The 121,896-nt window shown below is 53.7% G+C and overlaps 2 protein-coding genes across 5 annotated transcripts; one reads left to right on the plus strand and one right to left on the minus strand.

Moving 5' to 3' along the window:
* Positions 1-53,655: 53,655 nt before the first annotated feature.
* Positions 53,656-95,152, plus strand: LOC133352505 (GDH/6PGL endoplasmic bifunctional protein-like). 4 transcript variants are annotated; one of them, XM_061568188.1, is made up of 10 exons: positions 53,656-53,736; positions 71,432-71,980; positions 73,204-73,402; positions 74,207-74,344; positions 80,638-80,755; positions 82,605-82,880; positions 84,453-84,910; positions 85,332-86,072; positions 92,810-92,890; positions 93,331-95,152. In XM_061568188.1, the coding sequence occupies exons 2-10, from the start codon at positions 71,460-71,462 to the stop codon at positions 93,394-93,396; spliced, it is 2,598 nt and encodes an 865-aa protein (XP_061424172.1). In that variant the 5' UTR covers positions 53,656-53,736; positions 71,432-71,459; the 3' UTR covers positions 93,397-95,152. The 4 variants fall into 4 exon arrangements, 3 of the variants coding, with proteins under 3 accessions (XP_061424172.1, XP_061424171.1, XP_061424173.1); XM_061568187.1 differs by lacking the exon at positions 53,656-53,736 and adding an exon at positions 54,884-55,257; XR_009756274.1 differs by lacking the exon at positions 53,656-53,736 and adding an exon at positions 54,885-55,257 and having other exon boundaries at positions 91,880-92,890; positions 93,331-93,392.
* Positions 95,153-95,322: 170 nt separating this feature from the next.
* On the minus strand, positions 95,323-121,608 carry LOC133352506 (kelch repeat and BTB domain-containing protein 11-like). The gene is made up of 4 exons (XM_061568190.1): positions 121,351-121,608; positions 106,553-106,732; positions 102,761-103,121; positions 95,323-100,792 (listed from the first exon to the last, which is right to left on the minus strand). The coding sequence occupies exons 2-4, from the start codon at positions 106,570-106,572 to the stop codon at positions 99,392-99,394; spliced, it is 1,782 nt and encodes a 593-aa protein (XP_061424174.1). The 5' UTR covers positions 106,573-106,732; positions 121,351-121,608; the 3' UTR covers positions 95,323-99,391.
* Between the last annotated feature and the right edge of the window lie 288 nt (positions 121,609-121,896).

Genomic DNA, 121,896 nt, shown 5'->3' on the forward strand with positions numbered 1-121,896 from the left:
CGAGTCCAGTGTATCGGGTGTAGCCAGAGGCCTAGAGCTTACACGAGATTAGTGGAGTGTGTCGGAGGAAGAAGAGAGACCACACGTTGTATTGTGATACCTAAAGGATTTAATAAAAGTGTGTTACCCGTCAAGAAGTTCCTGCCGTCAATTCCCATACTTCACTACGATCGAGACGAACTCTTCCCCTAACACTGACCCCTATACCATCCCTAACACTGACCCCTATACCATCCCTAATTCGATCCCTAATCCTAATAGTACACTGTCCCTTGCCCTAATACATTAATTATCCTCGATCCTATCCCCCATACAATACTTTACACGATTCACACTCACTAAGCCGATAAACAGCAGCCCTTAACATAGCCATAATAACTCTCACCAAACAACAAGTCACATCCCTAACCCTATCACGACTACTCCCTCACCACACCATCACGACGACATCATACAGAGCTCCCCAGCTCTCACCACACTGAGACAACATCAAGCCAGAACCCCTACCACACCACCCCTACCACACCACCCCTACCACACCACCCCTACCCACCCCTACCACACCACCCCTACCCACAACCACCCCTACCCACCCCTACCACACCACCCCTACCCACACCACCCCTACCACACCACCCCTACCACACCACCCCTACCAACACCACCCCTACCACACCACCCCTACCATACCACCCCTACCCACCCCTACCACACCACCCCTACCACACCACCCCTACCCACCCCTACCACACCACCCCTACCCACACCACCCCTACCCACCCCTACCACACCACCCCTACCACACCACCCCTACCACACCACCCCTACCCACCCATACCACACCACCCCCTACCACATCACCCCTACCCACCCCTACCACACCACCCCTACCACACCACCCCTACCCACACCACCCCTACCCACCCCTACCACACCACCCCTACCACACCACCCCTACCACATCACCCCTACCCACCCCTACCACACAACCCCTACCCACACCACCCCTACCACACCATCCCTACCCACACCACCCCTACCCACCCCTACCACACCACCCCTACCCACACCACCCCTACCACACCACCCCTACCCACACCACCCCTACCCACCCCTACCACACCACCCCTACCACACCACCCCTGCCCACACCCCCCCTACCACACCACCCCTACCACACCACCCCTACCAACACCATCCCTACCACACCACCTCTACCACACCACCCCTACCAACACCACCCCTACCACACCACCCCTACCACACCACCCCTACCCACACCACCCCTACCACACCACCCCTACCAACACCACCCCTACACACCCCTACCACACCACCCCTACCCAAACCACCCCTACCACACCACCCCTACCACACCACCCCTACCACACCACCCCTACCCACCCATACCACACCACCCCTACCACATCACCCCTACCCACCCCTACCACACCACCCCTACCCACACCACCCCTACCACACCACCCCTACCCACACCACCCCTACCCACCCCTACCCACACCACCCCTACCACACCACCCCTACCCACACCACCCCTACCCACACCACCCCTACCACACCACCCCTACCACACCACCCCTACCCACACCACCCATACCACACCACCCCTACCCACACCACCCCTACCCACACCACCCAGACCACACCACCCCTACCACACCACCCCTACCAACACCACCCCTACCACACCACACCTACCACACCACCCCTACCCACACCACCCCTACCACACCACCCCTACCACACCACCCCTACCAACACCACCCCTACCACACCACCCCTACCACACCACCCCTACCCACACCACCCCTACCACACCACCCCTACCAACACCACCCCTACCACACCACCCCTACCACACCACCCCTACCCACCCCTACCACACCACCCCTACCACACCACCCCTACCACACCACCCCTACCACACCACCCCTACCCACCCCTACCACACCACCCCTACCACACCACCCCTACCCACCCATACCACACGACCCCTACCACACCACCCCTACCACACCACCCCTACCCACCCCTATCACACCACCCCTACCCACACCACCCCTACCACACCACCCCTACCAACACCACCCCTACCACACCACCCCTACCACACCACCCCTACCCACACCACCCCTACCACACCACCCCCCCCCATAACCCTACATCACCACCACCTCATATCCCCATAACCCCACATCACCACCACCCCCCTCACCCCATAGCCCCACATCACCACCACCCCCACCCCATAACCCCACATCACCACCACCCAACCCTACCACACCACCCCTACCCACACCACCCCTACCACACCACCCCTACCACACCACCCCTACCACACCACCCCTACCCACCCATACCACACCACCCCTACCACATCACCCCTACCCACCCCTACCACACCACCCCTACCCACACCACCCTACCACACCACCCCTACCACACCACCCCTACCCACCCCTACCCACACCACCCCTACCACACAACCCCTACCCACACCACCCCTACCCACACCACCCCTACCACACCACCCCTACCACACCACCCCTACCCACACCACCCATACCACACCACCCCTACCCACACCACCCCTACCCACACCACCCATACCACACCACCCCTACCACACCACCCCTACCAACACCACCCCTACCACACCACCCCTACCACACCACCCCTACCCACACCACCCCTACCACACCACCCCTACCACACCACCCCTACCAACACCACCCCTACCACACCACCCCTACCACACCACCCCTACCCACACCACCCCTACCACACCACCCCTACCAACACCACCCCTACCACACCACCCCTACCACACCACCCCTACCCACCCCTACCACACCACCCCTACCACACCACCCCTACCACCCCACCCCTACCCACCCCTACCACACCACCCCTACCACACCACCCCTACCACACCACCCCTACCCACCCATACCACACCACCCCTACCACACCACCCCTACCACACCACCCCTACCCACCCCTACCACACCACCCCTACCCACACCACCCCTACCACACCACCCCTACCACACCACCCCTACCACACCACCCCTACCACACCACCCCTACCACACACCCACCCCCCTACCACACCACCCCCCCCATAACCCCACATCACCACCACCTCATATCCCCATAACCCCACATCACCACCACCCCCCTCACCCCATAGCCCCACATCACCACCACCCCCACCCCATAACCCACATCACCACCACCCCACCCCCCATAACCCCACATCACCACCACCCCCCACCCCATAGCCCCACATCACCACCACCCCACACCCCATAACCCCACATCACCACCACCCCACACCCCATAACCCCACATCACCACCACCCCCCACCCCATAACCCCACATCACCACCACCCCTCACCCCATAGCCCCACATCACCACCACCCCCCATAACCCCACATCACCACCACCCCCACCCCATAACCCACATCACCACCACCCAACCCCCCATAACCCCACATCACCACCACCCCCCACCCCATAGCCCCACATCACCACCACCCCCCACCCCATAGCCCCACATCACCACCACCCCCCACCCCATAGCCCCACATCACCACCACCCCCCACCCCATAGCCCCACATCACCACCACCCCCCACCCCATAGCCCCACATCACCACCACCCCACCCCCATAGCCCCACATCACCACCACCCCACCCCCCATAACCCCACATCACCACCACCCCCCACCCCATAGCCCCACATCACCACTACCCCACACCCCATAACCCCACATCACCACCACCCCACCCCCCATAACCCCACATCACCACCACCCCACACCCCATAACCCCACATCACCACCACCCCACACCCCATAGCCCCACATCACCACCACCCCACACCCCATAACCCCACATCACCACCACCCCACCCCCCATAACCCCACATCACCACCACCCCACACCCCATAACCCCACATCACCACCACCCCCCACCCCATAGCCCCACATCACCACCACCCCCCACCCCATAGCCCCACATCACCACCACCCCCCACCCCATAGCCCCCACCCCACATCACCACCACCCCACACCCCATAGCCCCACATCACCACCACCCCACACCCCATAACCCCACATCACCACCACCCCCCACCCCATAGCCCCACATCACCACCACCCCCCACCCCATAGCCCCACATCACCACCACCCCCCACCCCATAGCCCCACATCACCACCACCCCACACCCCATAGCCCCACATCACCACCACCCCCCACCCCATAGCCCCACATCACCACCACCCCCCACCCCATAGCCCCACATCACCACCACCCCCACCCCATAGCCCCACATCACTACCACCCCCCACCCCATAGCCCCACATCACCACCACCCCACACCCCCATCTGTGTGTCTGCCGGCTCCCGTCTAGGCGAGAGACAAAAAAACGAATGACTCAGCACGAACAGAGCGAGAGAGAACCCAGTAAAATTATAAATTATTCGCCCACGTTGGGATTTAAAAAACGAACTCACGGCACTTCGGGGTGGGTGATGGATCCATCATTGATTGCCAACAACATCTTCTCGCGGCCCGCAGGCCAGCACGCTGCGTTTGAAAGTAATCCATACTCGGATTACTCTGGTCATACGCCAGTGGTGTAATGTAAAAGTAATCCGCATTCGGATTACTTCTACAAGGTGGAACGGTGGCACAGGTGGTTAGCGCAGCGACCTTAACCGCGGCTAACCCCCGTGGCGGAGTGACATCAACCCACAGTGGGGAAGTATGGTCAAAACGATCCCCAAAAGAAGCGACACAGCTTGGGGTGGCCCTCATCCAGCAGTGGACTGTTGGAAGCCTGTAAGTCTCAATGTGTTGGCGACGGGGCAGATATTAATCTCCACTCTTGCTAGACCATTCCATGTTCCGGTGGCAGGGTCAGTCCATCCACAGAACAGAACAGCCGCTGTCGACTCCGCACACAGTGGTACACGCAATGACTTTACCGACCCCAGCCGGTGATGATGATGACCGGCTAACTCCACATCTTACCGGGTGTGCCAGGTCTCACGTGCCACTACTTAAAAACCGGACGTGTCACAAGACCAATCAACAGGCGCGCCGGGGTGGGGGGGGGGGGTCAATAGATGTGTCACCCAACAAATGCCACTCACCAGGTGTGTGCAAATCAGCGACTGTGCCGGTCAGCAGGGCGTGCGTGCGTGTGCCACAGCCGGGGGTTGTGCAGGCAATGTTGTTGGCGTGGTGGTGGTGGAGCTTCCGCGGATGTCTATCGGCTGCCACGGACGCGGGCGTCAAGCGAAGCGAGGGCCAAACAATGACGCGATCTTCGTAAAGGCAAGCCCCGACACGCGCTCACATACACACGCGCACACTCATAGACATACACACATACACACACTCCTATACACTCATACATACACACTCCTATACACACTCATACACATACACACTCAACACACATACATACACACACTCAACACACATACATACACACACTCATACACATACATACACACTCATACACATACATACACACGCACACACATACATACACACACACTTCTATACACTCAAACATACACACACACACAACACACATACATACACACACTCATACACACACTCCTATACACTCTCATACATACACATTCATACATACACACTCATACACTCACACTCCTATACACACACACACTCATACACACACTCCTATACACTCACACACACACACTCATACACATACACACGCACACACACACTCCTATACACTCATACACAACAACCGCCATTCGCCACTAAGTGGCGGTGACGTCACCACGACGCTTGTGCCAGGCCATGTGCACATTGAGGCCACGTGAAGTGTCGAACGCCCGCTGGCAGGAGGTCACGGGGCAGACTCAGGTGCCACGGGTCGACTGACTGAGATGACCGAGATGACTGGCTGATGCACCACCTGTGCCCCCTACTGTACCAACTTGCTGTGCTTTAGCCACCCGGCGCTCCGCTCGTTGTTGTGAGCGTCGCTCCTCCGCCCTCCGTTGTTGTTGGAGGGCGACTGCCTCCAACTGCCCAGTAGCGTCTTTCACGAGCCTCCTCCACCGAGGCCGATCTTGACACCGCTGGTACCAGTCATCGGCAAGTCCACTCAGCTCCACGTCCTCCTGTACCACATCACTCCATCTCTTCTCTAGCCCGTGTCGCGCCCGTTTAGCCCCCTCGATCCGGCCGAACAAAAGTTGTTTAGGCATGCGGTGGCTGGACATGCGGGCTACATGACCCAGCCAACGCAGCCTTGCCTGCCGGAGGAGCTCACCGATGGGACTTTGTCCAGATCTTTCAAGGATTTGTGAGCTCCTCACACAATCCAGCCTGGTTAAACCCAGGATGGATCGTAGGCAGGCCAGCCTAAATGTTTCCAACTGGCGAAGATGCTCCATTAGGGGGGTCCACCTTTCGCAAGCGTATAGAAGGGAGGGAATGACTGTGGCCGAGAAGACCTGAAGCTTCGTGCGGAGCGACAGACCAGGTAGCTTCCACACAGCGTTACGCAACCGATGAAAAGATATTGCCGCTCGACTGATTCGGAGTGAGACCTCTGCTGATAAACTGGAGCCGGTCATAAGCACACTGCCCAGGTATGGGAAACTCTCCACTCTCTCCACAACTGCCCCATCACCAATTGGGAGTTGTGGGGGTGGAGTGTCCGATGGTACAAAATACCCAGGCAGGTGCTTAGTCTTGGTGGGGCTGGTGGTAAGGCCCCACCTCTTAGTGGCACGCTCCAGTCTCAGCAGCAGCGTCTCCAACTCCTCTTCTGAATGAGCAGCTATTACCAAATCATCGGCATACATAACGTGGTTGACCAATAGGGAGCCATCCCTTGATCACACCCGGGCGTCGATCAGCCTCCCATTATATCTGTACCAAATGGAAATTCCCCCGGTACAGCTATTGAAGGCTTCACGAACTACGCAGTCGAAATAGATGTTAAATAATGTGGGAGCCAGAGGACATCCTTGTCGCACCCCAAGGTGTACAGGGAAAGGCTCCGACTTCCGGCCGCGTAGTTTTACCCGGGCCCGCTCACCATCATGAAGGTCCTTAATGATCGTGAGCAGAGGGTCAGGGACTCCGAAAGCACGAAGAACAACCCAGAGCCCAGTCCTACTGATGGTATCATAGGCCTTGACCAGGTCAATAAAGCAGAGATGTAGGTCTTTTTGGAATTCCCTACACCTCTGCTGTACCAGACGGACAGAAAATATGGCATCTGTGCAGGAACCGCTCTTTCCTGAAACCGCATTGGGGCTCCGCAAGCCTCTACTCAGCGTGCCTAGCAAGGCGATGTTGAATAATCCTTGCCAAGACCTTACCCGGCACACTGAGGAGATGCCCCTGTAGTTGTTACAGTCGGTACGGTCCCCCTTCTTAAAGAGGGGGTCCACCAGGGCATCCTTCCAGTCCTGCGGAACCCGTCCAGTGGTCCAGACGGTTGTTATGATGTCATATAGGGCAGTCTGTGCACAAACGCCACCCTCCCTCAGCATTTCGCTTGGGAGATCATCTCTGCCTAGTGCCTTCCCTGGTCTCAGACTCCGGATCGGCCTCAGTACTTCCTCAACAGCTGGCACCTCAGCCAGCCACTCACAGGGGGTGACCTCTTCCAATATTTGAGGCACCGCAGCCTCAGCAGGGTTATCCCCACTTTGTGCCATGATGTTTTCCTGGCTGAGAGATTTTCCCTCCCCCAGGACCTCACAGAAATGCTCAGCAAATCTGCAAACCTGTTCCTGGGGGTCGGAGATTGGATCACCGTTTTTTCCTCTAATGATGGTAATAGGTGTGGCGCTGCAGGTTACACACACACTCATACACACGCACTCATACACACGCACACACACTCCTATACACTCACACACACACTCCTATACACTCACACACACTCATACACACACTCCTATACACACACACACATATACACTCCTATACACTCACACACACACACTCAACACACACACACTCCTATACACGCACACACATACACACACACGCACACTCACGTACATACACTCACACTCCTATACACGCACACACGCACACTCCTATACACGCACACACACACACTCCTATACACTCATACACACACACTCATACACACACTCATACACACACACTCCTATACACACACACACTCATACACACAAAGACAAAGAACCCTCGTACAGCCTTAACAGACTGTTGGGGCAAGTGCTGTTAGCGAGCACCTATGAAGGCCGGCACAGCACACGAGGGGGTGGGTGGCCAGTACCGTGCCCGGCCGCCTTTGTCTCCCCTAGTGGCGGTGTTATTACGCATCGCACCAGGTACTCATTTCAGGCTGAGTCAACCTAGGGGAGGAGGCCCAGGACCGGTTCAGGTAATCGTCACGGTTGTTGGCCGTGAGCGCGCAAGTGCTGTTAGCCAACCAACGTCATCACTGGTGCCGGCCAATCACGATCAGTGACAGCACCAACGTCATCACTGGTGCCGGCCAATCACGATCAGTGACAGCACCAACGTCATCACCGGTGCCGGCCAATCACGATCAGTGACAGCACCAACGTCATCACCGGTGCCAGCCAATCACGATCAGTGACAGCACCAACGTCATCACTGGTGCCAGCCAATCACGATCAGTGACAGCACCAACGTCATCACCGGTGCCGGCCAATCACGATCAGTGACAGCACCAACGTCATCACCGGTGCCAGCCAATCACGATCAGTGACAGCACCAACGTCATCACCGGTGCCGGCCAATCACGATCAGTGACAGCACCGACATCATCACCGGTGCCGGCCAATCACGATCAGTGACAGCACCAACGTCATCACCGGTGCCGGCCAATCATGATCAGTGACAGCACCAACATCATCACCGGTGCCGGCCAATCACGATCAGTGACAGCACCAACGTCATCACCGGTGCCGGCCAATCACGATCAGTGACAGCACCAACATCATCACCGGTGCCGGCCAATCACGATCAGTGACAGCACCAACATCATCACCGGTGCCGGCCAATCACGATCAGTGACAGCACCGACATCATCACCGGTGCCGGCCAATCACGATCAGTGACAGCACCAACATCATCACCGGTGCCGGCCAATCACGATCAGTGACAGCACCAACATCATCACCGGTGCCGGCCAATCACTGTCAGTGACACATCATTAGTGACGCATCAATATTGCCCATGACCCACTCACGTGCAAAGACATAGACCCCCCCCCCCCCCCCCGTATAGCTCTGGACAGACTTAATACAGGCTTTTTTTGGGGTTAGATCGCTTAAATATATAAATGTGTAATTAAACCCACCACAGCCAATTAGTAAGGTTTGTCACATAAACAGAACATACCAATACAGCACTAGCCGGTGTGTTGGAGAGCAAGGCCACAACATTTACAACCTGAGCACGACGTTTGCCACGGCACACGAGGGGGTGGGTGGCCAGCATCACGCCCGGCCGCCTTTGTCTCCCCAGAGCCTCAAATGAGTACCGCACCAGGTACCCATTCGAGGCTGAGTCGACCTAGGGGAGGCCCAGGACGGGTTCAGATAATGGTCACCGGTGGTAGCCGCGAGCGGGAATCGAACTCGCGTCGCCAGGTTCGTAGCGCAGCGTCGTGCTAACCGCTGCACCACTGCTCCCCGCGCACACTCAATATCCCCCGCCATTCGCCACGTGGTGACGGTGACGTCACCACGGCGCCTGTGCCAGGCTAGGTGCACTTTGAGGCCACGTGAAGTGTCGAAAGCTCGCTGACAGGAGGAGGTCTCTGGACAGACCCAGCAGGTGCCATGGGTTGGCTGACTGAGATGACCGCTGGTAAGATACACCACCAGCTGTACCCCCTACTGTGCCAGGCTAGGTGCAGGAGGTCTCTGGACTGACCCAGCAGGTGCCATGGGTTGGCTGACTGAGATGACCACTGGAAGATGCACCACCAGCTGTACCCCCTACTGTGCCAGGCTAGGTGCAGGAGGTCTCTGGACTGACCCAGCAGGTGCCATGGGTTGGCTGACTGAGATGACCACTGGAAGATGCACCACCAGCTGTACCCCCTACTGTGCCAGGCTAGGTGCAGGAGGTCTCTGGACTGACCCAGCAGGTGCCATGGGTTGGCTGACTGAGATGACCACTGGAAGATGCACCACCAGCTGTACCCCCTACTGTGCCAGGCTAGGTGCAGGAGGTCTCTGGACTGACCCAGCAGGTGCCATGGGTTGGCTGACTGAGATGACCACTGGTAGATACACCACCAGCTGTACCCCCCTACTGTGCCAGGATAGGTGCAGGAGGTCTCTGGACTGACCCAGCAGGTGCCATGGGTTGGCTGACTGAGATGACCACTGGAAGATGCACCACCAGCTGTACCCCCTACTGTGCCAGGCTAGGTGCAGGAGGTCTCTGGACTGACCCAGCAGGTGCCATGGGTTGGCTGACTGAGATGACCACTGGAAGATGCACCACCAGCTGTACCCCCTACTGTGCCAGGCTAGGTGCAGGAGGTCTCTGGACTGACCCAGCAGGTGCCATGGGTTGGCTGACTGAGATGACCACTGGAAGATGCACCACCAGCTGTACCCCCTACTGTGCCAGGCTAGGTGCAGGAGGTCTCTGGACTGACCCAGCAGGTGCCATGGGTTGGCTGACTGAGATGACCACTGGAAGATGCACCACCAGCTGTACCCCCTACTGTGCCAGGCTAGGTGCAGGAGGTCTCTGGACTGACCCAGCAGGTGCCATGGGTTGGCTGACTGAGATGACCACTGGAAGATGCACCACCAGCTGTACCCCCTACTGTGCCAGGCTAGGTGCAGGAGGTCTCTGGACTGACCCAGCAAGTGCCATGGGTTGGCTGACTGAGATGACCACTGGAAGATGCACCACCAGCTGTACCCCCTACTGTGCCAGGCTAGGTGCAGGAGGTCTCTGGACTGACCCAGCAGGTGCCATGGGTTGGCTGACTGAGATGACCACTGGAAGATGCACCACCAGCTGTACCCCCTACTGTGCCAGGCTAGGTGCAGGAGGTCTCTGGACTGACCCAGCAGGTGCCATGGGTTGGCTGACTGAGATGACCACTGGAAGATGCACCACCAGCTGTACCCCCTACTGTGCCAGGCTAGGTGCAGGAGGTCTCTGGACTGACCCAGCAGGTGCCATGGGTTGGCTGACTGAGATGACCACTGGAAGATGCACCACCAGCTGGACCCCCTACTGTGCCAGGCTAGGTGCAGGAGGTCTCTGGACTGACCCAGCAGGTGCCATGGGTTGGCTGACTGAGATGACCACTGGAAGATGCACCACCAGCTGTACCCCCTACTGTGCCAGGCTAGGTGCAGGAGGTCTCTGGACTGACCCAGCAGGTGCCATGGGTTGGCTGACTGAGATGACCGCTGGTAGATACACCACCAGCTGTACCCCCCTACTGTGCCAGGCTAGGTGCAGGAGGTCTCTGGACTGACCCAGCAGGTGCCATGGGTTGGCTGACTGAGATGACCACTGGAAGATGCACCACCAGCTGTACCCCCTACTGTGCCAGGCTAGGTGCAGGAGGTCTCTGGACTGACCCAGCAGGTGCCATGGGTTGGCTGACTGAGATGACCACTGGAAGATGCACCACCAGCTGTACCCCCTACTGTGCCAGGCTAGGTGCAGGAGGTCTCTGGACTGACCCAGCAGGTGCCATGGGTTGGCTGACTGAGATGACCACTGGAAGATGCACCACCAGCTGTACCCCCTACTGTGCCAGGCTAGGTGCAGGAGGTCTCTGGACTGACCCAGCAGGTGCCATGGGTTGGCTGACTGAGATGACCACTGGAAGATGCACCACCAGCTGTACCCCCTACTGTGCCAGGCTAGGTGCAGGAGGTCTCTGGACTGACCCAGCAGGTGCCATGGGTTGGCTGACTGAGATGACCACTGGAAGATGCACCACCAGCTGTACCCCCTACTGTGCCAGGCTAGGTGCAGGAGGTCTCTGGACTGACCCAGCAGGTGCCATGGGTTGGCTGACTGAGATGACCACTGGAAGATGCACCGCCAGCTGTACCCCCTACTGTGCCAGGCTAGGTGCAGGAGGTCTCTGGACTGACCCAGCAGGTGCCATGGGTTGGCTGACTGAGATGACCACTGGAAGATGCACCACCAGCTGTACCCCCTACTGTGCCAGGCTAGGTGCAGGAGGTCTCTGGACTGACCCAGCAGGTGCCATGGGTTGGCTGACTGAGATGACCACTGGAAGATGCACACGTGTGTGATGCGTGTGGCTGCGCTGGGCTAGAAGGACAGCCCAGCCAAGGTGTCGAGCCCCAGGTAGCCCAAGAGGACGCGACAGGGGGGTGGGGGTGTAGGGCCTCTTTGGACCAAGCAGAGGCGGCGCTGAGCGTCACGGCGACAATCGCCGTGACGAGGTCAACTTCAGCTCTCATCCGCACCTCGTCGACTTTCCTCTTCTCTCACCTCCTCCTCGTTCACCCCCCCCCCCCTTACGACTGCGTCTCCCCCTCCCGTCTGCATGACGATGGCTCCTCTTCACACGCACGCGCAAGCACCGCGTGTAGCCCAGCCGTGATCATCTCCTCTCTGTACCTCCACTGCTGCCTTACCACTTGAGACAAAGACAAAGATCCCTCCCCCGTGTAGCCTCAACAGACTGTAGGGGCAAGTGCTGTTAGCGAGCAGCACCTATGAAGGCCGGCACGGCTCACTGAGGGGGTGGGTGGCCAGCACCACGCCCGGCCGCCTTTGTCTCCCTAGTGGCGATGCTTACTACACACCGTATCAGGTACTCATTTGAGGCCGAGTCAACCTAGGGGAGGCCCAAGACCGGTTCAGATAATCGTCACCGGTGGTGTTGGCGGCCGTGAGCGGGAATCGAACTCGGGTCGCCGGATTCGAAGCCGCGGCGCCGCTAACCGCTGCGCCACCGCTCCCCACACGCACTCGTATTTCCATTCCGCATGGACACGCGCTCTGTTCAGTCAGCAAAACACAAACTTGTGAATAATGCACCCGACACACACACAGACACACACACATACAGACACACCCACAGACACACATACTCACATACAGACACACACACACACAGCACGGCTGTGTGTGTGTGTGTCAGCGTGGGAGGGTGTGTCAATGTTGGTCAGCGTGCGTGTCAGTGTGCGTGTCAGTGTGCGTGCCAGTGTGCGTGTCAGTGTGCGTGTCAGTGTGTGTGTCAGTGTGTGTGTGTGTGTGCGTGTCAGTGTGCGTATCAGTGTGCGTGTCAGTGTGTGTCCGTGTGCGTGTCAGTGTGTGTGTCAGTGTGTGTGTCAGTGTGCGTGTCAGCGTGCGTGTCAGCGTGCGTGTCAGTGTGCGTGTCAGTGTGTGTGTCAGTGTGTGTGTCAGCGTGCGTGTCAGCGTGCGTGTCAGTGTGTGTGTCAGTGTGTGTGTGTCAGTGTGTGTGTCAGCGTGCGTGCCAGTGTGCGTGCCAGTGTGCGTGTCAGTGTGCGTGTGTCAGTATGTGTGTCAGTGTGTGTGTCAGTGTGTGTGTCAGCGTGCGTGTCAGTGTGCGTGTCAGTGTGTGTGTCAGTGTGTGTGTCAGCGTGCGTGTCAGTGTGTGTGTCAGTGTGCGTGTCAGTGTGTGTGTCAGTGTGCGTGTCAGTGTGTGTGTGTCAGTGTGTGTGTCAGCGTGCGTGCCAGCGTGCGTGTCAGTGTGCGTGTCAGTGTGTGTGTCAGTGTGCGTGTCAGTGTGTGTGTGTCAGTGTGTGTGTCAGTGTGCGTATCAGTGTGCGTGTCAGTGTGTGTCAGTGTGCGTGTCAGTGTGTGTGTCAGTGTGTGTGTCAGTGTGTGTGTCAGTGTGTGTGTCAGTGTGCGTATCAGTGTGTGTGTCAGTGTGTGTGTCAGCGTGCGTGTCAGTGTGCGTGTCAGTGTGCGTGTCAGTGTGTGTGTCAGTGTGCGTGTCAGTGTGTGTATGTCAGTGTGTGCGTCAGTGTGCGTATCAGTGTGCGTGTCAGTGTGTGTCAGTGTGCGTGTCAGTGTGTGTGTCAGTGTGTGTGTCAGTGTGCGTGTCAGTGTGTGTGTCAGTGTGTGCCAGTGTGCGTGTCAGTGTGTGTGTCAGTGTGCGTGTCAGTGTGTGTGTCAGTGTGTGTGTCAGTGTGTGTGTGTGCGTGTCAGTGTGCGTATCAGTGTGCGTGTCAGTGTGTGTCCGTGTGCGTGTCAGTGTGTGTGTCAGTGTGTGAGTCAGTGTGCGTGTCAGTGTGTGTGTCAGTGTGTGTCAGTGTGTGAGTCAGTGTGCGTGTCAGCGTGTGTGTCAGTGTGTGTGTCAGTGTGTGAGTCAGTGTGCGTGTCAGTGTGTGAGTCAGTGTGTGTGTCAGTGTGTGAGTCAGTGTGCGTGTCAGCGTGTGTGTCAGTGTGTGAGTCAGTGTGCGTGTCAGTGTGCGTGTCAGTGTGTGTCAGTGTGTGTGTCAGCGTGTGTGTCAGTGTGTGTGTCAGCGTGCGTGTCAGCGTGCGTGTCAGTGTGCGTGTCAGTGTGTGTGTCAGTGTGCGTGTCAGTGTGTGTGTGTCAGTGTGTGTGTCAGCGTGCGTGCCAGTGTGCGTGCCAGTGTGCGTGTCAGTGTGCGTGTGTCAGTGTGTGTGTCAGTGTGTGTGTCAGCGTGCGTGTTAGTGTGTGTGTCAGTGTGCGTGTCAGTGTGTGTGTCAGTGTGCGTGTCAGTGTGTGTGTGTCAGTGTGTGTGTCAGCGTGCGTGCCAGTGTGCTTGTCAGTGTGCGTGTCAGTGTGTGTGTCAGTGTGCGTGTCAGTGTGTGTGTCAGTGTGTGTGTCAGCGTGCGTGTCAGTGTGCGTGTCAGTGTGCGTGTCAGTGTGCGTGCCAGTGTGCGTGTCAGTGTGCGTGTCAGTGTGTGTGTCAGTGTGTGTGTGTGTGCGTGTCAGTGTGCGTATCAGTGTGCGTGTCAGTGTGTGTCCGTGTGCGTGTCAGTGTGTGTGTCAGTGTGTGTGTCAGTGTGCGTGTCAGCGTGCGTGTCAGCGTGCGTGTCAGTGTGCGTGTCAGTGTGTGTGTCAGTGTGTGTGTCAGTGTGTGTGTCAGCGTGCGTGTCAGCGTGCGTGTCAGTGTGTGTGTCAGTGTGTGTGTGTCAGTGTGTGTGTCAGCGTGCGTGCCAGTGTGCGTGCCAGTGTGCGTGTCAGTGTGCGTGTGTCAGTATGTGTGTCAGTGTGTGTGTCAGTGTGTGTGTCAGCGTGCGTGTCAGTGTGCGTGTCAGTGTGTGTGTCAGTGTGTGTGTCAGCGTGCGTGTCAGTGTGTGTGTCAGTGTGCGTGTCAGTGTGTGTGTCAGTGTGCGTGTCAGTGTGTGTGTGTCAGTGTGTGTGTCAGCGTGCGTGCCAGTGTGCGTGTCAGTGTGCGTGTCAGTGTGTGTGTCAGTGTGCGTGTCAGTGTGTGTGTGTCAGTGTGTGTGTCAGGGTGCGTATCAGTGTGCGTGTCAGTGTGTGTCAGTGTGCGTGTCAGTGTGTGTGTCAGTGTGTGTGTCAGTGTGCGTGTCAGTGTGTGTGTCAGTGTGTGTGTCAGTGTGCGTATCAGTGTGTGTGTCAGTGTGTGTGTCAGCGTGCGTGTCAGTGTGCGTGTCAGTGTGCGTGTCAGTGTGTGTGTCAGTGTGCGTGTCAGTGTGTGTATGTCAGTGTGTGCGTCAGTGTGCGTATCAGTGTGCGTGTCAGTGTGTGTCAGTGTGCGTGTCAGTGTGTGTGTCAGTGCGTGTGTCAATATGCGTGTCAGTGTGTGTGTTAGTGTGTGTGTCAGTGTGCGTATCAGTGTGCGTGTCAGTGTGTGTGTCAGTGTGCGTGTCCGTGTGTGTGTCAGTGTGTGTGCCAGTGTGCGTGTCAGTGTGTGTGTCAGTGTGCGTGTCAGTGTGTGTGTCAGTGTGTGTGTCAGTGTGTGTGTGTGCGTGTCAGTGTGCGTATCAGTGTGCGTGTCAGTGTGTGTCCGTGTGCGTGTCAGTGTGTGAGTCAGTGTGCGTGTCAGCGTGTGTGTCAGTGTGTGTGTCAGTGTGTGAGTCAGTGTGCGTGTCAGTGTGTGAGTCAGTGTGTGTGTCAGTGTGTGAGTCAGTGTGCGTGTCAGCGTGTGTGTCAGTGTGTGAGTCAGTGTGCGTGTCAGTGTGCGTGTCAGTGTGTGTCAGTGTGTGTGTCAGCGTGTGTGTCAGTGTGTGTGTCAGCGTGCGTGTCAGCGTGCGTGTCAGTGTGCGTGTCAGTGTGTGTGTCAGTGTGCGTGTCAGTGTGTGTGTGTCAGTGTGTGTGTGTCAGTGTGTGTGTCAGCGTGCGTGCCAGTGTGCTTGTCAATGTGCGTGTCAGTGTGTGTGTCAGTGTGCGTGTCAGTGTGTGTGTCAGTGTGTGTGTCAGCGTGCGTGTCAGTGTGTGTGTCAGTGTGCGTGTCAGCGTGTGTGTCAGTGTGTGTGTCAGCGTGCGTGTCAGTGTGTGTGTCAGTGTGCGTGTCAGTGTGTGTGTCAGTGTGCGTGTCAGTGTGTGTGTGTCATTGTGTGTGTCAGCGTGCGTGCCAGTGTGCTTGTCAGTGTGCGTGTCAGTGTGTGTGTCAGTGTGCGTGTCAGTGTGTGTGTCAGTGTGTGTGTCAGCGTGCGTGTCAGTGTGTGTGTCAGTGTGCGTGTCAGCGTGTGTGTCAGTGTGTGTGTCAGCGTGCGTGTCAGTGTGTGTGTCAGTGTGCGTGTCAGTGTGTGTGTCAGTGTGCGTGTCAGTGTGTGTGTGTCAGTGTGTGTGTCAGCGTGCGTGCCAGTGTGCGTGTCAGTGTGCGTGTCAGTGTGTGTGTCAGTGTGCGTGTCAGTGTGTGTGTGTCAGTGTGTGTGTCAGTGTGCGTATCAGTGTGCGTGTCAGTGTGTGTCAGTGTGTGTGTCAGTGTGTGTGTCAGTGTGCGTGTCAGTGTGTGTGTCAGTGTGCGTATCAGTGTGTGTGTCAGTGTGTGTGTCAGTGTGTGTCAGTGTGTGAGTCAGTGTGCGTGTCAGTGTGTGTGTCAGTGTGTGTGTCAGCGTGCGTGTCAGTGTGCGTGTCAGTGTGCGTGTCAGTGTGTGTATGTCAGTGTGTGTGTCAATGTGCGTATCAGTGTGCGTGTCAGTGTGTGTCAGTGTGCGTGTCAGTGTGTTTGTCAGTGTGGTGCGTTCAGTGTGTGTGTCAGTGTGTGTGTCAGTGTGGTCAGTGTGTGTGTCAGTGTGTGTGTCAGCGTGCGTGTCAGTGTGTGTGTCAGTGTGCATGTCAGTGTGCGTGTCAGTGTGTGTGTCAGCGTGCGTGCCAGTGTGTGTGTCAGTGTGCGTGTCAGTGTGTGTGTGTCAGTGTGTGTGTCAGTGTACGTATCAGTGTGCGTGTCAGTGTGTGTCAGTGTGCGTGTCAGTGTGTGTGTCAGTGTGTGTGTCCAGTGTGCGTGTCAGTGTGTTTGTCAGTGTGTGTGTCAGTGTGCGTATCAATGTGCGTGTCAGTGTGTGTCAGTGTGCGTGTCAGTGTGCGTGTCAGTGTGTGTGTCAGTGTGGGTGTCAGTGTGCGTGTCAGTGTGCGTGTCAGTGTGCGTGTGTCAGTGTGTGTGTCAGCGTGCGTGCCAGTGTGCGTGTCAGTGTGTGTGTCAGTGTGTGTGTCAGTGTGCGTATCAGTGTGCGTGTCAGTGTGTTTCAGTGTGCGTGTCAGTGTGCGTGTCAGCGTGCGTGTCAGCGTGCGTGTCAGTGTGTGTGTGTCAATGTGTGTGTCAGTGTGCGTGTCAGTGTGCGTGTCAGCGTGCGTGTCAGCATGTGTGTGTCAGTGTGCGTGTCAGTGTGCGTGTCAGTGTGTGCGTGTCAGCGTGCGTGTCAGCGTGCGTGTCAGTGTGCGTGTCAGCGTGCGTGCCAGCGTGCGTGTCAGTGTGCGTGTCAGTGTGTGAGTCAGTGTGCGTGTCAGTGTGCGTGTCAGTGTGTGTGTCAGTGTGCGTGTCAGCGTGTGTGTCAGTGTGCGTGTCAGTGTGCGTGTCAGCGTGCGTGTCAGCGTGTGTGTCAGTGTGTGTGTCAGTGTGCGTGTCAGTGTGCGTGTCAGTGTGCGTGTCAGTGTGCTTGTCAGCGTGCGTGTCAGCGTGTGTGTCAGTGTGCGTGTCAGCGTGCGTGTCAGTGTGTGTGTCAGTGTGCATGTCAGTGTGCGTGTCAGTGTGCATGTCAGTGTGCGTGTCAGTGTGCGTATCAGTGTGTGATTGTCAGTGTGTGTGTCAGTGTGCGTGTCAGTGTGTGTGTGTCAGTGTGTGTGTCAGTGGGCGTGTCAGCGTGCGTGTCAGTGTGTGTCAGTGTGCGTGTCAGTGTGTGTCAGTATGTCAGTGTGCGTGTCAGTGTGTGAGTGTCAGTATGCGTGTCAGTGTGTGTGTCAGTGTGCGTGTCAGTGTGTGTGTCAGTTTGTGTGTCAGTGTGCGTGTCTGTGTGTGAGTGTGTCTGTGTGTGAGTGTGTGTGTATGTGAGTGTGTGTGTCTGTGTGTGGGTGTGTGTGAGTGTCAGTGTGTGTCAGTGTGTGTGCGAGTGGGGAGCGGTAGTGTCGTGGTTTAGTGCGCTACGAACCCGGAGGGTCGAGTTCAATTCCCGCTCACGGCTAACACCAGTCACGATTATCTGAACCGGTCCTGTGCCTCCCCTAGGTCGACTCAGCCTCAAACGAGTACCTGATACGGTATGTAGTAAACATCGCCACTAGGGAGACAAACGGCGGGCGGGCGTGGTGTTGGCCACCCACCTCCTCGTGTGCCGTGCCGGCCTTCATAGGTGCTCGCCAGCAGCACTTGCCCCTACAGTCTGTGAAGGCTACACGGGGGATCTTTGTCCTTGTTCTCGGGGTGTATTTGTGTCGGCTCAGTGCTTTTGACACGGCCACTACGAACCCCGCGACAGAGAGACGCAGACACTGGGATCGTAGACACACAAAGACAAAGATCCCCCGTTTAGCCTCAACAGACTGTTGGGGCAAGTGCTGTTAGCGAGCACTTATTAAGGCTGGGACGGTGGTGGGCGGTCAGCACTACGCCCGGCCACCTTTGTCTCCCCAGTGATAATGCTTACACACCGGACCAGGTATCCATTTAAGGCGGAGTCGACCTAGAGGAGGCCCAGGACCGGTTGATATAAACTCGGGTAACCCGATCTGTAGCGCAATGCGCTAATTATTGCGCCACCGCTCCAAATACAGCCACACGCACACACGCACAGACACACACACAAACACACGCACACACACAAACACACAAACACACTCACATACAGACACAAACACACTCACATACAGACACACTCACACACAGACACACTCACACACAAACACACAGACACACAAACACACTCACATACAGACACACTCACACACAGACACACAAACACACTCACATACAGACACACTCACACACAGACACACACACAGACACACAAACACACACACACTGACACACAAACACACTCACACACAAACACACTCACACACAGAGACACACCGACTCACTCACACGCACACTGACACACACACAAACACACACACACACAACACACTCACACACAGACACACAAACACACTCACACACAGACACACACAGACACACCGACTCACTCACATGCACACTGACACACACACAAACACACACACTCACACACAGACACACAAACACACACACAGACACACAAACACACACAGAGACACACTCACAGACAGACACACTGACTCACACGCACACTGACACACACACAAACACACATACACACAGACACACAAGCACACTCACACACAGACACACCGACTCACTCACAAACGCACACTGACACACACACAAACACACATACACACAGACACACAAACACACTCACACACAGACACACAAACACAGACACACACAGATACACCGACTCACTCACACGCACACTGACACACACACAAACACACACACTCACACACAGACACACAAACACACACACAAACACACACAGACACACCGACTCACTCACACGCACACTGACACCCACACAAACACACATACACACAGACACACAAACACACTCGCACACAGACACACAAACACACATACACACAGACACACAAACACACTCACACACAGACACACACAGACACACCGACTCACTCACAAACGCACTGAGGCTCAAAGTCACTCCACGTGCCATCATTGCGCTGACACCGCGATACCTCCAACACCTGCCTATATATACACACTCACCCTTACACACTCACCCTTACACACTCACCCTTACACGCTCCCCCTTACACGCTCACCCTACACACTCACCCTTACACACTCACCCTTACACAATCACCCTTACACACTCACCCTTACACACTCACCACACTCACCCTGACACACTCACCCTTACACACTAACCACACTCATCCTTACACACTCACCCTTACACACTCACCACTCACCCTTACACACTCACCACACTCACTCTTACACCCCTTTACACACTCACCCTTTCACACTCACCACTCCTCACCCTTACACACTCGCCCTTACACACCCTTACACACTCACCCTTACACACCCTTACACACTCACCACACTCACCCTTAGATACTAACCAGACTCACCCTTACACACTCACCCTTACACACTCACCACACTCACTCTTACACACCCTTACACACTCACCCTTTCACACTCACCACTCCTCACCCTTACACACTCGCCCTTACACACCCTTACACACTGACCCTCACACACTCACCCTTACACACTCACCACACTAACCCTTACACACCCTTACACACTCACCCTTACACACCCTTACACACTCACCACACTCACCCTTAGATACTCACCAGACTCACCCTTACACACTCACCCTTACACACTCACCACACTCGCCCTTCAACTCGTTTGCGTGTCACAGACTAACGTGGTGAGGGCTCAATGATAAAGTGACACAGATGATGGTGATGATGGTGATGATGGTGATAGTGCGGTGATGTCAATGCTGATGGTGACAATGATCGTCATGCTGTTGGTGATGATATCAGTGATATTGTGTCACTGATGATGTGAGCGATGTGATGCCCTCGTGAAGTTAGTGACGATGATTATGATGATTAGAATTTGTTATAATAATAATTAGATAAATCTCGATCTACGTGGGTAGAAAATAAAATAAAGCACGACGTTTCGGGCGCAGCAGACCATGCTTTCCCACCTGATGACGGACGCTTGTGTTGCGCCCGAAACGTCGTGATTTATTGTATGTTATACCCTCGTGACTTTGCCGAAAGAACCACAGAGTAATTCGATCAATATCGCGCTCTCCGTCAAGGGTCCCAAAGCGCCGTGACAGCAGCAGCAGCACTCGACCTTCAAGTAACGAGACGATAAACACATCGCAGCTACAACCCATTGACGACAAGTTGAATCAGCGATCCCCTCTGATGATGGTGATGATGTGATGATGATGATGGTGATGATGATGATGGTGATGATGGTGATGGTGATGATGATGGTGATGATGGTGGTGGTGATGATGATGGTGATGATGATGGTGATGATGATGATGTTGGTGATGAGGTGCAAGGCTCGTTCCGGGCCCCACTCACTTGAGCGACGAAGATGCCCCGCGACGCCTCGTTCCGGGGCTCGCTCTCATCCCAACACGCCGCGTGTGCCTGTGTCTGTGTGTCTGTGTGTGACAACGTGTGTCTGTGTGTGTGTGTCTGTGTGTGTCTGTGTGTGTGTCTGTGTGTGTGTGTCTGTGTGTGACAACGTGTGTCTGTGTGTGTGTCTGTGTGTGTGTCTGTGTGTGACAACGTGTGTCTGTGTGTGTGTGTCTGTGTGTGTGTCTGTGTGACAACACGTGTGTCTGTGTGTGTGTCTGTGTGACAACACGTGTGCCTGTGTGTGTGTGTCTGTGTGTGACAACACGTGTGTCTGTGTGTATGTGTCTGTGTGTGTCTGTGTGTGTGTGTCTGTGTGTGACAACACGTGTGTCTGTGTGTATGTGTGTGACAACACGTGTGTCTGTGTGTGACAACACGTGTGTCTATGTGTGTCTGTGTGTGTGTGTCTGTGTGTGTGTGTGCACGCGGCGCGCACACGCAGACGTTGTCACACACAGACACACACACAGACACACACACGGACGTTGTCACACACAGACACACGTTGTCACACACAGACACGCGTTGTCTCACACACAGACACGTGTTGTCACACGCCCACGTTGTCAGACACACACACACACAGACATTGTCACAGACACAGACGTTGTCAGACACACAGACACAGACGTTGTCAGACACACAGACACACGTTGTCACACACACACAGACGTTGTCACACACACAGACACAGACGTTGTCAGACACACAGACACACGTTGTCACACACACACACGTTGTCACACACACAGACGTTGTCACAGACACAGACGTTGTCACACACACACACAGACGTTGTTACACACAGACACACGTTGTCACACACACACAGACACACACATACGTTGCCACACACACACAGACGTTGTCACACACACAGACGTTGTCACACACTCACACGTTGTCAGACACAGACACGTGGTTTAAATAGAGCGGCCAGGGGAGGGGCTGGCGTGTGGGTCACGTGAATCTCCCCGCCGCCGCCCCCCCCCGTCCGCCCCCCCCACAGTCGGTGGTCACTACGGGCAATTACGTGGCTTTAAGTGGCGTGTATGGGTGTGTGCGTGACAACGCGTGTGTGTGTCAGCGTGTGTGAGTGTGTGACAACGCGTGTGTAACAACGTGTGTGTGTGACAACGCGTGTGTGAGTGTGTGACAACGCGTGTGTAACAACGTGTGTGTGTGACAACGTGTGTGCGTGACAACGCGTGTGTGAGTGTGTGACAACGCGTGTGTAACAACGTGTGTGCGTGACAACGCGTGTGTGAGTGTGTGACAACGCGTGTGTAACAACGTGTGTGTGTGACAACGTGTGTGCGTGACAACGTGTGTGTGTGTCAGCGTGTGTGACAACGTGTGTGTGTGTCAGCGTGTGTGACAACGTGAGTGTGTGTGTCTGTGTGTGTGTGTGTGTGACAATGTGTGTGTGTGTGACAACGTGAGTGTGTGTGACACCGTGTGTGTGTGTGACAACGTGTGTGTGTGACAACGTGTGTGTGTGACAACGCGTGTGTGACAACGTGTGTGTGTGACAACGCGTGTGTGTGACAACGTGTGTGTGTGACAACGCGTGTGTGACAACGTGTGTGACAACGTGTGTGTGTGACAACGTGTGTGTGTGACAACGTGTGTGTGTGTCAGCGTGTGTGACAACGTGAGTGTGTGTGTCTGTGTGTGTGTGTGACAACGTGAGTGTGTGACAACGTGTGTGTGTGACAACGCGTGTGTGACAACGTGTGTGACAACGTGTGTGTGTGACAACGTGTGTGTGTGACAACGTGTGTGTGTGTCAGCGTGTGTGACAACGTGAGTGCGTGTGTCTGTGTGTGTGTGTGACAACGTGTGTGTGTGACAACGTGTGTGTGTGACAACGTGAGTGTGTGTGACAACGTGTGTGTGTGTGACAACGTGTGTGTGTGACAACGTGTGTGTGACAATGTGTGTGTGTGTTAGCGTGTGTGACAACGTGTGTGTGTGTCAGCGTGTGTGACAACGTGAGTGTGTGTGTCTGTGTGTGTTTGCGTGACAACGTGTGTGTGTGTGACAACGTGAGCGTGTGTGACAACGTGTGTGTGTGTGACAACGTGTGTGTGTGTGATAACGTGTGTGTGTGACAACGCGTGTGTGACAACGAGTGTGTGTGACAACGTGTGTGTGTGACAACGTGTGTGTGTGACAACGTGTGTGTGTCTGTGTGTGACAACGTGCGTGTGTGTGACAACGTGTGTGTGACAACATATGTGTGTGTCAGCGTGTGTGACAACGTGTGTGTGTCTGTGTGTGTGTGACAACGGGTGTGTGTCTGGGGAGCGGTAGTGTAGCGGTTAGCGCGCTGCGCTATGAACCTGGCGACCCGGGTTCGATTCCCGCTCACGGCTAACACCAGTGACGATTATCTGAACCGGTCCTGGGCCTCCCCTAGGTCGACTCAGCCTTAAATGAGTACCTGGTGCGGTGTGTAAACATCGCCACTAGGGAGACAAAGGCGGTCGGGCGTGGTGCTGGCCACCCACCCCCTCGTGTACCGTTCCGGCCTTCATAGGTGCTCGCTAACAGCACTTGCCCCTACAGTCTGTTCAGGCTATACGGGGGGTCTTTGTGTCTGTGTGCGTGTCTGTGTGTGAGTGTGACAACGTGTGTGTGTGACAACGTGTGTGTGTGACAACGTGTGTGTGTGACAACGTGTGTGTGTGTGACAACGTGTGTGTGTGTGACAACGTTTGTGTGTGAGTGAGTGTGTGACAACGTGTGTCTGTGTGTGACAACGTGTGTCTGTGTGTAGTGAGTTCAACCGAGTCGCAGACGTACTCTTTGGAGGCAACACATGTATTGATACCAACACAAAGGGGTAGCCGCCCCTTCACCAGAAAACACCCTGTGGTGCTGGTGCTGGTGGACCACCAGGCTAACCACGCTAGTTACACTGCGAGTAGCTACAACGGACAGGACCCCGGCTTGGCTCCAGGTCCACGTGTTGGTGACTCTTCTCGGACGTCGAACGTAGCTCTTCAAGATGACAGCAGCAACGTTGAACCCCGGTCCCTCTGGGGACCCGGCTTCGAGCCTCACTGGTCGCGGCTGGCTCCACCCTTGGCCACGACCACCTCGAATACTCGAGCGGGATCTCCCCCCGACACGTGACCATCCTTAGCCCTCACCTGGGGGCCCCTGTGTCGACTTGACCAGTCACGTGTCCTCCAGGGTCAACCAGAGTGCCATGGGCCAAAAGTAACCCCATTCCATGGCTGACACTCTCACACCCCATCCTGTAGGGGTCGGCACTGCACGCCAAGCGTGGTGCCACTCAGCGCTATCCATCAGCCGAGCCCCTCCAGGGCCGGTACTACACCCACATATACGGGGTGTCCGCGATGCCAATACATCGCACGCCGTGCCTCTCTCGGGCCGGCATTACACAGTGATGTCCGCGATGTCCACTACATGTGTGTGACAACGTGTGTGTCCGGCAAAAACAACCCCCTACCTCCTCGTGGTGCCAGACGGGCAACGTTGTTGTGGACAGTGCTGTGGGGGGGAGGGCCAATTCCGATTGGCCTTTCCCTCAGGGCATTGGTAACCACCACAGCGGCCAAATGGGGGCTCTGGATGGGTGCGAGGGGCTGGTAACCCCTCCACCTTCAATAAATTACCACAAAACCACGTAAAACATATCTAATTAATAATTTTGTGCTGGAGGCCCCGGGGGGACAGGTGTCTATGACGTCTCCTGGCCAAACCCCATTTGGCGGAGCCAGGAGATTAAATCGTTACCCTCGGGGCTCCTCCAAAAACAACAAAAAGCCACTATGGATGGCCACGTGGAATGTTCGAACGCTCACTGCGGAGGAGAGGCTACCACTCCTCTGTCAGGAGATGGACCGGTACCGCCTGGATCTCTGTGGCATTCAGGAGGTCCGGTGGACCGCCTCTGTCTCCTGCCACCATGAGGGGTGTACAGTCCTCTACTCGGGGCAGGAGACTACCAAACAACAGGGAGTGGCTCTTCTTCTGAACAAAATAATAAAGGGGGCGTGGGAGCGTGGCGGTGAGGTGTGGGAAGCTGTAAGCCCCAGGCTACTTTGGGCTCGCCTTCCCATCAACCAGAGGCGAGGAGTGGTGGTTGTGGTTACTTGTGCCCCCACCGAAGACGAACATCCGTGAAGGGATGCAGGCAAGGCCGATGAGTCAGATACCTTCTATGACCTCATGTCACAGGTGCTGGCTAAAGTGGCCCCTCGGGATAGAGTAATCTTGTTGGGTGACTTCAATGCCCGAGTTGGTCATGATGCTGGCACCTGGTCTGGAGTAATTGGAAGGCATGGGCCAGATCAGCTCAATAACAACGGCAGGAGGCTGCTAGATTTTTTTCAGCCCATGGGCTTGTAATTACCAACACGCTGTTCCGGCATCGGCACATCCACAAAACATCATGAATGCATGCCGGGTCCAAGCAAGAACATCTGCTGGACTACATAGTGATGGAACAGCGGGTGCGGGCCCATGTCCTTGACACCAGGACCTACCGTGGAGCTGATCTGCCCTCTGCCCATCGACTTGTCATCTGTAAGATGAGCCTGCCATTCTTCCACTCCGGTGGTGGGTGTACACCCAGGACCCCATTCAAATTCATAGTGGCCTGGTCTCAGCTAGCTGATTAAAGTTGCAAGCGAGAATTTCATCATGGATTGCGGCTGGGGTTAGCATCGTCCCCCACTCCTCCAGATATCGAGGGTAAATGGGCAAGGTTTAGGACTGTAACTCATGCAGCTGCAATGGCTGCTTTGGGTACGCGGTCCAGACCTCCCTAGAGACCCTGGCTGACAGAGCAGGTGTTCAGGATGGTTGAGAAAAAGCGACAGGCCCACTCTAATCGTCTACAGAATCCCACGTTAGAGAAAAACTACGTGGCCGGGAGTCGGAGCCATTCCATGTTCACCTTGGGGTGCGACAGGGATGTCCTCTGGCTCCACATTATTTAACATATTTTTCGACCACGTAGTTCGTGAAGCCTTTGATGGCGGTACCAGAGGAATTTCCATCTGGTACAGATACAATGGGAGGCTGATCGATGCCCGGGTGCGGTCAAGGAATGGCTCCCTATTGTTCAACCACGTTATGTATGCCGATGATCTGGTAATTGCCGCTCACGCAGATGAGGAGTTGGAGGCGCTCCTGCTGAAACTGGAGCGTGCCACTAAGAGGTTGGGCCTTACCATCAGCCCCACCAAAACTAAGCACCTGCCTGGGTATTTTGTACCATCGGGCAACCCACCCCCACAACTCCCAATCGGTGATGGGGCAGTTGTGGAGAGAGTGGAGAGTTTCCCATACCTGGGCAGTGTGCTCATGACCAGCTCCGGTTTGACAGCAGAGGTCTCACTTAGAATCAGTCGAGCGGCATTATTTTTTCATCGGTTGCGTAACGCTGTGTGGAAGCTACTTGTTCTGTCGCTCCGCACGAAGCTTCAAGTCTTCTCGGCAATGGTCATTCCATCCCTTATCTACGCCTGCAAAACGTGGACCCCCCTAATGGAGCATCTTCGCCGATTGGAAACATTTAGGTTGGCCTGTCTACGAACCATCCTGGGTTTAACCAGGCTGGATTGTGTGAGGAGCTGACAAATCCTTGAAAGATCCGGGCAAAGTCCTATCGGTGAGCTCCTCCGGCAGGCAAGGCTGCGTTGGCTGGTTCATGTAGCCCGCATGCCAAGTCACCGGATGCCTAAACAGTTTTTGTTTGGCCGGATAAAGGGGGCTAAATGGGCGCGGCACAGGCTAGAGAAGAGATGGAGTGATGTGGTACAGGAGGATGTGGAGCTGAGTGGACTTGCTGATGACTGGTACCGGCGGTGTCAAGATCCGCCTCTGTGGAGGAGGCTCTTGAAAGACGCTACTGGGCAGTTGGAGGCAGTCGCCCTCCAACAACAATGGAGGGCGGAAGAGCGGCGCTCACAACAATGAGCGGAGCGCTGGGTGGCTAAAGCACAGCAAGTTGGCACAGTAGGAGGCACAGGTGGTGCATCAGCCAGTCATCTCAGTCAGTCGACCCGTGGCACCTGGGTCTGCCCCGTGACCTCCTGCCAGCGGGCGTTTGACACTTCACGTGGCCTCAAGGTGCACATAGTCTGGCACAAGCGTCGTGGTGACGTCACCGCCACTTAGTGGCGAATGGCGGTTGTTGTTGTTGTTGTGTAGTTTAGCGGTAAGCGCTACGCTGCGCTACGAACCTGGTGACGCGGGGTCGATTCCCGCTCACGGCCAACAGCAGTGACGATTATCTGAACCGGTGCTGGGCCTCCCCTAGGTCGACTCAGCCTCAAATGAGTATCTGGTGCGGTGTGTGAGAACATCACCACTGGGGAGACAAAGGCGACCGAGCGTGGTTGCTGACCACCCGTGCCGCCCTTCATAGGTGCGACTCCTTCACAGCCCTTGGCGCAAAAGTCTGTTTCGGCTACACGGGGGATCTTTGTCTCAGTATGAATGCAACGGGACCGTGCAGTGAGTGAGCGGGGATTTCCAATAAAGTTGCATTTTTTATAATCCAGTTAGCGTCGCATAATCATCACCCGTGAGCTATCCACTGCTGGATGGACGACGGCCTGCGTGCGATGTAACGATGCGTCGAAGCACCTCGGGTGGACGTTCGAGCGAGCGAGCGAGCGAGCGGGCCACCTCTCCGTGGGTTCCCACTGCGATGGCGACGACGAGGAGCGACTCCGTTTGGATGTCTTCTGTGGCAGCCAGATCGCTTCTGAAAACGAAGCCACTGGCCCAGTGGGCTTTAACCTGGTGAAATAATGTCATGGTTTATTTTGTTGGAGTGGTTTGATAACCATTCCTATGCTTTGCACTATCGTGTTTTGTTGTTGCATTGTTGGTGTAACCGTGCCCCGACTGAACATTTGCAAAAACAAAATAATGAGCTTTATAGCTCATCGGATTCCTCCAGGGTAAATAAAGATTGTGATGCGTATCGACCATCACCACCTTCATCCCTTCGAGCGGCGTATTCCGCCCAAACCCCATTCATGACCTTACACTTACTTTTACACTTACATTTACATTTCGGCACAGTCAACATTGGATTTGATCTCAAAGCGCTGTACGTAGGACACAGCAGCAGCAGCAGACACTCAGCTTGAAAATTATTATATTATTCATACATTTGTAGTGGTGATACGCGCTGGGGTAGGGATCGTGTGCCAGCGCGTAGTGATTGGCTGTGTGAGTTGGTGACGCGCGCTGACGGTGAAGGATCAGGGGTAAGCGCGGGGTCGGGGGTTATGAGGCAGTGATTGGCTGGGTATCGGTGACGCGCGCTGACAGCGATGGGATCCTGGGGCAAGCGCGCGGGGATTGGTCAACTAAGGGGGATGCTCACGTCGAGGTCCGCATACGCCCCGTCTCCCGAGAGCGGGGGGTATATAAGGTGGTGCGCACAGGCGCACGGGGAGTGGGTGACCAGCGAAGACTGAAGACGGAGGAGGAAGAGATAGGGCCCTGCGGCACCTAGTCCCGCTGTCCTTGTAAGGGCCGGGGCTCTGTGTGACCCAGAGGCGGGACCCTGGGACCCGGGGCCGAACGTCCGTGTGAGGGCCGGCTCTCGGGACCCAGAGGTTGTGACCCACGCCCAAGCTGGGGTGGGTCTGTAGGCTCCACGGACGTTACGGGGCTGGAGTGTAGTGTGAGCATGCAGTGTGAGCATGCAGCGTGAGCCATAGTCACTACACGTGTCAGTGGAGTGTGTAGTGGGAGAGGTAGTGACCACACGTGTCAGTGAAGTGTGTGTAGTGTGAGAAATAGTGACCACACGTTGTATCGTGACAAGTCAAGGTTTAAGAAAAAGTGTGCTACCCGTCAAGTGGTTTCCTGCCGTCATTCCGAATACTTCAACTGGCATCAGAAGTGAAACAGTCTTCCAGGCATGGATACAAGGAAGACCCGTCGGACTCACGGGATTGACCGCGAGGATAACCTTGACGACTCGGGCCAGCTGGCATCCGGGGGAGAGGACGAGGATATGCCGATGGCGCAGGACCCGCCGAGGGCGCCGGACGAGCGACCGGGGACCGATGCCGGACTCCGTGAGGCGCACTCCCGTCTGGCAGAGCTGCTGCTCGCCGCCGCGTCCATCCTGGCAGAAATCAACACATCGGGAGGAGCGGGGATGTCGGCGGATATTCAGCAGGGTCGCCCCGCAGATTCCCGCCAAAATGACTTGGCGATTCCCGCCATTTCTACTGCGCAGACATCTTTTGGCGGGAACGGCGAGCAACACGTGGCGGCGGTTCTCCAAGCGCGCCCGCTCACGTCATCAACGCGCGCTGCGGACCGCCATCAGCCACCAGCCATTGGGGCCGCCATCTTGCAGACCGACGGTGCGGCGGAGAGGAACCACGTGGCAGAGAACGACTTCATTTTCCAGCAGCGCCTTCCCACATTGTCAGCCTTCAAGGCGGAAGGCGGGGACTGGGGCGCATTCCAGCGCAGGTTTCTGGCGCATCAGGAGATGTCGGCCTGGTCCGACGCTACGGCGCTGCAGGCACTGCCTGCCATGTTGGACGACGACGCGCTCGCAGCCTTCAGGTCCGCACAGAGGTCGGACCGCTCCACGCTTAAGGCTGCGCTGGGTCTCATGGCCAAGGTCTACGGACCTCCCTCGGCGTGTCGCCATCACTTTTACGCCCGACGGAAGGCGGACACGGAGACCGCGCTCGCCTACCGCACGGCGTTGTTGGCTCTCGCCGACGCCGCGTTCCCTCGTATGGACAAGGAGGGCCAGGACGCGATGGTCTTGGAGCAACTGCTCAAGTTGGCGCAGGACCTGGAGGTCCCCATCAACACGGCCGACGAGGTCGATATTTCTTCTTTGCGGGTCGCAACAAGTATACAGGCGCACGAGGTCCTCCAGCGTAAACAGGGGGTCGTCTGCACTGCTGCCGTAGCCTCAGCTCCGGGGCCGGTGGTCACCGAGCCCCAAGTCGTCAGCCCACGAGAGGAGGCGTTCACCGCGGGACGACCGGGGGACTGGAGGTCGGGGGGTCGTTCGCCTCTGCGATCGGCCCGCAAGCTGGAGCAACCGAGACCTCCGACGTCCCTCATCACGTGTTACAACTGCGGCCTCCGGGGCCACGTGGCGTCCGGTCGCTGCGCTCCTCGTCAGCGCGCCATGGGACCTCGGCTGGACGACGACCAAGGCCCCAAGTCATCCCTACTACCCCCGGCAAGTCGCGGCACTTTACATGCTCGGCCTACATGCACGACACACACGGGCCATCGCGTTGCGGCGGAGGAAGGCCGGTTAGGGATCGGGGATTCGGTTCGGCGAGGGGGGTTCGTGCGGGACCGAGGGGACATTAAATGGTCTGAGTTGGGGCACAGGATAGTGGCTGCGTCGGCGGGATCGTCGGTCGTTACGGGATTCATTGACGGGGTCGAGGTCAGGGTGTTAGTGGACACGGGGGCGTCGGCGACCATTATATCAGACCTCATTTACAACATTCTCCCCGTCCAATGTCGACCTCTGCTCCCGGTGGACGTGCCATTTTACGCGGCAAATGGGGGCTCGTTGGGCATTGTCGGCCAAATTAGGGCGTCCATTTGCATTGGAGATATTAAATTGTCGGGACCCGTTTTCGTTTCTTCTTCCTTAGCGGTTCCTTGTCTGTTGGGCACAGATTTTTTGGCTAAAATGCCCATTAAAATTCTCATCGATCAGCGTTGCATTGAGCTACCATCGGGTCGCCGTAATTCATTTTTGACGAATCCTACCGAAATTCGGACGGCGTGCGCTACGATACAAGCGCTGGCGACGCAGACCGTGCACGTGCCCCCAGGTTCACAAATGTTGATTCCCCTCCGGTTGAGGAAACCATTGGTTGGGGAGACCTCGGAACAAGGCATGCTTTTGGGTCCTTCTAATAGGGCTGTAGGGGGTCTCGATTTGTCGGTGGCTCACACTTTGGTTCGGGCTGACAAGGACCCGTTCGTGATGGTTTTGAACGCTGGTTCGCAGCCGGCCGTTATTCAGCAGGGCACTGTGCTAGCTCACGCGGCACGGGTCCCTGTGGAAGAGCGCCTGGTCGCGCATGTTGATCCAAGCCCGACGCAGAACAATCCATCGAGGGAGGACCTTGAATGGGTCGATTCGCTGTGCGCGGACTCGACCGATTTGTCAACGGTACAGTTGGGTGCGCTGCGTGCGTTGCTGATGGAATTTTCTGATGTGTTCAGTAAGCATAAATATGACATTGGGTGCACGGACCTGTTGCGCCACCATATTGAAACAGGCGATGCGGCACCGGTCAGGCTGAATCCCTTCCGGCTGAGTCCTGCTGAGAAGGAACACGTTAAGTCGGCCGTTAATGATATGCTGGCGGCCGACATTATTTCGCCTTCTTCCAGTCCTTGGGGAGCACCTATTGTGCTGGTTAAAAAGCAAGACGGGTCCTTGCGATTTTGCGTAGATTTCCGTCGCCTGAATAAAATATCCGTGGCTGACGCGTATCCGCTCCCCAGAATGGACGAGTCCCTCGATGCATTGTCTGGTGCGCGATATTTTCTATTCTTGATTTATTATCGGGATTCTGGCAGCTGCCACTCGACGACGAGTCTAGACCTAAGACAGCATTTCGGACTCCAGGGGGCCTGTTCCAGTTTAACCGGTTACCCATGGGTCTTCACTCCGCTCCCGCGACGTTTCAGCGCCTTATGGAGTTGGTTTTGTCGGGCTTGCAATGGGATACTTGCTTGATTTACCTAGACGATGTCATTGTTTTCAGTAAAACGTTTGAGGAACACCTCCAGCGATTGAGAGGGGTGTTCTTGCGGATGCGATCGGCTAAATTAAAGTTAAAACCGGCCAAATGCCACCTTCTTCGTAAGTCCGTGAGGTACTTGGGCCACATTGTCGATTCTTCGGGGATCTCTACCGATCCCGCGAAGACGAACTGTGTCAGTTCATGGCCAACGCCCACGTCGGTTTCGGACGTGCGCAGTTTCATCGGTTTTGCTTCTTACTACCGCCGATTCGTTGAGCATTTCGCAACCCATTGCAAAACCCTTGCACGCTCTAACGGCAAAAAGAGTCAAGTTCCGATGGGGACCGGAGGAGGAGGCCGCGTTCTGCTCCCTCCGGGACGCCTTGGTGGGTGCCCCGCCCTTGCGTTATCCTGACTTTACAAGTCCCTTCTTGCTAGACACGGATGCTAGCAACACGGGCATTGGGGGGGTGCTCTCACAGGTCGTTGGGGGAGTCGAAAGGGTGGTCGCCTATGGTAGCAGGGTTTTGTCGCCGGCGGAGCAGCGCTACTGCGTCACCCGCCGCGAGTTGCTGGCTATTGTTTTTTTTGTACAACAATTTAGACCGTATCTCTATGGCCGTCACTTTACGGTCCGGACGGACCACGCGGCGCTTCAGTATTCATAGAGGGTTGCCCAACCCTCGGGCCAATTGTCACGGTGGTTGGAAGTCCTCCAGGACTATCAGTTCACGACCACATACCGTAAGGGGTTGCGCCACACTAACGCCGATGCCCTGTCGCGTTTGTCGCCCTGTCACAAATGTGCGTGCTTAATGGGATCGGCGCGCTGTAAACCGCCAGCTGCGGAAAGTATGGGGGCGTTGGCCGCGACCGCGGATGCACCGATCGGTGATGTTTCCGCTACCCCTGAGGGAGAGGACTCGCTGCTCTCACTGTCGCTGATTGAGTGGGGCCGTCTCCAAATGGCTGACAGCTCCCTGCTAGCGTTGCGCCGCAGGGTGGGGGGTCCCGAGGAGGGCCGGGAACGAACTGGCTCCTGGGTACTCAAGCAGGGCCTGTTAATGAGATGGGACAATTTGTCCCGGCGGCACGCACTCGTGGTGCCTTCCGCTGTGCGGGGGAAAGTTGTCCTGGCCGCACATGAACGCCTCTTGCATTTGGGAGTCAACAAAACGCTTGCTCTACTTCAGCGTGACTATTATTGGCCGGGGATGGGGAGTGATGTGGTGAATATTCTAAAGGGGTGTGTTGATTGCGCCAGACGAAAACCGCCGGCCGTGGCGTCAAATCCACCGCTGCAATCTATTCAGGTCTCGCGCACTAACGAGCTCGTTGCGCTCAATATTTTGGGGCCTTTTCCAGTCACGCCTAGGGGAAATAAGTACCTGTTGGTTGGTGTCGAGTACTTTACCCGGTGGCCTATGGCGTGGCCACTCGCCAACCAGTCGGCGGCGGCTGTGACGGACGCCTTTGTCCAGGGCTACGTTCTGGACAAGGGGGCTCCCGAACGCTTGCTGACCGACCAAGGGAAAATTTTTTCAAGTAAATTGCTGCAAGAGGTGTGCGACCTATTGGGTACTAAGAAGGTGCGTACCTCCCCGTACCACCCACAGACAGACGGGATGGTGGAGCGACTCCACAGGACTTTGACTTCTATGCTGTGCCAGCAGGTGTGTGAGGCACCTGTTGACTGGGACCTGCAGGTCCCGGGGGTCCTCGCCGCGTATAGAATGGCCCCCCATGCAGCAACGGGATTTTCCCCATTCTATCTGATGTATGGTCAGGAAGCCGACCCGCCCATGGAAACGCAGCTGGGACTGTCCGCGCCACGAACGAATTCGTAATTGGCTGAACATATTAAATTTAACATTCATAAGCTGACCGAGGCACGGGAAGCCGCACGGCTTAATTCGCGGGCTCGCCAAATTGCCAATGAGCGTTTGCGTGCACGGAGGGTGTCCGTGCACAACTGGGAACCAGGCGATAGGGCCTGGCTGCACTGCCCTCAGGCACCTTTGGCTACGTCGCCTAAATTGTTGAAGCCATGGCGGGGACCCGTGGAGGTTGTGCGGGTTGCACGCCCCCAGTGTGTTCAGATAAAATGGGGAAAGCGCCGTTGGTACGTCCACCCCTCCCGACTGAAACCGTTCTCGCCTCCATATGGCCTCCCTTTGTGTCGTGAGGGCCGAGCATGTGACGTGACCGACGACCCGAGGGGGGAAATGTCTCCGCCTGATCCTCACATGTCTCCGCCTGATCCGCTCCCAGGTGTCTCGGAACTGACAGTTGCCGACCACCGGCAGCCGGATCCCCGCAGCGCGGCCGGTCCTTCCAGGTCCGATCCGCGCCTTCCAGGGCTGCCGGAGCCACCAGACGGTCGTCAGCGTCCCGTCCCATACGATGGACCGGCCAGGCGGACTCGCGCTAAGTCGCGCAACTTTTCATGAATGAGGAGCCGATGCGGCCGGGGCGCCTCGTCACTGCGTTCCTCATCCGCTCGACCGCTCTATCACCCCGGTGGAGGAGCGAGCGGAGGGGGGGGATCGGCAGTCACAGAGACGCTGGACACGTTCTTTTTCTTGGACTTGTTTTTATTGTGTTGTTCGTCGGTTTGTACATAACTTGTTGTCTAGCTGTTGTGTGTTGTTGTTGACTTTTATTGTGTTGTTGTCGGTTTGTACATAGGTTATCGGGTGTTGTGTCGTTGTGTTGTTGTTGTTGCGTTACGGGGCACACTGGGGGGTGGGGTTTTTGTTGTGTTAATGTTGTGTTGTGGTGTTTAGCAGCCGGGCCGGCTGCGAGCTATGTGGGAGGGGGTGATGTAGTGGTGATACGCGCTGGGGTAGGGATCGTGTGCCAGCGCGTAGTGATTGGCTGTGTGAGTTGGTGACGCGCGCTGACGGTGAAGGATCAGGGGTCAGCGCGGGGTCGGGGGTTATGAGGCAGTGATTGGCTGGGTATCGGTGACGCGCGCTGACAGCGATGGGATCCTGGGGCAAGCGCGCGGGGATTGGTCAACTAAGGGGGATGCTCACGTCGAGGTCCGCATACGCCCCGTCTCCCGAGAGCGGGGGGTATATAAGGTGGTGCGCACAGGCGCACGGGGAGTGGGTGACCAGCGAAGACTGAAGACGGAGGAGGAAGAGATAGGGCCCTGCGGCACCTAGTCCCGCTGTCCTTGTAAGGGCCGGGGCTCTGTGTGACCCAGAGGCGGGACCCTGGGACCCGGGGCCGAACGTCCGTGTGAGGGCCGGCTCTCGGGACCCAGAGGTTGTGACCCACGCCCAAGCTGGGGTGGGTCTGTAGGCTCCACGGATGTTACGGGGCTGGAGTGTAGTGTGAGCATGCAGTGTGAGCATGCAGCGTGAGCCATAGTCACTACACGTGTCAGTGGAGTGTGTAGTGGGAGAGGTAGTGACCACACGTGTCAGTGAAGTGTGTGTAGTGTGAGAAATAGTGACCACACGTTGTATCGTGACAAGTCAAGGTTTAATAAAAGTGTGCTACCCGTCAAGTGGTTTCCTGCCGTCATTCCGAATACTTCACATTTTAAGAATCCCATTTACTCCAATGAATCTTGACTTAAAGCTTTCGTGACTGCAGGAATTAATATTCTTTGGGTCTTTCGGTAAAGTGACTTAGATAGGTTCAAAGAAAATAACAAAAAACTACGACGTTTCGATCGCAACACAAGCGGACGTCATCAAGACGACCGCTTGTGTTGCGATCGACTTTAAAGAATGACCCAAATAATACTCTAATGAACTAAACGTTTAGTAAGAGGAAGGGTATATTAATAAAAAAAAATGCCCACAGGCTCAGAGGGATCACTGATGTCTCGTGGGACAGCGATCCGTGGCCAGGGGGTCACACGGGGACAACGCCTCGGTCACCCACAGAGCGAAGACGCCTCGTCCTGGGGACGCAGAGACAACATCAGCACCACCACGTCTCAGGGGCCTTGAGGGAGGCACGTGGGGGTGCAGCATGGCAATGATGGAGGCTGGGGCAAGATGGTGATGCAATTGTAACTGATATTCTTTATTTGTTTAGTGGGCGCCACGGTGGCGAGATGTCATCTTCCTCGCCTGGTATGCAGCGAGGCCGCCGTGGGTTCGATCCCGACCCTGACGCCTGCTGCTGCTGTGTATTTGGAGTTTACGTGTCTCTCTCCGTGGTCGCGTGGATTTTTTCTCCGGGTCCTCCGGGTTTTCCCTCCACATTTATAAACACGCGCTTAGACTATTGAGATGATTTCGCTGCTATAAATGTCCAAATGATGGGCCACTTTGTTGAGCTGTCATTTGTGGCCAGGCCGCTTCTGAATAATATGTTTAAACCTCAGCGAGCTTTCTCTGTGTAGGATGCGGATGGTTTCGTTGCATGTGTACGTGTTTGGGTGATTTGTTTACCTCTCTCGTACGTTGCACTATTGTCGTGTTTGTCTCCCGTTTCTTGTTGTAACGCTCTGACCCCGTGTCGCTATTGGACATCTGTGAAAAAAGAGCTTCATAGCTCATCGGATTCCTCGTGCAGTATAAATACAGATTCTGATTCAAGTTAACACAAGGATTTTAAACGTTATTCTCCGTGAAACTGGAAGGCAGTGCAGGGAGGCCAACACGGGTGTACTGCGATGTGAAGAAGGCGTTCTGCTTAACACACCTTAGCAGCAGCAGCAGCAGCCGCCCCATGCGTTCTCTGAGGTGCGTGCTCCTCAATTCTGGAGGCCTTCGGATTTTGGGGTCGTGATACAGATCGAGAATCTCAGACGGGTTTTCGAGTCCGGCACGATGCCCGACGTTTCGGCCCCGCGTGTTGCAACGGAATTCATCTCGGGCGGGGGGGGGTAGACGGATGGTGAAGATTTCGGGTTGAACTTCCCGCTGGGGAAGTTGAAGTAATTTCGCGTTCAATTGTTTGTTGTTGTAACTTCAACCAGGTGAGAAGTGACGAGATTCAGGATGATCAGGGCGTCACTAAGCATGACAATGAGAAGAAGAGGAATACGAAGAAAAAGGAGAAAAAGAAGAAGAGAAATAAGAAGAAGAAAATTAATAATAATAAGATGAATAATAAGGAGAAGATTAAACTAATTAGAGCAGCACAAAAAGTCAACCGCATCTACCATCACGATGAGGAATTTGAAATCATTGCACGCGGTTCCACGCCGCTTCTTTGCAGTGCAAATCGATTTCCCCCACCCCCTCTCCTCTGTGTTTTTTTACCGCAGCACGAGTTGACAACACACCAAGCTGCACAGAAACACGCAGCGTGGGACTTCTCTACTTACGAACATTCAGAATAACGAACAAAGCTGTCCGTATGTCATGTAGATGCCACGTGAAAAACCAGTGGCATCTATATCTGCAGAACGTGAAGAACCAGTGGCATCTACATCTGCAGAACATGAAGAACCAGTGGCATTTACATCTGCAGAACGTGAAGAACCAGTGGCATCTACATCTGTAGAACGTGAAAAATCAGTGGCATCTACATCTGCAGAACGCGAAGAACCAGTGGCATCTACATCTGCAGAACGTGAAGAACCAGTGGCATCTACATCTGCAGAACATGAAGAACCAGTGGCATCTACATCTGTAGAACGTGAAAAAGCAGTGGCATCTACATCTGCAGAACGCGAAGAACCAGTGGAATCTACATCTGCAGAACGTGACGAACCAGTGGCATCTACATCTGCAGAACGTGAAGAAGCAGTGGCATCTACATCTGCAGAACGTGAATAACCAGTGGCATCTACATCTGCAGAACATGATTAACCAGTGGTATCTACATCTGCAGAACATGAAGAACCAGTGGCATCTACATCTTCAGAACATGAATAACCAGTGGCATCTACATCTGAAGAACGTGAAGAACCAGTGGCATCTACATCTGAAGAACGCGAAGAGCCAGTGGCATCTACATTTGCAGAACATGAATAACCAGTGGCATCTACATCTGCAGAACATGAAGAACCAGTGGCATCTACATCTGTAGAACGTGAAGAATCAGTGGCATCTACATCTGCAGAACGTGAAGAACCAGTGGAATCTACATCTGCAGAACGTGAAGAACCAGTGGCATCTACATCTGCAGAACGTGAAGAACCAGTGGCATCTACATCTGCAGAACGTGAATAACCAGTGGCATCTACATCTGCAGAACATGAATAACCAGTGGTATCTACATCTGCAGAACATGAAGAACCAGTGGCATCTACATCTGCAGAACATGAATAACCAGTGGCATCTACATCTGAAGAACGTGAAGAACCAGTGGCATCTACATCTGAAGAACGCGAAGAGCCAGTGGCATCTCCATTTGCAGAACATGAATAACCAGTGGCATCTACATCTGCAGAACATGAAGAACCAGTGGCATCTACATCTGTAGAACGTGAAGAATCAGTGGCATCTACATCTGCAGAACGTGAAGAACCAGTGGAATCTACATCTGCAGAACGTGAAGAACCAGTGGCATCTACATCTGCAGAACGTGAATAACCAGTGGCATCTACATCTGCAGAACATGAATAACCAGTGGTATCTACATCTGCAGAACATGAAGAACCAGTGGCATCTACATCTGCAGAACATGAAGAACCAGTGGCATCTACATCTGCAGAACATGAATAACCAGTGGCATCTACATCTGAAGAACGTGAAGAACCAGTGGCATCTACATCTGAAGAACGCGAAGAGCCAGTGGCATCTCCATTTGCAGAACATGAATAACCAGTGGCATCTACATCTGCAGAACATGAAGAACCAGTGGCATCTACATCTGTAGAACGTGAAGAATCAGTGGCATCTACATCTGCAGAACGTGAAGAACCAGTGGAATCTACATCTGCAGAACGTGAAGAACCAGTGGCATCTACATCTGCAGAACGTGAATAACCAGTGGCATCTACATCTGCAGAACATGAATAACCAGTGGTATCTACATCTGCAGAACATGAAGAACCAGTGGTATCTACATCTGCAGAACATGAAGAACCAGTGGCATCTACATCTGCAGAACATAAATAACCAGTGGCATCTACATCTACAGGAGATTATACAACTTTTAAAGCCATTACCTGTGCTTAGTGTAAATTTCCATACAGCGTGTTTGGAATCGACAGTAGTAAAGTTGGACTTTACGAACAAATCAACTTACGAACAGACCTCTGGATCCGAACTCGTCTGTAAGTAGAGGAGTCCCTGTAGGGTGATTGGTAATTAATGGGTTGATGCCGGGTGAGCTCCTCGCTCGCTCGCTCGAGATCTGAGCCTCCCCCCACTTCGCCCTGTTCACAGCCCAATGATTGCCAGCCAGCGATGTTAAATAAGCTCCAACGTGGGTGCCCGCATACATTGCTGTGAGATAAATTACTCTTCAACATCAACATTAACCACACATATCCCCTGGTGGTGCTTACCGAAGCTGTGATATAGTTACATGGCCATGTTTGATTTCGTGATTCGTTGGCTATGTCGGGTGAAGGAGGGTTTTACGACAATACAAAGATGACCCTGTATAGCCTATAACAGACTGTTGGGGCAATTGCTGTTAGCGAGCATCTGTGAAGGTCGGAACGGCACGCTAGGGGGTGGGTGGCCAGCATCACGCCCGGCCGCCTTTGTGTCTCCAGTGGCGATGTTTACACACCGCGCCAGGTACTCATTTGGCTGCAAAATTGGAGATTAGGACAAGATGTGGGCCCCACACATATGCTCCAACACTTGTGCAATAAATTTTCACCAGTGGTTGAACAGGAAAAGAAAATATATGCCTTTTGCAGTGCCAATGTTTTGGAGAGAGCCAACAGATCATATCAGCCATTGTTACTTCTGTATGGCACCTCCAGTTGGGAAAGGTGTGTCAAGAACAAAAAGTGGACTGTGCACTATCCAAACATTCCATGAGCTATACGCCCAGTACTCTATGGAGAAGGACTGGCGGTTCCTGAGGCACCATAATCATTCTCACTTGAGTTAGACGAGGAAGAGGATGAAACCTCTAGTCCTGAACCATCAAGGTCACATGACCCAGAATTTCTCCCATCCTCCTCCTCTGAACCACACATCATAACAGAAGGTGAACTGAAAGACCTTGTCAGGGATTTGGAACTCCCAAGAGTAAGGCAGAGCTGTTGGGCTCCAGACTGCAGCAGTGGAATCTCCTGGCAGGTGATAGGGTTTCCATGTTCCGTGACCATCAAAAGGATCTTGTCCCATTCTTCTTCATGGAAGGTGATCTTGTAGCCTGCAAGCCCTCAACATCGTTCGTGATCCAGATGAGTTGAGACTGTTAATTGATTCATCGATGATGAGTCTTAAATGTGTTTTGCTGCATAATGGCAATGTTTTGCCATCAATTCCAGTTGGTCACGCAGTCCATATGAAGGAAACCTATGAGAACATGAACCAACTTTTGAGGTGCATAAACTATGACCAACATCAGTGGCAGCTTTGTGGCGATGTGAAGGTTGTTGCTCTCTTGCTTGGTCTGCAGACTGGGTACACAAATTACTGCTGTTTTCTCTAAGAATGAGATAGTCGTGCGAGAGATTCCCACTACATGAAGATAGATTGGCCACTCCGACAGTCATTGGAGCCTGGGAAGAAAAGTGTTCAGCATCCACCGCTTGTTAAATCAAGGAAGATTTTGTTACCACCCTTACACGTCAAGCTGGGTCTGATGAAGAACTCTGTCAAAGCCATGGACACAACACAAGCAGCTTTCAAGTACCTCCGTGGAAAATTTCAAAGGTTAAGTGAAGCTAAGATAAAGGAAGGTGTCTTTGTTGGTCCTCAGATTCGTGAACCTCTTCGAGATTATGCATTTGACAGTGCACTGCGTGGCAAGGAATAGACAGCATGGAACCCCTTTTAGTTAGTGGCAACACATTTTCTCGGAGACGACAAAGCAGACTACCAGGACATTGCAACAATGGAGAAACGCTATCAGGGCAAATGGAGCCCATCAATGCTCGCAGACTTTTGATGGACAGTGACACGAGATGCTCCGTTTAATGAATACAAGAGACAAGCCAAAAAGCGCCGAGTAGACACTGAATAAGGACTAAACTATGTGCTTATATATACACAGAATAATTGTGTGCCTTTTGTTTAATAATACATTGTATTTATATAATCATTTTGAGAGATGTTTAAAGTGTCACATGAACAGGACAGGTGACATGTTATCATGTAAAGCAACCATAAACACATGAAAACACCGAGGTTTACAATTTATGAGTAAAACTATGAGTATCCATAGACGTGCAATGTAAAAACTTAAATATCTTGGGAACAGTAGCCGATCGGTTGTGTTAATTGTCATATTTGAATTCAGCACATCAACATCCATAATAGGCAGCACATGTCATCTCTGAAGCAGACGACGTCTAAAGAATTGTAGACCACTGTCATTGAGGCGGTTGACGACTCGCGGTCGCTGGCGATCGACCCGCCGTGGGCTCTTGCGTCTGCCGAACGAGCGAGGTGTGTCATTATCACTGCGTGTACAGTGTGTATGTATATATTTATAGACATTCAGAGGTATGCATCATCATCATCATCCCTTTGGGGGAGGGTGGATGGAGTTATGAGTTACACGTCGAGTTGCTATCAAAACCGCACTGACCGGCGTGGTGAAGTATGGTCAAACAATCCGACGTATCCCAGCAGTTTAATTTACAAACGAGATGCGCGTTCGCATTACATTAATACAAACTATATGCACGCGTACGTGTGTGTATGTACACGTGTGTTTGTGTGGGGAGCGGTGGTGCAGCGGTTAGCACGCTGCGTTATGAACCCGGCGACCCGAGTTCAATTCCCGCTCACATCCACCAACACCAGTGACGATCATCTGAACGGGTCCTGGGCCTCCCCTAGGTCGAGTCAGCCTCAAATGAGTAACTGGTGCAGTGTGTAAACATCGTCGCTGGGGAGACAAAGGTGGCCGGGCGTGGCGTTGGCCACCTACCCCCGTCGTGTTTTGTGCCGGCCTTCATAGGTGCTGCTCGCTAACAGCACTTGCCTCAACAATCTGTTAAGCTATACGGGGGATCTTTGGCTTTGGGGAGCGGTAGTGCAGGTCCTAACACGCTGCGCTATGAACCCAAAGACCATCAGGAGGACATCGTCATCATCATCTTTCACCACGACCACCACCGCCACCACCGCTACCATCGTCATTGGGTCTGCGAATGGTCTTGGTGGATGAGTGGTTGAGTGAGTGGATGAGTGGTTGAGCGGATGAGTGGTTGAGCGGATGAGTGGTTGAGCAGATGAGTGGTTGAGTGGATGAGTGAGTGGATGAGTGGTTGAGTGAGTGAGTGGATGAGTGGTTGAGTGAGTGAGTGGATGAGTGGTTGAGTGAGTGAGTGGATGAGTGGATGAGTGGGTGAGTGGGTGAGTGGTTGAGTGGGTGAGTGGTTGAGTGGGTGAGTGGTTGAGTGGGTGAGTGGTTGAGTGGTTGAGTGGGTGAGTGGGTGAGTGGTTGAGTGAGTGGTTGAGTGAGTGGTTGAGTGGATGAGTGGTTGAGTGAGTGGTTGAGTGAGTGGTTGAGTGGATGAGTGGTTGAGTGAGTGGATGAGTGGTTGAGTGAGTGAGTGGATGAGTGGTTGAGTGAGTGGATGAGTGGATGAGTGGTTGAGTGGATGAGTGGGTGAGTGGATGAGTGGATGAGTGGTTGAGTGGGTGAGTGGTTGAGTGGGTGGGTGGTTGAGTGGTTGAGTGGTTGAGTGGGTGAGTGGTTGAGTGAGTGGTTGAGTGAGTGGTTGAGTGAGTGGTTGAGTGAGTGGTTGAGTGGATGAGTGGTTGAGTGAGTGGTTGAGTGAGTGGTTGAGTGGATGAGTGGTTGAGTGAGTGGTTGAGTGGATGAGTTAAATTCACGGCTACTAAACTGGCCAATATTTTGCACAGGTCCCAGGCTCTCCTCTATGTCGACTCAGCCTAAAATCTGCACCTGGTGCGGTGTGTAAACATCAAGCATTGGGGAGACAAAGGCGGCTGGGTCTGGTGGTGTTGGCCACACAACCACCCTCATCCTGTGACGTTCCGGTCTTCATTGGTGCTGGCGAACAAGAACTTGCCCCAACAGTATTTCAAAGGCTACCCAGGGGATCTTTGCCTTTGTGTACTCGTTTGTGTGGCCACGTGTACACGTGGACGTTTATAAAAGTGGTGGTTGATGACGGTGATGATGATGGTGCGTGCACTCTCTGTGTGCATGATGGCAGCCTGTCCTATGAACGGGGTGACCTACATCACACCTGCGGTCACTACTTTATAGACGCTCTGAGCCCCCGTCATGGGAACATGGAATGTCCAGTATGGGCTGAGGGCCGCCAGTCGAGATGAACGCCGCCATCCGTACGAGCAGTGCGGGCGCGCCGTTTTGGTTGAGGGAATTTCTTTTCATTTTCAATTTCTAAATATATATTTTTCATGGAAATTCCACATTCCTGCGGCGGAGGACGGCGGCACGGGCAGGGAGAGCGGGGGGGCTGAGTAACAATGTGAGCGCAGTCGCTAAGGGGTTTGTTGAAGTTGCCGAGTTTCGTGGGAACACGCGCTCGCACCCCGGGGGGTCGAATCGGGCAAGCCGCGACTTGCCCCCAGCTTTCCTTTAGTTCCCCCCCCCCTCTACCCCCCCTCTACCCCCCCCCCCATCTCCTCCACCTCCCTCTGAACCCTCTCTCCTCAGGCTTACCTCTCGCACCTCCATCTCCCTCCTCACTTTTAACTCTCCCCCCACCCACCACCGACCCCCTCCATCTCTCCCCTCACTTTGAACTCTCGTCCTCAATACCCTCGGCTCTCGCTCCTCACCCCCGACATCATCTCGCTCCACTCCCATCTCTCTCCCACCTCTCTCTCACTGCAAACTCTCTCCCACCACACCGCCGTCGACCCTCTCTCTGTACTCACTCTCACCAACACATCTTTCCTCTCTCTTCTCCCTCTCTCTGTTTTTACGATCAGAGGAAACAAGAAGATGCTCGGTGTAGTCGGCACTTTGCTTCGTTCATCGTTTCGTTTTTTTATAATGCTTTGCTTTATGTCACCCCCCCCCCCTCCTCTTTTTAAATGAAAGATTTCACAAAAGATGTCTCGCTCTGCTCTCCTTACCCCTTCCCTCTCTCTTTACCCCCTCTCTGCCCCCCTCTCTCTCTCTACCCCCTCTCTCCCTACTCCATGTCTATGTTCTCCCTATGTTTTCTATGTAATACAGTATTTGTAATATTACTATATAATTTTTTTTACGACAAGTGCTGCATCTGCACCCAGTCCTTCTCACACTCTCTCTTCTCCCTCTCTCTAAATAATATTTTCCTCCCCCCCTCCCTCCATCTCCCCCTGTGCCTTTCATCTCCTCTCTCTTCTGTATCTTCTTCTCTCCTCCCTCTCTCACCTCTATCCTCTCCCCCCTCTCTCTCATCTTTCTCTCCCCCTCTCTCTCCCCTCCCCCTTCTCACCTCTTTATCCCCCCCTATCTCTCCTCTTTATCTCCCCTTCCTCTCCATCGACCCCCTCTCCCTCACCTCTCTCTCTCTTCCCTCTCGATCCGGCAGCCGGGTTCTCGAGTGAGGGCCTCAGCCCGGTCACCGATGACTGCACAAACAAAATTAAACAAATCCCTGATCACGGTTTCATTTTACTCTGCACTTCATTTTGCCTAAATTTCAGCTTCGAGAATTTGAAATACGCATCGAAAATAATGTTGTGTTGTTGATACTGCTGCTGCTGCATTGGCAGTGGTAACGCAACCACAATTAAATATCAACAAGCAATCAAATTACTCAACACAATCGTGAATAGCAACACACATATTTTTTAAATAGACGACGTTTCGGGCAATGGCACCCGTGGTATGCGGGAAAGTGCTGCCACCTACAGTGTTGAACAGACGTCACTTAAAGAAGAAGGATAACTCAGAGGAGGTAGCTCTATGATATCCGCTTCCGCAGATCGTTCTGTCTGACAGAGGGGGGGGGGGGGGTGTGGGGGGGCGGGGGAGTTCACAACGGATTTATCATCACTTGACACTGATGATGTGTGTGCACACCATTGTGATACCATTGGGTGGGACAATGGAATGGACAATGGATGGGACAATAGATGGGACAATGGATGGGACAATGGATGGGACAATGGATGGGACAATAGATTGGACAATAGATGGGACAATTGATGGGACAATGGATGGGATAATGGATGGGACAATGGATAGGACAATAGATTGGACAATGGATGGGACAATGGATGGGACAATGGATGGGACAATAAATTGGACAATGGATGGGACAATAGATGGGACAATGGATGGGACAATAGATGGGGCAATGGATGGGACAATGGATGGGACAATAGATGGGATAATGGATGGGACAATGGATGGGACAATGGATGGGATAATGGATGGGACAATAGATTGGACAATGGATGGGACAATGGATGAGACAATAGATGGGACAATGGATGGGACAATAGATGGGACAATGGATGGGACAATGGATGGGACAATGGATGGGACAATATATTGGACAATAGATGGGACAATGGATGGGACAATGGATGGGATAATGGATGAGACAATGGATGGGACGATAAATTGGACAATGGATGGGAGAATAGATGGGGCAATAGATGGGACAATAGATGGGACAATGGATGGGACAATAGATGGGACAATGGATGGGACAATAGATGGGACAATGGATGGGACAATAGATGCGACAATGGATGGGACACTAGATGGGACAATGGATGGGACAATAGATGGGACAATAGATGGGACAATGGATGGGACAATGGATGAGACAATAGATGGACAATGGATGGGACAATAGATGGGACAATGGATGGGACAATAGATGGGACAATGGATGGGACAATAGATGCGACAATGGATGGGACACTAGATGGGACAATGGATGGGACAATAGATGGGACAATGGATGGGACAATAGATGGGACAATGGATGGGACAATAGATGGGACAATGGATTGGACAATGGATGGGACAATGGATGGGACAATGGATGGGACAATAGATGGGACAATGGATGGGACAATAGATGGGACAATGGATGGGACAATAGATGGGACAATGGATGGGACAATAGATGGGACAATGGATGGGACAATAGATGGGACAATGGATGGGACAATAGATGGGACCTTGGATGGGACAATAGATGGGACAATGGATGGGACAATAGATGGGACAATGGATGGGACAATAGATCGGACAATAGATGGGACAATGGATTGGACAATGGATGGGACAATGGATGCGACAATGGATGAGACAATAGATGGGACAATGGATGGGACAATAGATGGGACAATGGATGGGACAATAGATGGGACAATGGATGGGACAATAGATCGGACAATAGATGGGACAATGGATTGGACAATGGATGGGACAATGGATGGGACAATGGATGGGACAATAGATGGGACAATAGATGGGACAATGGATTGGACAATGGATGGGACAATGGATGGGACAATAGATGGGACAATGGATGGGACAATAGATGGGACAATGGATGGGACAATGGATGGGACAATAGATGGGACAATGGATGGGACAATAGATGGGACAATGGATTGGACAATGGATGGGACAATAGATGGGACAATAGATGGGACAATGGATGGGACAATAAATTGGACAATGGATGGGACAATGGATGGGACAATAAATTGGACAATGGATGGGACAATAGATGGGACAATGGATGGGGCAATGGATGGGACAATAGATGGGGCAATGGATGGGACAATAAATTGGACAATGGATGGGACAATGGATTGGACAATGGATTGGACAATGGATGGGACAATGGATGGGACAATAAATTGGACAATGGATGGGACAATGGGTGGGACAATAGATGGGACAATGGATTGGACAATGTATGGGACAATGGATGAGACAATGGATGGGACAATAGATGGGACAATAGATGGGACAATGGATTGGACAATGGATGGGACAATGGATGGGACTGCGTCAAATCACTGCACACCCTGAAATCCTTTGCAAACGAGATGTTTCCATCTCAAGGGATTAACCCCGTGCAGGTAAGGTCTATTCATTAATAAATAACGGTGACAATAGTGATTGTTTTGGCGACCAATATCATGAAACGTTTCTGACTTTTGGCTCAGATCACGCGTGTGTATGTGTCGTATGCTGCCCTCGAAACGCGTGACGTCGATTCTAAATGTGAAGGGAAAACTGGAGGACCCAGAGAAAAATCCACGTGACCACGGGGAGAACTTGCAAACTCCAAATATACAGCAGCAGGCGTCAGGGTCGGGATCGGACCCACGATCTCCTGCATACCACGCGAGGTAGTTAACATCTCATAGCCACCGCGGCTCTGTGAGTGGCTCTCTGAGTTTCACAGAGCCACCTCTCGATTATTATTATCTCATTATGAATGTTTTATTCCGCTTATTGACCCAGCGTGAGCCTCAGTGACCCTCAAGACTTCTTCATTAGGAGGGTTGTGCCAAGTTTCCGCAATAGGGAGATGGTGGCGTTGCTGCTGTTGTTCCTGCTACTGTTGTTGCGTGATCCCATTGGAGTCGTTTGTTGGTATTTCTTTCAGCATTGGGATGTTTGGTTAATGCCGGTTACCTTGCGTGCGTTTGTTTCGTAACGAGGGAGGAGGAGGGGGGTGGAAGGGGAGGAGAAAGAAACCCACGAACCACACACCAAGATAAAGACCCCCCCGTACAGCCTTAACATACTGTTGGGGCAAGTGCTGTTAGCGAATAGCACCTACGAATATATTTAAGCGATATAACCCCCAAAAAACCTCTATTATGCATAATATTGCTCGCGAAAGCCTACGTGTTCCATAAGCACGTATGAAGGCCGGCATGGCACACTAGTGGGTGGGTGGCCAACACTAAGGACAAAGATCCCCCGTGTCACCTTTACCAGACTGTTAGGTCAAGTGCTGTTAGCCAATGGCACATATGAAGGCCGGAACGGCACACAAGGGGAGGGGGGGGGGGGGCAGCACAACACCCGGCTGCCTTTGTCTTCCCCAGCAAGTACTCATTTAAGGCTGAGTCACCCTCGAGGAGGCTCTGGACCGCCTCGAGGGGCCGCAGTGTGCCGTAACCACTCCACTGCCGCTCCCCACACTCACTGCGGAACAGGGGGAGAAAGGGGGAGAAACATGAAACTCCACACAGATAGAAGGGCACCCGGGTCGGGGAATCGAACTCAGCTTCCGTAAATCGCCTCAAAGAGCTACAGCTTCGTGTAGTTAAGATTCGTACGGTGCAGTCGCAAATACGCGACGTTGCACGCAGAAGCCGAGCTGAGACATTAAGGAGGCTTCATTAGTAAGCAAACAGACGCAGCAGACAGACACGTCAGCCTAAGCGGCAGCCCTGCCTAGCCCGAGCAACTCATCTTGGCACTAACACTCACCCTGTCACTCACCCTGTCACTAACCCTGAAACTCACCCTGTCACTCACCCTGACCCTGACACTCACCCTGTCACTAACCCTGTCACTCACCCTGACACTCACCCTGACACTCACCCTGACACTCACCCTGTCACTCACCCTGACACTCACCCTGTCACTCACCCTGTCACTCACCCTGACACTCACCCTGTCACTCACCCTGACACTCACCCTGTCACTCACCCTGACCATGACACTCACCCTGACACTAACCCTGTCACTCACTCTGACACTCACCCTGACACTAACCCTGACACTCACCCTGTCACTCACCCTGTCACTCACCCTGTCACTAACCCTGAAACTAACCCTGACACTCACCCTGTCACTCACCCTGTCACTAACCCTGACACTCACCCTGACACTCACCCTGTCACTAACTCTTACACTAACCCTGTCACTAACCCTGACACTCACCCTGACACTCACCCTGTCACTAACCCTGACACTCACCCTGACACTCACCCTGACACTAACTCTGACACTAACCCTGACACTAACCCTGACACAAACTCTGACACTAACCCTGACACTAACCCTGTCACTAACCCTGACCCTGACACTAACCCTGACACTAACCCTGACACTAACCCTGACACTAACCCTAACACCCACCCTGACACTAACCCTGACACTAACCCTGACACTAACCCTGTCACTAACCCTGACACTAACCCTGACACTAACCTTAACACTCACCCTGACACTAACCCTGACATTCACCCTGACACTAACCCTGACACTAACCCTGTCACTAACCCTGACACTAACCCTGACACTAACCCTAACACTCACCCTGACACTAACCCTGACACTCACCCTGACACTAACCCTGACACTAACCCTGACACTAACCCTGACACTAACCTTAACACCCACCCTGACACTAACCCTGACACTCACCCTGACACTAACCCTGACACTAACTCTGACACTAACCCTGTCACTAACGCTGACACTCACCCTGACACTCACCCTGTCACTAACCCTGACACTCACCCTGACACTCACCCTGACACTAACTCTGACACTAACCCTGACACTAACCCTGACACTAACTCTGACACTAACCCTGACACTAACCCTGTCACTAACCCTGACACTAACCCTGACACTAACCCTGACACTCACCCTGACACTAACCCTGACACTAACCCTGACACTCACCCTGTCACTAACCCTGACACTAACCCTGACACTCACCCTGTCACTCACCCTGTCACTAACCCTGACACTAACTCTGACACTAACCCTGACACTAACCCTGACACTAACCCTGTCACTAACCCTGACACTAACCCTGACACTAACCCTAACACTCACCCTGACACTAGCCCTGACACTAACCCTGTCACTAACCCTGACCCTGACACTAACCATGACACTAACCCTGACACTAACCGTGACACTAACCCTGACACCCACCCTGACACTAACCCTGACACTAACCCTGACACTAACCCTGACACTAACCCTGTCACTAACCCTGACACTAACCCTGACACTAACCTTAACACTCACCCTGACACTAACCTTGACACTCACCCTGACACTAACCCTGACACTAACCCTGTCACTAACCCTGACACTAACCCTGACACTAACCCTAACACTCACCCTGACACTAACCCTGACACTCACCCTGACACTAACCCTGACACTAACCCTGACACTAACCCTGACACTAACCTTAACACCCACCCTGACACTAACCCTGACACTCACCCTGACACTAACCCTGACACTAACTCTGACACTAACCCTGACACTAACCCTGACACTCACCCTGACCATGACACTAACCCTGACACTAACCTTGGCACTAACACTCCTACTAACACGATGGCCCTTGTACTAATACTGCCCACTATCAGTACTTGCCCCGGCAGTCTTTGGAGGTTACACGTCGGGGCAATCTTTGTCTTTCCTGTCCTCACCGCCTACGTGTGCCACGTGGACCTTAATAGGTGCTCGCAGACAGCTCTGGCACCTTCATCGTACACGTCTCTGATTGGCACGGTCGGCTACGTACGGTGCGAAAGAAGTTCAACATACATGCCTACCGATGGGACTTGATGCCTTGAAAAAGGTATCCATTGGGTGTTTGAACATCTTCACACCTGTTCTATTGCCAGAAAAGGTTAAACCTATTCCTACTTTTCATCATGCCTATCGATCCAAGTCAGCTGGAGCCTCCCGTACATCACGTGACTTCCGTGTGGCCACTCCCACTCTCAACCGCTCCCCTCTCCCCGCCCACTCTGAAAACAGACACCGCTCCCCCTCCACGCAGCAGCAGTGTCGAGGCCCTGATGCGGCCTCTCCCTCCTCCCTCTCCTCATGTAATCCCGAACCCTCTTGCCTCCTTCCTTCTCCATTCCTGTTCTCTCATTCCCCGTTATTTCTCCTTTCTTCCCTCCCCCGTCCCTCTTTACATTTCTCATCCATTCCATTGCAACATCCGCGATTCTACCCAAACTAGCCGTGCTGTAGCTGCCATGGGTTAACGAGCTGCTGGTGTAAGCCTAAAACCACGGGGAGTCATCATTCTTCACATTTCACCAACTGAAGCGCGTAGACATTCTCGAACGCACAAAACAAAATAATTTAAAAAGTGAGCGTTGGATTTTTAGAATGCCTTGCGAGGTTGCTGCACGCTGATGCTCACTCGCCTTTGTGTGACTGCGCTATACGGGGGATCTTTGTCTTTGCGGCTCTGGGGAGCGGTGGCGCAGCGGTTAGCACGGTGCTAGACGAACCCGGCCACCCGAGTTCGATTCCGGCTCAAGGCCAACGCCACTGACGATTATCTTAACCGGTCCTGGGCCATCGCCTAAGTCGACTCAGCCTCAAATTAGTACCTGTTGCGGTGTGCAAACATCGCTACGAGGGAGACAAAGGCGGCCGGCGTGCTGCTGGCCACCTATCCCCTCATGTGCCATGCCGGCCTTCATAGTTGCTCGCTAGTAGCACTTGTCCCAAACGTCTATGAAGACTATACAGTACGGGCTGATCTTTGTGTAAGTGCGCGCAGGTGTGTGCGTGTGTACTGAATGGGCGCCCTTGTGGTTGTACGAGTCAGTGCTGCACAGGTATGGAACATGAGTGCACGCAGGTGTGCGTACGTCGTGTACGATGGGGTATACGCGTCGTTGTCTTTGTATACATTATCTGTAAACGTAGCTGCCCACCCCCTCGTGAGCCGTGCTGGCCTTCATAGGTCCTGGCTAATAGCACTTTCCCCAATGGCTGTGAAGGCCCTACGAGGTATCTTTGTCTTTGCGTGCATCCACTTTGACAAACTCAAGTCACCCACTCTGACCTCACCTCTCCACCCCGCCCCCCGATTACTCCCCCCCTCCCCCCACTTACTCCCCCCACTCTCATTCACCCCCCGCTCATCCCCCATTCTCCCTCCCCCCGCCGCCCCCCCAACTATCAAACCCCCGCATCACCCCGCAATCCACGCCGTCGCCCCCGTGTGCGGACACGCGGTGACGTAACGCCGAGGTTACGTCACCGCCGACGGGACGCGGTGGCGGAATGAGCCCGGAGTTGACGGTGACCCCCCCCCCCTGCTTCCCCTACCGCCCCTCCCCTCCCCCTCACCGCCCCTCCCCTCCCCCTCACCGCCCCTCCCCTCCTCCTCCCCTCCCCTCCCACACTCCCCCATTGTGCGTGAGCAACGAAGCACGTTGAGACACAGACCCCGACCATGACCCCGACCCTGACCCTACACTGACCCTGATCCCAACCCTAACCCTACACTGACCCTGACTCCTCATGACCCTACACTGACCCCAACCATGACCTTACACTGACCCCAACCATGACTCTACACTGACCCTGACTCTAACCATGACCCTACACTGACCCTGACTCCAACCCTGACTCTATACTGACCCCGACCATGACCCTACACTGTCCCTAACCCTGACTCCTCATGACCTTACACTGACCCCAACTCTGACCCTGGCAATGGCCCCTAGCACTGACCCGAGCATTCCAACTGATCCTACCCGTAAACGAACATGAGCTTTGACCCTTACCTTGATCGTAATAGTACAGCACTATCCCCGTACCTAGCACTGATTATTACCTAACATTGGACCTTAACACTAGCCCTTAAGCTAAGACTGACACTAACCATGACTCTCACCTGGTTAAATTGGAACTCACTCAATCACGTCACCGCTCACTCACCCACTCACCCACCCACTGACCAACTCACTCACTCATCTACCCACTCATTCACCCGTTCTCTCACTCACCCACACATCCATTCACTTCCTCACCCACACACTAAATCAAACGGAGACCGATTCAGCCACTCACTCACTCGCTCACTCACCCACCCACTGATCAACTCACTCCTCCACTCACTCATTCACCCACTCACCCACCCACTAACTCACTCATTCATGCAGGTCACGCTGGCAAACGAGGCTACTGTGCCTTGACTTGTCTGGTGCAACAAAATCGACTTGAAACCTGAACCTTGAAATCCCGCTTGGGGGTGTGGCGGTAGGGGCCGTTGGGGGGGGGCGCGGGGTTGGGCAGTCTGGGGGGGGGGCTGTGAAGGGGGCGGGGCTAGGCATTGGGGGGAGGGGCTAATAAGGGGGTGGGGCTGGGCAGTGGGGGAGGGGCTGCAAAGGGGACGGGCCCGAGCAGTGGTTTCCCTGCAGCCCCGCCTTCCCTCGTGGCCACGTGACCACGAGGGAGTTCGGGGGCGTTGCCAACATGACGTCACTGGGACCCGGACTTCCTGCTCTGGGTAAGTAGTCGCACCACGTGGGGCGCGAAACACGTGGGCCGGATGGACGCGGCGGCGTCCGCTGTCCATATGTTAAGTTTTATTTTATTTTTAAAAATAAAAATTCTGGTCGCAATGAACCTCCTAAGCTGAGTTCGAACATTAGCCACGTGCCAACGTAGGTGGTGGCGCGTGAATATCAGAACCCTGGCCATTGACCCTGGCCATTGACCGAGCAACCTAACGTTACTACCAGCTCCCTCCGCAGGAATGTGTTAAAGTACAACCATAACCACAATCATATAAACAGAAATCTGCATTGATTTATATGAAGACAAGTCCAGATATTGTGGGCAAATTGTTTTTATTTACATAGCATTGCAATTATTTTTTATAGCAATATATTGGGGGGGACATTTTCAGCATATTTGAATATTGGGGGGGGGGGGTGGTCGTAATTATAATGTATATAAATATATATTGGGGAGGGGGGTTGTGTCCCCCCCCCCCCCACCCAATATATAGTATAATTACGGCCTTTCATCAATCAAGCACACGACACGTGCTGATGGGTGGGCGCGCAGGAGATGAACTGCAGCGAGTAATAAACACGATGAACCTCATGGCGGGATCCCGGGGTCCCCGAATAAACGGAAGTCAAAATCGTAATTGATTGTTGTCGACTCCGTCCCACCGCGCCTGGCGCAGATCGTTCTGGCGTGTCGTGTCCAAGCGCAGCAGCAGCGAGGACGAATGCGCAGGAGAAACACAACTGTGACACTTTGATGAGCGCATCGTGTAGAGCTCGTCGAGAGGGACAGATCGCCGTGTCGTTCGCCTTCGACAGACAGAATGATGTCGCAGCGCAGTCGATGCGAGAGCCGGGGGCTTAAGGGACCCCCGGCGGTCCCGCCACGAGGTTCAGATGTTGAATTCATTTGGTGGACTGCTGCTCCACGATCCCACGTGTCTGGGCTCCGGGCCTTCCGACAACCCGCGCCGACCAGCGTGGTGAAGTATGGTCAAATGTTTTCCCCACGACGAGAACGGCTTTTCGTCGGGGGGGGGAGGGGGGGTTCGGGAGTGCTCATCCAGCAGTGGATTTGACAACTCCGCGTGTGTCCACGGAGACTCCCTAAAGCACGTGGCCTTCAAAGGACAGTAGCAGCAGCATAAATAGGTGACGATGATGTGCAATGAAGAAGGGTCGTACTGGCTTTTTGTGTTTAGTTTGGTGTCCTTACCGATTAGCATGGTTGGCTACGTAGGGTACGAAGGAAATTCAACGCACACGGTGTTGCTATTCAAACTATTACTACATTTTAAAGATATTTTATCATGTAAGGCTCCAATGAGCTGTAGAGCACCTTTTCAGAAGCGACCTGGCCACAAATGAAAGCCCAACGAGAAGTGGCTTATCGTGCGGAAATGCATAGCAGCCAAAAATTACTCTTAAGCGCTTGTTTTTATAATGTGGAGGGACAAACCCGGAGGACCTGGAGAAAATTCCACGCAACCACGGGGAGAGAGCAAGAGACAGAGGTACACCACTCCAAAATATACAGCAGCAGGCGTCGGGATCTAACCTACGAACTCCTGCATACCAGGCGAGGGAGTTAGCATCTCCTGGCCACCGTGATGATGATGAGAGACACGGAAACTCCAAATATACAGCAGCAGGCGTCCTCAGGGTAGGGATCTAACCCACGAACTCCTGCATACCAGGCGAGGGAGTTAGCATCTCCTGGCCACCGTGATGATGATGAGAGACACGGAAACTCCAAATATACAGCAGCAGGCGTCCTCAGGGTAGGGATCTAACCCACGAACTCCTGCATACCAGGCGAGGGAGTTAGCATTTCCTGGCTACCGTGGCATCCAATGGTGGCGATCGGTGATGCCGAATTGTGCGCATCACTGCCAACGCTGCCCCCCCCCACCACCACCAACCACCAAATATAAGGGTTCAACATCGAGTTGTAGCCCCGCAAAGAACCTGCGTCAGACCCGCACAGATCTTAATCTATGCTTGCAAAAATATAAAGGGGCCAACTTTAACCCGGTTCAATAAAAGTTGCGTTAATCATTTGAAGCGTCACGTGGTGCGCGTGGCGTTTTGTAGACCTTGGTGTGCCTGGTTCCCGATCTTCGTGTCAGGTAAGCAACGTGGCCCTTTGAGATCCCCCCCAACCCCGCTTTGTGATTTGTAATTGGTAAACTATGTTTGATTTTTTTCACGCAGAGACCGAATCGTGCTGATGAACACGAATAAGCCAATTTACAGATGTGTAACCCGTACGCGTGTTAAATAAATAAATAAGAGTGTAAATGTTGGCGTTTGTTTTTTGCTTAAAATTAAGTTTGCGCATTTCCACCCTGCAATCTCCTGTAACTGATGCCACTACTCACGGCGTTGCGCTGTGATCTCTTGATTCTCTATGTAACTCTATGGCTCTGTCTAACTCTATGGATCTCTGTGTCACTCTATGGATCTCTGTGTCACTCTGTGAGTCTCTATGTAACTCTATGGCTCTCTGTAACTCTATGTTACTCTGAGTCTCTATGTAACTCTGGCTCTCTGTGTGACTCTATGGATCTCTATGTAACTCTATGACTCTGTGTAACTCTATGGATCTCTGTGTCACTCTGTGAGTCTCTGTGTAACTCTGGCTTTGTGTAACTCTATGGATCTCTGTGTCACTATGTGAGTCTCTATGTAGCTCTATGGCTCTGTGTAACTCTATGGATCTCTGTGTCACTCTGTGAGTCTCTATGTAACTCTATAGCTGTTGTAGGGGTCGCTAGCCCCCGAGATCCCTCCCTCGATAATGTTAACGGCCGGGCTAGCATCATCAATCGCCCCCCCGCTGCTAAGCGAACCGCTGCTAAGTTCCTCACCCATGGGGTGGGAGCCGTCGCCCGAGGATTCCACTCCACCGCGGGTCCGCGTAGCAGGCATGGTTAATTACGTACGCGCACACCCACACACACAGCTCCGTACGGCACTCACTCTTGCGCTTCTCTGCGCCGCGCTGGCCGCTCACGTTACAATCGCGCACCTGGGGTACGCCGATTTCGCACGACGAGAGCTTACGCCTACACCGTACTACACGCGTTCACACTTATAACACGTAACGAGCACACGCAAGCGGGGCACACGCCGACACAACGACTAAAGTCGCCGCCGCCGTGCGCGCGAGATAAACCGTACAACAATGCGCAGCCGATTACGCTATGATCGCGCACCTGGGGGACGCCGATTACGCACGCTGCGAGCTTACGCACACACAGTACCACACGCGTTCCCACACGCTCACACTGCACGACAAGATCACGCGAGACCACGCTTCGCTATTAATGATTTATTATATGCCACCTGCGAATTGATGTGGAATCAGTGAGTCGACGAGGCTGGCCTATTCCACTAAACCTGTACCTATTCCCTATTTATCGGCTTACGATACCCTACTTCACCTCCCCACTCACTGTTTGGTGCCCGCGGAGGTTCGCTGCTCTCTGCGCTAACAGCGTACCTCGATGCGTCGCACGGACGTCCGGGTCGCTGGCTGGAAGTCCTGCTGGTCCGCTGGCCTGGAGAGAAGAGAGCGATTTCCCCTCTGCGCTCCTCTATTTATCCTCCCTACCTCCCAAAGGGGATGCTGCGCTGAACAATGGGCTCGTGCACCCCAAGCCCGCGCACGGCAGTCCCCAGGCGCTGTTGATATGCTAATCAGTGTGCTGCGTGCAAGGCGTAAATCCTAATTACTCCCTTACCCTTCCTACCAATGGGGCTTGCGCGCTCAAGCGCAATTATCCCAACCCTCCATGACTATGCGCAACAGCCCCTGTGACCCCGCTATTCATGCTGTCTCGTGCCTCCCCTGCTTGCCCCGTCGACTCGTGGGGGTGTGTGTGGGGGGAAATGCGCCTCAACCGCGGTGGCCGAATGCCCCACGCCGCGACCACACCATATTAAGGCCGGCAGCAGCGCCGCGGTACCACGTAGCACGGGGGAGGTCATCCAATTCCCTGATCGCCGGAAACCGTGAGAATTAATCCCGATAAGGGTCTCTCGGATAAAAACCGGTCGATCAGGTAACCTTCCCTTCCAGCTCTATGGGGGGGGGGGGGGGATGCGTGCGGGTGTGTGCTTATGTGGGGCGGGTGATGGGGGGCAGTGCGGTGGGGGAAGCCGGGCGGCTCCCTGGTTCGGCAGAGCGGCCCCGTCGTTGTGGCACCACATAGCCCCCCGGGGTGCCAGTCCCCGTCCCGGGTTGACTGGAGCACCTCGCCTGGGTTGCCCCCACGAGGTATCGCCGCGGGGTCCGCGGGATTCGCCCGGCCCTTGTGGCTGGCCTCGGGGGTGGCGGCTCCGTCTCCTGGGGCTCCGGCGGTGGTCTCCTCCTCCATTCCAACGGCTCCCCTCGGCCTCTGGCACCTGCGGGCTGGGGAACAAACTCAGAGGCGGTGGGGTTTAAGGGTCGCCGTCCTCGTCGCCCCCGGCCCCGCCCGGGGCCCCTCGGAGCCCGGGGCTCCGTGGGGCCCATGTACTGCGCGAGGCCCCCGGGCACGGGGGGTGGGGGGACCCCGGGGTTTCGGGGTACTTGGACGGCGGGGCTCCCCCCCTCGGGGGCTGCTCGCCACGGCTTCAGTCGGCGGATGTTGACCACCATCTCCCGGCCCCTCTCTCCTCCCTGAATCAGCACCGTCCATGGTGAGATCTGCCGTCTCACAATCCAGGGTCCTCGCCAGTAGGTGGTCAGCTTCCCCACCTGTCCGGCACCGACGCGGGGAGTGTACAGCCACACCTCGGAGCCCGCAGTGTAGAAGGGGGGCTCCATACGGGGTCGGGCGCCCTGCTCTTGCCGCTGGTGCGCGGCCTCTCCGTGCGGGCAGGCTCGGCCCCTGGCCCCTCGCAGGGTCTCCAGCAAGTGCTCCACGGGGTGGCTCCCTTCCTCCCGTTGCGGCGGAGGAACACCGAACAGCAGATCTGCGGGCAGGCGAGACTCGCGACCAAACATCATTAGGAACGGGGTCTGTCCTGTAGAGGTGTGAACGGCGGTGGTGTAGGCGAACAGGGCATAGGGAAGGTGTTCGTCCCAGTCCTGTTGATTCGCGGCCGCCATGCGTTTAAGCTTCCCGGCCAGAGTCTGGTTCATCCTCTCTACCATCCCGTTCGCCTGGGGGTGATACGCCGTGGTTCGGTCCTTCTGGATCCCGAACTCTCGGCACAGCGCCTGAAATAATTCGGCCTCGAATTCACTACCCTGGTCGGTAATGACTCGTTCGGGGATCCCGCACTTAAGTACATAGTTTTCCACGAAGGCCCGGGCCACTACAAGGGCTGTTTTATCTGGGATAGCCACCGCCACGGGGTAGCGGGTGAAGTATTCCACCGCTACGAGAATATATCGGTTGCCCCGGTGGGATCGTGGAAAGGGCCCCTGCAGGTCGATTCCGACCAACTGATTCGTCCGACTGACTCGGAACGGCCTCAGGGGTACCTGGTACCTCGCCGGCTTTTGCCCACACTGCTGACAGGCCCGGCAGCCCTGCACCCAGGCGGCCACATCTTGTGCCAATTTGGGCCAGAGATACTGGCGACGCAGGGTCTCCCGGGTGCGCCGTTCCCCATCATGGCCCCCGAGTGGGTGGTCATGCACCAGCCGTAGCAGCTGGGGTCGCACCTGGGCAGGAACACAGATGCCCCCCGGCTGGCCGGCCTCGGTTAACTCCCGTACCACTCCGTTCCGCACACACAACCGGGCATACAAACCGCTCCAGGGTCCTGGTAGGGCGCTCTTTTCCTCCCGCAGTGCCGCCTCCACTGCCGCCAGATCCGGATCTCGCTGCTGGGTCTGTCTCAGCTGCTCGTCGTTTAGGCCCGGGAAGGCGCAGCCGACGTCCTCCTGGATCCGTCCGATCGGGTCCCGAGCCGCGGGTCCCGCGCTTGCCGGGCGGTCGACGGGATCCTCAGTGCCACCTGTGAGGGTTTCTGTGGCGCACACTGCACTCTCCCTCGCTGGGGGGGGGTCAGTGGCCGCGGCCTCTCGGGGGTCCGTTGCCTGCCGGCAGCGTCCCGCCGTGAAACACGGGCAGGCCTCCTCCGCCCTCGTCTCGGCGTACACCGTGGGTCGCCTCGATAAGGCGTCCGCGTTTGCATGCGTCCGGCCAGCCCGATACTCGATTTGCAGGTTGTACTCCTGCAACTGCGCCAACCACCGGGCCATCTGCCCCCGCGGCTCCTTGAATGTAAGAAGAAACTGCAGAGCATAATGGTCAGTGCGTACGCGACATCTCCTGCCGTACAAATACGGTCGGAACTGTTTGCATGCGAAAATCACGGCGTACAACTCTTGGCGGGTCACGCAATAGTTCAGCTCGGCCCCACTCAAGGTCCGGCTGGCGTACGCGATGACTCGTTCCGCCCCATCCTGTACCTGTGACAACACCGCGCCCAGCCCGCTGCTGCAGGCGTCGGTGTCCAAAATAAAATCGGTGGTAAAATCGGGGAAAGCGAGGGTGGGGGCGTGGGTGAGGTGGTCTTTGAGAGTGGTGAAGGCCGTCTGGCAGGCCCCCGTCCACTGGTAGGGGTGCTTAGGGGAGGTGAGTTGGGTGAGGGGGCGTGCAATCTCGCTGAATCCCTTTACAAATCGACGATAATAGGTGGCGAGCCCCAAAAATGATCTGATCTCCGTCAGATTCCTTGGCCGTGGCCACTCCACTACGGCGCGTACCTTCTCCGGATCGGTGCGCACGCCTGCCTCGCTGACGCGATGCCCGAGGTACCCCACCTCGCGTTGTGCGATGTAACACTTACGTGGCTTGAGCTTGAGATGAGCCGCTCGCAGCCGCTGGAACACCTCTCGAAGCCTGGACCAATGCTCAGACAAAGATCTACTGAACACTATCACATCGTCCAAGTAAATCAGGCACTGTTCCCACTGCAAGCCCCGCATCACCAACTCCATCAACCGCTGGAACGTCGCGGGCGCGTTAGTGAGTCCGAACGGCAACACTCGAAACTCAAACAGGCCCATCGGGGTGGTGAATGCTGTTTTTGGCCGATCCTCCTCCGTCATCTCCACCTGCCAGTAACCGGACGCCAGATCGAGGGTGGAAAAATACCGCGCTCCTGCGAGACTGTCGAAGGTGTCGTCGATGCGGGGTATGGGGAAGGCATCGCCGAGCGTGACTGCGTTTAGTTTACGGTAATCGACGCAGAATCGGGTTGACCCATCCTTTTTCGTTACTAGTACCACCGGGGCTGACCAGGGGCTCGCCGAGGGCTGAATTATGTTATCGCGAAGCATGTCCCCAACTGCCTCTTTGATTTGGACGCGTTCGGGTGCGCCCACTCGGTACGCAGGGAGTTTGATGGGTCGGGCTGCACCGGTGTCAATTTGATGCTTAACAAGGTCGGTCCGACCCACGTCCGAGTCGTGTTCGCTGAACACGTCGGCATACTCCCGCAGTAACTCGCGCAGCCGATCGGCCTCTCCCTTAGGTAAGTCCGCCCATGGTACATGTAACGCGTCGAGCAGGGGAACGACCTCGGCTCGGGGAGTCGGGCCGACTCGCCAGGCCAGGTCCTGCTCACCCTCAGGACGACCGGGGTCCTCAGCCCAGAGTGCGAACACCGAGTCGTTAGAGTGGCGTGCGTGCAGGGGGTGTACTGTGGCTATCGGGGTGCGCCGTCGCAGTATCGCGGGGGTATTGTGGGGGTTAAACATCCGCATAAACAATCGGTCCCCATCTGCGTTTACCAACGTGGCGGATCCCACAACCCCATACCGTTTTGCCAACTCCGGGTGAGGAGTTAGCATTACCTCCCCTGATGGTCGGAGCGCGGGGTCGGTGGGGGATGTTGCCACCGGCACCAGCATCTCGGTGAGCGGGCCGATGGTGACTGCCGTCGTCAGGATAGCGGCCACAGGTGCAAAGCGGCGGCGCGTCGGTTCTCGTCCCAGGAACGGTATCCGCTCGCCGTTGCTCTCCATGGTGGCGCATCGCTGGCGGGGTTGCACGTTGAGTCCCAGCCGTTCTAAGAGGTCGGTACCTGCGATACACTCGTGACACAACGCACTCGACACGTAGAACTCCTGCGTGCACACCTGGCTGCCTATGCGGACCTCTAGGGTGGCTCTCCCCAGCAGCCCCATTCCGGCTCCGCTCGCCGTGTGCAGCGCGCGGTCCGGTGCCTGCAGGTGACGCACGTCGACCCCGATCGCGCTGCAGTGCGCTGCGCTCACGAGCGAGGCCACCGCCCCCGTGTCCAGCAGGATTCGGGTACGCACTCCGTTTACCTCCCCTTCCACCAGCGACGTGGCCCCCGTGATCCCCGCCACCAGCTCCCGCAGCCAGTCGCCAGGAGTCACCGTTTCTGTGGGCGTTGTTGCTGGAACCTGTGTGGAGATCACTCGCTCGCCATTATTCTCACAGCTTGTTTGTGTCGGGGCTACGTCGATTTCACCCCCCGGTGGTCCCCTCTCTAGGGGGGCCTTAGTGTTTGACCTTAGCTCTTGTCTAGCTCGGGCGACCTGAGGACAGTCCCTCACTAGATGCCCTCGGCGATCGCACATATAACATGCCCGGGGAGGGGTGGCGGCTCCGTAATGGGCTCTCTGCCCACTCCCTCCTCCCCCAGTGCGCTGCTGCTCATACTCTGCTTCTAGTCGCGCTATCCTTCCAGTTAGCCCTCCTACCGTGGAGTCTAGTTCCCCCATCTCGGATCGGATGGTCTCAACGGAGGATTGCAGTTGGGTCATATTTTTATTTGCTTCCTCGCGTACCTGGGTTACCCTTTCACCTACGTGAGTTACCCTCTCACCTACTTGGGTTATCATATCTCCCATGCCGGCCTGTAACCCGGCTACCCACCCCGGGGTCGTCTCGCTGGGTCTCTGTGGCTCTCTTTCCCGGCCCCTTACCGTCCTCGCGAGCTCCTGTCCCTCCTCCTCGTCTTCCGAGAGCAGGCTCGCAATGGCGCGCTCTCGTCCCAGCCCCCGGAGCTGCGCGCGTTCGCTGTGAATTCTTTCACACTTACGTGCGCGCTCGACAAGGGTGTTAAACGGAAGACGTGGGCAGCTCATGTCTGGCTGCCACCACGCCGTGCGAGACAGGTACCGCTGGATTTTCTCGGCGGCCAGTTCCTCAATAACATCAGTTGCGTACCCCGGGCGTGCGATCTTTGTTAACTCGCGCACATCCTCGGCGTAATCACGTATATCTTCGCCGGGTTGGCGACGGCGCGCCTCTAAGGCCGATTTTGCTTCCTCCTCGTCACGCGTGCCAAAACGCTGATCGAGTCGGCGCATCAGCTCCTCTAGCTGTGTCTGTGCGCCCGCGGGTAACGCTTCTACAAAATCGGCTGCCCGCCCATCAAGATTCATATTAAGTTGACGTACTGCCTGCGCGTCCGTCCATCCATTAATTTCCTTGGCCCCTAAGAGATTGCGGGCGAATGCCTTCCACGAAGGGGCCCCCCGGCCGGTAAATATTAGTCTTATTTTAGCGTGAGGTAACGCGGGGGTCCGTACCGCTTCCGACACCAATTTGTAGGGGTCGCTAGCCCCCGAGATCCCTCCCTCGATAATGTTAACGGCCGGGCTAGCATCATCAATCGCCCCCCCCGCTGCTAAGCGAACCGCTGCTAAGTTCCTCACCCATGGGGTGGGAGCCGTCGCCCGAGGATTCCACTCCACCGCGGGTCCGCGTAGCAGGCATGGTTAATTACGTACGCGCACACCCACACACACAGCTCCGTACGGCACTCACTCTTGCGCTTCTCTGCGCCGCGCTGGCCGCTCACGTTACAATCGCGCACCTGGGGTACGCCGATTTCGCACGACGAGAGCTTACGCCTACACCGTACTACACGCGTTCACACTTATAACACGTAACGAGCACACGCAAGCGGGGCACACGCCGACACAACGACTAAAGTCGCCGCCGCCGTGCGCGCGAGATAAACCGTACAACAATGCGCAGCCGATTACGCTATGATCGCGCACCTGGGGGACGCCGATTACGCACGCTGCGAGCTTACGCACACACAGTACCACACGCGTTCCCACACGCTCACACTGCACGACAAGATCACGCGAGACCACGCTTCGCTATTAATGATTTATTATATGCCACCTGCGAATTGATGTGGAATCAGTGAGTCGACGAGGCTGGCCTATTCCACTAAACCTGTACCTATTCCCTATTTATCGGCTTACGATACCCTACTTCACCTCCCCACTCACTGTTTGGTGCCCGCGGAGGTTCGCTGCTCTCTGCGCTAACAGCGTACCTCGATGCGTCGCACGGACGTCCGGGTCGCTGGCTGGAAGTCCTGCTGGTCCGCTGGCCTGGAGAGAAGAGAGCGATTTCCCCTCTGCGCTCCTCTATTTATCCTCCCTACCTCCCAAAGGGGATGCTGCGCTGAACAATGGGCTCGTGCACCCCAAGCCCGCGCACGGCAGTCCCCAGGCGCTGTTGATATGCTAATCAGTGTGCTGCGTGCAAGGCGTAAATCCTAATTACTCCCTTACCCTTCCTACCAATGGGGCTTGCGCGCTCAAGCGCAATTATCCCAACCCTCCATGACTATGCGCAACAGCCCCTGTGACCCCGCTATTCATGCTGTCTCGTGCCTCCCCTGCTTGCCCCGTCGACTCGTGGGGGTGTGTGTGGGGGGAAATGCGCCTCAACCGCGGTGGCCGAATGCCCCACGCCGCGACCACACCATATTAAGGCCGGCAGCAGCGCCGCGGTACCACGTAGCACGGGGGAGGTCATCCAATTCCCTGATCGCCGGAAACCGTGAGAATTAATCCCGATAAGGGTCTCTCGGATAAAAACCGGTCGATCAGGTAACCTTCCCTTCCAGCTCTATGGGGGGGGGGGGGGGATGCGTGCGGGTGTGTGCTTATGTGGGGCGGGTGATGGGGGGCAGTGCGGTGGGGGAAGCCGGGCGGCTCCCTGGTTCGGCAGAGCGGCCCCGTCGTTGTGGCACCACACTGTCTGTGTGACTATGGATCTCTGTGTGACTCTGTGAGTCTCTGTGTAACTCTATGGATCTCTGTGTAACTCTGTGAGTCTCTATGTAACTCTGGCTCTCTGTGTGACTCTATGGATCTCTGTGTCACTCTGTTAGTCTCTGTGTAACTTTATGGATCTCTGTGTCACTCTGTGAGTCTCTGTGTAACTCTATGGATCTCTGTGTCACTCTGTGAGTCTGTATGTAATTATATGGCTCTCTGTGTAACTCCATGGATTTCCGTGTCACTCTGTGAGTCTCTATGTAACGCTATGGATCTCTGTGTAATTCTATGGCTCTCTGTGTAACTCTGTGAGTCTCTGTGTAACTCTATGGCTCTGTGTGACTCTATGGATCTCTGTGTCACTCTGTTAGTCTCTGTGTAACGGTATGGATCTCTGTGTCACTCTGTGAGTCTCTGTGTAACTCTGGATCTCTGTGTCACTCTGAGTCTCTAAGTAACTTTATCGCTCTGTGTGACTATGGATCTCTCTGTCACTGTGAGTCTCTCTGTAACTCTATGGCTCTCTGTGTAACTCTGTGAGTCTCTAAGTAACTTTATCGCTCTGTGTGACTATGGATCTCTCTGTCACTGTGAGTCTCTCTGTGTAACTCTATGGACATCTGTGTTACTCTGTGAGTCTCTATGTAACTCTGTGGATCTCTGTGTAACTCTATGGATCTCTGTGTCACTCTGTGAGTCTCTATGTAACTATATGGCTCTCTGTGTCACTCTGTGAGTCTTTATGCAACTCTATGGCTCTCTGTGTCACTCTGTGAGTCTCTATGTAACTCTGTGGCTCTCTGTGTCACTGTGAGTCTCTATGTAACTCTATGGCTCTCTGTGTCACTCTGTGAGTCTCTATGTAACTCTATGGATCTCTGTGTAACTCTATGGCTCTCTGTGTCACTCTGTGAGTCTCTATGTAACTCTATGGATCTGTGTCACTCTGAGTCTCTATGCAACTCTATGGCTCTGTGTCACTCTGTGAGTCTCTGTGTAACTCTATGGCTCTGTAACTCTATGGATCTCTGTGTCACTCTGTGAATCTCTATCTGACTCTATGGCTCTCTAACTCTATGGATGTATGTGTCGCTCTGTGAGTCTCTATGTGACTTTATGGTTCTCTGTGTCACTCTGTGAGTCTCTGTGTAACTCTATGGCTCTGTCTAACTCTATGGATCTCTGTGTCACTCTGTGAGTCTTTGTGACTTTATGGCTCTCTGTGTCACTTTGTGAGTCTCTGTGTAACTCTATCGCTCTGTGTAACTCTATGGATCTCTGTGTCACTCTGAGTCTCCGTGTAATTCTATGGCTCTGCGTAACTCTATGGATCTCTGTGTCACTCTGTGAGTCTCTATTTGACTCTATGGCTCTGTCCAACTCTATGGATCTCTGTGTCACTCTCATGGGTGGCCCTAGATGAGCTGCCAGCAACTGGCGCCCCCTTAAGGTGAACCTTGCAATCGGCACCCCACCCCCACATTTTTATTATTACAAATCCAAAATCATCCATGACGCTATCCTGCTTTGACCTCCATGACCACCACGTCCAATATAGAAATAACTAAGACAACTCTTTAATTAACTTCAACCGGGAATTACACAATCCTCCGAATAAAAAAAACACTGTGCTCATAAAACATAACTTGTCTCGCATTAAGTTTTGAGAAATGAATTATAATTAATTTTCCCTCCGTACGCGCACGGGAATTGAAATAATTTCATCTTCATATTCTTGGTTCTTTCGGTAAAGTCACGTAGAAGGGAAACAATGAAATGATTTTAAAAAATATTTTATTTGATTGTTTATTGTTTTCCTTCTACGTGACTTTACCGAAAGAACCTAGAATATGAATCCCTGCAGTCACGAAAGCTTTAAATCTAAATTTAATTCCATCTTCGTTATTTTATTTGTATTTTTAATTTGTATTTCACCCTCGAATTGGGCACCCCACTTAACTTGGCGCCTTCGTTCGCCTGTATAGGCCGCTCCTGGTCACTCTGTGAGTCTCTGTGTAACACTGTGTGTCTCTAAGTAACTCGATGTGTCTCTATAAGTCTTATGCGTCTCTATGTGACTATGTCTCCATGTAACTCAGCGAGTCTTTACATAACTCTGGATATCTCTATGTAACTATAAGTCTGGATGCAATGCTATGGATGTGTGTGTAACTGAATTTCATTGTAACTGTATGCGTCTCTGTAACTACGTCTCTATGCAACTTTCTGGATCTCTATTAAACTCTATGTGCCTCTATGCGACTCTTATGTGTCTATGTAAATATATAGCTCTGTGTAACTCCGTGGATATCTATATAGCTCTGAGGATCTATGTAACTGTGGATATCTTAATATAACTCTATGAGTCTCTATGCAACTTTATGGATCTCTATGTAACTCTATGGGTCTTTATGTAACTTCATGCATCTCTGTGCAACTCTATGGATCTCTGTGTAACTCTATGTATCTCTGTGTAACTCTATGTATCTCTGTGTAACTCTAGGGATCTCTATGTAACTCTGTGTAACTGCAGTGTCCTGTAACTGCCACCACTGCTGACGGTCTAGGGCTGTGGTCGTCCTTGCAATAGGCATATGCCCGAAACGTCATCTCTTACACGTTTTACATTTCAAGTCCGCACAGCTCATAACACAATCTGCTGGCCACAAGTGAAATGCCTTTCCGAAGCTTGGGAATTGAAGATGCAATTTTAACTGATATACTTTATTTATTTAAGGGATGCCAGGGTGATGAGATGTTAACTACCTCGCCTGATACACAGGAGGTTGGGGGTTCGATCCCGACCCTGACGCCTGCTGCTGTATACAGTGAGGGAAATAAGTTTTTGATCCCCTGCTGATTTTGTACGTTTGCCCACTGACAAAGAAATGATCAGTCTATAATTTTAATGGTAGGTTTATTTAAACAGTGAGAGACAGAATAAAAACTAAAAATCCAGAAAAACACATGTCAAAAATTGTATAAATTGATTTGCATTTTAATAAGGGAAATAAGTATTTGACCCCTCTGCAAAACATGACTTAGTACTTCGTGGCAAACCCTTGTTGGCAATCACAGAGGTCAGACGTTTCTTGTAGTTGGCCACCAGGTTTGCACACATCTCAGGAGAGATTTTGTCCCACTCCTCTTTGCAGATCTTCTCCAAGTCATTAAGGTTTCGAGGCTGACGTTTGCCAATTCGAACCTTCAGCTCCCTCCACAGATTTTCTATGGAATTAAGGTCTGGAGACTGGCTAGGCCACTCCAGGACCTTAATGTGCTTCTTCTTGAGCCACTCCTTTGTTGCCTTGGCCGTGTGTTTTGGGTCATTGTCATGCTGTAATACCCATCCACGACCCATTTTCAATGCCCTGGCTGAGGGAAGGAGGTTCTCACCCAAGATTTGATGGTACATGGCCCCGTTCATCGTCCCTTTGATGCGATGAAGTTGTCCTGTCCCCTTAGCAGAAAAACACCCCCAAAGCATAATGTTTCCACCTCCATGTTTGACGGTGGGGTTGGTGTTCTTGGGGTCATAGGCAGCATTCCTCCTCCAAACACGGCGAGTCGAGTTGATGCCAAAGAGCTCCATTTTGGTCTCATCTGACCACAACACTTTCACCCAGTTGTCCTCTGAATCATTCAGATATCCATTGGCAAACTTCAGACGGGCATGTATATGTGCTTTCTTGAGCAGGGGGACCTTGCGGGCGCTGCAGGATTTCAGTCCTTCACGGCGTAGTGTGTTGCCAACTGTTTTCATGGTGACTATGGTCCCAGCTGCCTTGAGACCAAGATTCTCCCGTGTAGTTCTGGGCTGATTCCTCACCGTTCTCATGATCATTGCAACTCCACGAGGTGAGATCTTGCATGGAGCCCCAGGCCGAGGGAGATTGACAGTTCTTTTTGTTTCTTCCATTTGCGAATAATCGCACCAACTGTTGTCACCTTCTCACCAAGCTGCTTGGCGATGGTCTTGTAGCCCATTCAAGCCTTTGTAGGTCTACAATCTTCTCCCTGACATCCTTGGAGAGCTCTTTGGTCTTGGCCATGGTGGAGAGTTTGGAATCTGATCGATTGATTGCTTCTGTGAACAGGTGTCTTTTATACAGGTAACAAGCTGAGATTATGAGCACTCCCTTTAGGAGTGTGCTCCTAATCTCAGCTCGTTACCTGTATAAAAGACACCTGGGAGCCAGAAATCTTTCTGATTGAGAGTGGGTCAAATACTTATTTCCCTCATTAAAATGCAAATCAATTTATAACATTTTTGACATGCGTTTTTCTGGATTTTGTTGTTGTTGTTCTGTCTCTCACTGTTCAAATAAACCTACCATTAAAATTATAGACTGATCATTTTTTGTCAGTGGGCAAACGTACAAAATCAGCAGGGGATCAAATACTTTTTTCCCCGGAGTTTGCGTGTATCTCTCTTCATCCATGTGGTGACGTGGATTTTTTCTCCGGGTCCTCCGGGTTTTCCCTCCACATTTAGAAACACGCGCTTAGACTATTTAGATTATTTTGTGCTGCTATAAATGTCCAAATGCTGGGCCACTTGGTTGAGCTGTCATTTGTGGCCAGGTCGCTTCTGAGAAATAAGTTAACACCTCAGTGGGCTTTGCCTGGTATGATGGAGATGGTTTAGTGTTGTATTTGTTTGTGTTTGGGTGATTTGTTTACATTTCTTGTGCTTTGCACTCCTGTCGTGTTTTTGTAACGTTCTTACCCCGTGCCCCTATGGGACCTCTGTGAAAAAGAGCTTTATAGCTCATCGGATTCCTCCTGCAGTATAAACAAATGTGATTCTGAACCACAACCCCCCGCTGACCTCGTCAAGGAGCAGAGACCATAATCGCGCGAACTCTGCTCATCCTCGCAGCAGCAGCACCAGCAGTGGCTTTTGGCTAAGCCATCGAACAAATGCGGTGGTCACTGCATCATCATCATCGCGTGGTGCTTCCAGACGCACTTCTGCAGTCGTCTGGAACGCCTCTTTTCTTCCCGTATTTTAGGAAGCAACCATTGAACTACGCACTTTTAAATCATCCAGATAAATAACTAATGTACTTCTAGAACTGCTTGTTGTTGTGTTCGGTTTTAGTGGCCCTTTCCCCTGCGCCTCCGATTTAGCACAGTCGGCTACGTACGGCACGAAAAGAAGTTTAACGTGCGTGCGTACACGTACAGCGTGTGATTGATGGGTGTGTTGAGTTTTCTTGAATTTGACCAGGGCCACGCTGCCTGTCGATGGGTTTTTTTTTGTCGTTGAGGTTTTGTGTTGCGATTAGCGGCCTTTATTTTGGTGTCAGATGATAGCCCCCCCCTCCCCCCCTGAGAATTGTCATCCCGTGCGAGTCACTTCCTGTACAGGTGAAAGAAGACTATGGCCCTTTTCTTAATCCACAAGGAAGGGTCTTTATTCCACGGCACGGGTCGACATCTTCCTTCTCGTTCTCTCTCCCGCAACACCCCGGAATCCACCTCCCGCTCCCTCTGCTGACCTCTTCCTGGCTCCGCACCTCGTCGCACTCCGTCTCCACCAATCGTCATCTTCTCTTACCCTCACCTGGCCTAACCGTCTGACCTGATGCTCACCCAACCCTCCAGCTCGTTTCCCCTTGCAATGTTCCGGCCAATCCTCTTGCTCCCTGTGCCCTTACCAATCGGAGCGTGGCGTGTTTGCACAGCCTTCTTGATTACTCTGTCCCAGGGAGCGTGTGGGACAATCACAACACAGGGACTCCTCGACTTACGAATGAGTTGGGTTCCAGAGGTCTGTTCGTTAGTCGATTTGTTCGTAAGTGTAGTGTTCTTCACGGAGGCACACACTTGACTTGGAGGCCACACGTTTATTACACAGCCCAACAGGGTTAACTACATAAACTTACACACTCTAGACCCTAACAGGGTAACTACATAACCGGGTCAGTCAGTAACGTCCTGACTGACCCACGATGCCGAGCAGAGACCGAAGATCAGAGAGACTTAGCGCCGAGGGTTGATTCCAGAGTACAGCCACGAACGCTCCCGGGACTGCCCCTTGATGCTCCTGAGCGTGGCCTCGCTCCGCCCTCGGCTACGCTTCTTCGGGATCTTTCCCAAAGAATCCCGAGCGAGCATTACGTGTCCCTCAAGCCCCCTTCGCTACCCTGTCCCGGTCACGTGCCCTCTCGGGTTCACCGAGACTCCCCCGTCCTCACTCGCCTTCTCTCAGGCCGTCACCAGGACGATGCCCCTAGGGCCCCCTCGCTTTCCGTACTCACCCTGGCCCCCGAGAGAGGTCCCAGACGCACAGTAGCACTCTTGTAACAGTGGCTGGCACTAACACCGTAGTGGCACCATTAACATCTCACTACATAAGTACAACTTTACTGTTGGCGATTCCAACACGCCGTATGGCATGTACACTAAACACGGGGAATGGCTTTAAAAGTTGTATAATCTCCTGTAGATGTAGATGCCACCGGTTCTTCACGTTCTGCAGATGTAAATGCCACCGCTGCCATCTATTGCGTGGAGGTTGAACTTATGACTTTTGGTCCGAACAGGACAGGTTTTTTCATATCTATGAAAGTTTCTAAGTCGAATGTTCATAAGTGAAGGAGTCGCTCTGTATTTTACTCGGCATGGCTCCATTTAGATTCATCGCTGCCCCCTTGTGATCCCCTTTATTGAACCAGGTGACGTCCCCGGTGAGACTTGTCGCGGATGAACAAAACCAAGAGGGAAATAACAACGAGGCGAGGACCGACATCTGGAAGCAAAGGAGGAGGAGGGGGACGAGGAGGTGACAAGAGAGCGGCAGCGGCAGCATCAGGAAGAGGAGGGACAGGAGGTGGCAGAGGAGACGTCGTCGTCACCACAATGGCGCGTTTAGCGGGGACGGCCGTGCGATGGCTTCTCGTGACCTTTGCCCTGCGCCCCCCTGTGCTGACCCAGGGTGGTCACCACAGCGTGGTGTTGCTGGGCGCCACGGGGGACCTGGCACGCCGCCACCTGTGGCCGGCGCTCTTCAGCGTCTACGCCCAGCGGGCGAGCGTGCCGGCGCCGCCACTACCAGGAGGAGACGACGGCGCGGGGGGCGGCGGGTGGCGGCGCGACACGTTCTCGTTCCACGGCGCGGCACGAGCGGAACCCGCGCAGGGGCGGCCCGCGATGTTCAGCGCGTTGGGGCCGGGGCGGCTGCGGTGCCCGCGGAGGGTGGCTCCGGCACTGTGCAGCGTCCTGAGGTCCCGTCGCTCGCCCACTCAATCGCTCCATCGCTCCATCGCTTGATCGCTCCATCGCTCTTCCGCTCGCTCTTCCGCTCGCCCGTTCGCTTGTCCTTCCGTTCGCTCGCTCCCATTGCTCACCCCCGCTCGCATACTCCCTCTGTCACTCGCCCGCTCCATCGCTCGATCGCTCCATTACTCGCCCACTAACTCGCTTGCTCTCTTCCCTGCTCGATCGCTCGCCCACTCTCTTGCTTGCTCCATCGCTCGATCACCCGCTCGATCGCTCGCCCACTCCCTTGCTTGCTCCATCGCTCGATCACTCGCCCTCTCAATTGCCCAATCGCCCGCTCGATCGTTCACCCGCTCGATCGCTTAATCGCTCGCCCGCTCGCTCGTGTGCCTCTCCGTTCACTTGTTCACCCGTTCCCGCTGATTGAGTGTAGGCTGGTTATTCTAATCGTTGAGTCCCTTCTTCGTTTGTTAACACTTCCCAACCCGTGCAGGAGACGTTAACGCATTGGCTGTGTTAACGCGTGCGGCTCTGTTAAATACTCCTAGAGATTCATAGAGACTCATAGAGACCCATACTCATAGAGATCTATCGATACACAGATACCCATAGAGACCCATAGAAACCACTTCAATGGTATGGCTTTTGTGTTTAATGTTGCGAGGCATTCCACGGCAGCATCCTGGTGGTGCTGATGCTGACGATACTGACGATGTTGCTGACGATGACGATGTTGCTGATGATGACAATGTTGATGCCGCTGACGATGTTGCTGATGATGCCGATGTTGCTGATGATGCTGCTGATGATGCTGACGATGCTGCTGAGGATAACGATGTTGCTGATGATGCTGCTGATGATGACGATGCTGACGATGTTGCTGATGATGACGATGTTGCTGATGATGCTGCTGACGACGATGTTGCTGATGATGCTGCTGACAACGATGTTGCTGATGATGCTGCTGACAATGTTGCTGATGATGACGATGTTGCTGATGATGCTGCTGACAACGATGTTGCTGATGATGCTGCTGACGATGTTGCTGATGATGACGATGTTGCTGATGATGCTGCTGACGACGATGTTGCTGATAATGCTGCTGACGATGTTGCTGATGATGACGATGTTGCTGATGATGCCGCTGACGATGTTGCTGATGATGCTGCTGACGATGTTGCTGATGATGACGATGTTGCTGATGATGCCGCTGACGATGTTGCTGCAGGCATCAGTTTGTGATGCTCACCTCGTACCACCGCCTGTCGACGGAGGGCGACTTCCTCTCGCTCTGCCGGGACTTCCTGTCGGCGCGGGCTGAGGAGGAGGGCCTCGTGGAAAGCGGGCGGCTCTTCTACCTGTCGGTGCCACCGCACGCCTACCCCGCCATCGTCGCCCACCTCCACAGGCACTGCCGCTCGCCACAGGTGAGACCGCGGGTGGATGGCGAGTGACACAATTCGTGGTGACAGAGGAGGGGCGGACAGGTGAGACGTAGGTAGACGGGTGAGATGAGACGGTAGGGAGAAATGGGTGTACAGGTGAGATTATTGGGTGAGCGGACAAAGGTGGATAAAGTGAGACCAATGTGGACAGGTGAGATGAGATGGAGGGGTGGACAGGTGAGATGAAGGGGTGCGCCTGCTGCGTGTGAAGGCCAGCACATTACTACGTGTGTGCACGTGTGTGCACGTGTGTGCACGTGTGTGCACGTGTGTGCACGTGTGTGCATGTGTGTGCATGTTGGGGAGCGGTAGTGTAGTGGTTAGCACGCTGCGCTACGAACACGGCAACCCGAATTTGATTCCCGATCACGGCCACCACCAGTGACGATTATTTGGTGGGGAGACATCGTTGCTGGGGAGACAAAGATGACCGGGCGTGGTGTTGGCCACCCACCCCTTCGTGTGCGGTGCCGGCCTTTGTAGGTGCTTATTAACAGCACTTGCCCCAACAGCCTGTTAAGGCTATCCGGGGGATCTTTATCTTTGTTTCTGCATGTATGTGGGAAGTGTTAGCGTAACGGTCAGCGCACTGCACTATAAATCCGTAGAACCCAGTTCGATTCCGGTGCGGTGCATGAACTTCACCACTGGGGAGACAAAGGCGGCCAGGCGTGGTGTTGGCCACCCACCCCCTGGGCCTTTTGCAGGTGTTCCACGCTCACAGCGCTGGCCCTAACGGTCCGTTTCGGCTGTGCGGGTTGACCGCGCGCGCGTGCGTGCACCCAGCCCGGCGCGTGGCTGCGCGTGCTGCTGGAGAAGCCGTTTGGACGGGACCTGGCGTCGTCGCGGGAGCTTGTGGCGTCGCTCGCCGGCTCGTTGCATCACGACGAGCTTCACCTCATCGACCACTACCTCGCCAAGCCGGTGCGCAACTCCGCCTTGCCACGCCCGGGGGGGCGGGCAGGCCCATCCGGCGGTGTCGTCGAGCCGTTTACGCGTTTAGTGGTTTACGTGTGGTTGTTGTGGTCTACGTGTGTGGTTGTTGAGGTCTACGTGTGGTTGTTGAGGTCTACGTGTGTGGTTGTTGAGGTCTATGTGTGGTTGTTGAGGTCTACGTGTGTGGTTGTTGAGGTCTATGTGTGGTTGTTGAGGTCTACGTGTGGTTGTTGAGGTCTACATGTGGTTGTTGTGGTCTACGTGTGGTTGTTGAGGTCTACGTGTGGTTGTTGTGGTCTACGTGTGTGGTTGTTGTGATCTACGTGTGTGGTTGTTGTGGTCTACGTGTGGTTGTTGTAGTCTACGTGTGTGGTTGTTGTGATCTACGTGTGTGGTTGTTGTGGTCTACGTGTGTGGTTGTTGTGATCTACGTGTGTGGTTGTTGAGGTCTACGTGTGGTTGTTGTGGTCTACGTGTGTGGTTGTTGTGATCTACGTGTGTGGTTGTTGTGGTCTACGTGTGGTTGTTGAGGTCTACGTGTGTGGTTGTTGTGGTCTACGTGTGGTTGTTGAGGTCTACGTGTGGTTGTTGTGGTCTATGTGTGTGGTTGTTGAGGTCTACGTGTGGTTGTTGTGGTCTACGTGTGTGGTTGTTGAGGTCTACGTGTGGTTGTTGTGGTCTACGTGTGTGGTTGTTGAGGTCTACGTGTGTGGTTGTTGTGGTCTACGTGTGTGGTTGTTGAGGTCTACGTGTGGTTGTTGTGGTCTACGTGTGTGGTTGTTGAGGTCTACATGTGTGGTTGTTGTGGTCTACGTGTGTGGTTGTTGAGGTCTACGTGTGGTTGATGAGGTCTATGTGTGGTTGTTGAGGTCTACGTGTGTGGTTGTTGTGGTCTACGTGTGGTTTATGAGGTCTATGTGTGGTTGTTGAGGTCTACGTGTGTGGTTGTTGAGGTCTACGTGTGTGGTTGTTGAGGTCTACGTGTGTGGTTGTTGAGGTCTACGTGTGGTTGTTGTTGTGGTCTACGTGTGTGGTTGTTGTGGTCTACGTGTGGTTGTTGTGGTCTACGTGTGGTTGTTGTGGTCTATGTGTGGTTGTTGTGGTCTACGTGTGTGGTTGTTGTGGTCTACGTGTGTGGTTGTTGTGGTCTACGTGTGGTTGTTGTGGTCTACGTGTGGTTGTTGTGGTCTACGTGTGTGGTTGTTGTGGTCTACGTGTGGTTGTTGTGGTCTACGTGTGGTTGTTGTGGTCTACGTGTGGTTGTTGTGGTCTATGTGTGGTTGTTGTGGTCTACGTGTGTGGTTGTTGTGGTCTACGTGTGTGGTTGTTGTGGTCTACGTGTGGTTGTTGTGGTCTACGTGTGGTTGTTGTGGTCTATGTGTGGTTGTTGTGGTCTACGTGTGTGGTTGTTGTGGTCTACGTGTGGTTGTTGTGGTCTACGTGTGGTTGTTGAGGTCTACGTGTGGTTGTTGTGGTCTACGTGTGTGGTTGTTGTGGTCTACGTGTGTGGTTGTTGTGGTCTACGTGTGGTTGTTGTGGTCTACGTGTGTGGTTGTTGTGGTCTACGTGTGGTTGTTGAGGTCTACGTGTGGTTGTTGTGGTCTACGTGTGGTTGCTGTGGTCTACGTGTGTGGTTGTTGAGGTCTACGTGTGTGGTTATGGTCTACGTGTGTGGTTGTTGAGGTCTACATGTGGTTGTTGAGGTCTACATGTGGTTGTTGTGGTCTACGTGTGGTTGCTGTGGTCTACGTGTGTGGTTGTTGAGGTCTACGTGTGTGGTTATGGTCTACGTGTGTGGTTGTTGAGGTCTACGCGTGGTTGTTGTGGTCTACGTGTAGGTTGTTGAGGTCTACGTGTGTGGTTGTTGTGGTCTACGTGTGTGGTTATGGTCTACGTGTGTGGTTGTTGTGGTCTACGTGTGGTTGTTGAGGTCTACATGTGGTTGTTGTGGTCTACGTGTGGTTGTTGTGGTCTACGTGTGTGGTTGTTGTGGTCTACGTGTGGTTGTTGAGGTCTACATGTGGTTGTTGTGGTCTACGCGTGGTTGTTGTGGTCTACGTGTGGTTGCTGTGGTCTACGTGTGTGGTTGTTGAGGTCTACGTGTGTGGTTATGGTCTACGTGTGTGGTTGTTGAGGTCTACGCGTGTGGTTGTTGCGTGCGGATATGTGCTCGTGGTTGTACGGTTGTCGGTGTGTGCGTGTGGATGTGTGGTTGACGTGTGGTTGTGTTTGTATGTGTTATTGTTTTGTTAATGTGTGGTTGTTTTAGTGCGTATGTCCAGCAAAACAACCCTCTACCTCCTTGTGGTGCCGGATGGGCAACGCTGTCGTGGGCAGTGCTGTGGGGGGGAGGGCCAATTCCGATTGGCTTTTCCCTTCACGGCATTTGTAACCACCACAGCGGCTAAATGGGGTCTCTGGACCAGTGCGAATGGCTGGTAACTCCTCCACCTTCAATTAATTACCACTAAACCACGACCACAAAATTTTATAAATAAGCTTGTGCTGGAGGCCCCGGGGGGACAGGCGTCTATGACGTCTCCTGGCCAAACCCCATTTGGCGGAGCCAGGAGACTGAATCCTTACCCTCGGGCTCCTCCAGAAACAACAAAAAACTACTACGTGTGGCCACGTGGAATGTTCAAACTCTCACTGTGGAGGAGAGGCTGCCACTCCTTTGTTGGGCGCTGGACCGGTACCGCCTGGATCTCTGTGGTATTCAAGAGGTCCGGTGGACCGGCTCTGGCTCCTGCCACAATGAGGGGTGGACAGTCCTCTATTCGGGGCAGGAGACTGCCAAACAACAGGGAGTGGCTCTTCTTCTGAACAAAAGAATGAAGGGGCGTGGGAGCGTGGCAGTGAGGTGTGGGAAGCTGTAAGCCCCAGGCTACTTTGGGCTCGCCTTCCCATCAACCGGAGGCGAGGAGTGGTGGTTGTGATTACTTATGCCCCCACTGAAGACGAACAACTGTGGAGGGATGCAGGCAAGGCCGATGAGTCAGATGCATTCTATGACCTCCTGTCACAGGTGCTAGCTAAATTGGCCCCTCGGCATAGAGTGATCTTGTTGGGTGACTTCAATGCCCGAGTTGGTCATGATGCTGGCACCTGGTCTGGAGTAATTGGAAGGCATGGGCCAGATCAGCTCAATAACAACGGCAGGAGGCTGCTAGATTTTTGTGCAGCCCATGGGCTTGTAATTACCAACACGCTGTTCCGGCATCGGCGCATCCACACCACATCATGGATGCATGCCGGGTCCAAGCAAGAACATCTGCTGGACTACATAGTGACGGAACAGCGGATGCGGGCCCATGTCCTTGACACCAGGACCTACCGTGGAGCTGATCTGCCCACTGACCATCGACTTGTCATCTGTAAGATGCGCCTGCCATTCTTCCACTCCCGTGGTTGGACACCCAAGACCCCATTCAAACCCTTAGTGGCATGGTCTCAGCTAGCTGATGAAAGTTGCAAGCGAGAATTTCATCATCACTTGCAGCTGGGGTTGGCATCGTCCCCCACTCCTCCTGATATCGAGGGTAAATTGGCAAGGTTTAGGACTGTGGCTCATGCAGCTGCAATGGCTGCTTTGGGTACACAATCCAGACCTCCCCAGAGACCCTGGCTGACAGAGGAGGTGTTCAGGCTGGCTGAGAAAAAGCGACAGGCCCCCACTCTCATCGGCTACAGCATACCACGTCGGAGAATGAGGAGGCTTACCGCAACCTTCGCTCAGAGGTTCGGAGAGCCGTGAGGCGCTGCAAGGATGGTTGGTCGTCGCGGGTTGCTGAGGAGATGGAGTCTGCCTCAATGGCCTGCGATCACAAATCGCTCTTTAATTCCATCACAAAGTAACCTGCAGCGCCACACCTATTACCACCATTAGGGGAAAGAACGGTGATCCAATCTCCGACCCCCAGGAACAGGTTTGCTGATTTGCTGAGCATTTCTGTGAGGTCCTGGGGGAGGGGAAACCCTCAGCCAGGAAAACGTGGGACAAAGTGGGGATGACCCTGCTGAGGCTGCGGTTCCTCAAATATTGGAGGAGGAAGTCACCCCCTGTGAGTGGCTGGCTGAGGTGCCATCTATTGAGGAAGTACTGAAGGGGATCCAGAGTCTGAGACCAGGAAAGGCACCGGGCAGAGATGATCTCCCAAGCGAAATGCTGAGGGAGGGTGGCTTTTGTGCACAGACTGCCCTACATGACATCATAACAACAGTCTGGACCACTGGACGGGTTCTGCAGGACTGGAAGGATGCCCTGGTGGTCCCCCTCTTTAAGAAGGGGACCGCACAGACTGTAACAACTACAGAGGCATCTCACTCCTCAGTGTGCCGGGAAAGGTCCTGGCAAGGATTATTCAACATCGCCTTGTTAGGCACACTGAGGAGAGGCTTGCGGAGCCCCAATGCGGTTTCAGGAAAGGGCGGTCCTGCACGGATGCCATATTTTCTGTCCGTCTGCTACAGCAGAGGTGTAAGGAATTCCAACAAGACCTACATCTCTGCTTCATTGACCTGGTGAAGGCCGATGATACCATCAGTAGGCCTGGGCTCTGGGTTGTTCTTCGTGCTTTCGGAGTCCCTGACCCTCTGCTCACGATCATTAAGGAACTTCATGATGGTGAGCGGGCCCGGGTAAAACTACGTGTCTGGGAAGTCAGAGCCATTCCCTGTACACCTTGAGGTGCGACGGGGATGTCCTCTGGCTCCCACATTATTTAACATCTATTTCGACCACATAGTTCGTGAAGCCTTCAATAGCTGTACCGGGGGAATTTCCATTTGGTACAGATATAATGGGAGGCTGATCGATGCCCGGGTGCGGTCAAGGGATGGCTCCCTATTGGTCAACTACGTTATGTATGGCGATGATTTGGTAATTGCTGTTCATTCAGAGGAGGAGTTGGAGACGCTGCTGCTGAAACTGGAGCGTGCCACTAAGAGATGAGGCCTTACCATCAGCCCCACCAAAACTAAGCACTTGCCTGGGCATTTTGTACCATCGGACACTCTACCCCCACAACTCCCAATCGGTGATGGGGCAGTTGTGGAGAGAGTGGAGAGTTTCCCATACCTGGGCAGTGTGCTCATGACCGGCTCTGGTTTAACAGCAGAGGTCTCACTCCAAATCAGTCGAGCGGCAATATCTTTTCATCGGTTGTGTAACGCTGTGTGGAAGCTACCTGGTCTGTCGCTCCGCACGAAGCTTCAGGTCTTTTCGGCCACGGTCATTCCCTTCCTTCTCTTCGCTTGCAAAACGTGGACCCCCCTAATGGAGCATCTTCGCCGATTGGAAACATTTAGGCTAGCCTGCCTACGATCCATCCTGGGTTTAACCAGGCTGGATTGTGTGAGGAGCTCATAGGTCCTTGAAAGATCTGGGCAAAGTCCCATCGGTGAGCTCCTCCGGCAGGCAAGGCTGCATTGGCTTGGTTATGTAGCCCGTATGCCCAGCCACCGCATGCCTAAACAGCTTTTGTTCGGCCGGATAGAGGGGGCTAAATGGGCGCGGCACAGGCTAGAGAAAAGATGGAGTGATGTGGTACAAGATTGGCCTCAGTGGAGGAGGCTCGTGAAGGACGCTACTGGGAAGTTGGAGGCAGTCGCCTTCCAACTACAACAGACGGCGGATGAGCGACGCTCACAACAACGAGCGGAGTGCCGGGTGGCTAAAGCACAGCAAGTTGGCACAGTAGGGGCACAGGTGGTGCATCAGCCAGTCATCTCAGTCAGTAGACCTGTGGCACCTGGGTCTGCCCCGTGACCTCCTGTCAGCGGGCGTTCGACACTTCACGTGGCCTCAAGGTGCACATGGCCTGGCACAAGCATCGTGGTGACGTCACCGCGTGTCCATGTGCAGTTGTGTGTGGATGTGTGGTTGACGTGTGGTTGTGTTTGTGTCCGTGTGTGGCTGTGCGTGTGTGTGCCCTGTCTGTGTGGAGTTTGTATGTTCTCCTGTGCCATTCTGCAGCGAGTATGGTTAGTAAACATCACCATGAGGGAGACAAAGGCGGTCGAGTGTGGTGCTGGCCACCCACCCCCACTCCGGCCTTCATGGGTGCTCACTAACAGCACTTGCCCCAACAGTCTGGCTTTACGGAGGCATCTTTGTCCTTGTGATTGTTAGTGTGTGGATGATGTGTGTGTGTGTGACCACGTGGTTGCCACGTGGTTATGTGTGTCTGTGTGGCTGTGAGTGTGTGTTTGTATGGTTGTGAGTGTGTGGATGACGTGTGGTTGTGTGGTGTGTGGCTGTGTGTGGTTGTGCGGTGAAGGCGGTGGCTGCGATCCTGCCGTTCCGAGCGCTCAATGCTCCGTCTCTCACCACCGTCTGGGGCGGCCCCAACGTCCGCAGGGTGGAGGTCACACTGATGGAGGCGCACGGGGTCAAAGGTTAAACTTTAAACTATTTTTATTTTAATAGGTGTAAGGCCCCATTGAGCTGCTATGTCATCGTGTGGAAATTTACGGAAGCCAAAATGATCTGACCGCTTGACGTTGATTCGAAATGTGGAGGGAACAACTGGAGGGACCCGGAGAAAAGTCCCCGCGACCACGGGGAGAGAGGAGGTTCAGAATGGCCGTGTTCGAGGCGCTGATCCGGCAACCGTTGAAACCAATCCCTGAATTGGTGGTCTGCCTGGGGTTAATAATGGTCGTGTCACGGGACACCAAGCAAGCACCGCTGAGACCTGAGTTCAACCTCTGTGTCTGGTGTCTCTGCCTTGAGGGGCTCAACCTCAGCAGTACCATCTCAGTGTCTCTGACAGGGCCAAGATGAACCCCCCTGGAAGAAAGAGACACCGATACCCAGGCTCTCGGGGTCACGGCCTCGGTGTGTCGTTAACACCACCGTCACGGACCCCCGACGGAGACATCCGGTGCCTGGTCTCAAACCCACAGCCCCCTCAGCAGTTGCCACCGACACGGCCATTATGAACGGAGACGCACCGGGCCGGAGCCCTCCGACTCGCACTCGGCATCTTGCAGCTTTACAGCCGACACGGCCATCACGAACCGGCGGCTCGAGAAGGGCAACGGCTACCTCTTTACCATCATCGTCATTGCCGTCACGCCATCCCCCATCCTCCCCACCCCCAAAAGACAAAGATACCCCGTGTAGCCTTAATACACTGTAGGGGCAAGTACTGTTAGTGAGATGCACCTAAGAAGAACAGCATGGCACACGAGGGGGTGGGTGGCCAACACCACGCCCGGCCGCCTTTGTCACCCCAGTGGCGATGTTTACACACCGCTACCATCATCACCACCATCAACATCAACCACCACTTGAAACATCACCATCAACATCATCACTTTCAACAGCACCAATACCAAAGACAAAGATCCCCCGTATAGCCTTTTGCAGATTGTTAGGTGAAGTGCTGTTCGCAAGCACCTATGAAGGCCGACACAGCACACCAGGGGGTGGGTAACCAACACCACGCCCGGCCGCCATTGTCTCTCCAGCGACGATATTTACACACCGCACTAGGTACTCATTTAAGGCTGAGTCGACCTAGGGCAGAGGCCCAGGACCGGTTCGGATAATCGCCATTGGCGGCATCGGCCGTGAGCAGGAAATCGACCCCAGGATCGCCAGGTTTGTAGTGCTCACCGCTGCGCCACCGCTTCCCTCCCCCCTCCATCCCCCACCCCCCTATCCCCCACCCCCCTCCATCCCACACCCCCCACCCCCCTCCATCTCCCACCCCCCTCCATCCCCCACCCCCCTCCATCCCCCACCCCCCTCCATCCCACACCCCCCACCCCCCTCCATCCCCCACCCCCCTCCATCCCCCACCCCCCTCCATCCCCCACCCCCCACCCCCCTCCATCCCCCACCCCCCTCCCCCCTCCATCCCACCCCCCTCCATCCCACACCCCCCACCCCCCTCCATCCCACACCTCCCACCCCCCTCCATCCCCCACCCCCCACCCCCCTCCATCCCACACCCCCCACCTCCCTCCATCCCCCACCCCCCTCCATCCCCCACCCCCCTCCATCCCACCCCCCCCACCCCCCTCCATCCCACCCCCCCCACCCCCTCCATCCCACACCCCCCACCCCCCTCCATCCCACCCCCCCCACCCCCCTCCATCCCACACCCCCCACCCCCCTCCATCCCCCACCCCCCTCCATCCCCCACCCCCCTCCATCCCCCACCCCCCTCCATCCCCCACCCCCCTCCATCCCACCCCCCCCCACCCCCCTCCATCCCCCACCCCCCACCCCCCACAGGGCGGATGAGCTTCTACGACAAGTACGGGGTGGTGCGCGACGTGCTGCAGAACCACCTGACCCAGGTGGCGGCCCTCATCGCCATGGAGATGCCCCCCGCTCGCGACCCCGTCACCGCGGCGATGCTGCGGGCCGCCTCGTTGGCCGAGCTGCTGCCCCCGGATCGCTCGAGCGCCGTGATTGGCCAGTACGAGGGCTACGGGGAGGAGCTTGCCCAGGAGCTGGGGCTGGCCGGGGTCGCCGAGGGCAACGGCAGCCGCACGGCGACCTATGCAGGTGTGGCACCTCCCCGCACGTCTCCTCGCGCCCGTGCACGGAGCCGGGCTTTGGTGGAAAAGTACGGTTGATCAATCGATTATCCGGCACCGCGCGCTTATCCGGCCTGCTTACAACATTATCCGGCTGTTTCCCGGGGGGGCCGATCCGGCGAAGCCGGCAAAACATCGCACCGAAGGCTGTGACCCAGTTCCGGTGATCGGCACCGTGTGCGTGACAAAACAACGGAGCTATTCTTAATTTCAGATGTCAAATATATATGGTACATGATACACTACATACAACTTAATGAAAATACTGCACGCGTATACATCACCCCATGATGCAGAGTATTAAAGATTGGAGTGGTAAGTACGGTACAGTAAATATCGTAACATTTTAAAATAGAAGGATGTTTATTTTTGTCTTTGTATGTTTATTTATGCCACTTTTCACACAGTAAACAAATTGAGAACACTAAACAAAATGCGGCAACACCTACACACATAATTGTCATGCAAGAAGTTGTCAAAATAAGCTATTTTAATTAACGACGATTTAGCGATTATTCGGCTTTTTAAAAAATCCGGTGCCCCCTCCCCCTCACCCCCCGCCCCCCGAAGCCACCGGATAATCGATAATTATCGATGATAGATGATAATGAAAAGATTATCGATAATCGACAGTAGAAGCCCTCCTCATCTTAACGACGGTAATTGGTTCCACGAAACCACTCGTTAAGTGATTTGGTCGTTAAGCGAGTGTAGGGGATGCACGTTAAAGGCTTAATTCATTCCGACAGCATCGAAAGTTACTCCCTTCTTCACCCAAACAAACGTACTTTATAATATTTAAACAATGGATATTAGTGCATAAAGATACTAACAACATTATAAACACATAATATTAAAAGAAATGCGGTTAATCGATGCATTCATTCACTGTTTACTGTATCTACAACAGCCTATCGTTAACAAAGGAATGGTTGGTAAGCGAACACGTTGGGGTTTATGGAGGCATTACACTACTATACACTATGCACTACACTACTATACACTATACACTGCTATACACTACACTGCTATACACTACACTATACACTACACTACTATACACTACGAGGCACTACACTATACACTACACCACTATACACTACACTATACACTACACTGCTATACACTACACTACTATACACTACACTGCTATACACTATACACTACTATACACTACACATTGGACTCTATGGAGGCTCGTCGTTAAGAGGGGTTCGGCTGTAATTCTTCTCGAGTGTAGCGATAATAACGTTGCCTTGTGCAACTGGGGACGCTAAGACACACCTTTTTTTCAGCCTATATTTTAAACCAACAGGTGGTGATGATGGTTGTGGTGATGTGTCTAATAGTTGTGTGTGGGAGCAGCCGTGTCGTGGTTAGTGGACTCTGCACGATTACAATGCACGAACCAGTGCAATGCCATCTATGGGAATGAGGAGCGGGGGGGAGGGGTCTTGTTTACTCCACCCGGCTTCACTCATCGCTCGTTCATTACCCCCCTATCCCCCCGACGTCCCCTGCCCCCCCCCCCCCCATGCAGCGGTGGCGCTTCGCTGGTCCTCGCCGCGCTGGCGCTCCGTGCCCTTCGTGCTCGCCTCGGGCAAGCTGTCGTCACGGCGCCGCGTGGCCCTCGCGCGCCTGCTCCTGCGCCGCCCCCGCGGGGCCCAGATCGTCTTCCTCGTTGGGGGCGGCGGCGCCCACGAACCGGAGTCGGAATCCGGAGCTGGAGCCGGATCCGGAGCGGGCCACGCGTCGGCGCTGCTCGTGAGCCGCTCTCTCTTCCGGCCGCGCGTCGACGAGCGGCTCTGGAGGGAGGCGCGGAGCCCGGAGGAGCTCGGCCTCGGAGACGACGACCTGGAGCCCCCCCCCGAGGGGGAGGAGGGGGAGGCTGTCGCCGCAGCAGGGAGGAGAATCCGATGGCTGGGCGCGCCGCTCGACTCGTTCCACGCGTTCGTGCTGCGGTCACAGCCCGGCGGCGGCGGCGGCAGAGACGGCGCGGTGAGTCCCGGTGGTGGTGGTGGTGGCGGTGGTGGTGGTGGTCGGCGCTCCGCTGCGCTACGAACCCGACGACCTGAGTTCGATTCCCGCTCACGGCCAACACCGGTGACGATTATCTTAACCGGTCCTGGGCCTCCCCTAGGTCGACTCAGCCTCAAATGAGTACCTGGTGCGATGTGTAAAACATTGCCACGAGGGAGACAAAGGTGGCCGGGCGTGGTGCTGGCCACAGACCTCCTCGTGTGCTGAACCGGCCTTCATGCCTGCTCCTCGCTAGCAGCACTGAGTGCAGCTGTGATGCTCACCCCGGTCGTGGCTTTGTACCAAGCGCTCGCCGTAGGCCAAGCGGCTTCGTGCAGCAGCAGCAGCGATGGTGACGATGACTCGACGGCAGCATTACCGCCGTTCTTGTCGTTCCCAGTCCAACCGCGACCCCGACAACATCAACGGCGACGACGACGAGGTGGCGCTGGAGCTGGCGCTGGAGGGCAGTGCCCACGCCGTGCTGCTGGACGCCGCCCTGCGTGGCCGCGGCGCCGACTTCGTGTCGCTGGGCGAGCTGGAGGCCGCGTGGGGGGCCTGGGACCCGCTTCTCGCGCAGCTGCAGGGGGTCGCGCCCATACTTTACCCTCCCGGCACGCACCCTCCTCTGCACCCTGCGGCGTACGGTGGGGACGATAGTGGGGACGACGCCGATGGTGGCGACGGTGGTGGTGATCACGGTGATGATGAATTTAACAAGGGTGGCAGCATTGATGAGATAGATGATGATGATGAAGACATTGCTGGTGGTGGTGGCTTTACGAAGAGAGATGATAATGATAGCGGCAATGGTGATGGTAACGATCATGATGGTGATGATGATAGGGATGATGGTAACGATCATGATGGTAATGATCATGATGGTGACGATGATGATGGTGACGATGATGATGGTGATGATGGTAATGATCATGATGGTGACGATGATGATGGTAACCATCATGATGGTGACGATGATGATTTTCACAAAGCAGAAAAAGCTCGTGATAAAAATGGTGGTGATGGTTACGAGAGCGATGAAGATCAACGAGATGACGACGACGATGGCTCTGATGGCGATGATGATGATGATGGAGTGAACATCATTACAAGCGACCCGTTCTATGACTCCATTGCCAAGGTGAGGCTTTGGCAGGGAATGTGGAACGAGACCCATATTCCCGTCCACACCAATGTCTCCAGTTCACCCCCATGAGTCCTCCTCTTCCTCTTTACTTTACCAGGTAAGGCCCACTGAGCTGTAGAGCTCTTTTTTCTGAAGCGATCTTGGCCATCACAAACGATAGCTCAATGATAATGGCTCATCCATGTGGAAATTTATCGCGTAAAAATTTGCTTTAAAACACGTGACGTTGATTCGAAATATGGAGGGGAAAATCGGAGGACCCGGAGAGAAATCCACGCGACCACGGGGAGAGAGAGAGAGACACACAAACTCAACATTTACAGCCGGCGTCAGGGTTGGGATCGAACCCACTACCTCCTGTGTACCAGGCGAGGTCGTTAACATCTCCTAGCAACCATGGAGCCCCCACCACCTTATTTTGAGCCTCCCTAGCGCACACAGAGAGACCAATAGACTCACACAGAGACCCGCAGACTCACACAGAGACCCATAGACTCACACAGAGACCCATAGACTCACACAGAGACCCATAGACTCACACAGAGACCCATAGACTCACACAGAGACCTACAGACTCACACAGAGACCCATAGACTAACACAGAGACCCATAGACACACACAGAGAACAATAGACTCACACAGAGACCCATAGACTCACACAGAGACCTGCAGACTCACACAGAGACCCATAGACTAACACAGAGACCCATAGACTCAAACAGAGACCCGTAGACTCACACAGAGACCCATAGACTCACACAGAGACCCGTAGACTCACACAGAGACCCATAGACTCACACAGAGACCAATAGACTCACACAGAGACCCGCAGACTCACACAGAGACCCATAGACTCACACAGAGACCTATAGACACACATAGAGACCCATAGACTCACACAGAGACCCATAGACTCACACAGAGACCTGTACACTCACACAGAGACCCATAGACTAACATAGAGACCCATAGACACGCACAGAGACCCATAGACTCACACAGAGACCCATAGACTCACACAGAGACCCGTACACTCACACAGAGACCCATAGACTAACAGAGACCCATAGACACACACAGAGACCCATAGACTCACACAGAGACCCATAGACTCACACAGAGACCCGTACACTCACACAGAGACCCATAGACTCACACAGAGACCCATAGACTCGCACAGAGATCCATAGACTCGCACAGAGACCCATAGACACACAGAGACCCATAGACTCGCACAGAGACCCGTAGACTCATACAGAGACCCATAGACTCGCATAGAGACCCATAGACTCACACAGAGACCCATAGATACAGAGACCCATAGACACACAGAGACCTATAGACACACACAGAGACCCATAGACTCACATAGAGACCCATAGACTCGCATAGAGACCCATAGACACACACAGAGACCCATAGATACAGAGACCCATAGACACACAGAGACCTATAGACACACACAGAGACCCATAGACTCACATAGAGACCCATAGACTCGCATAGAGACCCATAGGCTCACACAGAGACCCATAGACACACACAGAGACCCATAGACTCACAGAGACCCTTCGACTCACACAGAGACCCATAGGCTCGCACAGAAACCCATAGACTCACACAGAGACCCATAGACTTCTACAGAGACCCGTAGACTCGCACAGAGACCCGTAGACTCACACAGATACCCATAGACTCACACAGAGTCCTAAAGACACACAAAGACCCATAGACACACAAAGACCCATAGACACACAGAGACCCATAGGCTCACACAGAGACCCATAGACTCACATAGAGACCCATAGACTCGCATAGAGACCCATAGGCTCACACAGAGACCCATAGGCTCACACAGAGACCCATAGACACACACAGAGACCCATAGACTCACACAGAGACCCATAGACTCACAGAGACCCTGTCGCAGCTCTGGTCGTCTGTAATTCCCTCCGTCCTGCTGCCTCACCACCCCAACATCTGTGTGTTGTCAGTGTGATGACCTCTGACGGAATCTGGTGATTCGTTTCGCCGTCATTTATCCTCCCGCGCCTCTCTGCGTCTTTTAAAAGTTCTATTTTGTGCGCGTTACAAATTTTATAATGAGCTCGTTCATTTAAAGCCACTAAGTGTTAATTAGTTAGCGTATTATGTTAAGTACGTGTACATATAATTAAACTATAGTAATTTAACAACAATATTTACTTATAGTGCCTAGAAAAAGTTTGTGAAACCCTTAGGACTTTCACATATTTTACATATTTCAGACCTAAAATGTTATTAGCTCTTAATCTAAGTCCTAATAATAGATAAAGGTAACCTGATTAAACAAATGACACAAAAACATGATACTCTTTCAACATTTATGTATCCCCAAATTATTCTACATTCAATCACCACGTGTGAAAAAGTAGATTCAGTAACCGCAACAATGACTGCCACTAAGCGTTTCCTGTAACCGCTGGTCAGTTTCTCTCACACCAGATTTGAGGAGTTGGGTTTGTAACCCTTTCTGGACTGATGAGCATCAATAACTCTTTTTCTGAGGTCCTCAGATTTATTTTGATCGTGACGTGACTTGTTCCCACTCACCGACGTGGTGAAGACCAAACTCACAAACTGTCTGATCTTTATATTGGGTGGGACCTTCCAAACTCACCTTTAAAGATCTACCTCATTATTTAAACACCTGATTCTAATTATTCCCTTAAACCAGGGATTCGCTTACTTTTTCACATGTCCTGAACCTTAACTACTCAATGTTTAATTCCTACATGGAATTGGCGAATATAAACCCTGTTGGATATTTAAGAAAAGGACGGTTTTTATTCAAGAAGGCTCTCGTGGTAAAACTATGGAATTTCCATAATTATCAATGGGTTTAACACGTAGGCTTTCGCGACCAATCTCTACAATACAGGTTTTTTGTTTGTTAGATAGCGTAAATATATAATTAGTAAGGTTTGTCACGTAAACAGAACGTGCCAATTCGTTACGAGTACAGCGCACCGGTTGTGTGTTGGGCAAATCCACAACATTTACAATTCGCGTACGACGTTTCGGCAGTATTTACGACTCAATTGCAACTAGCTTCATTGGCAACAGCCAAATTTGGCTGTCGCCTGAGGAAGCTAATTTGCTCTCCAACACACTGGTGTGCTGTACTCGTAACGAATTGCCCAAGTAATTAAAGTGATCAAAATACCATACATTGCGGCAGTAACTGATAAACTAGCCAGATGTTTGGAAAGACAAAACATCTGAGTCAGATTTGGCACGGTACGTAAAATAGAGAATTGTATATCCATCAACAGAAGGAGTGTACAGGATTAACTGCACATGTGCTAAATGCTATGTTGGGCAAACAGGACAAATGCGACTAAAGCACGAGACTAAACGAACATCAGATAAATATTAAATTCTCCCAAATGCAACTGTCAGCAGCAGCAGCAGAACATGCTTGCCAACGAGGACACTCAATTGATTTTGATAATGTTGAAGTTTTGTGAAAAACTAGCTACTACTGGCCAAGACTAAATTATAGAATCTATCGAAATTGAAATAAATAAAAAATAATTTTCACCGTCCGGATAGCGACTGCCTTAGTGTTGCGTGGAAGCGAATCATCAAATAATACATTATTAAAATGCATTCCTACAAAGGGCAGCGTACTTCAATAGGGATTACCGTTGGTAGGGCTAATTTAACACACAATAGACAGGATGGACAAGATCAAAGGGCTCGCATAATGCACATGCATAATGTACGTTGACACAGTAATCTCGCCCCCCCCCCCCCATCATTGTGCAAGAGCGCAGAAGGGTGGTCACCATATCTACGCCTCTGTATAAGGAACGAAACAGTAAGACTTGTCCACAAATCTGGCTGTCGCCTGATGAAGCTAGTTGTAATTACTGGCGAAACGTCGTACTCAGTGTGTAAATGTTGTGGCTTGGCTCTCCAACACACCGGTTAGTGCTGTACTAGTGACGAATTGGCCACGTTCTGTTTACGTGACAACCCTTACTAGTTGGCTGTGTCGGGTGGTGGCAGGTTTTAACGACACATTTATATACGCGATCTAACCTAAAAAAAGCTATATTATGAATGATCATTGGCGTCCACAAACTTTTTCTCGGCACTGTTTTTTTTTGCAGTTTTTGCCGGACACGAACCAGAATGGGGGCGAGTCCGGCTTCGAGATATCTCGAATTGTTCTTTAACACGAGCGCGCACACGTACACGGGCACACGGGCACACGTACGCACGCGGGCGCGCACACGTACACGGGCACACGTACGCACGCGGGCGCGCACGCGGGCACGCGCACGCGGGCACGCGCGCGCACGTGTGTTGTGTACGATTTTTTTAAATCTACGGGTACATGTTGCAAGTGACTGCGGATAAAAAATAAAAAATTCCCCCGTTCGGGAATAATCGCTGCAATGATAATTCATGATGACGATGCTGATGATGACAGCGACGACAATTGTGCTGGCTCCACAATGGTGAAGTCCTGTCGTTAAAAAAAAATATATAAAAAATAACCACCCCCCCTGGCTTAGTGAAGTGGGTTTTTATTTTATTCAAGCGGCGGCGAGTCGGCAGGACCCCCGCTAAGACACAAATAGCGTCGCTGCGTACAAACCGTTCCGCGCCGGGGCCCATGCTAAGCCAAACCAGCCCAGTTGTTTTTCCACTTTCCGGGAGCCGAGCCGTGCCGCCGACGTCACGCGCGCAGGTTGTCGAGCGAGCGAGTGACGTCGTCATCATCCATGCAGCTGGAGAGCAAATGGCACGCCGTGCTAAGTCGTGAAAGTTAAACACAAAGATCCCCCCCGCCCCCCCCGTCCAGCCTGTAAGTGACTGGTGGCAGCAAGTGCTGTTGGCGAGTAGCAACACGATGAAGGCACCCCACGCGCTCGGCGGCTTTTGCCCCCCCCCCCCCCCCCCCCAGGGGCAAAGTTCTACAAACCGCACCCAGCGTACTCATTTGAGGCCGAGTCAACCTAGGGGAGGCCCAGGACCGGTTTCAGATAATCGTCACCGGTGTTGATGGCCGTGAGCGGGAGTCGAACTCGGGGGTTCGACCGGATTCGTGGCTCAGCGCGCAAAGCGCTGACACTGCCGCTCCCCGAGTCGCGCAGACGCAGACGGCTGAGAGCCACGACCCGCTGGGGGAACTTGAGGACAACCGTCGCCGGCGACTGGCCAACATCTGGTTACCCAGAATCTGAATGAATCTGATCGGCAACTGCCCCGAGTGGCCAACTTGGGACGGTGACGTCCAATCAGATCGCAGACGGGCCCACGTCACTGCCTGATGGCCAAGCTGTCTTCATTTGAGACTAAATGGCTGAAAGTCTGTGCGTAACAGAGATTAATCTCTTTTCACGGAAATCAAAGCTTACACTATTTCAAACTTATTTTACCAGGTAAGGGGCCGTCCATAAATGACGTCACGCGATTTTGGACGATTTTTAACCCCCCCCCCCCTTCGTCACACGACGTCACAAAAAGCCAGACCCCCCTCAAATATAGCGTCACAAAGCTCTGCCTCCCCCCCCCCAAAAAATAAACCATGCTTCAAATCGCTTTAAACTATTGTCATTGTGGTGTGTATTTGATGTGGCGCTGCACTCTGATGTAGGAGAAAAATTGATAAAAAGTCTATTTAATTAAGTAGAACGTGTTGTCTATATCTATTTAAAGTTGCGCATTTTGATGTGACGTCAAATTTCTCAAACCCCCCCCTTGTCACACACATCGTCACAAATGTCTGACCCCCCCCCCCCCCTAGGTGCGTGACGTCATGAGCTGTGTGGAGCTAAATTTCGATTTAAAGCTTTCGTGACTGCAGGGATTCATCTTCTTGGTTCTTTCGGTAAAGTAACGTAGAATGGAAATAATAAAATAATAAAAATAAAACAATAAAATAATTCTCACGGACGTTTCGGCCACAACGCAAGCAGCCGTCCTCAGGTGGAGAACAGGTCTGTCGAGAAGACTGTCTGAATGACACACTCCAGGCTTGGAGTGACTATTTAAGCTGGGATGGAGGGGGGAAGGGCGTCTTGACAAAATAATTTGCATATCAAGAGGAATTTAGCATATTTATGGGAACTCTTTTTTCGGAAGTGACCAGGCCATCACAGATGATAGCTAGTGGTTCATCAATGCGGATAGTGGCTCATCAATGCGGAAATGTATAGCATGCACATTTGCTCTAAAACGCATGGCGTTGATTGTAATTGACCTAAAGCTTTCGTGAGTGCATGAATTCATACTCTTTGGGTCTTTCGCTAAAGTCACGTAGATAGATAAAACATTTTTAAAAATGACTGTTGAGATTTTTTATTATTTTTATATCTCCGTGACTTTAGCGAAAGACCCAAAGAGTACGTTCGTTCTAAATGTGGAGGGAAAACCCGGACTACCTGGAGAAAAATCCACGCCGCCACGGGGAGAGCGACACCGCAAACTCAAAATAGACAGGGGTCAGGATCGAACCCACGACCTCCTGCTCATCAGGCGAGGTAGTTAACATCTTTCCACTGCGGTGCCCCTGTTGTTTATACTCACAATTGACTGATCGAGTGAATGACCATGTGAGTGATGAAGTGACTATCAAGGAATGGCTCTCACTCCAATCCGTTGTCCACAAAGCTGCCAATGTCGCTCGTGTCTCACGCGTTGCTGCTGACGGTTGTTGGAAACAATTGCCCTCCAGTTGCTCCCGTGGATCGTCGTCTTAGGGTTCAGGGGAGGTGACCGTCGTGTCTGTACACACACCGGAGGATCTCGACCAGAGGTGAGGAACCCGTCGGCCCTGGGGCCAGACAGCCCTTGACGTCACTTCATCCAGCCCGTCACTTGACACAGCCCGTGACTTCACTTCACCCAGCCCGTCACTTCACACAGCCCGTGACGTCACTTCACACAGCCCGTGACGTCACTTCACACAGCCCGTGACGTCGCTTCACACAGCCCGTGACGTCGCTTCACACAGCCCGTGACGTCACTTCATACAGCCCGTGACTTTATTTCACACAGCCCATTAATTCATCTCACACATTTTACAACCGCACGAGGCCTAACCACTTCGCACACAGCTGGCAAACCATCATTTATCCATCACCACAAACATCTGAGCCGCACTAGCCGGGAATATGTCCCACCTGGCAACAAGGGCCGTAGGTTTTCTAATTCAAGGTGGTGCTCGGTCGCTCGCGTCTGGGTTTCACTCCCAAGGTTGCTGGAGGTCCTTCCGGAATCTCGGCCAGGGAGAGGGAGGACCCCCCCCCCACCCCACCATGATCTCGACGTCCCGCGCGAGGTCTCGACACGTTTGCACACATCTCGTCCCTATCTCGGCGCCGAATCTCCAACACGCAGTGCCAAATCTCAAGATGCTATACCAAATCTCCAACAGGGTACCAAATCTCAAGACCCGGTACCAAATCCTCAAAACCCGGTACCAAATAGGAAGACTTGGTTTCAAATCTCAAGACACGTTGCCAAATCTCAAGACGCGGTGCCAAATATCAAGACGTGGAACCAAAACTCTAACACAGTGCCAAATCTCCAACACGCAGATACCAAGTCTCCGACACGCAGTGGCCGAGCGCTGGACGTGGGGCTCTCCAGTGGTGAGTCCCACCGGTGATGTGCTAAGAAGCAAGGTGCAAAGTTCAGGACCGCACTCGGGAATTGCAATTCCAAACCAGAATTTGTCATCGTCAACGGCTTTTGGATTGATCGACAGTAGAAGCCCTCCTCCTCTCTCTTAACGACGGGAATTGGTTCCATGAAACCGATCGTCTAGCGAATTTGGTAGTTAAGCGAGTACAGGGAATGTACGTTAAAGGCTTAATTCGTTCCGATAGTATCGAATTACCCACCTTTTCACCCCATAAACGTACTTCGTAATATTTAAACAATGGATATTAACACATATATTATCAACATTATAAACACATAACATTAAAATAAACGCGGGTAATGCATTAATTCATATTTATTGTACCTACAACAGCCCGTCGTTAACAGGGGAATGGTCGGTAAACGAACACATTGGGCTCTATGGAGGCCCATCGTTAAGCGATTAGTTGCTGACAGGGGTGGTCGTTACGAGGGGTTCTACTGTACCGTAATCCCAGGATTTTGTAATCACGAGTCTTTGATTATTTATTTTGTTGGGTTTCCTAGAATCGAAGTACAACATAATGCTTCTTTTTTATTCATAGCAGGACCATAGCGGTGTTGGAATGTTGGAATCCAGAAACTGATTTCTGTACGAGATTCTGAATTCATGAAAATCAAATACACGCTATTATGAATCATTTCCTGTTTCACGTGGTTGCAAAATTCACACAACTGCGATTATTAATAGGGCCAAGGCGCGCGTGGAATTGCGGTTGATGGGAATCGGCAATTTCCCATTGTGCGCGACGGGGGTTTCAGTGTGATCAGAGTTTTAGGATTTCGAGACGCACGGTCCGGCCCGAATCGCCTGGCACTAAACGTCGCCGTGCGAGGGATTGGTCATTCAAGGGGTCATTCATTCAGCGTGGTCAACGCGTTACGATGCATTTGCATTACGACACATCTGCAAAGTGCCCCTGGCGCCCGCTGCCTCTTTCCCCACTCGTCTGTGTGGCTTCCTCGCGCCTCTGAGTCGGTCCGCCTCTCTCTCTCTCTTATCGAGAGTTGAAATTATGATTCAAGCACCTGAGCAATCAAATGGCTGAGCAAATCGTCACTGGAAAAGTAAATAAAGCCTGTCCGCATTTTAAGCAACCGGTTGCAGCGACGTCCACAACATCAGCAATGCCGCTGCGTGAAACTGGTCGCGATGCATTTTCGTGTGCGTGCAACCGATCGCGATGCAGTTGCATGCAACCCGTCGTGATGCAGTAGCCTGGATCGGTCATGATGCAGTTGCATGGAACCGATCGCGATGCAGTTGCATGTAAATGATCGCATTGCAGTTGCGTGCAATCAATCGCGATTCAGTTGCGAGTGAAACCGAGGCTGCTCCCACTACCGTACGGCCCGCCACAGGTCTTTTTATACAGGGACTCCTCTACTTATGATCGTTCGAGTTACGAACTTTCAGAGATATAAACAAACCTGTCCGTATGTCATGTAGATGCCACATGAAGAACTGGTGGCATCTACATCTGCAGAACGTGAAGAACCAGTGCCATCAACATCTGCAGAACATGAAGAACTGCTGGCATTTACATCTGCAGAACATGAAGAACCAGTGGCATCTACATCTACAGAGCATAAAGAACCAGTGGCATCTACATCTACAGAGCATAAAGAACCAGTGGCATCTACAGCTGCAGAACATAAAGAACCATCGGCATCTACATCTGCAGAACATAAATAACCAGTGGCATCTAGATATGCAGAACATGAAGAACCAGTGGCATCTACATCTGCAGAACATGAAGAACCAGTGGCATCTACATCTCCAGGAGATTTTACAACTTTTAAAGCCACTCCCCGTGTTTCAGGTACACATGTTTGGAATCGACAGGAGTAAAGTTGGAGTCTACGCGGCCGCTCAAAGTGCACTCCTTTCATCGCATTCTTGGCTTCTCAGTACAAATCCAGCCGTGCGCGCCCGAACCAAATCTCAAAATAGCTTTCTGTTTAGTGTCTACGCGTTTCAAAACTACTATGTACAAAAAATAGCATTTCATGGCTTTGCAAACGATAAAGCACTCTTTAGCGAGCTTCCCCCTCATCTTGTGACAAATAGCTCTGAGCAGAATGGCCTGCTATGTGCAAAGAGCAAAGAGTGTGGAGGAGACGTTGCAAATCCATCAGGAGGGCCTCAAGGCCAAAGCTCGGCTTCTGAGGACGAGCAAGTTGGGCCCGTGGGGCCACGTGTAGTGCACTTTAAGCCTGGCGCAAGACTTCTGGGGCCATGCAAATGGCCACCAGGGCTGGGAATTATAACCCTTAAATCAAGCAGACGAACTCTTAGGCCAAGTCGGGAAAAAAAAGCAAATGTAGGCCCATGCAATGTGTCTGCTATCGCTAGTCTGAGCAAGATAGATTCAGAATGAGATGCCGGTTATTTAGGCCTAAAAATACGTTTTAGGAAAGAATGTGCCCTTATTGCCAATACCATGACCTTCATATATGGAGAAGGCTCGTTCGGGGTAAGCTGGGACAAATGTGGACCATGCAAAGAGCCTTCTGTCTCTGCCCTGAAATCTGTAGGCCAAGTAAAAAAATATATCGAGATTGAAGATTATTCAGGCTAAGCCTTGTGCACTTCAGGCAGGCCCTGGTCATACCAGTTGCCAATCAGTGAAATACCGCAGCAGTTTGTATTCACGTGTACCAGGCCTTAGCGTTTCTCTTCGGCCAAATAGAAGGCCTCACAACTGCATGCGCCTCAGGATTTAGGCCTAGTTGAGGATCGTATAGCAGTGCATTGGGGCCGAAGTGATGCAAATTTCAAACGATGGGATTAAGCACGATGGGAGAAAGCCGTAAGCCAGAATTCTTTACTCGCTGATAAGACATTATCAGTCTGAGGGTCGCCACCACATATTTAAAAGACCATTGGGGTTTGACAATGCTCGATCATCAACCGAATCAGGACCAGGCCATGTGGCTGATGTGGCCACCTGATGCCATTAATAGCGCCATGAAAGATTCGGCGGCCTGTGAGTGGTGCGGCCACGAATCCCAAACCATCGACCCGCATCGTGAACACTTTCCCGCCGCCGCCGCTGCTGTCTCGATAACAACATCTAAAATGATGTCTCTAATCTGCTGCTATTAATCCATACGAAAGAAGAAGCATGGTGATGATGGGGGAAGGGAGGGGTGTTTTCACTATTTGTGTATTGTTGAGGGGGCCGCACCGTCAGGGGCCACATTCAAAGGCCACTGGGGGGCCGCCCGTGAGCCCCACCGGGGCCTTGCAAAACGTGGAAGAGTAGGCCAAGCGCCTTCTGGCTCTTGGGGCTCCCTCTAGTCGAGGCCTACATTCCGCCAGCAATGACATAAGACGGCAACATTGCAGGGCCACTCCACTGGTAGCCAGCCACGAGCCACCGGCCCTCTTGATGATGCACCGTCAAGGCCATCAGGGGCCGCCAGTGGCCCCATGGGGACCCTTGCAATGAAGAACACTCCTGCTGTAAGCCATGCAGAGGGCAGTTTTTGGCCTACCAAAAAGAGGCCCTTTGATCAAACAAAGTCTTCAGCCAAGCAGCAAGAAGCCTCAACCGACAAAGGGCTTTGGAGGGGTAGAGGTGGTGGGGGGTGGAGGTGGTGGTGGTGATGGGAGGATTGTGTTGTGCCCAACGAGGTGCGGTCAAGTATGGGTTGCACAGACGTTGAGCGAGCAGCAGTAGCAGCAGCGGCACTGCATCAGCATCATTTTGGCACTCGAGACGACATTCTATTTGCAAAGGCAAAAGCATTGTTTTGTTTTCAAAAAACCCCGGACCTCTCTAATGCCCCATCACAAACATCGCCTACGTTTAACCAGGCCAAATGCCTTCGCCCCTCTTTTATCATCATTATTCTTATTTTGAACGCTTTCATGGACGAATGGTAAAAAAAAAGCTTTGCCCATCATCTCGCCTGACAGCGGTGCGGCGTGGCACGATAACTCTCATGAAAAAAGCGATCCAATACGAACAAACACTTTCGTGTTGTTGTTGTTGTGTATCTGCTTGTGTTGTTGTGTATCAGCTTGTGTTGTTGTGTATCAGCTTGTGTTGTTGTTGTGTATCAGCTTGTGTTGCTGTGTATCAGCTTGTGTTGTTGTTGTGTATCAGCTTGTGTGTTGTGTATCAGCTTGTGTTGTTATCAGCTTGTGTTGTTGTGTATCAGCTTGTGTTGCTGTGTATCAGCTTGTGTTGTTGTTATCAGCTTGTGTTGTTGTGTATCAGCTTGTGTTGCTGTGTATCAGCTTGTGTTGTTGTGTATCAGCTTGTGTTGTTGTGTATCAGCTTGTGTTGTTGTTATCAGCTTGTGTTGTTGTGTATCAGCTTGTGTTGTTGTGTATCAGCTTGTGTTGTAGTTGTTGTGTATCAGCTTGTGTTGTTGTGTATCAGCTTGTGTTGCTGTTTCTGGTGGTGGATTTAACGACACATTTATATTTATGTGATCTAACTCAAAAAAAACTGTTGTGAAAAGGAGGAGGTTTGGGATGGGGAGGGCATGCACGGAGGATGGAGGATAAGGGGTTGAGCAACTTGGAAGTACTGCATATGACGTGGCAGGAAAGCGTAATGCAGAGTCTGTTCCCCTACAACATGGTGATAGTAGTTGCGTTCCTGAAGAAAAATCACATTGTAATGAATGATAATATAGGGTAAAGCGAAGTCCGCGACAACACGTGAGATGCGTACGCAGGCCAAACAAAAACCGAGTGCAGGGTTGCATCTAGAAGCATCCAGCAGCGTGCGATGATGATGCTACGCCGAGGCAGCCGTACGACCGCTCGTTCCTACTCGCGTGACGTAGTTCCGTTCGCTCAATCGCGTTACATCCAATTCGTATCGTCTTTATTTAAACACAGATTGTGTTCCCTCATACATTCATTACGTTCTATCCACTTGGCATTATTAAAACTATAACGCGTTACAGGAGAACAGAGTGCGCAGTATGTGTAATCAGCAAATGTGAGGAGCAGTCTCTGGATGGGTGGGGCACGTGTGCAGGGTGGAGGAGGTCAGTTGACCGTGCCAGGTGTTTGGGAGTGGCACCCAGAGGTCAGCGACCAATGGGAAGACCTCGAGCCAGAAGCAAGAGGCCGTTCTTGGAGGTCACATGCCAAGCCCCCAGCGAAAGCTGCGGGATCAAACGTACCGTGGCGACGACCCGCACGCGTCTAAGTTGAACACTGGCACGTGTTGACGTTTCAGAGCCGTTTTGTAGACGAGCACAGAAGGCAACAGATCCACCGGGCCTGGTATGGCCAAGCAGCCTTGCTTTGTCCACATAGTGGTGGGGGGGGGGGGGGGGGGGTTAAATGGGCACAGCACGGGTAGGGCACGGCACAGGCTAGAGAAGAGATGGGATGGTGTGGGAAAGGAGTGCACAGGGTGGTGGTGTGGTACGTTGGTTTGAGTGGACTTGCGCCCAGCCGCTCCTGTCAGCTGTAATGAGGCGCGGCCTCTCTGCACCAACTCGGCTCGTGAAGGACACCAGTCGGTGGCTGACGGCAGCCGACATTGTGGTCACGACAACGATGACCAGAAAGGCGTAGGAGGAGGAGCAGCGTCGCTCACAGCAAACGGAGCGATGGGTGCCAGCGAGGCACTGCTCCCTACGTCTCCCGATAGCCACCGCCAGCTCCACCGCCGCCGCCGAAGATGTGCTCGGGCAAGCACAAGATGAACGGCACGGGCAGGCCTCGTCCGGACGGCACCGGCCCCAAGGCCCGTACGGCGACGGTGGCAGCGAGCGCCGGGTCCGGCTGCGCCGCTGCGGCCGCCCTGTCTCTCGCTCCGCCGACGCTGCTGCCCTCCCACGTCGGCACCGCTTTCAAGTGGCCCTCGTCGCCGGCGTCGAATCGCATGGCGCATGAGCGGCTCACGCAGAACACCTCCTCTTCCAGTGCGGCGCAGCGGAACGGCGGCGCCAGCGACCGCGTCAGCCGCTCGCCGGGCTTCGGCACCTCCGCCGGTGGCGCCGTCTCGCCGGCAAATCCGGAACCGGCGTGCAGGATGGCGCGCGGGTCGCCCAGTGTCCCGAACGTGGACCACGTCTTGGCGTGCGTGTTGTAGCGCTGGACGGTGACAATCTGTGTCGCTTCATTGCTGCTGCTGTTGTCGGCCGTAACACCGGTAGCAGCACCGGCATAAGCAGCTGCAGCAGCACCGTACGCGATGCTTCCACCACCAGCGGCGGCAGCGGAACCGGCGGCTGCCCTTTCGCTCTCAAACCGCAGCAGCCACCTCCCCACGCCGACCATGTCGGCGGAGCGGTGCCGGCCGGGCGCCATTGGGCACTCGCTCCAGGTGTCGTGCCGCGGCGAGTAGCGCAGCAGGCGGCGGAAGAGCGAGCCGCCCGACACGTACAGCTCCCCGCCACTCTCGGCCGCCTCGTGCGCCACTGCGAAGCAGCCACGCGGCAGCGGCGCGACGGGGCGCCAGCGGCCCGCCCGCGGGTCGTAGCGCTCGACGCTCAGCAGGCACTCGCCGCCCACGGCAAACAGGGCGCCGTCGCACGCCACCAGCCGCAGCTGCGCCCGCGCCTGCTGCATCGGGGGCAGCGGCGCCCACACGTCGGTGCTTGGGTTGTAGCTCCACACCTGCGCCGACGGAGTTCCGGCGGTGGCGGCGGTGGCGGCGGTGCTGGCGGTGCTGCGAGCGGCGGAGGGCTGTGCTGGTGGACCAGCGCTGCCGCTGCTGTTGTTGTTGCCGGTCGAGTTGTTGCTGGCGGTAGAGTTGTTGCTGCCGGTGCGGTGGTGCTTGCTGGTGCCATGGCGCACGTCGCTCGTGCAGGGCGTGGTGGCAGTGGCCACGGAGCCCTGGTGCGTGCCCCCTGTGCCAGTGGTGGTGGTGGCGGCGGTGTTCGGCTGTGTGGCGGTGGCGGCGGTGGCACCCTTGCCGGGCCGGGTGACCCCGCCGGCCACGATAAGGTAGTTGTAGAAAACGCAGAGAGCGCAGCCGCTCAGGTTCACGTGGGGCGGCAGTGGGGACAGCGACACCCATGCCGCCTCCTCCTGGCGGGACGGGAAGGGCATGCGGGCGTGTGTTTGGTGTGGAACACGGACAAATAGGCACGTGGCCAGCCAGGCAGACAGATGGACAGGCAGGCACATTGACGAAATGATTGACAGACAGGCAGACGCATGGAGAGGTATACAAGATTGATAGACAGACCGAGAGGCAGGAAAACAAACAGGGAGACGGATTTACGGGCAGGCACACAGTTACGTGGAGCGGCAGACAGACTTGACTGGAAGGCAGACAGACAGGTTAAACACAACAACAACAACAACCACCATTCGCCACTAAGTGGAGATGACATCACCATGGCGCTTGTGCCAGGCTAAGTGCACTTTAAGGTCATGTGAAGTGTGGAATGCCCACTGGCAGGTCATGGGATAGACCCAGTTGCTATGGGTTGAATGACTGAGATGACTGGCCGATGCATCACCTGTGCCCCCTACTGTGCCAACTTGCTGTGTTCCTCCGCCCTCCGTTGTTGTTGGAGGGCGACTGGCTCCAACTGCCCAGTAGCATCCTTCACGAGCCTCCTCCACAGAGGCCAATCTTGACACCACTGGTACCAGTTATCAGCAAGTCCACTCAGCTCCACATCCTCTTGTACCACATCACTCAATCTCTTCTCTAGCCCGTGCCGTGCCCGTTTAGATCCCGCTATCCGGCCGAACAGAAGCTGTTTAGGCTTCATGTAGCCCGCATGCCCAGCCACCGCAGCCTTGACTGCGGGAGGAGCTCACCGATGGGACTTTGTTCAGATCTTTCGAGGATTTGTGAGCTCCTCACACAATCTAGCCTGATTAAACCCAGGATGGATCGTAGGCAGGTCAGGCTAAATGTTTCTAACTGGCAAAGATGTTCCATTAAGGGGGTCCACGTTTCGCAAGCATACAGAAGGGAGGGCATTACCATGTGATGCGACAGACCAGATAGCTTCCACACAGGGTTATACAGCTGATGAAACGATGATGCCGCTCAACTGATTTGGAGTGAGACCTCTGCTGTCAAACCGGATATGGTCATAGCACACTGCCCAGGTATGAAAAATTCTCCACTCTCTCCACAAATGCCCCATCACAAATGGGGAGTTCTGTTGGTCGAGTGTTTGATGGTACAAAATACCCATTCTAGATTTGAAGCTTTCGTGACTGCAAGGATTCATACTCTTAGGCTTTTTTGGTAAAGTCACGTAGGTAAAAAATAAAATTAATAGAAGTAATAATAGAAATACAATAATAAATCACGACGTTTCGGAGGCAACACAAGTCTCCGTCATCAGGTGGGACCGTCACAGCTAAGATTACTGCATCAAGTGAGGCAAAATTCCCTGTCAGTCCCCAAGGTGAACAGGGAATTTTGCCTCACTTGATGCAGTAAATCTGGCTGTGACGGTCCCATCTGATGACGGAGACTTGTGTTGCCTCCGAAACGTCGTGATTTTTATTGTTTTATTTTTATTAATTTTATTTCATTTTTTACCTACGTGACTTTACCGAAAGAACTAAGAGTCTGACAAATGGGGTTTGGCCAAAACACAAGCAGACAGATTGACAGACATAGGCATGCCAATATGTAGATAGGTAAGACAGTTACATGGAGGGCATACAGACTTGATACAGACTTGCAGACTGTGGAGATGCGGACAAACAGCCAGACGACCAAGATGGAGGAATACGCAATGGGACACGGATGGATGGACACAGACTGATGGCTGGATGTTCATGTAATAGGTTTTACCCTTTCTAGAAATGAAACAGGTTTTAAGATGTTCAAAGACCAAATAGATAACCTTTGCAAGGCATCAAGTCTGCATTAACCACACATTTTTGTGGCAAAACGTGTCAAGCATGATGAAAAATAATCCTAGGTTTTACCCTTTCTGGCAAAGAGGTCCGATAGGTATGGATGTACACATGGTATACGGACGGACGACGGACGGCACACCGGCCATGTCACCCCCTCACCTCGTTGTAGGCGTACATCCACCTCGCCTTCCCCCTCGCCACCGCACCCTCCCCCCCCTCCTCGTCCTCATCCTCGTCCCCATCCTCAGCCGTCGTCAGCGACGACGACGCCGAGGACGCATCGCTGGGCACGGGGCTCTGCGGGCGACTGCCCGCGCGGCTGCCCGCGCGGCTGCCCCCACGGGCCGCCACCGTGGCCGCGGCGGCCGCCTCGAGCGGGGCCACGACGAGCGAGGGGCGGCCCTGGGCGGCGCGGCGAGACAGCACCAGGTCGCGCTCGCACGCCGACAGGCGGCCGTACAGGCTCGGCTCGCGCAGCGCCTCCAGGTAGTGCTGGCTAATGAAGCCTGTACACCTGCTCCTGATTGGGGGGGGGGGGGGGTTAGGTGAGAGAAGGATGAGGGGTAGAAGAGGAGGAGGTTGGAGGAGGTAGTATAGAGGACGAGTGAGTGAGGATAGCGCTCTGGTGGACAGGAGGAGGGAGGATGGAGAGAGGGGAGACGAGGAGGGGGGGTAGAGGGAGGGAGGATTGGGGGCGAGAAGGGTAGAGAGGGAGAGAGGAAAGAAGAGGAGTGAGGGTAGATGAGAGGGGAGGGGGGTGGAGGAGTAGGAGATAGGAGGATGGAGGATAGAGGAGAGGGCATGGAGGCGGAGGGAGGAGGAGTGGGTAGAGGAGGAGGAGGGAGGGTAGAGGAGGGAGGGAGGATAGAGGAGAGGGCATCGAGGAGGAGGGAGGAGTGGGTAGATGAGGAGGAGGGAGAGTCACACCAAGCGGTAACACGATTTCCGCCTGTTGTGGATGTTCGCGGTTTAAGCCCTGTGGCCGCCCTGGTTAACTCTGTGTGGGCTGTCTTCGCCGTGGAGTCACGGTCTATATGTTTGCCAACGTTGAGATGACCCACGAATGGCTGCATGGGTTAGAACCACATCGCAGCATTACCCCCTGTGCCCCCCCACCCCGCCCCCCACCCCCCGTTACTGCAAGATTATAGCCATCTGTGCAACACTATGCTCTCGTGACAGGCATGCAATGTGGATGTAGGTCTTCCTCCTCGCCACTGATCTCAGGATGCCACTTCAACGTCTGCCTCGGCAACCGGCTCTCCTCCACTCTCCACACCACGTGTCCCACCCATCACTACCTCCAAGTCGCTTACACCACCCTCCTCCACTCTCCACGCCACGTGTCCCACCCATCACTACCTCCAAGTCGCTTATCCCATCCTCCTCCACTCTCCACACCACGTGTCCCACCCATCACTACCTCCAAGTCACGTATCCCATCCTCCTCCACTCTCCACACCACGTGTCCCCCCATCACTACCTCCAAGTCGCTTATCCCATCCTCCTCCACTCTCCACACCACGTGTCCCACCCATCACTACCTCCAAGTCACTTATCCCATCCTCCTCCACTCTCCACACCACGTGTCCCACCCATCACTACCTCCAAGTCGCTTACCCCACCCTCCTCCACTCTCCACACCACGTGTCCCACCCATCACTACCTCCAAGTCGCTTATCCAATCCTCCTCCACTCTCGACACCACGTGTCCCACCCATCACTACCTCCAAGTCGCTTATCCCATCCTCCTCCACTCTCCACACCACGTGTCCCACCCATCACTACCTCCAAGTCGCTTATCCCATCCTCCTCCACTCTCCACACCACGTGTCCCACCCATCACTACCTCAAAGTCGTTTACCCCACCCTCCTCCACTCTCCACACCACGTGTCCCACCCATCACTACCTCCAAGTCACGTATCCCATCCTCCTCCACTCTCCACACCACGTGTCCCACCCATCACTACCTCCTCCTCCTCCTATGATTTACACTCACCAAGTTTCCCTGCCTACATTCTATTCACATTCCGAAATGTCACGTTGCTTAACCCGATCCCCCTCCATGCGATTCACCAGCATCCGACCACACAACAACAACGGCCGCCAATCGCCACTAAGTGGCGGAGACGTCACCACGGTACTTGTGCCAGGCTACGTGCGCGTTAAGGCCACGTGACGTGTCGAACGCCCGTTGACAGCAGGTCACGGGACAGACCCAGGTGCCATGGGTCGACTGACTGAGATGACCAGCTGATGCACCTCCAGTGCCCCCTACCGAACACAACCTTAGACTGTAGGGGCAAGTGCGGTTAGCGAGCACCTATAAAGGCCGACACGGGGGTGAGTGGCCAACACCACGCCCTTGGCCGCCTTTGTCTCCCTAGTGGCGATGTTTACACATCGCACCAGGTACTCATTTGAGGCTGAGTCGACCTAGGTGAGGCACAGGACCGGTTCAGATAATCGTCACTGGTGTTGGTCGTGAGCGGGAATCGAACCCGGGACACGTCAGGTTCCTTTGCGCAGCGCGCTAATAACTCCACCACCGCTCCCCACGACCGAACGCGCGCACGTGCGCGCACGTGCGCGCACCCCCCTACCCAATGGCCAACCAAGGTCTCCCAGTTTCCAGTCGCGTCGTTCATCTGGCAGCGTCCTCCCGCGGGACGTTAATTAAGGAGGCGAAAATAAATGAGCGCACAGTTACAGACCTCCAACCCACACGGGAGGCCATTATCCTGCCTCATGCCGACGCACTCAGCGCCTTCGCCTCACCCAGGAGATTCTCCGTTACGTGCCGCGCCTCGTTTAACACCTCGCGACACATTTGTCCGTGAGAATCGTTGACTCGTCAGCCGTCAGCCCGTCGCTGATCCGTCCGTCACGTGTGCGCTAGGTGGGGTCGCCGAGCAAAGACGTCGCACGCGGCTCGGCGTGGCGTGGCTCAAGACGCCTTGGCAGTCGACAGCTCCTGGAATAAACCGGTGGGGTTCTCTATCCGCCGGTCGGTGTGTTGAGTACGGTGTTGTTATTTAAACTAAACATTGTTTTTGTTATCTTACCAGGTAAGGCACCGCTACTGCGCTGTACCGTTATAGCTCTTATGCAGAAGCGGCCTGCCCATCATGAATGACAATTAACAGCTCAACAAAGTGGCTCATCATCATCATTCCCGTGTGGAGATTTAAAGCAGCAGTCATTAAATACTATAAAATATTCTGAACGTGCGATGTATAATCGTGTGGAAATGTTTAGTAGCAGACGTCGTTTCTCAATGAACCTGGAGGGGAAAATACACGCGTCCACCACGGGGAGAGAGAGAAACACGCAGACTTCAAATCTACAGCAGCAGCAGCAGACATCGTCAGGGTCGGGATCGAACCCACGACCTCCTCCTGTACACCAGGCGAGCTAGTTAACATCTCCTAGCCACCGTGGTGATGATGATGAGAGAGAGACGCAGACTTCAAATCTACAACAGCAGCAGGCATCGTCAGGGTCGGGATCGAACCCACGACCTCCTCCTGTACACCAGGCGAGCTAGTTAACATCTCCTAACCACCGTGACGCCCGCATGGAGGGGTCAGGTGGGTGGGGGGGGGGGGGGTAGGGCTGGTGGGTGGGGGGGGTCGGGCTGGTGGGGGGGGTCAGATGGGTGGGGGCTCAGGTGGGTGGGGGGGGGCTCAGGTGGGTGGGGGGGGGTCAGATTGGTTGGGGGGGGGAGATCGGGTGGGGGTGGGATCAGGTGGGCGGGGGCGGGGGTCGGGTAGGTTGGGCAGGGTTCTGGTGGGTGTCGGTGGGGTCTGGTGGGTGGGGGTCAAGTGGATGGAGGGGGTCGGGTGGGGGGGGCTCATGTGGGTGGGGGCTCAGGTGGGTGAGGGGGGCTCATGTGGGTGGGGGTTCAGGTGGGTAGGGGGGGCTCATGTGGGTGGGGGGGGGGCTGACACCTTGAGCTGGGAGAGCGCATGGCTCTTGGCGATGGCGAGCAGCTGCGTGCAGCTGCTCAGCTCGAGCCGGGAGCCGAGGGCCTCCAGGGCGGCTCGCTCCACGCCGGGCATCTGCAGCGAGCGAGCGGCCGTCATCACGTCCAGCAGGAAGGGCGGAACGTCGGCCCGTGGGAGGCCGCCCTGCACACGCGGTGGAAGAGGGCGGGTGGGGTGGGGGTGGGTGGGTGGGGTGGGGTGGGGAGGGGGTGACGGGGTCAAGTTTGGTCAGATCGTCGTCTTGGTCATTGTTGTTGTTACGACTCTTCAATGAAACCATCACCACCACCACCACAGTGATAGTATCACAACCACAATAACCACACCACAACCAAACGTCCTATAACATCACCACCACAATCACACCACCTTCACCACGTTCCCAACATCACCACCACAACCACCATCGTTCGCTACTAGATTCATAACATCCCCATCACTACCACCACCACCATCATCATCACAACCACCATCCAAATAAAGTTACCACCACAATCACCAAATTCACAACACCATAGACAAATATCCCCCGTATAGCCTTAACAGACTGTTAGGCAAAGTGCGGTTAGCGAGCAGCTATGAAGACCGGCACGGCACAAGAGAGAGGGTGGGTGGCCAACACCACGCCCGGCCGCCTTTGTCTCCCTAATGGCGATGTTTACACATCGCACCAGGTACTAATTTTAGGCTGAGTCGACCTACGGAAGGACCAGGACCGGTTCAGATAATCGTCACGGGTGTTGGCCGTGAGTGGGAATCGAATTGGGGGTCGCTGCTGCGCCACCGCTCCCCACAAAGAGCCTTAACAGACTGTTGGGGCAAGTGCTGTTAGCGAGCAGCACCTATGAAGGTGGACAGCACCAGCTTCGTAGCGCGAGCCGCTGCTGCGCTGCCGCTCCCCCACGATCACCAAAATCCCAGCACCACCGTCCTCACCATCTGCTCACCTGTGGACGCACGCGGCCCGTGTAGGCGCACCGCACGAGCGCACTCGCCGTTCCCGGGCCGAGTCCCGGCACGGCCCTGAGTGCGATCACGCGCCTGGACGCGCGCGCCCTGAAGTAGTCGCTGGCGGCGCCGAGCACGGCCGCGTGGGCGCCCAGCGGCCGGTGGTGGCCCCGCACCTCCAGCACCACGTCGGGGCGGCCCGCGGCACGCCAGGCCCTCAGGGCCACCGCGTCGTCGTCGTCGTCACCATCATCAACATCAGCGGGAAAACGAGCAGCCGCAGGAAGAGCAGCAGCGCAGGGGTTGGTGGTTGTGACAAGGCCTGACGGAGTCGCGATCTGGACCGTGGACGAGGCGATGGAGTCATCGTCGTCACCACCATCGCCGACATCATCACCAGCATCAGTGGGAGAATGTGCAGCAGGAGCGCAGGGGTTGGTGGTTGTGGCAAGGCTCGACGGAGTCGCGATCCGCACCGTGGACGAGGTAACTGAGTCAGCGTCGTCGTCAGCAGCAACAGCTGATGATGACGCTGATGATGACGCTGATGATGCATGGCCCGTGTCGTTGTTCTCGTCAGGAGCGGTACCGCGATGATGAGTCGTGCCAGCAGCAACTGCTGCTGCACCACCACCACCGTCACCACCGTCACCAGTAGCGGCGTCGCCGTCATGGTCAGCGTGATGATGATGATGATCGTGTTGAGGAGGTAGATGAGGAGGCTTTGTTATCGGATAGGTGTTGGTTGGAGACCTTCCAGCCTCTGTCTGTTGACGAGGACGACGACGACGATCCATCTCGCCATAGTCCGCAGTCGCTTCGTGTTGAGTATCCGCCTTCACCTCGCCGTGAGCCACGGAGACGTCCGCGTTTGTCACCTGAATGGTCGCAGCAGCAGCAGCAGCAGCTGCCTCTGACGTTGTTTCCATTGTCCCCAGTGTCTCCATTGTCCCCAGTGTCTCCATTGTCCCCAGTGTCTCTGTCCCCAGTGTCTCTGTCCCCAATGTCTCTGTCCCCAATGTCTCTGTCCCCAGCAGTGTCTCTGTCTCTGACGTCGTCTCCATTGTCCCCAGTGTCTCTGTCCCCAGTGTCTCTGTCCCCAGTGTCTCTGTCCCCAGTGTCTCTGTCCCCAATGTCTCTGTCCCCAGTGTCTCTGTCCCCAGTGTCTCTGTCCCCAGTGTCTCTGTCCCCAATGTATCTGTCCCCAGCATTGTCTCCATTGTCCCCAGTGTCTCCATTGTCCCCAGTGTCTCCATTGTCCCCAGTGTCTCTGTCCCCAATGTCTCTGTCCCCAGCAGTGTCTCTGTCTCTGACGTTGTTTCCATGGTCCCCAGTGTCTCTGTCCCCAGTGTCTCCATTGTCCCCAGTGTCTCTGTCCCCAGTGTCTCTGTCCCCAGTGTCTCTGTCCCCAGTGTCTCTGTCCCCAATGTCTCTGTCCCCAGTGTCTCTGTCCCCAATGTCTCTGTCCCCAATGTCTCTGTCCCCAGTGTCTCTGTCCCCAGTGTCTCTGTCCCCAATGTCTCTGTCCCCAGCAGTGTCTCCATTGTCCCCAGCAGTGTTTCCATTGTCCCCAGTGTCTCCATTGTCCCAAGTGTCTCTGTCCCCAGCAGTGTCTCTGTCTCTGACGTTGTTTCCATTGTCCCCAGTGTCTCTGTCCCCAGTGTCTCCATTGTCCCCAGTGTCTCTGTCCCCAGTGTCTCTGTCCCCAGTGTCTCTGTCCCCAGTGTCTCTGTTCCCAATGTCTCTGTCCCCAGTGTCTCTGTCCCCAATGTCTCTGTCCCCAGCAGTGTCTCCATTGTCCCCAGTGTCTCCATTGTCCCCAGTGTCTCTGTCCCCAGTGTCTCTGTCCCCAATGTCTCTGTCCCCAGTGTCTCTGTCCCCAGCAGTGTCTCCATTGTCCCCAGTGTCTCCATTGTCCCCAGTGTCTCCATTGTCCCCAGTGTCTCTGTTCCCAATGTCTCTGTCCCCAATGTCTCTGTCCCCAGTAGTGCAGCTGCCTCTGACGTTGTCTCCATTGTCTCTAGTGTCTCTGTCCCCAGTGTCTCTGTCTCCAGTGTCTCAGTCTCCACCGTCGCCCCTCCCCCACCCCTCCGTCTCACCGACCCCCCCGGTCCCGGCATGACCCGGGTTCGAGTCTCCCTGCCGGGGTTCTGGCTCAGGCCCCAGTCGTCAGCGGGGTCCCAGTCCCAGTCGCATCCCGGGCCCCAATCCCACTCCTGCCTCCTGCCCCAACCCGTGCCCTGCCCGGGGCCCTGCTCGCCCTCCCTGTCGTCCTGGCTCTGGTGCAAGACCCAGTCACATGCCGGGTCCCAATCCCACTCCTGCTCCTCGTCCTGACCCCGCTCCTGACCCCTGTTCTGACCCCGCTCCTGACCCCGCTCCTGACCCCTGTTCTGACCCCGCTCCTGACCCCTGTTCTGACCCCTGGTCTGATCCCGCTCCTGACCCCGCTCCTGACCCCGCTCCTGACCCCTGTTCTGACCCCTGGTCTGATCCCGCTCCTGACCCCGCTCCTGACCCCGCTCCTGACACCCGGCCTGGTGTCCAACCTGGTGACGCGCCTGCTCCCAGTTCGACTTGCATCCCAAGTCCCCGGATGTAGCCTGGTGCTGGTCTCCTTCACGGCTCTGGTCCCGGTGTTGATTCCGCTCCTCCTCCTCCTGGATTCTGTTGTGCTCCCAGGTGGCCTTGTCCTGGTCTCCTTCTCGGTCCAGGTCCTGCGTCCGGTTCTGATCTTGGCCCCGGTCCCGTGCCTGGCTTTGGTTCCGTCTCCTCCTCCTTTGGAAGAAGGCGAAGGTGAGCGTGAGGGTGAGCAGCGTGGTGAGCAGCAGGGTGATGCTCACCACTCGCGAGCCCGGCGCCAGGAACCCCGGGGGGTCGAGGGGACCCGAGGGGGGCTGCAGGTTCAGCGCAGGAGACGGTGGCCCCTGCTCCAATCCTCCGGGGTTCATCTCGTGGGGTGAACACGAGGAGACGTGTACACGAGGAGAGGTTGTGTGTAGGGGTGTGTGTGTGGGTGTGTAGGGGTGTGTGTGTGTGTGTGTAGAGACACTGTGTGTGTGGTGGTGGTGGTGGTAGAAGAGAGGTACACGCGTGTGGATCCGTGTGACACGGATCCACACGACCCACGTCACCACTCGATACCGGACAGTGCTGGCAGGACCCGGTACGGGGTCACGTCACTTATTTACCACTGCGCGCGTGCGTGACAGCGAGAGAGATAAAGTGTCTGTGTGTGTGTAAGTGTCTGTGTGTGTGTCTGTGTGTGTGCGTGCGTGTGTGACAGCGAGAGAAAGTGTCTGTGTGTGTGTGCGTGCGTGCGTGTGCGTGCGTGCGTGTGTGTGTGTGCGTGCGTGTGTGTGTGTGTGCGTGCGTGCGTGTGTGTGTGTGCGTGTGTGTGTGCGTGCGTGTGTGTGTGTGCGTGCGTGACAGCGAGAGATATAAGTGTGTGTGTGTCTGTGTGTGTGTCTGTGTGTGTGCGTGCGTGTGTGCGTGTGTGTGCGTGTGCGTGCGTGTGTGTGTGTGCGTGCGTGTGTGACAGCGAGAGATATAAAGTGTGTGTGTGTGTGTGCGTGTGTGTGTGTGTCTGTGTGGGTGTGTGCGTGTGTGTGACAGTGAGATATAAAGTGTGTGTGCGTGTGTGTGTGTGTGCGTGTGTGACAGTGAGAGATATAAAGTGTGTGTGTCTGTGTGTGTGTCTGTGTGTGTGTGTCTGTGTGTGCGTGTGTGTGTGCGTGTGTGACAGTGAGAGATATAAAGTCTGTGTGTGTCTGTGTGTGTGTCTGTGTGTGTGCGTGCGTGTGTGACAGCGAGAGATATAAAGTGTCTGTGTGTGTGTGTGGGTGTAAGTGTCTGTGTGTGTGTGTGCGTGCGTGTGTGACAGCGAGAGAGATAAAGTGTCTGTGTGTGTGTTTGTGAGTGTGTGTGTGTGACAGCGAGAGAGATACAGTGTCTGTGTTTGTGTGTGTCTGTGTGTGTGTAAGTGTCTGTGTGTGTGTCTGTATGTGTGTGTGTGTTTCTGTGTGTGTGACAGCGAGAGAGATACAGTGTCTGTGTTTGTGTGTGTCTGTGTGTGTGTAAGTGTCTGTGTGTGTGTCTGTATGTGTGTGTGTGTTTCTGTGTGTGTGTGACAGCGAGAGATAAAGTGTCTGTGTGTGGGTGTCTGTGTGTGTGTAAGTGTCTGTGTGTGTGTCTGTGTGTGTGTTTCTGTGTGTGTGACAGCGAGAGAGATAAAGTGTATGTGTGTGTGTCTGTGTGTGTGGGTGTCTGTGAGTGAGTGTGTGAGTGTGTGGGGAGCGGTAGTGTAGCGGTCAGCGCGTTGCACTACGAACCCGGGGAACCGAGTTCGATTCCAGCTCACGGTCAACACCCGTGACGATTATTTGAACCGGTCCTGGGCCTCCCCTAGGTCGACTCAGCCTCAAATGAGTAGCCGGTGTGGTGTGTAGTAAACATCGCCACCGGGAAGACAAAGGCGGCCGGGCGTGGTGCTGGAAACCCACCCCCCTCGTCTGCCGTGCCGGCCTTCATGGGTGCTGCTACTCGCTAACAGCACTTGCCCCAACAGTCTGCTACAGACTACACGGGGGTTTCGTGTGAGAGAGGAGGCGGTGTGTGTGTGTATATGATGTACACGTGTGTGTCTGTGTGTGTCTTGTGTGTCTTGTGTGTGTGGGTGTCTGTGTGTGTGTGTGTCTGTGTGATGTACACGTGTACGTGTGTGTGTGTGAGGTCGTGTGTGAGACGAAGAAAGAGAGAGTGGGGAGTATCGGGCAAGGCCGTCGCCATGGAGTCAACATTGGGGGGGACCAAATATTCTAGGGGGTCTAGGGCCCCCCTCCCCCCCCCCCCAGAAAAAAATCTAAATTTGAAAACAAATTTCCTGCCATTTTCTGCCTAAAATATTAAAAAATTCACTAGCACATGGAATGCACTTTTTATTTATATTTTACAATAATGTCTAATAGTGTATTGTATTACATTGCTCTGTTTTTACTTTTTTACCATTTCTTGTTTCATTGTATGTAATGGCAGAGATTAGGGACTTATAAAGTACAACCATAACCACAATCATATAAACAGAAATCTATGCATTGTTATATGAATACAAGTTCAGATAATGTGGCCAAGGTTTAGCATTTTTTTTTTTCATTTACATAGCATAGAAATGTTTATATATATTGTTTATAGCAATATATTGGGGGGGATATTTTGAACATATTTGAATATTCGGGGTGGGGGGGGGGATGTGTCCCCGTTCCCCCCAATATATAGTATAATTACGGCCTGGTGTATCGGGTATCTACACAACCGGCACCATCAACATCACAACCAATTTCATCAACAGCCATCAACAACACCAACAACCATCAACACCACCAACAACAGCCATCATCAACCACGTTCATTAACAACAACCATCTGGTGCCATCACCATCAGCCCTCCAACCATCGCAACCATCACCACCACCCCCAGCGTGGCTGTGAGCCTGTGAATGTTTACGAATTTGCCTGTTGCTGCCTGTAAACCCTTTTTAGAGTCTGAGCGGCGTTCGTTTGTTACCCTTTGAGTTGCGCATTCACATTGTGTGTATGGCGTTCATTGTATGATGTACACAAGCGTGTGTATGATGTACACGTGGATGTGTGTGTGTATGATGTACACGTGTGTGTGTATGATGTACACGTGTGTGTGTATGATGTACACGTGGGTGTGTGTGTGTGTATGGTGTACACGTGGGTGTGTGTATGGTGTACACGTGGGTGTGTGTGTGTGTGTATGGTGTACACGTGGGTGTGTGTATGGTGTACACGTGGGTGTGTGTGTGCAAACGCGTGCACGTGGGGAGCGGTGGCGCAGCGGTTAGCGCTGCATTCAGCGCTCCGAACCCGGCAGGCGGGACCCAAGTTTGCTTACGGTCAACAACATTGATGGACATATATAAACTAGTCATGGGCCTCCCCTAGGTCGACTCAGCCTCAAAAGAGTTACCTGGTGGTGTCTAAACATCAGCACTGGGAAGACAAAGGCGGCTGGGGGTGGTTGCTGGCCACCCACCCCTCGTGTGCCGCTAACAGCACTTGCCCCAACAGTCTGTTGCAGACTTTACGAAGGGGGTAAGTTTTGCCTTGTATTTACGTATGTATGAAAATACGCACTGTACTAGTTTTTCTGTTACTATGCATATTGTGAGTTTTTTTAAACTTTAACTATTTATTGATGAACTCTTTCCAACCAAGCCTCCGTCGGTGTGACGCTGGAGACACCACGAGGTGTCTGTCGAGTGAAGTTCACCCGACATGAACCACTGTGCCATGACGTTGAGTTGCTTTTCGGGACTTTGCCTACAGAATTAAAAACAATCTGCCACCCTTTTATTTCGATTTAAAGCTTTCGTGACTGCAGGGAACATAATAAAATAAAATATTATTTTATTTTATTATGTTTTATTTTTATTATTTTATTACTTCCCTTCTACGTGACTTTACCGAAAGAACCAAGAAGATGAATCTGCCACCCGTCAACATCAACACACCGTGTGTGAGTGTGTGGCCTTGAAAATAAACTACAAAGGGACTCCTCTACATACGAACAAGTGAGGTTCCAGAGGTCTGTTCGTAAGTCGATTTGTTCGTAAGACCAACTTTACTCCTGTCGATTCCAAACGCGTTGTACGGCGTGTCCACTAAACACGCGGAATGGCTTTAGAATTTGTATAATCCCCTGTAGACGTAGATGCCACTGGTTCTTCATGTTCTACAGATGTAGATTGCCACTAGTTATTCATGTTCTGCAGATGTAAATGCCACTGGTTCTTCACGTTCTACAGATGTAGATGCCACTGGTTCTTCACGTTCTGCAGATGTAGATGCCACTGGTTCTTCACGTTCTGCAGATGTAGATGCCACTGGTTCTTCACGTTCTGCAGATGTAAATGCCACTGGTTCTTCAAGTTCTGCAGATGTAGATGCCACTGGTTCTTCATGTTCTGCAGATGTAGATGCCACTTGTTCTTCACGTTCTGCAGATGTAGATGCCACTAGTTCTTCACGTTCTGCAGATGTAGATGCCACTGGTTCTTCATGTTCTGCAGATGTAGATGTCACTTGTTCTTCATGTTCTGCAGATGTAGATGCCACTGATTCTTCATGTTCTGCAGATGTAGATGCCACTAGTTCTTCATGTTCTGCAGATGTAGATGCCACTGGTTCTTCATGTTCTGCCGATGTAGATACCACTGGTTCTTCATGTTCTGCAGATGTAGATACCACTGCTTCTTCACGTTCTGCAGATGTAGATGCCACTAGTTCTTTACGTTCTGCAGATGTAGATGCCACTGGTTCTTCAAGTTCTGCAGATGGAGATGCCACTGGTTCTTCATGTTCTGCAGATGTAGATGCCACTGGTTCTTCACGTTCTGCAGATGTAGATGCCACTAGTTCTTCATGTTCTGCAGATGTAGATGCCACTGGTTCTTCATGCTCTGCAGATGTAGATGCCACTAGTTCTTCATGTTCTGCAGATGTAGATGCCACTGATTCTTCATGTTCTGCAGATGTAGATGCCACTAGTTCTTAATGTTCTGCAGATGTAGATGCCACTGGTTCTTCATGTTCTGCAGATGTAGATGCAACTGGTTTTTTATGTTCTGCGGATGTAGATGTCACTTGTTCTTCATGTTCTGTAGATGTAGATGCCACTGGTTCTTCATGTTCTGCAGATGCCACCACCGCTATCTATTGCGCGGTGGTGGAACTTCCGACTCTCGGTCCAAACAGGCAACTGGACATACGGACAGGTTTGTTCATATCTCTGAAAGATAGTAAGTCGAACGTTCGTAAGTAGAGGAGTCCCTGTATCAACGGCGTCGTGTCGGGCAATAGCCATTCTTCATGGCCATTTAAAACAGAGGGGCCAGCAGAGACAGAGACAGGAGCGGATGATAAGAGATGGCGACTGCATTCGTTAACACCGTGGCATTGCCCGATGAGAATGTCATTTGTTTTTTAAAACGCCAATCCTCTTCCGTTGAGTTTGTTACCTAACTCGCAGTCGCCACCGACTACCGGGACGCATCCCCTTCCGATGAACGAAGCGCGCTACTGACCCAACGCGCTCAGGATGGCCAGGCGTGGAAGGATCGACCGTTGCTGTACCCTTGTCTGGATGGGGAATGCATTGTGCCGGAAGCATTCTACGATTTTTTTCCTTTCCATATGAATACGAGGAGTGCACACGTATTGATTTTCCGTCGTTCTTTTGTGCTCGTGTACTGCCACCATCCTAGCGGCAGCGTCGCCAACTAATTTAACATTCATAAGAGGGTAGAATTGGTCGTGTGTATTTTGCTATTCGATGCGTGTGTAAGAATCGATGTTTAACCTTTCTAGCAATAAAATAGGAGGCGTTAGGATGTTCGAACAACAAATATATACATTTTGCAAGGCATTAAACCACACGTCCTTGTGGTGAACATGCAAACAAAACATGCTCTAATAATAATATATGCATTGTCTTTGTAACTGATTGGCCTACACCAGAGACAACCTTCTCTGTGGCCTAGTCTCACCAGCAGTATCAGACCAGAGAACGCCAAGAGGCGGACAGTACAAAGGCAATGCCACTATCAGATCATTTATAGCTGGGGGTGAGCAGCTATATCATGGGACCTTTTTTGCCAGTATCCAATAATATATGCATTTCAAAGACTATGCAAATATCGTCAGATAATGTTTGCATGTTTTTCCACAAGTGCTGTGTGTGGTGAATGCAGACTTGATGCCTTGCAAAAGGTTTCTCTTTGGTGTTTGAACATCTGAACCGCCTGCTGGTCCCCAGACTTACAGGTGGTCCGCGATGGTGGTGATGCAAACGCAGCTTGAGCCTGACAACAATGGCGATGTTAATTATACCTTTGTTTCGGACATTAATTCATATTCTACTCATGATATTTAATTTATAAATGAAGTTAGGTAAAACGACCTTGACTAAACTACCCCTAAAAAAAGCCCAAAACCTCTTAGAGCTATGTTTGAAAAGAATATGTTTCTATGTTCCGGTAATATTAAATAATGTTGTATTCCTGCCATATGACTTGGAGAAAAAGCCACGCGACCGCGGGGAGAGAGAGACACCGCAAACTCCCAAATATACAGCAGGCGTCAGGGTTGGGATCGAACCCACGACTTCCTGCATACCATGCGAGGTAGTTAACATATCCAAGCCACCGTGGTGATGATGATGAGAGATTGAGAGAGAGACACCGCAAACTCCAAATATACAGCAGGTGTCGAGGTGGAGATCGAACCCACGACCTCCTGCATACCAGGCGAGGTAGTTAACATCTCCAAGCCACCGTGGTGATGATGATGAGAGATTGAGAGAGAGACACCGCAAACTCCAAATATACAGTAGGCGTCGAGGTGGAGATCGAACCCACGACCTCCTGCATACCAGGCGAGGTAGTTAACATCTCCTAGCCACCGTGGTGATGATGATGAGAGATTGAGAGAGAGACACCGCAAACTCCAAATATACAGTAGGCGTCGAGGTGGAGATCGAACCCACGACCTCCTGCAGACCAGGCGAGGTAGTTAACATCTCCTAGTTACCGTGGTGATGATGATGAGAGATTGAGAGAGAGACACCGCAAACTCCAAATATACAGCAGGCGTCGAGGTGGAGATCGAACCCACGACCTCCTGCACACCAGGCGAGGTAGTTAACATCTCCTAGCCACCGTGGTGATGATGATGAGAGATTGAGAGACACCGCAAACTCCAAATATACAGCAGGCGTCGAGGTGGAGATCGAACCCACGACCTCCTGCAGACGAGGCGAGGTAGTTAACATCTCCAAGCCACCGTGGTGATGGTGATGAGAGATTGAGAGAGAGACACCGCAAACTCCAAATATACAGTAGGCGTCGAGGTGGAGATCGAACCCACGACCTCCTGCAGACCAGGCGAGGTAGTTAACATCTCCTAGCCACCGTGGTGATGATGATGAGAGATTGAGAGAGAGACACCGCAAACTCCAAATATACAGTCGGCGTCGAGGTGGAGATCGAACCCACGACCTCCTGCAGACCAGGCGAGGTAGTCAACATCTCGCCCAATGTTCATAGATTACACTCAAGGACAAAATAAGTCCTCAATTTATTTCAAAATAATAATTATTCATTCGTCGCGCGTGAACGTTAACGGGCGTCAGTTTGAACGTTTAGAAAAAAATAAAAATAAACAAAACCCCGATGCGATTTGTTCAAACTAAAAGACAACGACCTCGTGCGCGTGTGCCCTGACCTGCGGGGGCCACCCCACTTGCTCTACGCGTCGACGATTTAAATGCGTGAGAGGGGAGGGGAGGTTTCTCGTCATCGATGGCATCGGAGTCTTCACCCGCTCGCAGTCAACGGAGTGTTGCAGGGCTGCACTGGCGGCTGGACCCGTGCGTCCGTGCGCCGCGTGTAGCGAGAGGTGTGGGCGGTGGCGCAGTGGTGAGCGCACCGCGCTGCGGCCGGGCGTGGTGTTGGCCACCCACCCCCACCTCGTGTGCCACAGTGCCGGACAAGGCCGTAATTATAATATATATTGGGGGGGGGAGGGGGACACCCCCCCCCAATATTCAAATATGCTTAAAATGTCCCCCCCAATATATTGCTATACATAGTTTTTTTGCTATGCTATGGAAATAAAAAGAAAAAATTGCTAAACCTTGGCCACAATATCTGGACTTGTCTTCATATAAATCAATACATAGATTTCTGTTCATATGATTGTGGTTATGGTTGTACTTTATTAATCCCTAATCTCTGCTATTACAGACAATGAAACAAAAAATGGTAAAAAAGAAAAAACAGAGCAATGTAATACGATACACTATTAGACATTATTGTAAAATATAAATAAAACGTCCATCCCATGTGTTAGTGAATTTTTAAATATTTTAGGCAGGAAATTCGTTTTCAAATTAAAATATTTTTCTGGGTTGGGACCCCCAGACACCCTGGAAGATTTGGTCCCCCCCAATGTTGACTCCATGGCTACGGCCTTGGTGCCGGCCTTCATCGGTGCTACTCTCTAGCAGCACTTGCCCCAACAGTCTATTAAGGTTATATGGGGGATCTTTTGGGAGCTGTGGCGCAGTGGTTAGCGCATCGTGCTGCGAACCCTGAATCTACCAGAGTTCGATTCCTGAAACACCGGTGGCGAATATATGAACCGGTACTGGGTCTCCCCTTGGTCGACTCAGCCTCAAATGAGTACCTGGTGTAGCGGTGTGTAAAAACATCGCCGCTGGGGAAGACAAAGGCGGCCGGACCTGGTGCTGACCACCCACCCCCACCTCGCGTGCCGGCGGCGGCCTTAATAGGTGTTCGCTAACAGCACTTTGGCCCAACATTCTGTGTGTAGGCGACGAGCGGAATGCTGTTGTGGTGCGTTGTGTGTGCTTGCACGTCGAGTTGGAAAAGCCATAGTGCACCTAGCCTGGCACCATCACCGTGGCGACGCCAACCCGCCACTTGGTGGGCAGGTTGTGGCCACGTGTGCGCGGATGAGCGGTGGGCGCAGTGGTTAGCGCGTTGCCACAGCGGGGCCAGTACCGGCCATCCGAGTTCGATTCCTGTCCACGGCTCGTGACATCGGTGACAAATATCTGAGTCGGTTCTGTAATCCCTTAGGTCGACTCAGCCTTAACTGAGTGCCTGGGTTTGTGAAATGAATAAAACCGGACGCGCACACATCAGCACTGGGAAGACAAAGGCGGTCGGGCACGGCACTGACCTCCCCCGCAGTGCTGTGAGCGCCTTGGGAGCGTGACTGGATTGTTAATTAGCGTAATTAACACAGTTGACATGGCAACGTGAGAAGATTACCCCATTGACACTGATGATGATGTTGGTGATGTTGTTGTGACTTTGTTCGTGGTGGTGGTATTGAGATGGGTGGGTGACGATTCTGGTGATGATGTTGCTGATGGTGATGTTGTCGATGTCTGGGTGATGGTGGTGGTGATGATTCTGGTGATGATGATAGTGATGATGGCGGTGGTGATGCAGGAATGTCAACTCAAACAAAGATCCCCCGTATAGCCCAAACAGACTGTTGTGGCAAGTGCTGTCAACGAGCAGCACCTATGAAGGCCGGCACGGCACACGAGGGAATTCTTGGCCAGCACCACGACCGGCCGCCTTTGTCTCCCTAGTGGCGATGTTTATAGACCGCACCAGGTACTCATTTGTGGCCGAGTCGACATAGGGGTGGCCCAGAGCCGGTTCAGATAAACGTCACCGGTGTTGGCCGTGAGCGGGAATCCAACTGAGGTCGCCGGGTTCGTAGCGCAGCGCACTCACCGCTACACACACACAACTCACACACACACACAACTCACACACACACACACAACTCACACACAGACAACCCACACACAACTCACACAACTCACACACACACAACTCACACACACACAACTCACACAACTCACACACACACAACTCACACACAACTCACACAACACACACACAACTCACTCACACACACACAACCTCACACACACACAACTCACACACACACAACTCACACACACACACAACTCTCACACACACAATTCATACACACAACTCACATACACACACAACTCACACACAACTCACACACACAACTCACACACACACACCTCACATACACACGCAACTCACATAACTCACACACACACAACTCACACACAACTCACACACACAACTCACACACACAACTCACACACACAACTCACACACAAACTCACACACACACTGACACACACACACACAACTCACACACACAACTCACACACACAACTCACCCACACACACCTCACACAAACTCACACACACTCACACACACAACTCACACACACAACTTACACACACACACAACTCACACACACACAACTCACACACAACTCACACACACAACTCACACCCACAACTCACACACACAACTCACACACAAACACACACACTGACACACACACACACAACTCACACACAACTCACACACACACCTCACACACAACTCACACACCTCACACACGGCTCATGACCTCTACAAATCGGCAGCGGTGATGCCCTTGCTGGACGTGCTGGTGATGATGATGTTCGTTATGCTGCCACTGATAATAATCCTGATGATGGTGTTGATGCTGATGGAGATGATTATGATTTGTAATGATAGAGCAATGATGATGTTATGATGTACTGATTATGATTACTGTGGTGATGATAATGATGATTGTGGTAATGATCATGGTAATCACGATGATGATAAAGATGACGTAATGATGTATTGATGGTGATGCAATGATGTGCTGCTGATCGTAGTAACGATGGTGGTAATGATATTTGATTACTATGATGGACGATAGTAATTGTAATGAATAATATAATGTACGAACCATGTTGATTGAGATCACTTTGGTGACGATGCGATGATGAATATGATGATGCACTGATGGTATTGATGGTGAATACGGTGGGATGATGATGATGATGATGTACTAATGGTGTTGATGGTGAATACGGTGGGAGGATGATGATGATGTACTGATGGTGTTGATGGTGAATACGGTGGGATGATGATGATGATGTACTGATGGTGTTGATGGTGAATACGGTGGGATGATGATGATGATGTACTGATGGTGTTGATGGTGAATATGGTGGGATGATGATGATGATGATGTACTGATGGTATTGATGGTGAATACGATGCGATGATGATGACGATTATGGTCGTGGTGCTGATGAGGTGAATACCAAGAAAGCATTACTCACTCGCTTCACCGCTGCGGTCACAGCAGCCACCTCCTCACTGACGAGGTTTCTGGGTTCCTCGTCGAGGTGATTGATGACGGCGATGATGGAGACAGCGCTCTGGCCACTTCAATTCATCGACGCGGTGCCGAGGTTGATCGGATGTGCTGGATCGTGAGCTGGTGACGATGGGATGGTGATGCGGTGATGCGCTGGGTGATGAGGTGAGAGATTATCGGTCTCTTGCTGCTCCCTCGTCGCGTTCCTCATCCTCGTCGCGTTCTGTCTCCTCCGCGTGACGCACGCGCGCGGGACCCGCCCGCTCATCACGAACATCCAGGGGGCGCGCGCGTGCGCGTGCGTGCGTGGGCTCGTGCGTGATGCCGTGGGGTTGGCGATGGTGGTGGCGATGGGGGGTCGCGTGCGGTGATGGTGATGATGATGAATGTGATGGTGTGGGGTGATGGGGGATGGCGTGTGATGATGATGATGGATGTGATGGTGTGGGGTGAGAGGTGGGGTGATGATGATGGGGGATGGCGAGCGATGATGGTGATGATGATGAAT

The sequence above is a fragment of the Lethenteron reissneri genome, chromosome 40, assembly GCF_015708825.2.
Source record: "Lethenteron reissneri isolate LAM-NWPU_2019-01 chromosome 40, ASM1570882v1, whole genome shotgun sequence".
Lineage (NCBI taxonomy): Eukaryota > Metazoa > Chordata > Hyperoartia > Petromyzontiformes > Petromyzontidae > Lethenteron > Lethenteron reissneri.

What these genes read in the sequence shown, in the direction of transcription:
- LOC133352505 (XM_061568188.1), top strand. Translation starts at nt 71,460, where the DNA reads ATGAACAAAACCAAGAGGGAAATAACAACGAGGCGAGGACCGACATCT. An exon ending in GGCACTGCCGCTCGCCACAG is followed by an intron (nt 73,403 to 74,206) that starts GTGAGACCGCGG and finishes GCGTGCACCCAG; the next exon opens with CCCGGCGCGTGGCTGCGCGT. An exon ending in CCGCACGGCGACCTATGCAG is followed by an intron (nt 82,881 to 84,452) that starts GTGTGGCACCTC and finishes CCCCCCATGCAG; the next exon opens with CGGTGGCGCTTCGCTGGTCC.
- LOC133352506 (XM_061568190.1), bottom strand. Translation starts at nt 106,572, where the DNA reads ATGCGCTCTCCCAGCTCAAG. An exon ending in ATGCGCTCTCCCAGCTCAAG is followed by an intron (nt 103,122 to 106,552) that starts GTGTCAGCCCCC and finishes CCCCCCAATCAG; the next exon opens with GAGCAGGTGTACAGGCTTCA. An exon ending in GGATGTACGCCTACAACGAG is followed by an intron (nt 100,793 to 102,760) that starts GTGAGGGGGTGA and finishes CCGTCCCGCCAG; the next exon opens with GAGGAGGCGGCATGGGTGTC.